The sequence below is a fragment of the Gouania willdenowi genome, chromosome 16 (assembly GCF_900634775.1).
Source record: "Gouania willdenowi chromosome 16, fGouWil2.1, whole genome shotgun sequence".
In the NCBI taxonomy this organism is placed as follows: domain Eukaryota; kingdom Metazoa; phylum Chordata; class Actinopteri; order Blenniiformes; family Gobiesocidae; genus Gouania; species Gouania willdenowi.
The window spans coordinates 38,175,449-38,287,571 of record NC_041059.1 but is presented as its reverse complement, the minus strand read 5'-3'; the positions used below and the strand labels follow the sequence as shown (position 1 = coordinate 38,287,571).

General features: G+C 40.7%; 1 protein-coding gene across 1 annotated transcript; it reads right to left on the bottom strand.

Annotated features, from left to right (window-relative positions):
* Window positions 1-26,516: 26,516 nt before the first annotated feature.
* On the bottom strand, window positions 26,517-87,045 carry LOC114477615 (beta-1,4-galactosyltransferase 3-like). Its single transcript, XM_028470039.1, has 7 exons — window positions 86,905-87,045; window positions 63,645-64,373; window positions 43,464-43,699; window positions 42,609-42,796; window positions 37,612-37,734; window positions 37,385-37,489; window positions 26,517-28,275 (listed from the first exon to the last, which is right to left on the bottom strand). The coding sequence occupies exons 2-7, from the start codon at window positions 63,922-63,924 to the stop codon at window positions 28,080-28,082; spliced, it is 1,128 nt and encodes a 375-aa protein (XP_028325840.1). The 5' UTR covers window positions 63,925-64,373; window positions 86,905-87,045; the 3' UTR covers window positions 26,517-28,079.
* Between the last annotated feature and the right edge of the window lie 25,078 nt (window positions 87,046-112,123).

Below are 112,123 nucleotides of genomic sequence, written 5' to 3'. Positions count from 1 at the left end.
CACCAGCCCCGCCCCGCCCAAGGCTGCGCAGCGCCGCCACGAGCCGCGGCCGGTCCCCGGGCAGATGGCCGGAGAGCACCTCCCCGGACACGTAGCCCAAGGATCCGCCCCCGGGGCACCCCCGCCCCGGAATCGCGCCCACGGCGCCCGGTGCACCCAGCCAGCAGACCAGCCAATCCCAACGCGGATCCACCGGGCCAGGAACCACGCGCCGCGCCCCCGCACACCCGCCCAATACGACCCCCGGGGAGGCCCCATAGCACCCCCCACCCCACCCCTCTAGCCATAACGTCCACACCCCGGCCATTGCGGTCGTACAAAAAGCCCCCGAGGGGGCCCCGCCTGGCTCGTCGCGCAAGCGACATCCCTGGCAAAGGTGCGCCCCAGGGAGCCAAGCCAAGGACCCGCAAGGGCCGACAGAGCAACCCACACCCACCCAGCAACCCAGGAGGCAATCGCCGACCCCGGGCAGCAGCCACCCCCAAAGCTACCCCCACCCCGGATCCCCCCGGACCGGAGCCAAGGACCCCACCACCCCAGGCCCCCCAACGAGACCACCCCCCAGCCAACCCACCCGGCACGGCACCGCCCGCCCCCCAGGCGGGAGCCACAGCCCCCCCACCAGTGCCCCAGGCCAACGGGAGCCCCCCAAACCCAACCCCACAGGATGGCAGGCACAAGAGCAAAGGAGGAGGAGGGGGGGAGGACGAGACAGGGGGACAGGGAGCAAGGGGAAGGAGCGGCAGGGGAGCACGCAGGGCCCCAGCCCCAGAGACCAACCAGATGCGCATGCAAGGGGCAACGGCGCCAAATCAAACAGCCCCGGGACCCCGTGAACACCCAGAAGGAATGCACACCCGTGCTGAGGCAACAAGGCACCCCGGCAACCCACCCCAGCCATCCTGACCAAGACCACCCCAGAGGCCCAAGGCGGCCCCGGCCTACAGTTGGGCTAGTGCGTTAGTAAAGAGTGGTGCTGGCAGTCGCTTGCAGGCTAGATCATCAGGCTTTTAAAAATTTAGATTTAATGCAATTAAAAAAGGAGTCCAACGCTCCTCAAAGCACGTTATTTTTTTTTGTTTTCTGAGAGCAGACATCTTTTCCATGGAAATAAATTCTGTGAGGAGATTTTGCCATTGGTTTATGTTTAAGGATTTTTTGTCTTTCCAATTTAGTAATATTGTTTTTTTTGCTATGGCTAGTGCCGCAAGGATTGATTGTGATTGGTTTGCTGGAGGTTGAAGCATTGTCAGGTCTCCTATCAGACAAAGATTTGGAGATAAAGGAATCCTGTAGTCCAAAATGGAGGACAGTTTTTCAGTGATTAGAATCCAAAAGTGTTGAACTGGGGAGCAAAGCCATAAGGCATGTAAATAGGAATCCGCTGTATTCTGGGTGCACTGAGAGCAGATGTCTGTTGCTGAGAAGCCCATTTTATGCATTTTCTGTTGGGTAATGTGGGATCTGTGGAGGACCTTGTATTGAATTAGCTGAAGGTTTGTGTTTTTTGTCATCTTAAAAGTATTACAACAAATTTCTGCCCAGAAATCAGTGCTCGGGGTGATTGAGAGTTCGGCCTCCCACTTCGCGATTGGTAAGTAATTACAGTTAGTGTTCGAAAGCGCTCTGTATATTTTTGAGAGTTTTTTTGATTTTGTTGAGATTTTTTTCATATATATAGCCAGTTCTGGAGGTTGTAACGTAGTTAAGTCTAGTGGAGTGGTTTTCTTTATTGTCTCTGTTACTTGTAAGTACTGTAGAAAGTTACTTTTATTTATATCGAATGCTTGGGTTAGATTGTTATATGACCTGATCTTGTCATTTTCAAAAAGGTCTTGGAGATGAGTGATTCCACTCTCTTCCCATGTCTTCAGATAGAGTGGTGTTTTTTTATTTTTAAAGTCGGGGTTGTGCCAGATTGGAGAGAGTATACTAGTTTTTAATTGGCCTTTTGTGATGTCCAGGGCTTTCCACCATGCAGTCAGTGTGGAGGCAATTAGTGGGTTTTTAAAGCAGTTGTGATGTTTGAGGGTCGCAGTGATAAAAGGGAGATCAGAGAGTTTAATGTGTTTGCAGTCTAGCTGTTCTATTTCTAGCCAGGTGTTGTAGTATTCTTTTGGATTTAGCCATTCTGTTAAATATAGTATTTGGTTTGCTAAGTAATAATGCATGAAATTAGGGGCTTCTAAACCACCCTCGTCTTTGTTTTTTTGAAGGGTAGAAAGGCTTATTTTAGGTTTTTTATTTCTAGTATAGAATTTTGTAGTTGTAGAATCTAATCTTTGAAACCATTGTTTTGGTGGTTTCAGTGGTATCATTGAGAACAAGTAGTTTATTTTTGGTAAGATTTTCATTTTAACTGAGGCTATCCTGCCAAGTAGTGAGATGGGGAGATTGTTCCATCTCCGCAGATCTTCTGTGACTTTGTCCAACATCGGATCATGATTTAGTTTAATTAATTCATTTAAGTTTGGTGATATATTTAAGCCTAGATATTTAATTGTATTTGTGGTGGAGGGGTGTTGTGGATTTTGGTGTGCAGGATTCCAAGAGTTTTTTGTCAAAGGGAGGATTGATGATTTTGTCCAGTTAATGGAATAGTCTGATAATTTAGAGAAGCTGTTTATTAGATTAAATACTTCCTCTAAAGAGGATTGCGGTTCTTCCAAATAGAGTAAAATGTCATCCGCGTAAAGATTAATTTTGTGTTCTGAGATGGATGAGTGGATTCCTTTAATAACAGAGTTCTGACGTACAGCTGCTGCGAGAGGTTCAACGAATATTGCAAAAAGCAAAGGTGAGAGTGGACAGCCTTGTCTGGTTCCCCTCTGCAGTGTGAAGCTTTGGGATGTTATTTTGTTTGTGGTTACTGAGGCCTTAGGTTTATTGTACAGGGTGGAGATCCATTGTATGAATGATTCTCCGAAGCCAAATTTGCCAAGGACAGTTAGGAGGAACGACCAGTTTACTCTATCAAATGCTTTTTCTGCATCGAGTGACAAGATTATTTTTTTCTTTTTAGAGTTCTGTGCCATGTTGATCACATTAAACAGTCTTCTCACATTGTCTGTGGAGTGTCTATTTTTAATAAAACCTGTCTGGTCTTGGTGTATAATTGACTGTACTACTTTCTCTAACCTAGATGTGAGTGCTTTGGAAATAATTTTTAAGTCTGTGTTAATAAGTGAGATGGGACGATAGCTTGAGGGTAATATGGGGTTTTTGTCTGGTTTAAGTAACAATTTAATGTTCGCTGTATTCATGTGACCTCCTACATGCCCTTTATTTTTGATCTCTGTTACTACTCTGAAAAATAGTGGAGCCAGCATTGACCAGAAATGTTTAAGGAATTCAGCAGGGAACCCATCTGGACCTGGTGCTTTGCCTGTTGACATGCTGTCTAAAGCATTTTGTAATTCTTGTAAGGTTAATGGTGAGTCTAAGGTGGTTTTCTGATCTATAGTGAGCTGTGGTAGGTTTAGTTTATTGAGAAAGGTTTTAATATCTTCAGGGTCAGGGTTTAAATTTGATGAGTATAAGTTTTGATAATAATCATGAAAGATGTTATTAATGTCCTGAGGTAAGTTTAAAGTTTGACCTGCGTTATCAGAAATTGCTGCTATAAAGGAATTTTCTTTATTATGTTTGAGCTGATTTGCTAAATATTTGCCTGATTTATTATTGTAGTCAAAGTTTTTGTATCGTAATTGTTGCAAAATGAAGTCGGTTTTTTTAGATAAGATGATATTCAGATTAAGTTTTGTACTTTGGAGTTTTTCCCATAAAAGTTCAGAAGGGTTAGCTGCGTATTCTTCCGTAAGTTTTTTGATCTTTTCTTCAAGTGTTTTTTCTGCCATCTGTTCCTGTTTTTTCTTAAAAGAAGAGTATGATATAATCTTCCCTCTAATGACAGCCTTGCCAGTTTCCCAGAGTAAGGACGGTGATATTTCCGGGGAGTCGTTTGTCAATAGAAAGTCCTCCCATTCTTTTCTTATAATTTTTTCAAATTTACTGTCATTAAGTAATGAAGTGTTAAAGCGCCATAGAGAGGATACTTTCTGATTAGAGTCACACTGCAGGGTGAGGGATATTGGGGCATGATCGCTAATAATTATAGGATGTATTTTAGAGGACATCTTATGTACGATGGAATTATTTGAAAGAAAAAAGTCAATTCGGGAGAAGGATTTATGCACGGGGGAGAAGAAGGTGTATTCTTTTTTAGTTGGGTTATTCAGTCTCCATACATCTCCTATTCCAAGATCTTCCATGTAATCCTTTAATACTTTAGCAGATCGAGATGGTTTTGTATTTGAGCACTTACTAGATCTGTCCAATGATGTGTTGAGCGCCAGATTGAAGTCACCTCCGATGATTAGAGACGAGTCTGCAGAAAGGTCTGAAAGCTCTGAGAAAATTCTATGGAAAAAATCAGGGTCATCATTATTGGGGGCATATAGATTAAGAATTGTGAAACATTTATTATAGATTACTACTTTGATAATAATATATCTACCCTCTGGGTCTATGACGGAGTTGATTATGTTAACGGGTAACCTATTGTTGAGAAGAACCGAGACTCCTCTTTGTCTGGAATTGAAACATGAATTATATATCTTGTTAAAATTTGAATCTGTCAGGGATTTTTCTTCTGATTTAAGTAAGTGAGTTTCTTGAAAGAAGACAATGTCTGCATTTAATCTTGATACATAGTCAAATATCTTAATCTTTTTAGCCTGTGAGCGAATGCCACGCACATTCCAAGAAGTTACTGTAAACTGGTACATAGAATGAGGTGAATGTTAGTCCATACAGGTGTGAGCATATCTGAGAATCTGTGGTCATTTGTGCACTGTGTTGTAAAAAGCTTGGATGCAAGGAAAGAAAGAAGAGGAGACATATTTATCATGCGATAGCACCACGGGGTAAAGGACTGGATTGAATAGGTTAGTGAAAAGCACAAACATACAATGACAACAACCAATATCAAAAGAGTAAAAGGAGCAAGGGGTAATTATAGGAGGTGTAGGAGGTGGGGGGTGTTGTGGGTGTTGAGTGAGTGTGAAAGAAAAAAAAGAGTGAGGGGTTCGAGACGAGTGAGTTGACATGAGGGTAGAGAGTGTCCTGTGAGAGAGTACGTGCCAAAAAGTGTTTACCAAAATCTAAGCCAATATGTAGCATACATACAAACATACATACATACACATACGTGTCTATATATACCTATCCATGTTTTTATTTTAGTGTTATTATCTTTATGTATTTATTTACTTTAATTATTATTATTATTATATATATATATATATATATATATATATATATATATATATATATATACACATATTTTTTGAATTTATTATTATTATTATTTTTTTTTTTGTTTTTTTTTTGGAGTTATCATTATTTTATATTTATTTTCTCTATTTATATATACATATACATATACACACATACATATACATATATACATACATATACACATACACATACATATACACACACATAGATATATATATACATATATATATATATACATACACACATACATACACATATACATACACATACATGCACATATATACACACATACACATACACACAAACATATACACATACATATATATATATATACACACATACATATACATACACACACATACATATACATACACACACATCTACATACACATACATATATAAGCATATACATATACACACACATACATACATACATATGTATACATATATACATACACATACACACACACATACATACACACTTTTTTTTTTTTTTAAATGTATTTATTGTTTTTATTTGCCTTTTTTTTTTTAATGTACAGATATATACATATACACACATACAACATATATATTTATTTTAATTTTTTTTAAAATAATGCTACCTTAGCTTCACCATAAGTGGAGAATCATCCTTTCAATGTTAACTCACATAACACCTGTGTTTTTTTTTTTTAACTTCATTATTATTATTATTTTTAGATTTGTCTTTCTCAGTAGAGCCAGGGGGTGATGTTTAAGTCCCTAAACAGTTGACCATCTATGTAAAGCTTGTCTACGACCAGTTTGGAATTTTTGCCTTTCTGTCGGTTTTCTTTAAAGATAGGATACAGGGTTTTTCGACGTTTGTTTATTTCCCGAGGGAATTGATCATTCATGCCGAATTGCGTACCTTTAAGTTCCCGACCTTTACTTTTAACCTGGATCTTCTGTTGAAAGTGCTCAAATTTGGCAATGATGTGACGTGGACGGTTTCCTCTCCGTGGTCCGAGGCGATGGACACGGTGAAATGTGATGTTTTTCACGGTTTCTGCCGGGATTTTAAGCGCCGACGACATGAAGTCTTTCAACAGAGCATGTGGGTCATCGTTGGGGGTTTCTGGAATACCTGAGAATATTACGTTGTCTCTCATACTGCGAGATTGGATATCCAGGACTGACTCTTTAAGAAACTTGTTTTCTTTTTTCAGCTCTTTTACCTCGGAGCTCACCGCAGATAAAGCCGAATGGATATCATGATTATCTTTTTGTAAGTCCTGGATTTGTTGATAGGCAAATTCCAGGCTGACTTTCATTTCCTGAACGTCTCGGTGCAGTAAGTCGAGCACATCCAGCCTCTTAATTATGGTCTGTAGGAGTTCCGTGTGGGATTCTACCTCGAGGTCTGATGTATCGGTGGCCGAATCGTTTTTCCGGCGCTTCGCCGACTTACCTGATGTACTGGCTTTTGGTCCGGACTCCATCACGTACTCAGCGTAATATCTGACTATGAAGTCCTCGAGGTCCTCCACTCTGGCTGGTGAGAGGGCGCGTGGTCGGCTCTCGTTGGTGGCGTTGATTTAACGGTAAAAATCGTTAGTATGTGCACGTAAACAGGATCGGTAAACTAGTCACGGCAGCGAGCCGCCATGTTGAATTTTCTCAGCTTGTCATGTGACTCTCAGAACATCTCGCGTGACTTACCTCTTACCTCCTTTTTTTTTTCTTTCTTATATTCAATGTTGCACACACCCAACACAGCATAACGTGGATGGCTGTTCATCATAGGAATGGGATCCACACAAGGTTCCTGCTGCTTAACAGAAGGTTTTCCTTGCCGCCATGATGAATTCATGTTGGGTGTGGGATACATATGTATGTGTATATACGTATATATGCATATGTGTGTATCCATAAAATGAACAGTCCGTCCTTAAGACTGCTCTACTGTAAAGTGTCTTGAGATACCATTGGTTATGATTTGGCGCTATACAAATAAATAAAGATTGATTGACATTGTCCTGTTAAAATTAAATAATTGAAATTGAAATCTCTTAATTGTGATAGCAAATGTTCTTTACAATAGTTACGTCAATATGTAATGCTACACAAAAAAATTAGGGCTTCAAATTGACGCTGTGATTGGTAAAGGTTATCGCGCCAAAAAATCCTAATAGTAGCACCTCTAACATCAACCACATTTTTATGGGTGAGTAAAGCTCCAACACCAACAACTGCTGAATTTGTACTCTATTTTATGTGCTGTCTTACAACAGTATGTTTGTCAAGTTTCGTACTCTTCCTCAACATGCCAAACTTGAAAGGCCCAGAAAACGCAGATAACTCAGTTCATTTTCCTTTTCTTTTTTGAATTAATTTTGTTAATTTAGATGGAGGTTCAGTTTCAGGTTCATAGCATTACCAAATTATAAAGGAAAAACACAATTACTGTATTATCAGCTTTCATTAAGGGTTCGAGACTGCGACCAAATTGGTCGCATATGCGAGTATATTTTCAATGTGTGCTAGTGAAAATTTTATCTGGTCGCATCTGTGCGAGTTTGTATAGGGTGACGTTATTTTATACGGAGCGGCTGAGCGCCTCATCACGTCCCACAGAGTGCACTTCTCTTTCTCTCTTTCTTCACGCTGCGGGATTACCGTAAAACCATCTATAAACAGGCACTGCAAATTGGCTGGCGGCCAGGTTGACCGAGGATTTTGAAGTGGAGGCTGGTTTGACCGCAGTGCTGCAGGTGAGGAGACCAACACCAATGTGCTCCTTTGGAGTGTGCGTTGTCCGTGAACGGAGCAAGGAATAACGAGTCCTACACTGAGTGCGCTCTCACATTGAGGGCAGCAGTAAAAAGGAAACATGGAAAAACTTCTGTATATAACATTGTGTTCATGTAAACTGAGATGTGCAAGAACTTGAAGATGCAAGATACAGTTGTAGTTCTTGATGTCAATTTATTTTATTTTAAAGTATTTTTAAGTTATTTTTAAGGTATTTTTTGGCTCCAGGAGGACTTTAATCCAGGTGAGATGAGGTTAAATGGTTCCTTGTAGAGTAAAGGTTGCAGACCCCTGACTAGGGGAAAAGGGTTAGGAGACCCCACTATCAGAGCTGGACCCTCTGAATTTAATTCATGGGGTGAAGCATTGCAGATGCTAAGTTAGTTATTTCAAGTACAGCATTTCTGCAAAATAAAAAAACAAAATACATGTAACCTGTTGTTATGCTTTGCTGTTATTTAAAAATGATATAGAATAAATGACCTGTTATTTCAGCCACTGCTTGTTGCAACTTAATATTGACACAAAAACATTAAAACTTTTAGCAAATATATCTCGAGTCATTGTCAATCTTTACATCAGACAAAACTACGGTACGCCAGTTAAAGGAGACATATCATGCTTTTAAATCTTTCCTTTTTACATATAAATCATACAGTTGTGGTCTATATAATGCGGAACTGCAATGCTTGGGTCTCAATTCCTCATTATTATAGCTCCACCCCTTTTCTACCCTTTTCTGATGTGCTTCTGAGAGAAACTCGTTTTGGTGCAAATGAGACACTTCATACCCCGCCCCCTCTCCAGGTTACAGAGGTGACACTCGGTTCAACTCCACCCTGTTCGGACATTTTTGTAGTTTGATAGAAGAGACACGATTATCTAGCGGCGCAGAAAATTATTATTCACACGTTATTTACAAAATTTCAACAACAGAAGACTTGTCTATCCAGCCTTAGATGTTTGAGCCAGAGTCGGACCCGGCGGAGCGAGATGAAAATGAAGATGATGAACCTGCAGAACCTCAACAAGTGTGCTAACACAAGCACCGAGCTAACGCTAGCACGAAGATAACGTCACGAAATGCATTTTAATACAGTCTTTTCAAAGACAAAAAACGTCAAAATGAAATGACTAACGAAAGCTTTAGACTTAAATTAAATCACGTAGGCCATATCATCAAGGATCTAAAACGAGCACACAGCGCTAACATATGAAGACGGTACAGCTGCTAATGCTAACAAAACAATGACAGGGACGTCTTATCATCACACTTTTTACAGCTTACCGAAGTGCTCTGTTCGTCGTCTCCAAAGATAGAAGGAAAGTCAGACAAAGTCTTTCGGCAAATCCTTCTTTATACTAGCGGAAGTTGATGAAGCAGTCATCATTGAAGTGCTTCGCGCACAAAAAAATGACCTTACCCACAGATGTGGGTACATTTCCGTGAAAAATAAAACTCAACCAGGCACTTTGAAAAGGTTCTGATGCTGGGAGACGTTGTAATGAAGCGTGTGAGTTACTACATCCAACAACCCAACATTTTGACTTATCCTCTCGTAACTTCAACATCCTTGAGCTTGGACTACAAAATAAAAGCGAGAAATAAAAATGGCGGATTGCTCGAAGTGTTGGACCTGGAGTTGATGTCCTAATTTGGCAGTTCCGCTGCAAATACTGTGACGTTATTGTTCAAAAAACGTAATAGAGAATAGCAAAATCGAAACGGATTGAAAAATATGACCAAAACAGATTATAAAGATATCAACGGAGCACCTGAAGAGACTAATATTAACTTTTCTGTGCTTCTAAACACTCTAAATATACAACAAAATGCATTTAAGGGCTAAAAAAGTGGATTTAGCATGATATGTCCCCTTTAAGTCAACTATTCATGAGCATGCATGGCTATGCTGTACCCCACCCCCGCTCAAAAAAAAGGAAAAAAAGATGCGACCAAATTCTGTGCTGGTGCAACCAACTGAGAAAGTTAGTCGCACTAGTGCCACCACTGAAAAAATTAGTGCAGAGCCCTGCCCACTGCATATTAACAATGAAAAAATCCCTAACACGTGCTGCTTAGAGTAAACAAAAGATCAAACAATAGCTTGGCGTCTAAAGCCACTAGTCTCTCTCATAATTTTGAAATTAATAAACAAATAATGCAAACAATCAGCGCTTGATGAGCTGCACACAAACCGACGCTGTCGGTTGCAGTTTTGATTTCTCGCTGCTCAGCAGCCAGAGCAGACTGGCAGTAGACCGGTAGAAGGATCTCCTGCTAGGGGGACAGCAGCAGAGAGCATCAGAGGCAGGGATCAGTTTGCTTTGACCCGTAACATATGCTAACCTTGCTATTAACTTTTTTATTTTTTATTTTCCTCATTTGAGATGTGGCTTGTGAGGGGGAGGGTGCATAGCAGCAGCACCGCCTCCACACGTGTGTTACATGTAAACAGGTCTTGTAATGTTTGTTAGTCACCAGAGGGGTATTCCATAAAGGCGGGTTAACAAACTCTGAGTCTATCCATAAACTCTGGGTCAACATACCCCGCGATGGGAAACTCAGGGTGTCGGATTCCATTACAGCTGGTATGAAGTGGGTCAATCAACCCTGAGTAGGTAAACCTTGGGTTACTGACGTGCACGTGCACGATAAAAAGCCATCATCAATGAATCAAAGAATACTCAAACTGCCATGACAACCAAACGGAAGATAGTGATTTATTCACCGTAATGGGTGAAATAAGCCATTGTTTGATGAATATGAGCCTGTTCTAAAGGTGCGTTCAGTCTTCAGTGACTATAGTGGCTGAAATCACCTGTAATTAGTCACACTTTTTGGTCACTTCATCACTTTATTGCTTCAGTGACGTGACGAGCGGTGAATAATATGAATAAAGTGTGTCTGAGGAGACGTGGCAGCAGCATAGGATGGCTACATAGAGAGCCCTCCTGTTACACTGGATATAAAGACAGTGGCTGTTGCTTCATATCACATCATTTATATTGATTTTTAATGTAATATTGTCGCCAGAGTCATCTCAACGTCCTAAAAAATGTCAAAAAAAAAACACTGAACCCACGACCCATCGGTTTCAAGAGCAGTGTCACAACTCACTGCGCCATCATACCTTCAAAGATGTATGATCTACAGATTTAACTGTATAACAATATAAAACAACAATCGAGCCTTAAAAGTGGATTTATTTAAATTATTATCTTTATCTTCACCTTTATATTATCTACAGGTTTTTATCCAGAGAACTTTACTATAGACGTCAGTAAATGTTTTAATGCAGATCAACCTCTCAGTGACTTTCACTTAATGATCTACATCTATAATGTTAGAAAGAAAATTACCGTTATCACAAAAAAAAAAAAAAAATTAAAAAAAAAAGACCTAAAGCAACACAACATTATTAATGATGTGAACACGTCTGTGGTGTGTGATGTTACTAATGTGTTTCAGAGAAAAGTGTTAACGTTCATTAAAGTGTTAAGAAATGGTGTTCAGGTGGGCGGAGCCAGGAAGAAACCCAGGGTTTCTTTGATAAAACCTGCCAGCGACCAGGTTTAGTTCATGGACAATGTTGCCATGGTAACATACTCAGAGAAGAACATACCTCGCTTTTTGGAATGAGATACTCAGAGTTTCCCTCATTTGAGCCTGAACATACTCAGAGTTTGAACCTAACCTGCTTTATGGAATACCCCTCTGGTTTGTGTATGTGTGTTACATGTAAACCGTCCTCATAAACACTGTTGGTCTCATAAACCATGTCCTCATAAGCCTGTGATATGTCACATATTTTTCTAAAAGAAAAATGATGATTTTGAAGTCAGATTTGTGTTCGGATAAAAAAAATTAATGATTTTGATTTGCCTTTAAAGTTCACCAGATGTTGCGTTAGGTGTGGTCTCATAAACCACCAAAACGCAAGACAATCCAAAATCGGTCTCTTAAACCAATGATTCTCAACTGGTGGGTCGCAGACCTATACTGGGTGGGTCATGGACAGCTGGTCAAAAATAAATTAATGCTTAATATTTCTCATGTTGGACTTGTCTTTTATTTTGAAATAAATTTTCTTTTGCATTTCATGCTGTGAAATGCATGTTACACAGGAAAATATAGAGAATTATGTTTAAAAAAAAATATTATATACGAATGTTTTCAAGAGCTAATTGAGAAAAAATTCATTTGTGGTTGAATTCTAAAAAAAAAATTGGGTCACAATTGAACAACCATGGTAAAATGTGGGTCCCAGGGTGAGACCAGTTGAGAACCCCTGTCTTAAACCACATATGCCTGTATGCGTGTGTGTGTTTCTGCCTTTATTAAACAATGACATAATGAAATTAAATCATATAGTCATCCAATGCGTACAAGTACACTTTGAGGGTGTTGATGCATACTCTTTTGTAGTATTGTGCAGCTCATGTCTTCAGTAGCTGGATTTAGCTCATTTGAACAAGCTGCTCTGAGACTTAAAGTCCTTAGGCCCTGTATTGTAAGAGATAATTTGTGATAAACATGAGTTTGGAGGACTTCTGACAAGACTTGTTGTGATAGCTCAGCTAACGTAGGAAGTAGGTTACAGTGATTTAATTATTTTTTACTCCATTTGCTGCTGTTCCCTGATGGCTGAGAGCCACAGTGTGTTCTGTGTTGATGACATTCCTGCTTGTTGCTTGCCCACCATCAAAAGTTGAGCAGCAGCACAAGAAAAGCTTCCAAGACCTCCTGAAAACACCGGCCGGCATTCTTCGTGTACTTGTCACATGGCTGTTACTGTACAACTTTACAGTGGAATTGAGGACGTATTCAAACTGATGTTTTGTACAAAGAGTTTATAGCTGTTGCTTTTTTCCAAATCTTGTCCCTAGTTCGGCTTTTACATAAAATGTAATCAATGCACTAAAATACAAATGTAAAGATGCTAAAACATCATCATACAACTCAACAATCATCACAACAGACCTATAAAAGACAAGCATACACCGTACACAAAACACATACTGCAGAGATACTATATTGAGATCTTTTGTAAAGCACTTTGGTCCCCTGTGGGCTGCTTCATAGATATAGAAATATAAAATAAAGTTAATAGGTATAGCTTTGTTTTTCTTTAAGCCGGGACCTAACATTTATTTCAAACAGTTTTAAATTCATAAAATGTTTAAAAATGTTATTTTCCCTCCTGCAGGCATTTAATAATACAATGAAAGTGGTTAAATCAAACCAGGTTGGGCAATGTCAGAATTGATTACTATAATTTATTTTTTCTAAACTAGTTTTTCTTAAAGACCTTCCTGGATCAGTAAAAACCTTCAGAGAGTTCTCACTGTGCATTTACACATTAATCATATTCTTGATGATTGGAGGTTCAGGGTGGAGGTTGTGTGGAAGTTGATGAGCAAAGACCATCTCCCAGGCATTCACCAGATGAACATTCATACCATTGAACAATGCTCTCAGAGCTTTTTCAAGCTGTAGAGACTTTACAATCACTCTTGGTTCGTGTTTCATATAATGACATCAAAGCTTTGGGGTTTCCAGTTTTTATCACCACTACAGAGTCAGGAGCTCTTGCTAACAATCTTCCTACTGCACTGCAGATGCTCATTAGCCGTCGGATGTAGACTTCTACAGGAAAAGTGCTTAAGTGCAACCAGACACTAATACCTAAAACAGTTGAAGCTCCTCCACTGACACCATCAAGTTTGTTGGCAATGTAACGCAAATGTTGGATTGGGACATTGGCATATCAGATAGGAGGACCGTGGCCCAGGTATGTCACCAGGATGTGGTTTTTTCTGTCTTCTGCCTTTAATTGACCACTTTGCTTTGAAGTGTGAAGGTTAATCATCTTGAGTCTAAAATAAATATATTATGTTTTTTAACCGAACAAGAGTTTGAGGAGGTGCACTTACCTGGTAGAGCTTTACTGAAGTATTCAACCCACTGTTTTGTGGATTTCCCTTGGTGATGTGAAGAGGTTGAAGAATTCTCTGCTGACATCTTCATGATATAAATACAACATTTATTATTACATGATGAAAAAGTCAGATACAGACACCATGGCTTGTCCGGAGAGTGCGAGGTCACAAGCAGCTCTGAAGCTTAGTGCTGTGGTAGTCGAGACCGGTCTTGGTCTCGAGACCAAATTTTCGAGGTCTCGTTCTCGTCTCGGACTCTGAAGCATTTTGACTCGGTCTTGTCTCGGACTCGGGCTGCCCGGACTCGGGATTTTCCGTCAAGACCGTTCGAGACCAGAATTAATTCCTGCTATTTTTAAACTTTTTTATAATGTGATAATAACACGGAGAAGAACGGGATAAATCAATCCTTCATTCATTATTTAATCCACCCCGTATAATGACCACAACCTTCCTTAATGTGACTGAGTGACGTGTATGTGTGTGTGTTTAAGTAAACGCGCGCAGGGATCAACACACGTCATGACCGAGACGCACACAATGAAAATAGGGCTCAAAGTGCTGCTAATATCTGTACATTCAGCTGAGAGAAAGCCGAAACGCACAGAAGACAGAGCAGCCAATACACGTCTAAAATGAAGGCATTAAAGCCAAACAAACAAACGGGGAAATCTGATAAAATTCACACGTTTAAACAAAAATAAAAAAAAAAGAATGAAAAAAAATAAAACTCACTGAAAGCTTGCCGGTTTCATGATCTGAGTTCACATCGTACCGAGATTTTATATGCGCATGCATATTTTATTTGTTTATTGGATTCTTTATCCTAACGAAATTATTTTCTATAAATTGTACTAAGTTATCCAAAGTAATATTCCACTACAGAGGTGAACTCAGTACATGGCACCGGGGTGTTTCGAAAACTTTGGTTGCCTGTCTATCCTATGGTCAGGACCTCACAGGCTGTCCGTGGAGGTGCCTGAGGGGTATTCCATAAAGGAGGGTTAACAAACTCTGAGTCTATCCATAAACTCTGGGTCAACATACCCCACGATGGGAAACTCTGGGTATCGGATTCCATTACAGCTGGTATGAAGTGGGTCAATCAACCCTGAGTATGTAAACCTTGGGTTACTTACGCGCGCGCGATAAAAAGCCATCATCAATGGATCAAAGAATACTCAAACTGCCATGACAACCAAACGGAAGATAGTGATTTATTCACCGTAATGGGTGAAATAAGCCATTGTTTGATGAATATGAGCCTGTTCTAAAGGTGTGTTCAGTCTTCAGTGACTATAGTGGCTGAAATCACCTGTAATTAGTCACACTTTTTGGTCACTTCATCACTTTATTGCTTTAGTGACGTGACGAGCGGTGAATAATATGAATAAAATGTGTCTGAGGAGACGTGTCAGCAGCATAGGATGGCTGCATAGAGAGCCCTCCTGTTACACTGGATATTAAAACAGTAAATGTCGCTTGATATCTAATCATTTATATTGATTTTTAATGTAATATTGTCACCAGTCATCTCAACGTCCTAAAAAATGACATAAAAAAACACTGAAGTGGGACACAAACCCACAACCCACCGCTTTCAAGAGCAACGTCACACTTCACTGCGCCATCTTATCATCAAAGATGCAAGATCTCAAACTTAACTGTATAACAATATAAAACAACAATCGAGCCTTAAAAGTTGATTTATTTAAATGATCATCTCCTCCTTTATATTATCTACAGGTTTTTATTCAGTGAACTTTACTACAGACGTCAGTTAATGTTTTAATGCAGATCAACCTCTCAGTGACTTTCACTTAATGATCTACATCTACAATGTTAGAAAGAAAATTACCGTTATCACAAAAAAAAAAAAAAAAACCTAAAGCAACACAACATTATTAATGATGTGAACACGTCTGTGGTGTGTGATGTTACTAATGTGTTTCAGAGAAAAGTGTTAAAGTTTATTAAAGTGTTAAACGGTGTTCAGGTGGGCGGAGCCAGGTAGAAACCCAGGGTTTCTTTGATAAAACCTGCCAGCGAACAGGTTTAGTTCATGGACAATGTTGCCATGGTAACATACTCAGAGAAGAACATACCTGACTTTTTGGAATGGGATACTCTGAGTTTCCCTCATTTGAGTTTGAACATAACCCGCTTTATGGAATATCCCTCTGAACAAAATCAAAGTAAATAATGTCCGGCCGTCCTAGATGCCTGAACAAAAAATATCTAGAGCCCGAAGGAAAATATAGGTAACTTATAATATTAAAAAGCAAAGAACTTCAAAAAGCAAAGAGCCTTTCCCATGGCAGCCTTTTCACTGCGTCAAAACACAGAACAGCTGAAGGAGAGAACCTCTATATGAAAATCAATACAGTACTATATATATATATATATATATATATAAAAGGCAGCTTTACCTTATTACACCACAATCCACAAAACATCCAAAGCCATCTAATTGGCTCCCGAAAACACGTCGACCAATAGAATCGCTTAGACCACAATAAAACCTTAGCGCAAAATTCAAATCATTGGATTTGGGTGATGTTGGACACGCCGTCCCCACTGCAGTGTTCGTTATTCTCGTTTGTCAACTTTTATTTTCTTTGTAACCTCAGTGTTTTCTATCATGAGACCTTTTAAACAAGCTTGCGTGTCCAGAGAAGAAAAACCTCCTGTTCCAATTGCAAGAGCTGAAACCTTGAACCAACACAAGAACAAAGGTCTGCATGATCTGAGCTGAGAGGGAAGGCCAATGGAGCAAAGCACACTGCGCTGAAGAAGTCCACGCAAGCAAAGTCAGTTCTCGACCCGTGGTTTAGAACACAAGTCAGAACCAGTAGAAACCTACTGAGTAACGCTCTGAACAAGGAACAGGGCCATCGGTCCTATCACAATCCACAATCAAGTTTTGCTCCGCAGACTTTTCTTCAACAACCCATCTGCTACAAGAGACGGACCACCAACCACGGACCCATCAAAACCGAGGTACTCTGGATCTCAAATTCTAATCGGGGCTAAAATAATTGCAGCCACATGGTTCCACACTGATCTTATCATAGCTCTCACACACACACTCACACAGAAATCATGCTACTTTTCTTTCCTTCTTTCTCTACTAAGCTTTTACCTTTAAAGTGTATATACATTTATCCTTAGTTTAGTGAGCGAAATGCTCTTTAAGCTTTATTGTGTTAGCAGGTTTTAACTTGTTTTGATTAATAAATGTTTATACTTTGAGAAGTTGTCTGTGGTTTAAGAAAATATTACAATCATAAGGTTTGTTATATGGAGAGTAGATAGTCTTGACAAGGATTTACAACCCTGGATGACAAGGTATTAATAACTAATTAAGTGATCTGAAACACTAACTCTATTTCAGATGGCACCTCTTGGCAAATTACTGTAATATTAATAATAATTAATATTATAATTCTTATCACTCCTTGTCCAAGCTCCTCCCCTACATATATATTATTGTTGGCACCCCAGATGGGACAAGCTTGAATCTCCATAATAATAGACTAATGGTAAAATAATCCAGACAAAACAAGGTAAACATGGCTGGTCATCAGAGTTAACTCTAACCTCTGCTCCTCTGTTCTCTGACCATGCAGCAGAAGCGCATGCACATTAACACGTGGCTGTGCGTGCACAAGCAAGCAACACACTAGTTCTCAACTTGACGGCCCAGTCCGTAGTTGTCTGTTCAAAAGTGCTCATTGTTTGACCTCCAGCCGCCGTGCTGCGAATGTGTTTATCTCCTGTGCCGTCAGGATTATGTTTTAAAGGCATTATTTCAGAGTTGTTACTCTTGTGACGTGACGGAATCAATCCGCCACCCATCCGTAGCTTACTGGAAACTAAAGTCTAGCTAACTTGTAGTTTGGAAGCCTATGTTGCGTAGCAACAGACATTTTTTTCACGACCCGACGTGAAAGCTCGTTATTTTGTGCCGTTTTAACGGTTATTTCAGCTAAATCTAGCCGAATTCCGGAAAACTGAAACCTAGGTTTGCGCACAGGCTGAAGCCACAGTTAGTTCCACCGCTGCTAAGCTAACCCTCGTCCACTGTTTTTAACACGCCTGGCTCTGACCAGATTACTTGGTGGTCTATTGGTACCTTTTACGTAACGGACACAGGCACCATCACTTGCGTTTGTTTGCTGTGTACATTTATCCGCTTTTTCTCATGTTTTGATGTTTTGATATCTTTCGCTTTTATTGTGAAAAGCTGCTTCTGGTACGCTTCTTCCCAATGCGTGTGGTTGACACTCCTGGTTGTCACTGTCATAAACACTGCTTCGTGTACACACAAGCACTCATTAAAACGGGTTTAAACAATAAAAACCTTAATTCAGAGTGAACAATCCACTCATTTATATCACGATTTCAACATCCTGAGTAAATGGAATTAAATGGGAACACCATTAAGTTACTTTCATCATAATTAAAACGTTTGATGATCACCTCACTGATACTTGATTAAAACAAATTTAATTCAGTTTAATAAAGAGTTAAACTAAAGTTTTCTGAAAATTTTATCACTAAACAGTAAAATTCTACAAGTTTTAATTTGATCTGATAATTTGGGTGAGTCAAGATTTGAACAAAAATAACCTGATTTCCATCCCCTGGGCTAAATAAAACCTGTTAAACAGTAATTGTTTCACTGATTCCATTGTGTTTTCCACGCATTTACCTGACAATAAAGCAGAATAAAAGCATTTTACTGCTATTTTTAAACCTGGTGATTTAATTTTGCTTAAGGTAAAGTTCAATCTTAAAAATCATTTTACAAAATTTACAATTTTTCACTCTTTGACACTCTTAATCCAGCTTCAAAGAGCTGTAACTAAAAAGCCTATTAAAAGTAAAACCTTTTTAATGCCTGTGATCCACGATCACAGGGATTATTCTTATTGCAAACATTTGTAAGCAAGATCAGAAAACAAATAAAAGCACAATCTCATCATGGCTCAATGGTCTGAAGAACAGTCTTTTGAGAACCTTGATTTGTTTTTAGGAGAAATGAAATCATTGGCTTTGGAAAAACTGCTTTCGACAAAAAGGTCCAAGACACTGATCCAGATGATTTACAATCGTTATGGTCTGATAGCGTTCAGAATGCCTTAACGAACAAATTAAAAGACAAAGAACTAGTGAAGCAACGAGGTTCTATGATGACTGCTTTATCGGCTCAGTTAAAGCATGAACAACACAAAAATAAAATCCTTGAAATGGAATGTGATTCCAAAAATTCAACGATCAAAGAATTCAATGAAAGCTGCAAAAGCAAAGATGAAAAATATGATGATTTGTACAATGAACACGACCAACTCAAAGTGCACGCACATGAGTTGGAAAACACTAAAGTTCACATTGATAAAATAACTGCAGAAAAGGCAGAACTGAAAAACAAAAATGCACATTTACTGAACAAAATCATTCAATTGGAACGAAAACATTGAAGCTTCCACCTTAAGAGGTGACGCCAGCCTTAATGAATTACACGAAAGTGAAAGACTACTCAAAAAAGCTGAGATAGAAATCAAAAGCACAAAAGCTAAATTAAAATTAGCAACTCAAAACTTAGACGTTGAAAAAGCGCATGTTCATGAGTTGCTGAAACAGGTGACCACCAGCAGAGCAGCAACCACACGCATCCAAAGCACATTGAACAGCACTGAGAGGAACAAAGCGCAAACTCCTTGATGCACTCTCAGACTACTCCCCAAAAAAAGACTGGGACCTACCTGACCCTGGTGGAGGAAATGCACCTCAGCCCGAGCCACATGTTCCTCCCTCACCAGCCTACCCTCATTACCCAGCACACCCTCAGCGACCCAGAGCTGTCAAACGCGACACCCCTGATCGCGCTGAATGAACGCCACCAGGTGATCCTAACTACGGTCGACCGTCAAATCGCGACCTGGATAAAATCGCCAAAAATATTCCAAGGTTCGAACCGACATTCAACCAACCGCGTGAATATTTAAAAGACATTGATTTGTACTTGAAATGTTACCCGATGGCTAATTTAGATGACAGAATCTACCTGCTCAAAGCAACCTCCAGCCAAATTGTAAACAATTTCACTGCTCGCCAAACTACACAAACCCAAAGCACCTACCCGATGCTATGCCGTCTCATAATCAAAGAGTTCTCTGACCAACTCAACCAAACAGGTTTGGAATTTGCCTACACAGGTGAGCAAAGAGAAAAACGAATCGCCTCAACAATATTACCAAAACCTGCTCCAACCATATTTTGGTGATAAAAATGAATCTGGTATGGAGGAAGAAATAGATTTTAAGAAACTCTTCATCCAAAATCTCCATCAGAGCACAAAGGTTCACCTAGGTGTCGCAGCAGACCCTCACAGCATGACAAGTAGGGAGCTACGTAACATCGCTGTGAGAGGCTTTTTGTTACACAAACAGTCAACCAACTCCGCACCACGCGAATTGTACACGGTGAACACCCGCTCACAGGCTCCACAGCTGGAGGATGCCCAGGATGCACAAAGATTCCTGAAACACACCTCACAGCCTTTTCAGTTTACTAGGCCAAAACACCAAAACAGTAAACTTGATTATCACCACCATGCTCGGCAAAAAAATAAAATTCGGAACTTACGCTCAAACCAACGTAAGAATGATTACCGACCACCCCCCTGGTGGTCAGATGATAATCACAACCGTAGGCTAAGAGACAATGGAAGGCATCGTCCCTTTAACTACCAAAGTAAACAAAACTTTCAGGGCATGCGACGTAACAACTCGGACCAGGACTCCGAAACACACAATCATAACCATTTCGAAGACGAGTTAATAAAAGAAACAAGCAATAAGGTGATTTCTTTAATAACACAAATGTTTAAACAGGCAAATGATGATAACAAAAACAGGTGTTACAAAAGGACAAAGGAGTCCAAGCGAAGGGATGACAACGATCCTTCCCACACAGTCTTACTGGTCCAAAAACAAGCACCAGCTCACCTTAACCCCACAGGGCCTGCCTCCAAAGAAGGTGACCCACAGGACTATCAACTTTTGTGTGACCTCTACGAAAGTGGGAACGTACACAAACTCTACATGCCTGTCACACTCGAAAATGTTTTTCCTCAACTCGCATTTCTACAGGCACAGACATTTACATCATGTCCGTCTCCACCTTTGCAGAATTTTGCAGCCATGCTAGAAACTCTAACATAAGGCTAGCAACTCAAAACTACTGCCTTAACATCCAATCATTTGGCGATAACATGACCACTATCACTGAAAAGGCTTTGATTCGGATTAACATAGGCAAGCTGTCTGTAGTACATCCAATCTACATCTCAAATCACAACAAGGTACCCCTGCTCCTGGGATGGACCTGCTCAGTCGATTTAAACCATTTATCAACCTGAAAAACTTGAAACTATGGGCACTAGTTTGACAACCACTGCCCTTAATAAATGACACCCCAAAATAGCCGCCTGCTACAGGCTTGAAAAGGTGACTTATACTCAAGACCAAAATGCAAGTCAAAAAGATGTCATTTCACAGTCTCAAAGCTGCATTCTCCCTTTCACCAAAATGGTAGATCGCGCTGTAACAACCAGAGACAACTTTTTATGTTCCTTTAGCACACCCCTAGGTGGTGCACCGCACTGCCCCCTAGCCACGGGTCGCCTTGAACTCGCTAACCATCACGTCACGGACGTGATTGTAACACTTTGGTCAGAAAAGTCAGCCATCAGCCAACATTTATTTGACCTCCTTTTGGGCCTCAACCCACAGCTTTCTTGGGAGAAACACAGATAATTTCCCTACTGCTCCCGCCTACCGAAATCCTCTCAAATCCATAGGCACCTGCACTCTTGTGATTCAGTGGAACAACAGAAAGTTAAAACATAACTTCCTGATCGTACCTAACCTACCTCATGCGACGTCCATAGGTAGCGACACGCTCAACCAGCTGAACATGCAGCTGGACCCAATAAATAACATTTTGCAATCACCAAAAGCCACGACTCCCCCGCGAGTCGACACCCCGCTACCCAAACTTGATTCTCGCTATTCCGCCCCTGAAATATGTGAAGTCTTGACTGAGTCCGACATCACATTTTCACCACAGGCCGCGGACGCACACGTCCCGCTAATCTCTCTGCATGAGCAAAAACTTAAGTGCACCTGGGCACTTTTCCAGCCTTCAGCCGCATGTTACAGACTAGGCTTAACTTTCAGTGCACCCCCAATGGTTGAAGTACGCGATAACACAATCAGCATACTCTGCCAAAATCCATCGAATAAAACGGATGCTATCCCCAAATCCTTTCCCTTAGGCTGGTTAATAAAAGCAAACTGCCATAATTCGGAACCGAACGCTCCCTCAAAAGTGGAAGTATTTTTCTCCGCTCATCGTGAATGATAACAGAGTTTATCAATCGAAATTACATGATGAGAACCAATAGGTTACGTGCTAAAATCCCTGACTGGCGACCCAGTCAGGACTTCTTCGCTCAAAACGACACAGGACCAACCCACTCAACCGAGTATCAAAGGTGCTGCCAGCACCACACCTGACCCAAAAATGAAGCACCTACTTTCCATCGCGTCCGATCATTTAGCTAGCGCCACCTTGAGCTTTGACCCACCCAGGTATCCCAAACCCGACATGATACCGGCTATCACTCGCTCTCGTGCAGCTAATATGTCTAATGGCCCTCCCACCTCGCTGCATCGGTTTTACCCAACCCGATTAACACCAACCTGAATTCGCCTCGTTCCGAAGACCTAACCATCTCATACATGGTTCGGCATTTTAAGGATCCTATGCCCAGCGATCCTGCTCCTCCTGATTCTAGTCTTCCCGATCCACTCAATATTTCAACTCGGCCATTTTTCTGCTGTCCGCCGCTTCTTGCACAGTCAGTCGCATGTAACTTTGTGCGTCTGCGGACTCCCAAACGCCTGCGTTTGTGTGTTCTCAGAACCAAAGGTGATACAAAGACACTCCAACGATGCGCGCTTCACCGGACACAGAAATGTCAAAGGCCACAAAAACATCATCACAATGGATCGCGGATGGGTTACACAGGAAAAACAACATTACAGACGACACAAGATTGTGTCCAATCTGAGGCCAAATTCACCAAAATCTATCACCAAGGCAATCAAATTTGGCCTCAACCTGAATAGATGACCCAACAGTGTATTCAGACTATATACATGGGTAAACTAGCTTACCTCAAAGGCAAAATCCCTCATTAACCACCTCAACTGGTTGATCTGTAACCATCCAACCAGAAAACATTACAGATCACATCTCAAAGTTAGCGTACCTACCGACGCACTACTTTCTATAGAGACTTCCGAATTTAAGCAGAGGCTGAGCTAAATTAGGACATGGGAAAAACTGCTCCTTTCCTTTCTTCTCCAGCTCTGTCTTTAAAACTTAAATTTTTGTTTATTTGAATGCACCACAAATTTCTGCAATATTAATAATAATTAACAGTATAATTCTCATCCCTCCTTGTCCAAGCTCCTCCCCTACAACCATTAAGTCTGCTATAATGCAGATACCTTTGTCTGACCAGAGAGAATGCAGAATCTAAAATGCCAGGAGGAAAGTCTGGATTTAGATAAATGTGGGGTAAGAGTAGAAAGACAGTCTTCCTGAGCTTCTATCTTCCTAATGGCTCTCCGTACCTTCAAAGTGTTCAGGAGGAGGGAATTGCCCTTCACTCTTTCTCACCCATTCCCAAAGATACTACAAGCCAGTTGGTAGTATTTAATATTGGGCAAAGCCAGACCACCATCTTCAACTCGGAGCTGTAGCTTCTGTAGTTTCAATCTAGCTTGTTTATTCTATCACAAAAAGGAAGTAAAAGAACTGTTTAGAATAGAAAACGATTTTCTAGTCAGAAGAACTGGGATCACTTGAAAAACATAAAGCAGCCGAGGGAGTATGTTCATTTTAAAATGAAAATCTGAAGGACAGGCTGGTGGGGCTTATACATTTAAGTAAGAGACGGTGTCTCCAAAAAGTTTCCCCATTATCATAACATAACGTTTTAAGTTGTCACTCTTGACCTCAACTTCAGTAAGTGGCAAGGCTTTATGAACAAGAATAGAAACACCTCTACTCCATGAAGTAAAGGACGTAAAAAAGATCTGGCCAACCCAATCTCCTTTTAACTTGAGGTGTTCCTCATCGCTTAAGTGAGACTCCTGAATAAAAGCTATATGAACTTTTTCCCTCTTCAAATAATTTAAGACTTTCTTTCGCTTTATAGGGCTCTGGAACCCGTGAACATTCCATGACCACAGTTTAATTGTTGCGTTATCAACCATTGTCAAGTGTTGCTGTATAGGACTGATGTATGCCTGAATTAGACACAGAGATGAAACATTTCAAATATAGAGTTATTGTAGGGAGAAAATAATGACAAAGATGAACATAGAACAAAAAAAAAACAAAAACATACATTAACAACAATAATAATAAAAAATAATAGAGATAAAAAAAAATTATTAATATTAATAAAATAGATAAATAAAAAAAATAAACAATTCATTAATTAATTAATTAAAAAAATAATAAAATAAAATTAAGTGTATGAAGTTTAGTCTATAAAAAAGCGGACCATATGGCGTTGGTTCAGAACAATGTTTTTAGAAGATAGTGGAATAGAAAAGTTAAGCAATCCAGCCATATTCAGAAGATAACTCACTGCAAAATATGAGGCAGCTGTAAACAGCAGCTTGTTTTCAAGCATGGAGACAGGAGGTAAACACCGCGCCAGCCCGGTTAGAAAAAAAAAAAAAAAAAAACATGCATGAACAAGGCTGTTTACAAAAATTAACTGTTAGAGGAGGATCCAGACCCCGATGGTTGTGCCGATGCAATCGTTTCCTTGTAGAACCTTTCTGCTCATTCCGGTGTGTTAAATATGTGCCTCTCGTTGTTCAACGTGAGACCATAGCGGATATCGGCGGCACAAAGCTTCTGTTTAACGGTAGCAAAGGCTGCTCTCTGCTTTGCGACGTCCACCGTAAAGTCCGGAAAGATGCGCACCTGGTCCCCGCGGAAGATCAGGGGAGCCTTCTCCCGTGCTAGATGGGGTAATTGTTGTTTGGCTTGGAAGTGGTGAACCTTGACCATCATTGGGCGCGGAGGAGATCCCGGTTTGGGCTTTGGAGCCAAGGATCGGTGGGCTATGTCCAGCAGTGGGGAATACTTGGAGCTTTCAACACCCAACAGTTCAGTAAAAAAGTCAGCCATGAATGAGGTTACCTGTGGTCCCTCCGCACCCTCCATAATCCCAAAGATTCTCAGGTTCTGACACCTATCGCTTGATTCTAAGTCCTCCGTTTTGGCCACCAGGGCCGTGTTGCTTTTTTTCAGTGCGTCACATTTAGCTTCGAGCTCGGTGACTCTGTTGTCCATATCTTGAAGTGACGTTTCCACATCGGTGAATCAACAGTGGATTGCAGAGTATACATGGAAGACCGGGTCTCATTCCTAAACGACTCTATAAGCTTAGCAACGGAGGAGAGAGAGGGTTCTTCAAGGCCTTCGTCATTGCCATTACCCTCATCGGTGGTCCGTGCTGGCCGGCTCTTCTCCGCTCGTTCATGCCGATAACTACCCTTTCCCGTCATCCCGCATACTTAAATCATAAAAACGCGGGCAGAATTGTATATATGCAGGATCTGGTCAGGACGCGTCTACTCCCTATCCATGGTCAACAGCGCCCCCGTACTTGGTGTCTTTAAACAGCTCTCTGGTCTTGGCTATGGTGGAGGTTGGAGTCTGACTGAAGGTGTAGACAGGTGTATTTTATACAGATAACCAGTTCAAACAGGTGCCATTAATACAGGTAACGAGTGGAGGATAGAAGAGCTTCTTAAAGAAGTAATAACAGGTCTGTGAGCCAGAATTCTTGCTTGTTTGTAGGTGCTAAATACTTATTTTACACAATAATTAACAAATAAATTCTTTTAAAACCATACAATGTGATTTCCTCATTTTTTCCCCACATTCTGTCTCTCACAGTAGAAGTCTACCTATGACGATTTTTAAGCGGGACCACTTGCACAATAGATAGCTGCCAAATACTTTTTTGCTTGATTGTATAATATACATTTTTAACAATACATACATGACATATACATGTACAATTGTCTTAAAATTATCGGAATAGGGAATCGTTAGGAATCACAATTGAAATGAGGAATCGGAATCGTTCAAATTCAAATGAGGCCCAACCCTAGTGGGGGGTGAAAGTAACTACTAACTTTTACTTTGAGTACTGTTTAATTGAGATACTTGAACTTGAGTATTTTATGTATGACTTACTTGGACTTGAGTAGGATAAATCAGTACTCTTTACACCTTTGCTGATGTGCTCACATCTTCCTCCCAGTGTTGATTTTAAGGCGCTTTTGTGGTGTGTCTAATAAAGTGGCTGTAAATAAAACACACAGAACAACAGCTGCAGAGTATTGACTTTATTATTGAGTTTAAGGCCACTGTGACTCAGAGCGATGAGCTGAGTCACTCAAACACTTACTAAGCACAAAAAGACACATCAGATGAATTGAAAGGACTTCAATTGTCAAATGATTCAGTTTGACTCCAATCCAGTGAATCAGCTCAACCTGAATCCACTCAACTCCAAACGACTCAAACCAAATGACCTCAATCCTCTCACTTTGACCTTAGTCAAAGTAAATCACATTCCTTGAACCGATTAACTCAATTCAACTCAAATGACTTGATTCGACTTGATTATTTTTTTTATTTACTTGATTCAAGTGTCTTTAATCAGATTACAATCAAACAACTCAATTGAAATGGACTTTTTGGATTTAAATCAACTTAACTGAGTTGAATTGACTAATGAAATGACTCAAATCAAATGATAGGCATCGACTCAAATTACTTTTAATTGACTTTGGTAGAATTGAATCAACTCTTTGGATTGACTCAACTCAAACTAGCTCAAAGGACTCGAATGACAATAAATCGCAATCAACTCAATCAGAGTCAAACTGATTTAAATCAAACAGTTCAAACTCCTCTAAATCGACTCACTGGAGTCGACTCCACTCCAGGAAGAATCACTGAGCTAATAATGAACTGCTCACAGATCGAATCCTGCGTTTGAGGCCAAACGTTTCTGTTAGAAAGATCAACCCAAGTCTTAGAAACTCTACAAAAACAGACATTTCAGTTTTATATGAGAACATAAAAAAAGAAAAAGGCAAATTTATCCTTAGATTTTGACTTATTTGCTCAGTTACAGCAAAGAAGGAAGATGATATTAAATAAGATTCTAAATGTAATCAAAGTGAACAAAAACTGTCCTTCATTTGTGTCCGTCAGCGCAGGATGAAAAACAAAACCAAATGAGGAAAACGCAGACGTGGAGCAAAGGATTTGAAGACTCGCTTCAAATGACTCAAATTCACTCAAAGCAAATGTGTTGAATTCCCTCAAACTGGCTTTGTTTAAATTGAGTCAAATCTTTTTTTTTCTTGACTGTTTATGGAGCTGCTAACAGAAAATATTAAAACGGTCATCTAAACTGATCCAAAGGTTGCTTTTCAAAATAAATGAAAAGAGAAGTTGATGTGGACTCAGCCCGTCCAAGGAACCGCAAACTGACGGGGGTCAAAGGTCGTGGATACGACTCAAGTAGAGATGAACCGAATAATAAACGGAGGTCTTCCCACACCGAGGAGAGTTTGTCACTAAGCCCCGCCCCTGCCCACAGAAGCCTCAGGAGCAGAGTCAGGATTTACACAAACTTTGATATATTTGATCCACTTTGTGTTGCTTTCATTTCTATCCATGATGTTGGATCCAGTCCCATGCTGTCAGTACGACTCCTCAGTGTGTGCACAGAGCACTCGGCTCAAAAACCTCCAGCACTTTAAGGCCTCGTGTGGTTTTAACCAGCAAAACAAACTCATAGAGTCCAACTTTACCCTCACCGGAAGAACAACATGAGCGTTCCTGCCTTTAAACTCCGCCCCCAAGGAGGAACTACACCTTTACACCTTCTGTGTGGCTGACATGGCGGCGGCTTTAGGCGGTGGTGGAGGAGGAGGGGGGAGTCCGGCCTCGGTGCCGATGTCCACGGTGATGTTTGTGTAGAGAGGATGATATTCCCGGGAGATGACTCGATATTCCACAGTGTTCATCCCGTCCTGTTTCCACGTCTGACGCGTCTTGGCCAACATATTGAACCTGGAACAGAGAAGTTTAATGTCTTTGTTGGAAATGTCATCCTAACGTACTACTCACACTACCGTACATAAATGTACTACTCACACTAACTTAGTACTCGCACTAACGTACTACTCATCCTAACTTAGTACTCATACTACCGTACTACTCAAACTAATGTACTACGCACGATTGTAGTACTCATGCTAACGTACTGCTCATACTAAAGCTGACGTCTAAATTAGTATGTAGTGCGTTCACATGAGATAGTATGAAAAGATTGAATAAGTGAGAAATACCCAGATGTATACTATATGGGGACATTTTTTTTTTTTTTTTTTTTTTTTCTTTCTTTTTTTTTTTCTTTTTTTACCTTGTCTGCACATGCTTTCGAAGGTTAACACTACAAGAAGTGCAATCTTTTGACAGCAATGCATATTTTATTATTGCAATTAAATAAATTTATTTATTTCATTGCATAATTGTGACCGTCACCAGCCCTCCCTAGGGAAGGGTAAGAAATACTTTATTAAAGGGAGGATGTAAAAAAGAGAGGGCAGTGTTACACCAAGGTGAGGGGTTGGAGGGGGGTGGGGAAGTTAACAGGGAAGAGGGATACAAGATAGGATATGGAATGGGTGAGGAATAGTTTTAAGTGATGCGATGTGAAATTGTGGTTGTGTATATTGTGTTTATTGTTGTGTTGTCAAGCCAGTTTGGTGACCAGTGTGTGGTTTAGGAATAATGGTGGTGGCTGTGAACAGAGGAAGAGGTGAGTGGAAATTCCATAAAACAGGTATTTGGGAACAACGTGTCTAAGGTTGAGCCCAGTATGAGTGTTATCCCACAGCCCAAGGCCAGTGCATCCATGACAAATGTATTTCCAAGTACCGCCACTGCAAAACCCAAGAGCCGCCCCCGGGCCCGAAGAAGCAGTCAGGCCAGCAGCAAGAGCAGGCAGCCTAAGGGCCCCCGGCGACCACCCCACGGCCAAGCAGTCCCCCGAACGCCCCCAAGATCCCAAGCCGAGAGGCAGCCATCGCCCCCCCATACACACCCGAGAAAGCCCCAAGGAGCCAAGGACCCAGCGCACCACGCCACCGATCCCACCCCCAACCCCCAGACCCCCCACCCCATCGACCACCCCACCCCCCCACCCCACCCCCGCGCCTAACCCCCCGAGGGGAGGGCCCAGAGAACTCCCTGCCCGAGGCCCCAGCGGAGGAGCCGAAGCCCACACCCAGCAGACGACCAGAACCGCGCCGAACAGGCAGCCAGTGGGCACCCGCCGGCGAGCCCAGAGCCAGCAGGGGCCCGACCCCAGGCCAGAAGGACCCGGAACGGATGCAGCACCAGGAGCAGCCCGCCCAGGGAGGACGACCACACCCCAAGCCGCATAAGGCACCAGGGGGCCGCTGGGAGTCTCCTCGCCGGCCCCCAGGCACCCCAACCTAGCCCCCCACGGCGCCCCAGATCACCCTTCACTGATGCCGCCCGCGCCACGAGCTTCAGTTCTTTTTTTTTTTTTTAAAGCCAGGGCCCCCTCCAAGGGCCAAGCCAGACCGCCCCGCCGGGATGTGGCCCCCTATTCCGGCCCCCGACACCCTACCTCACGGGGCACTGCCCAAGCAGGGGCCGTACCAGTAGGTACGCAAGGGCGCGGCACGCGCCACCCGCCCCGAAAGACCCCCGCCAGGACCGGCCCGGCTAGCAGGCCAAGCACCCCGGGCCCCAGGAGCACCCCCCGGGACCAGGACCCCCCAAGGGCAAGCCCCCGGGCCAAGCCCCCCGGGACGCATCCCCCACCCCCGCCCGGGACACGGCCCAGCAGGACCGCACAGCCCCGGACAGCCCACGGCCAGCAGCCCAGGGCCCGCCGCCCCCCGGACAGCGCCAGCCACGGAGCAGCGCCCCCCGCCGGCCCGCGAGCAACCGGCGATCCCCACCGCGGGGACGGAGGCACCCCAATGGCACATATCAAGTGCGGGACAGCAGCCCCCAGCCAAAGATGCCCCGGACCCACCCACCAGTCCGCAAACGGCAGGATAGACCCACCAGGCGGCCGACAGCAACCTCCACCACCGGAACAGCTAGCGCCGCCCCCCAGTAAACAGCATCACCCCGAGGCGCCAAGCAACCCCGCCCCAACCCCGGCGAGGACACCAGCACCCCCCCAGCACACCCATCCCCCAAACCGGCGAGGCAGGCCGCCCCGGGCCCGCACACCGCGGGGCCCGCCCCCAAGGCCACCAGGAGACAAAGCAAGCACCAAGCCACACCCAAGGGGGAGAGGCACCCCCGCGCCCCACCCGGCCGACACAGCCCGGAAAGACCCCGCAAGGAGAGACCCCGGCAAAGCCCCCCCGAGACCCACCGCCACGCCCGACCGCACCATCTTGATGTGCTTTTACTCTATGCAGTGGCCCAGCCATCAACAGAGGGGCCAGGCCCCCACCGGAGAGGCCCAAATATGTGTACCAACCCACCACCCTGTTATGGTGCCTCTCCATTCCCCAATGGAGAGGCACTTCCCGATCCCCTGTGTGAATGTGTGTGTTTGGTGAATGTATGGGGTGTAATTAAAAGAAGGGGGATGGAGGGGAGCGGTGCTCCCCCTCCAGCCTCTGTGGATTTATGTGTATGTGGTGTAATAGGCCGGAGGGTGTAAATGATGATACACCCTCCGGGGGGTGACATGTTGAGATGCGATTAAAATTGGAGGGATTAGTAGGGCAACTAGAGGTGGGAGGGCCGCCCCCACGCCACTACATAGTAACACAGGTGGTGGCCCCCTCCACCCCCAGCCCCACCATCCAGCCCCCCAAGGGTTGGGTATTGGTGTGTGGTGCATTTTGTGAGTGAGCCAGACCAGCTGGGAGTGGGGTGAAGTGAACATGTAGGAGGCCTGTCCAGTGTGAGCCGGCCACGCGAGAGGGTAGATGGCGCAGACGGGCAAGTGGCACTACGGGCCCCGGAACAGCACAGCCGGAGACCCCCCCCCACGGCACCCCCCCAGACCGCGCCGGCCCCGCGGAGCACGGCGACACCCCCCACCCCCGGGCACAGCCAGGCACCAACAACATCCCCCGGCGCCCCAGGGGGCGACCCCCGCCGCCCGCCGGCCCGGAGCAACGCCACCCCGCCACCAAGGGGAGCGGCCGAGCAGGGGGGAGGCCCATGCCCGCACCAGGGCCAGCACAGGCCCACCCGGCGCCACGATACAACACTCTCCACCGGGAGGCGGCCCCGGCCCCCCCGACGAGAGAGGACGCCATCCACCGCCAAGCAGGGCCATCCCGCCAGCCACGGACCGGCAAGCCAGAGTACCGAAGCACCCCCAGCCCGGAACCTGCCCCCCCACACCAACGGCGCCAATAGAGCCCCCCCCCCCCCACGGAGGCAATCCCCGACGACCCACGCACCGGCACGAGACACCCCCCCGACGCCAGCACACCCCAAACAACAGCGGGCCCAAGGCCACCAGCCCCGCCCCGCCCAAGGCTGCGCAGCGCCGCCACGAGCCGCGGCCGGTCCCCGGGCAGATGGCCGGAGAGCACCTCCCCGGACACGTAGCCCAAGGATCCGCCCCCGGGGCACCCCCGCCCCGGAATCGCGCCCACGGCGCCCGGTGCACCCAGCCAGCAGACCAGCCAATCCCAACGCGGATCCACCGGGCCAGGAACCACGCGCCGCGCCCCCGCACACCCGCCCAATACGACCCCCGGGGAGGCCCCATAGCACCCCTCACCCCACCCCCTAGCCATAACGTCCACACCCCGGCCATTGCGGTCGTACAAAAAGCCCCCGAGGGGGCCCCGCCTGGCTCGTCGCGCAAGCGACATCCCTAGCAAAGGTGCGCCCCAGGGAGCCAAGCCAAGGACCCGCAAGGGCCGACGGAGCAACCCACAGCCACACCCCGCCACCCAGCAACCCAGGAGGCAATCGCCGACCCCGGGCAGCAGCCACCCCCAAAGCTACCCCCACCCCGGATCCCCCCGGACCGGAGCCAAGGACCCCACCACCCCAGGCCCCCCAACGAGACCACCCCCCAGCCAACCCACCCGGCACGGCACCGCCCGTCCCCCAGGCGGGAGCCACAGCCCCCCCACCAGTGCCCCAGGCCAACGGGAGCCCCCCAAACCCAACCCCACAGGATGGCGGGCGCAAGAGCAAAGGAGGAGGAGGGGGGGAGGACGAGACAGGGGGACAGGGAGCAAGGGGAAGGAGCGGCAGGGGAGCACGCAGGGCCCCAGCCCCAGAGACCAACCAGATGCGCATGCAAGGGGCAACGGCGCCAAATCAAACAGCCCCGGGACCCCGTGAACACCCAGAAGGAATGCACACCCGTGCTGAGGCAACAAGGCACCCCGGCAACCCACCCCAGCCATCCTGACCAAGACCACCCCAGAGGCCCAAGGCGGCCCCGGCCTACAGTTGGGCTAGTGCGTTAGTAAAGAGTGGTGCTGGCAGTCGCTTGCAGGCTAGATCATCAGGCTTTTAAAAATTTAGATTTAATGCAATTAAAAAAGGAGTCCAACGCTCCTCAAAGCACGTTATTTTTTTTTGTTTTCTGAGAGCAGACATCTTTTCCATGGAAATAAATTCTGTGAGGAGATTTTGCCATTGGTTTATGTTTAAGGATTTTTTGTCTTTCCAATTTAGTAATATTGTTTTTTTTGCTATGGCTAGTGCCGCAAGGATTGATTGTGATTGGTTTGTTGGAGGTTGAAGCATTGTCAGGTCTCCAATCAAACAAAGATTTGGAGATAAAGGAATTCTGTAGTCCAAAATGGAGGACAGTTTTTCAGTGATTAGAATCCAAAAGTGTTGAACTGGGGAGCAAAGCCATAAGGCATGTAAATAGGAATCCGCTGTATTCTGGGTGCACTGAGAGCAGATGTCTGTTGCTGAGAAGCCCATTTTATGCATTTTCTGTTGGGTAATGTGGGATCTGTGGAGGACCTTGTATTGAATTAGCTGAAGGTTTGTGTTTTTTGTCATCTTAAAAGTATTACAACAAATTTCTGCCCAGAAATCAGTGCTCGGGGTGATTGAGAGTTCGGCCTCCCACTTCGCGATTGGTAAGTAATTACAGTTAGTGTTCGAAAGCGCTCTGTATATTTTTGAGAGTTTTTTTTGATTTTGTTGAGATTTTTTTCATATATATAGCCAGTTCTGGAGGTTGTAACGTAGTTAAGTCTAGTGGAGTGGTTTTCTTTATTGTCTCTGTTACTTGTAAGTACTGTAGAAAGTTACTTTTATTTATATCGAATGCTTGGGTTAGATTGTTATATGACCTGATCTTGTCATTTTCAAAAAGGTCTTGGAGATGAGTGATTCCACTCTCTTCCCATGTCTTCAGATAGAGTGGTGTTTTTTTATTTTTAAAGTCGGGGTTGTGCCAGATTGGAGAGAGTATACTAGTTTTTAATTGGCCATTTGTGATGTCCAGGGCTTTCCACCATGCAGTCAGTGTGGAGGCAATTAGTGGGTTTTTAAAGCAGTTGTGATGTTTGAGGGTCGCAGTGATAAAAGGGAGATCAGAGAGTTTAATGTGTTTGCAGTCTAACTGTTCTATTTCTAGCCAGGTGTTGTAGTATTCTTTTGGATTTAGCCATTCTGTTAAATATAGTATTTGGTTTGCTAAGTAATAATGCATGAAATTAGGGGCTTCTAAACCACCCTCGTCTTTGTTTTTTTGAAGGGTAGAAAGGCTTATTTTAGGTTTTTTATTTCTAGTATAGAATTTTGTAGTTGTAGAATCTAATCTTTGAAACCATTGTTTTGGTGGTTTTAGTGGTATCATTGAGAACAAGTAGTTTATTTTTGGTAAGATTTTCATTTTAACTGAGGCTATCCTGCCAAGTAGTGAGATGGGGAGATTGTTCCATCTCCGCAGATCTTCTGTGACTTTGTCCAACATCGGATCATGATTTAGTTTAATTAATTCATTTAAGTTTGGTGATATATTTAAGCCTAGATATTTAATTGTATTTGTGGTGGAGGGGTGTTGTGGATTTTGGTGTGCAGGATTCCAAGAGTTTTTTGTCAAAGGGAGGATTGATGATTTTGTCCAGTTAATGGAATAGTCTGATAATTTAGAGAAGCTGTTTATTAGATTAAATACTTCCTCTAAAGAGGATTGCGGTTCTTCCATATAGAGTAAAATGTCATCCGCGTAGAGATTAATTTTGTGTTCTGAGATGGATGAGTGGATTCCTTTAATAACAGAGTTCTGACGTACAGCTGCTGCGAGAGGTTCAACGAATATTGCAAAAAGCAAAGGTGAGAGTGGACAGCCTTGTCTGGTTCCCCTCTGCAGTGTGAAGCTTTGGGATGTTATTTTGTTTGTGGTTACTGAGGCCTTAGGTTTATTGTACAGGGTGGAGATCCATTGTATGAATGATTCTCCGAAGCCAAATTTGCCAAGGACAGTTAGGAGGAATGACCAGTTTACTCTATCAAATGCTTTTTCTGCATCGAGTGACAAGATTATTGTTTTCTTTTTAGAGTTCTGTGCCATGTTGATCACATTAAACAGTCTTCTCACATTGTCTGTGGAGTGTCTATTTTTAATAAAACCTGTCTGGTCTTGGTGTATAATTGACTGTACTACTTTCTCTAACCTGGATGTGAGTGCTTTGGAAATAATTTTTAAGTCTGTGTTAATAAGTGAGATGGGACGATAGCTTGAGGGTAATATGGGGTTTTTGTCTGGTTTAAGTAACAATTTAATGTTCGCTGTATTCATGTGACCTCCTACATGCCCTTTATTTTTGATCTCTGTTACTACTCTGAAAAATAGTGGAGCCAGCATTGACCAGAAATGTTTAAGGAATTCAGCAGGGAACCCATCTGGACCTGGTGCTTTGCCTGTTGACATGCTATCTAAAGCATTTTGTAATTCTTGTAAGGTTAATGGTGAGTCTAAGGTGGTTTTCTGATCTATAGTGAGCTGTGGTAGGTTTAGTTTATTAAGAAAGGTTTTAATATCTTCAGGGTCAGGGTTTAAATTTGATGAGTATAAGTTTTGATAATAATCATGAAAGATGTTATTAATGTCCTGAGGTAAGTTTAAAGTTTGACCTGCGTTATCAGAAATTGCTGCTATAAAGGAATTTTCTTTACTATGTTTGAGCTGATTTGCTAAATATTTGCCTGATTTATTATTGTAGTCAAAGTTTTTGTATCGTAATTGTTGCAAAATGAAGTCGGTTTTTTTAGATAAGATGATATTCAGATTAAGTTTTGTACTTTGGAGTTTTTCCCATAAAAGTTCAGAAGGGTTAGCTGCGTATTGGGGACATTTTTTAAGTGTGCACGATGGGTGTCCGGGGTAAGGGTGGCTCTGAGGCGGCGCTTGCATCCTGGGTCGCTGGGTGTTGCTGTGGGTTGCTGCGTCGGCCCGTCTGGGCGCTTTGACTTTGTTACCTGGGGCGCACCTTTGCAGGAGATGTCGCTAGCGCAATGGATCGGGTCGGGCCCCCTCCAGGGCTCACTTGGAGAACCATGTGCTATGGGGCTTTCTTCGCGGGGTCTCTCCGGGCGGTGTTGGCCTAGCGGGGCATGGGGGTGCTTCTTCCCCTCGGGTGTGGTTTGGTGCCCTCCTGCTATCTACGGACCTGTGGATGGGTCCGGGGTGCCCTTGGCAGGGGGCTGTTGTTCCACATCGAGTGTGTGCCATTGGAGTGCCTCCTTCCCACGGTGGCAGCTGCCGGTCGCTCGCGGGCAGGTGGGGAGAATTGCCCAGTGGCTTGCGCTGTCCCATGGGGCCTGGGGCTGCTGTCCTTGCGCAGTCTGGTGCTGTGCGGTCTTGCTGGACTGTGGGCGGTTCGAGGGCTGGGTTGAGGGGGGAGCCCCCCGGGGGGCCTTGGGGGTTCCCAATACTCTGGGGGTCCAGCCGAGGGTCTTCCAGGGTGGGTGGCGCGGGCCATGGTCTTGCATGACTGCAGGTGCAGCGTGGGGTGGCCCCTGCTTGGGCAGTGCCCTGTGGTGCTGCCCGCGGCGCAAAGCCGGCGTGTAACTTTAGCAACTAACTCAGGCTCATCTCGCGGCGACAACGATAAAAGGTGATCTGGAGTGCTCTGGGGGCTGGCGTGTGACATGCAGCATCCCCTTTTTCCCCTAGGTGTCTGGGGATGTGGTCGTCAACCTTGGGCGGGCTGCACCCGGTGCTGCTGCTATTCCTGGTACTGTTTAGCGCAGCTCTGGCCGTCTGCTGTGTGTGGGCATTGGCTCCTCTGCTGGGGGCTCCCCTCGGGAGGTTGGGTGTGGGGGTGGATATTGGCGGGGAGCCTTGGGGTTAGGGTTGATGGTGGGGTGCGCTGGGTCCTGGATGTGGGGGGTGGTGGCTGCCTCTCGGCTTCGGGTCTTAGGGGCCTCTGGGGGGTTGCTCGGCCGTGGGGGGTGGCCGGAGGCTCATTGGCCCACACTATTTTTGCTGGCCTGGCTGCGTCTTCGGGCCCGGGGCAGCACTTGGTTTTGCAACAGCGGTTCTTGCACATACATTGGTCTATGATGTACTGGCATGCCTTAGGCTGTGGGATAAAACTCGGACTGAGCTTAACCTTAGACACGTTGATCCCAAATACCTGTTTTAGGTATTAACACTCACTCCTTCCCTCTGTCAACAGCCACCACCATTATACCTAAGCTTCATACTTGTCACCAGATTGGCTTGATTACACAACACAAAAAGCACAATATGCAGAACTACAACTTCACATCTCACTTTAAAATAATCAACTCTTCCCCACCCTTTACAATTCTCAAATTCTCCCTGTTCCCTTCCCTCTCCCCCTAATCTCTGAAATGTCAGCATGAATGTGTTTACGTAAGTTTTTATGGATCAAATGGGTACATATTATTCTACTCCGTTACTTTCTTACTTAAAATGTTTTATGAACTATCAAAGGTGGAGAATCAACCAATCAATCAGATATTTAGCCTCAGTGTACTTTAGGTGTTTGTCATAGATTTGAAATGCATCCTGGGAAATTTGGATGCTTATTTTATCGGGAACGCTCATCATCCTAATAATATATAGTAAACAGTATATCATCGAGTGTGTAGTACGTTAGAATACGTTTGACACTAGCAGCGTTTTCTCATCGAACAGGAAGTGAGTCACCTCTTTGGGTTTACATCGTTTCCTTTGTCCAGCTTGTGTTTGATCATTTTGTAGCGTCCCACCTTCAGAGACGGACGACTGATGGACATCCCGGCCAGAGAGACTCTGTGGAGATACACACAGGACCATGCTTGTCATGTTGTTAAACGTCAGTTGTTTCCTTATTGTGTGACTGTAATTGAGCCATTGATGGCTAATCAATGTGTGTGTGTGTGTGTGTGTCTGACCTGACTCCGATGTCATCGTCCTCGCCCCCCCACCCCCAGTAGTTGTTGGGGAATCCGTTCATCTTCAGGTAATGCAGCGGACTCAGCGCAGACACACCTCCAAAGTACATCTTGTACGGAAGCCTGAGAAGGTCAAAAAGGTTCTTCAGCTGAAGGTTTGACCAGCTCTAACCACCAGGGGGCGCACAGCACCTGCTGTCGTGCTCCATATGATCCAGGTTACATGTTGGTGTATCATTTGAGATAGTGATCATTAAAACTGGTGACACATCACTGCACATTAATTAATACTCCTTGTTCGGTCACAATCCAATAAAACCAATAACTTTTGCAACATTACTAAAAAATGCAATAAAGAAAATATGTGCACCATTTTATTAAACAAAACACATTAAAAAGACTTTATAGAAGTTTTTTACACCTTGGAGAGGTAAACTATGGAGAGCTGCCATTTTAGACAGAATATGACGCAGGTTCGTTGCTTCCTGTTGGCTGTTGCTAGGCAACAGTGGCTCGTCAGTCACGTTTCTGAACAATGGTTGCTATAACAAGAAAAATCCTGCAGAAACATTTATTTTGTCTCTCTAAACCAAATAATGACACTATGTCAAAGGTATCCAGACGTTGGCTCCATAATATAAATACAGGATACACACTTAAAACGTTTATGTTCAGACCAAATCTGGTGATATGTGAGGACCACTTCAAGCCGATCTGCTATGAGAGGGACCTGTAGGCGAAGCTAAAAGGCTAAGCTAATGGGCACAAAGCCAAAGTTAAGTCTGAAATCAGACGCAGTGCGACAGAATTCCTTCACAGAAAGTCCTTCAATGCAGTTTGTAAATGTACTTATTCAGAGCACTACTACGTTTCTTCTTACAGGGGATACTACAGGGGGTAGGGATGTAACGATTAATCGTAAGGCAGTTAAAAATCGATTCATAGGTATCACGGTTGATATCGATTTTCTGAAAATTGAATCGCAGTACTTTTTTTAACCAGCTATCCACAAGTGTAGGCGGCGGGCGGAGTCTGCTAATACTTTCTTTCTGGCTGCCTTCTACTCTTAAATATGTTAATAAATGATTCATTACCCCTTTAGCACCGAAAGAATATCTGTAATATCACTTGAATATCTGTAAAAGTTACGTTTTTCTATTAGCTCTGTCTGCTAGCATAGCATCTCTTCTTCACTGCAAGATATCTGCATGCCAACCGACCACTGGGTTCCCAGCACCCTCTGCTGGTCCAAACAAATATCTGACGTAAATACAGTAAAATGACTGTTTTTTTTTTTTTTTTTTAAGTCCAATTGTTAAGGCACAAAATATATTTTCAGTTGCACTTTTAAAAAGAAAAAGAACTATTATGCAGTTCTGCATTGTTTATTATAGAACCAGAATTTAAATTAATAGGCTTCTTCATTTGTATTATTCCTTTATTTATTTCATTCAAGATTTATTTTTGGTGAAATTGCATTGTTTTGAATAGTTTATCAAGGAATTCTTTTGACAATGAAAAATAAAAGGAAAATAGTACCGTATTTTCTAGTTTTTTTCCCCAAAAAAAAAGGAATATTTTTCAGTCATCATTTGTCTACAGTCCCATTTTGTAAAATAAATCGTGAGAGAATCGTATCGTGAACCCAGTATCGTGAATCGAATCGTATCGGGAGTTGAGTGAATCGTTACATCCCTAACAGGGGGTGTCATGGCACTAACCACATTCCCACCAGATTGTTCCCTCTTATTTCCTTGTGGCTAAATGATGAATTGGAGAACGTACTGGTTTGTTAGGGCGCCATCAGATGTTGATCGTCAGAGGTAGTGGAGCATCATTCCGTCGTCATTCATTCATTACATCATTGAACAAATATCCTTTCACGCAGCTTTCATCGCAGTTGCTTGCCATATTTTTGCACTTCTAACACCTCAGTACTCAGCCATGGCTCGTTTCTGCTGGTAACAACATCTCTGTCTGTTAGGATAATTCTGATGCTGAGTGGGTGCAGGGAGGCCATCAAGAAGCCGTAAGTTGCTCAGAAAGTTGATATTTAATCCTCTCCTATCATACAATCTGGATGCTGCACTTTATCACTGAAATAGTGGTGACACACTGCTGCTTAGCTCCAAGAGCTAACAGAAAAACTACACTTTGCACAATGTAAACAGACCTGTTATGTCTCTACCTCCCACAACGCACCATTTCTTTAAAGCGACAGGCCATGCCCATCAAAGAAAGTGCATCACATCTTGTCCAAAATGGCGGCTCTCCATAGTTTATGCCCCAAGGTATAAAATCATTCTAAAGAACAAAGAAAACTTCTCCAACACCAACAATAATTAAGTTATTTATTTATAAAGCGCTTTTTGCAGATAAAATCACAAAGTGCTGTACAGAGTTGTGGTTAAAATACAAGTGCAACATCATAATAGAATAATAAAACATGGGTGCATAAACATCTTAAGAGCAGCAACATTAAAGGATAATAAAAATTTAAAATCCAGTAACTAAAAGCTTTTCTGAAAAGTGAAGTCTTTAGCAGTTTTTTAAAAGTGTCCACACAGTTGAGCTCCCTGAGAGACTGGTGCAGGTTATTCCAGAGTCTGGGAGCTACAGCCTGGAACGCCAGGTCTCCTCGGGTTCTAAATTTTGTTTATGGGATCTTTAGGACACCCTGACCTGAAAACTGAAGGCTTCGCTTTGAAGTGTAGGGGCACAACAAGTCCGAGATATATTTAGGGGCCTGACCATGTAACGCTCGGAAAGCAAAAACTAATATTTTGTACTCTTTTCGAAACATAACTGGAAGCCAGTGAAGAGTAGAAAGAATGGGGGTGATGTGGGATGTTCTGGGAGCACCAGTTAAAAGTCTGGCACGATCTGGAGTCTGTTTAGAGTCGACTTATTAAAACAAGTAAAAACAGAATTACAATAGTCAATACGTGATGATATAAATGTGTGTATGACCAGTTCCAGATCTGATTTTGATAATAGATGCCTCACTTTAGAGATATTTCTCAGGTGGTAAAAACAGTTTTTAGTCAATTGACGACAGTGACGCTCCAAAGACATTGACTGATCAAAAACAAACCCCAAGGTTTCTGAGGCTGGTTTTCACAGATGAGCTCTGATAACCAAGGGAGTTTTTAATCAAAGTAAGGGTGTGCAATCTGACGATATTAGATTGTTAAGGATTACAACATGACGACGTTCTCCCAAATCACAAAGATCGTAGAACCGTCTGTAATTCACATTTGAACCCTTGCGGTGCCGTCTCTGTGTCATATGTCTGTGGTCCATACACAGAACATTCATAGGTTTTTTTCTCTGGCAAATCACACCATTTGCTAGTCAGCATGTCAGCGTTACAGATATTACAGATTATTCAACGCTTAAACGGGGCAGAAGTACGCTCCACTCCCCTTTTATTAATATGAGTGTGTTACCTCAATAACAAATACAAATCACTAGACTGATGTGCTGCCTTGTTATGTAGCAAGTGTTGCTAATGCTAATGCTACACCACTTAAGTTAAACAAAATAAAAAGACTGTGTGTGACTAAAATAACTTGTCAGCCTTTTTGTTTGATATTAATTGTACTAGGAACCAGTTTGATGAATTGCTTACATACAATTTAAAAAAAATATTGATAATTTCCTTGTCCTAAATGATCTTTTATTCCTTTTTTCCATTTAGGGTGATGATTTTAAGTGGGTGATTTGGTTTGTTTTATTGGTAAATAACTTTAGAATAGTCTAAATGATTTCAAGGAAAAAAATTGTGATAAAATCGTGATCGTGATTTCACAAAGAAAAAATTGTGATATATTTTTCCCATATCGCCCACCCCGAAATCAGAGAGATCTTTTCATCAGGAGCAATGATCAGAGTTTCTGTTTTGTTTGAATTTATCTGGAGATAATATGATGACAATCAGTTTTTGATACAGGATATACAATCTAAGAACTCAGATAAAAAGTGAAACTCTGAGTCATTAAATAAGCAGTACAACTGGATATCATCAGCATAAAAATGATAAGACACATTTGTAAACCACGGATCAACCGAACAAGAGGCATCAGATACAATAAAAACAAAACAGGCCCCAGAACAGAGCCCTGGGCTACTCCACATGACAGGTTGGACATATTAGACATAACATCATTAATAGCAGCATTAAAAGTTCTTCCATTAAAATAAGAGGTAAACCACTGGAGAACAGTACCAGAAAACCCCATCTCAGATTTGAGTCGATCAACCAGTCTACTGTGATCTACAGTATTAAAGGCAGCCGTCAGATCAAGTAAAACTAAAACTGTGAAACAACCAGAGTCAGCGGCCATCATCACGTTACTAGAAACTTTCAGAAGAGCAGTTTCAGTGGAGTGGATTGATCTAAAACCAGATTCATATTTATCATATAAATCATGCCGTTCCATGTATGAGGTTAGCTGCTTAACAACCCCTTTCGCCATACTTTTAGACATGAAGGGAAGCTTAGATATGGGCCGGTAGTTTAGAGGCTCCCCCGGATCAAGATTGGGTTTTTTAAGAATGGGATTCACTATAGCCTGTTTAAAGAAGCTGCGGACAGAGCCAGATAAAAGTGAGAGGTTTATCAATTTTACCACCCAAGGACCGACAACATCAAAAACGTTTAAAAGCAATGAAGTCGGAACAATGTCTACAGTGCTCGATGAGGGTTTCATCTTTCCAACTAAAACTTGAACATCCTGCAGGCTGACAGGAGTGAATGAGGACCATGAGCTCACAGGGGCTGAGGCAGTGCACAAGCTAACCAAGGGAGGAGTGATGCTAGCCCTGATGTCTTGTACTTTGTTTACAAAAAAGTTTAAAACATTGTGTGTCTGAAAACAGTCATCAGATGACAAGGTCACAAGTCAAATCGTAACACCAACTGCTTGGAGCATTTGTTGTGATCATAGATCAGTTGTGGGTGTGTGCGCGCGTGCATGCGTGTGCATTAGACATACTTGTATCCAAACTTGTCCATGGCAATGGCGGCGTGCTTGGGGTTTGTGTCGCACATATACGTGTTTCTGTCGTCCTCAGGAATCAGATCCACGTCGTGGAAGAACAGACAGTCCCAGTCCTCCTCCTTCATCGCCTCTCGGAAACCCACGTTCATCAGCTTAGCTCGGTTAAAAGTGTAGTTCCCAGCCTAACGCACATGACACACACACACTTCTGTCTCTGCAATATTTCTCTACTCTGATCCTGAAGCTCTTTCAAAATATTTTAAATTAGGATCTTTCATTAAAAAAACAAAAAAACAAACAAAAAAAACATTATAATAACGAATCAATAATTACTAGAGTTAAATGACACAAATTTCATTATTGTGTGTGGTTCAGTTTAATTGAATTAATTAAATTCCCGAATAAACCATTAAACATTATTAAAAGCCTTTCACAGACCAACCACCAGGGGGAAATGTGCACAGACATATGAAGCAATTAAACATGAGACAAAAAGAATTGAAAAAGTAAACTTTAGAACTTATTCAGCGTTTGTAGCAGGTGGTGTTATGGTTCCAGTTGTGGTCATGTTATGTAGTGATTTCTCTCTGATGGAGAGAGTGAATCTATTAAAGTACTAAAAATGTAGTTGCAATGTAAATGTAGTTAAAAGGTATAAATTGGGTAATTTTTATTATTTAACTAATTAATTAATTTTGTACCTGGTGGATGATGTAGAAGCAGCCTAATTAATGTAATTTCTTATTAATAATAAATTGATTAATAAATATGTGACCTGGTGGATGACGTAGAAGCAGCCTAATTAATGTAATTTCTTATTAATAATAAATTGATTAATAAATATGTGACCTGGTGGATGACGTAGAAGCCGTAGTTCAGCTGCTGCCGCTGCAGGAACGGGTGGAGGAAGTAGAGCAGGAACTTGAGGTGGTGCTCGCGGTGGCGGTGAGGGATGATGATGGCCGTGCGGTGTCTGGCCTCGCAGTCCGGCGGCCTGTAGCGCCCCCCGCGGACCACCAGGGGATTCTTCCTCTGCACCTCCTGCATGGTGAGGCCCGAGCGGAAGCTGACGTGGATGGGACCGCCTGCAGAGGAACCACAGCCAGGAGATTTGAATCATTCAAATTAAGAGTTTGACACGAGGGCAGAACAAAGGGCTGAGTTTAACAGCTGTGAAAAACAAACCTTTAGGAAACAATTCATCACTATTTAGTTCATAAAATACACAGAATGAACCCTTTTTACCCTGAATACATGTTTTCAGTGAGACAATAGAAAAGATGGTTCTTTGACCTTCCATTTTAATCAATAACATTTTTTTATATACTAGGTGACACCAAGATGTTTAAGAACACACGTATTGACTACACAAAAAATAAGAGAAAAACATACTAAACGATGACGAAAACACAATATAAAAGAAAGAATGCAGAAAAACGTAGAAAATCAGAATCAGATTTCCTTTATTAATCCCAGGGGAAAATTGCTTATGTTACAACTACAGAAGAAAAAAAAAATACGTTAACAAAGACGAAAGAAAGAATAAACAATAAACAAGTGTATAATTAGGTAAAAGACTTAAACATAGGGATCAGATACACACACATTACAGTAGTAGAAAATAAAGTAGGATAGATAATAATAATAATAATAATAATAATAATAATAATAATAATAACAATAAACAAATGATATATTGTATACAAACATGATACAGATATTTACAACAATCTAGCTGAGGTTACAATGATGAGTTATACAGTTTGATTGCCACAGGCAGGAATGATTTTCTGTGGCGTTGTGTGGAGCCCGAATGTGCGCAGCTCATGATTCATGTTCTCACACTGTACGAACCGACACTCTGACTGCCCACACTGTACGTTCATACACAACACGTTGGGGTCTTGTTTCCGGAAATGCAACGTACAAATTAGAAGAAAAACTCATGCGTCACCATTAAAACAGACGAAGAAGAAGAACCCGGAAGATTTGCGAGCTGGTCGTGAGGTGTTCATTGCTTCCCGTGACCCCATGTATACTACACGATGCATGACACACAATTTAGCTGAGACTCGCACAATCCCACAAAATAGACGCACGAGTCAAAAGTCAGCTCAAAAAAGGCCAAAAATCGCACGGTGTATGCCTGCCTTTATGTCTTCCACTCTCTGGTCGGACAGCTCACATATTGAGTGAAACCAGGCAAAGTCTTATTGAGATTAACATGATTAAAGTCACCCGAGATAGCGATGAATGCACTCAGGTGCAGAGTCTGTAACCAGGCTATGGCTGAGTGATTGATTTCACAGGCTGATGTTGGGTTAGCAGCGGCAGGAATGTAAACAGTAGCCAACTAAAAAGGTGAAAACTCACGTGGCAGATAATATGGTCTGAGCCCAACAGCAAGCAATGTCCGGCCAACAGATGTGCTCTTTGATGGTAATGTGCGCTGGGTTACACCACCACTTGTTTACAAAAACAGCAACACCCCCGCCTTTCTTCTTGCCTCTCCCAGTGCACTCCCTGTCCGCCCGAACAGTCTGAAAGCCCTTGACAGAAACGTTGTCGTAAGGAATATCCTGGTGCAGCCATGACTCCATAAAGCACATGAAACCGCACTCCCGATACTCCATCTGACTCCGGACTAGGGCCGTCAGCTCCTCCATTTTGTTTGCCAGCGACCTCATGTTGCCCATGGTAACCGAGGGGATACTCAGTTTAAACCGTTTTTGTCCAAAAGCCTCCAATGTTTCAACCTGGTTTGTTAGTTAGCTTCTTTTACCTCCCCTGCAGCCTCTATAAGTCCTTCTCAAGAACACAAAAAACAACAAAATTACCAAGCATGACAACAAAAATACACAAAATCAAAGAAAAATGTTAAAAAATAACACTTTTGTGTCACCTAGTATATCTTTCTCTCATTTTTGTGTGTTTTGATCGTCGTGTGTATTCTTGCTCTTAGTGCTGTTTTTGATGACTTTTCTCACCTTTGTTTTTGTTGTCATTGCGTGTGAAGTTATTAAAGTATTTACCATTTGATATTAAAAGGTTTATACACCCTTTAATTAAAGAATTGACGTTAGCCAAATGCATGAGGGACCTTATGTGTATGAACAAAAGGCCTTGATTTCAAAGCAATAATAACATGAGGTTTCCACTAGAATTTGGAAGTGAAATGATAATGTTGGAACATTTATCTCCCATTTTGTGTCTTCATTTTTTTCCCACATTTTGTGAGTTTTCAGTGCGATCTTTTGTTTTTGTGTCATTTAGTAAATTTTTTCCTCATAAAAAAAAAAAAAAAAAATGTAAATAAAATCTTTTTTTTCCCTAATTTGCAGTAAGTCTTTTCAATTAGAAATGCACTTTTTTCATTCATCTAAAGTACATATTTGCAAAAAGAAATTTAAAAACATCTACATACACAGTGCTGGGCGATATGAGAAAATTATGTCATGATATGGGTAGATTTATATTATAATATATATCCCGATATTATTTGTTCCTTAAAATTGCATGAAATAATGGAAATATGCCATCCATTATACATTTTATTGTATATAAAAATAATCTTTAAAAAACAATCCCAAAATAAATGGTACTTCTCCTTTAAGAATCTCCTCAATGAAGGAATGTGTGTGAATATTTGTGACTTTAGCTTGAAGGTTGGATGTACAAAGAGCTGTGCATACTCTGAACTCTGTAGAGTCATAAAAAGGTATATTTACTGGTGCAAAGTAAAAATAGCGTGTGCGATTTCCCTGGTTTAATTCTATGGGACATGCGCATGATAAATTGATGACCTTCACACATTGGATGGGGAAGTGCCTCTACAATTGGGGAATGGAGAGACACCATAACAGAGTGGTGGGTAGTTTCACACATTTAGGCCTCTTGGGTGTTACTAGCTGGGCCACTGTGTAGAGTACAAATACATCAGGATGGTGCGCTCGGGCGTGGTGGGTCTCGGGGGTGTTGCTGGAGCTCTCTTTGCGGGATCTCTCCTTGCGGGATCTCTCCGGGCGGTGTCGATCTGGCGAGGCGGGGGGGTGCCTCTTCCCTTCTGGTGTTCCCCTTGGCGTTGGGATTTGGCAGGCTTGGCAGGCTGGCTGGGGTCTTCCGGGGTGGGTGGTGTGGGCCACGCCCTTGCATGCCAGGGTGGCCCCTGCTTGGGAGGTGCCCTGCGAGGTCGAGGTGGCCCCTGCTTGGGGGGTGCCCTGCGAGGCCGGGGTCTGCAGCTCGGCCGCCTCGGGGCTCCATACGCAATAACTGAGGCTCATCGCGCGAGCGGCATCAATAAAGGGTGATCTGGGAGGCTTGGTCGGTGGTCCTGGGGGCCGTCGGGGTGAGTCGTGGCGTCCCCTTGGTGCCCTAGGCGGCTGCGGATGTGGTCGTTGTCCCTGCGCGGGTTTGATCCCTGTGCTGTTTCTATTTCAGGTCCTTCTGGCCTGGGGTCCATTCCCTGCTGGCTCTGGGCCCGCCGGCTGCCCATTCGGCACGGCTTCGACCATCTGCTGGGCGTAAGCCTAGACTCCCCTGCTAGGGTCTCGGGCGGGGGTCGTTCTGGGCCCCAACCTCGAGGGGTTGAGTGCGGGGGTGGGGGTGTTGGCGGCAGGGTGCGCTGGGTCCTCGGCCCCTTAGAGCTTTCTTGGGGCGGTGGCTGCCTCTCGGCTTGGGATCTTGGGGGCGTCTGGGGGGTTGGCCTGGGACTAATTGGCCCCCGCTCTTTCTGTTGGCCTGGCTGCATCTTCGGTTCCGGTGCAGCGCTTGGGTTTGTAATAGCAGTTTTTGCACATACATTGGTCTACGATGCACTGGCATGCCTTGGGCTGTGGAATAAAACTCGTACTGTGCTTAACCTTATACACGTTGATCCCAAATACTTTTAGGTATTACCATTCACTCCTTCCCTCTGTCCACAGCCACCACCATTATACCTAAGCTTTACACTTGTCACCAGACTGGCTTGAGTACACAACACAATAAACACAATATACACAACTACAACTTCACATTTCACACTCACTTTAAAGTAATCAACTCTTCCCCAACCCTTTCCATTTTTCACCTTGAGTCTCTCCTCCCTGTCACCCCCCTCACCTAGGTGTTACACTGCTCCCTCTTTTTACATCCTCCCTTTAATAAAGCATTTCTTACCCCTCCTTAGGGAGGGCTAGTGATGGTCACAATTATGCAATAAAATAAATTCATCTATACTATAATTTCATGTCTGTGTGTGTGTGTGTGTGTGTGTGTGTGTGTGTGTGTGTGTGTGTGTGTGTGTGTGTGTGTGTGTGTGTGTGTGTGTAGCAAATATCTTCCCGATGCGGTGTGAGTTCAACCTGAAATATAGTCAACGGCTTCCAAATACCCCAAGTGTGTGTATCTGTTATTTTGGAGTAATTTGGTCATTTCCAAATGTTTATTTTAATTTCAATTCACTTCTGGACGGTGCGGCAATTGAAACCCATTCAGCTTTGGACATGAGTGTGTGACGGGGCGCAAGCGCACCATCTATGTCTATTTAACTGCACAGCTCCTCACTCGAGCAAGAGTCACATGTGCAGCCAGAGCCAATCGCTGCACACAGCAAAGCAGACACGGACTGTAAACACACGAGTGAGAGAGAGAAACATAGTTAAAACCGGAGAGGGGGGAGGGGCGTCTGAGCATCTGTGCTCGCACTGATAAACTAGCAAAGCTCTTAAGTCTCACTTATTGGGCCAGATGTTAGTCACTGATGTGCGTGTGTGTGAGCCATGACAGACTCCACTTCCTCCTGTTCCATGCTATCGTTAGCATCTCAAACACAGAGCTCTCTGAATAGATCATTAGAAACCGTCAGCCACTGGTGAGTCTTTTGCAGACAAGTTTCCCATTGTTTAAACCATATAACTGTCCGTGTAATTGCTCACGAATGCGCTGCTTCACTGTAGTCGGTATTGAACGCAACCTGTTCAATTCTCCATTTGGAAAACTGCAGATTCTCTGTGGTGCCGTGCATTGAAGCTAAGCTCTGACCACTCGGTTCAAAGGTAAAAAATTATTTTTCTTTTTAAAAAAAGACAGCCGAATTGTAGATAATACTCATATAGTTTGGAGCTTTACGTTTTGTTTTGCGCAGTTTTGTTGTTTTTCAGATTGGCGCTACAATGGCTATGGAGATTGGTTATCAGCGTCTCAAGTATTTCACGGAACACTCACACAAGGTATTTATGTATTTGTAATAAAAACATACTAAATGAGTAAAATAAAAAAAAATTAAACAATATTTATACAAAAAGTACACGAAATGACTCCAGAATCACACAATGGCAACCAAAAACAATTGTACAAAAAACATACATTATAGAAATATACAACAAAAATATGAAAATGACGTGAAATACACAAAATACACACAAATACACGAAATACACAAAACTAAATATTTATACAAAAATTACACAAAATGACAACATAAATGCACAAAAATATACAAAATGACTCCAGAATCACACTACAATGGCAACAAAAAACTATAATTATACAAAAAAAGCACAAAAACACAACAAAGATACACAAATACACATAATGACTCAAAAAAAAAAAAAAAAAAAATTACACAAAAATACACCAAACAAAAAAATATAAAAGTGTCATTTATTATGTTCATGTTCCATAGAATTAAACCAGGGAAATCACACACACTATTTTACTTTGGACCAGCAAAAAACCCCTTTATAACACTACAGAGTACAGAGTATGTACACCTCTTTGTACATCCAACCTTCAAACACACTCATTTGGCCATAATTAACTCTACTTAAGCTCCCATATGAATGCATACTTCCGACGGGCACTGTACTAGTCTATACTATAATTCAAGGATGGTCTGTGTGTGTGTTTGTGTGTGTGCAGTGCAAATATCTCCCTGACGTGGTGCCTGGTCGACCTGCAACTTTGTCAACGGCTTCCAAATACCATGAATGTGTGCATCTGTTATTTTGTAGTAAATTGGTCATTTCCAAATGTTTTTTTTTTTTTTTTTTATTTCACTTGTGGATGGCACAGAAGTGAAACCTATTCAGCTTTTGAACTCAGAGTGTGAATGGGCGTTAGCGCACCATCTATATCTATTTCACGACACAGCTCACTTCCGGTGTGTGCAAGAGCTCCTGTGGACTTCTCTTTTTGCTGTGTTGAGAGCTGTACATTTCTTCGCGGAGCGTGTGTGTGTGTGTGTGTGTGTGTGAGAGAGAGAACCAACAGAAGAGATTAGAGTCCCAGGTAGAGAGTCTCACACACACGTCGATCAGGTGCGCTTCACTATCGATCACCGTCTATGTGACATGCGTGCAGGTATGTGAGTGTTGAATGTATAACGAACCACCATTTAGTCCGGTTACAGTCTGTGTCACGACACCCGTTCATAGGGTGGTAGTGACTGTAGTGTTACGCTCTGAGTCAGATCTAAGTGTTTACATGTTACGTAGACAGTGTTACATAGTGAAGGTCACCTGATTACTGCAGCTTCACTCACAACACACCAACCACTATATCCAACTACTGAAAATAGATACGTTTAGTGAAAGTTAGGCAGGTACACGTGGATGGACTGGTGCGCATAAATTTAGAATGGACTCACCCCCCCAAACACACACACAACAAACAACAAAAATATGAAAATGACTCAAAATACACACTGTCCGTCACACCGGCAGCGCTGGGAGCGGGACTGACTTCGATTTGTCCGAGGAAGTCGACACTGGCTGCTGCTGTTGCTGACGTGCTTGGCTCAGGGTCACATAGGTTATCAAACACGGTGCACTGTTTGGCTTTTAAGTAAACTCCATGTGGTCTTTTATGCTCTCGCTCTCAGTCATTAGCAACGGGTGTGCTGAATCTGATGAGTAGCGGCACTGACGTCACGATCTACAACCAGGGGGCACCAAAATGTTCGTTCTTATTCAGTGTGGTTGCTACCATTAACGTCGGAACCGGTGCCATATTGGTACGGCTTTTCAATAACAATATGTCTGTTCGACCTGAAACATTGCCAACGGCTTCCACCGTACACTGTAACTGCCCGTGTAATTTCTCACTTACGTGCTGTTTCACTAGAGTCGGTAGCCATACACACAGCCAGCTATGATACCCCTCCCCCCTCTCATGTCCCATCCGTAAATCAATGCAGTTATTGACGACAAATTACCTGAAATCCCAGCTATGTCACTCGGAATCAATGGATTCAAATTGGCCGCCAATAACTTCTGGGAACTATAGCGCAGCAAAAAAGTATTTAGTCAGCCACCAATTCCAATTGTGCCAGTTCTTCCACTTAAAAAGATGAGAGGCCTGTAATTTTCATCATATGTATACCTCAACTATGCGAGACGAAAATGAGAGAAAAAAAATCCAGAAAATCACACAGTAGGTTTTAAATGAATTTATTTGCAAATTATGGTGGAAATTAAGTATTTGGTCAATAACAAAAGTTCATCACAATACTTTGTAATGTACCCTTGTTGGCAATGACAGAGGTCAAACGTTTTCTGTAAGTCTTCACAAGGTTTTCACACACTGTTGCTGGTATTTTGGGCCATTCCTCCATGCAGATCTCCTTTAGAGCAGTGACGTTTTGGGGCTGTCGCTGGGCAACACAAACTTTCAACTCCCTCCAAAGATTTTCTATGGGGTTGAGATCTGGAGACTGGCTAGGCCACTCCAGGACCTTGAAATGCTTCATACGAAGCCACTCCTTTGCTGCTCGGGCGGTGTGTTTGGGATCATTGTCGTGCTGAAAGACCCAGCCACGTTTCATCTTCAATGCCCCCTCACGATACATGGCTCCATTCATTCTTTCCTTTACGTCAATCGTCCTGGTCCCTTTGCAAAGAAACAGCCCCAAAGCATAATCTTACCACCCCCATGCTTTACAGTAGGTATGGTGTTCTTTCTCCTTCAAACACGACGAGTTGAGTTTTTACCAAAAAGTTCCATTTTGGTTTCATCTGACCATATGACATTCACCAAATTCTCTTCTGGATCATTCAAATGCTCTCTAACAAACTTCAGACAGGCCCGGACATGTACTGGCACTGCAGGATTTGAGTCCCTGGCGGCGTAGTGTTGCTGACAGTAGCCTTTGTTACTTTGGTCCCAGCTCTCTGCAGGTCATTCACTAGGTCCCCCCGTATGCTTCTGGGATTTTTGCTCACCGTTCTTGTGATCATTGACCCCACGGGGTGAGACCTTGTGTGGAGCCCCAGATCGAGGGAGATTATCAGTGGTAATTGCCCCCACAGTTTGAAATCTTCACACAAGCTGATTACCTATTGCAGATTCAGTCTTCCCAGCCTGGTGCAGGTCTACAATTTTGTTTCTGTGTCCTTTGACAGCTCTTTGGTCTTGGCCATAGTGGAGTTTGGAGTGTGACTGTTTGAGGTTGTGGACAGGTGTATTTTATACTGATAACGAGTTCAAACAGGTGCCATTAATACAGGTAACGAGTGGAGGACAGACTAGCCTCTTAAAGAAGAAGTTACAGGTCTGTGAGAGCCAGAAATCTTGCTTGTTTGTTTGACCAAATACTTATTTTACCAAGGGATTTACCAATTAATTCATTAAAAATCCTACAATGTGATTTTCTGGATTTTTTTTCTCATTTTGTCTCTCATCGTTGAGGTTTTACCTATGATAGAAATTACAGGCCTCTCTCGTATTTTTAAGTGGGAGTACTTGCACAATTGGTGGCTGACTAAATACTTTTTTGTCCCACTGTACTTGAGTCTCTCTAAAAGGCTTGGTGTGCGTGCGGTCGTGTTGATTTCAAACAAAATGTGTTTTGAAACGTAATCACCAAACACTCAGCATGTGTGCAAGCTTTAAAAAAGTTTTAGGTTGAACAGGGGAGATACACACAGACAAACGAACATTCCTTGCTTTTATAGAGATATAAAAATGATGGCTTAGATTTAAATGCCGCTTTTTTTAAGGAAACTCAAAGCGCATACAGAAACCATTATAAATTCACAACAGTCACATCAGTCATACTGGTGGTAGTAAGCTACATTGAAGCCGCACCTACGGCCCCTCTGACCACGGTGTTAAATGATGTCGAATTAGGCTGGATCTGACCAGCCCATCAAAGTGGTTGACAATGGGCGTGGCTTCAGGCGCTGATGGTAACTACAGAAGGAGGAGCTACTTCAATCACGTGGATGGGGACCAGTTGCTCCTCTAGCGATCCTGTAAACTAGTATCTAGTAGATACTGCAGATTAGCCTGCTAGCTTTGTCATATTTTAGCTACAGAGTGGGACCAAGACCACACACATTAAATTATCCATATCAACAATAAAGGGTTATATCATTTAGTATTAAACATGCATAAACAAATCTCTCTTTCTTAAAGCTAAAGGCAACGCTATGGAGTCTTTTCACGCCTGCTGTGAGACATTTGAGTTTGTTTGTAATGAATGAGGAGATTCTTCAGGTGAACCTCATCTTAACCTTCTTAATATGTGATGCTCGGTTCCTCTGACACATGTTATTACCATCTCCAAACCACAGGGAGGATCAGGGTTTCCAGTGTCCCCCATTTGTTTCTAAAGGTCAAAAACGCTAAAAGCGCCTGCAGTGATATTAAAACCAGTCGGACAAAGGCAGGATGACACGTGTGTTCACACAGATCACCAGTGGACCAACACGGCTCAGGGAAACAAACACTGAACACTTGGCTCCAGCCAAATAATAGGAGCAAATAGACACAAAGTGTCAGGGTGGGACAAGTTGACATTTATATAATGAAATATTCTTATTTTAAAGCTACTGGTTGGAAAAGGTGATAATGAATGTTGTTATTGACGAATAAAAGCGAGAAAGTTCTGCGTGCGTGCCTACTTTAACCGGTACTTTAAAAAAAAAAAAAAATGAAACCGCATACAGGGCCAAATTGAAAACAATATTACCTTAAATAATGTGTGTGAGAACCCACAGAGGAGATGGAGTCCGAGTCACACGCCCACGCGCACACACAATTTATACAAAAAATGCACAAAACAACAACAGAAATGCACAAAAATATACAAAAAGGCTCCAGAATCACTGCAATGGCAACAAAAAACAATTATGCAAAAAATGCACAAAAAGACAACAGAAAAAAAACAAAAATACACATGACCCTGAAAAACATACATTACAGAAAAATACACCAAACAAAAAAAAAAAACAGAAACACATTTATCATGCACGTCTCATAGAATTAAACCAGGGAAATCACACACACTATTTCACTTTGCACCCGCAAATAAACCCCTTTATAACACTACAGAGTATGTACACCTCTTTGTACATCCAACCTTCAATGACATACTCATTTGGCCATAATTGACAACTCTACTTAAGTTCCCACTATATGAATACATACTTTTGACGGGCACTGTACTAGTTTTACATGAAATGGCAAAGATTATTTGTAGAAATGTTATATAATGGTCATATTTTGTCAAATAATCAAAACTGGACACTAATGATAGCTCCCTAATGTTGATCTGATGGTGTGTTCTGTGTTAGGCAAGTTATAAACACATGAGAAACAGAGTCGGCTCAGGTTAAAGTAAAGGTGTCACTTCTTTGTATCTGTGGTTTACATACAGTAGGTTAAAGAGATGTGACAGGAATTACACCAGGTCTGAAACTCACTCTCTGCTTGTGATCAGCGACACTTTGTAAATACGTGGCAATAAAATAATCACTCACAGGAAATCAAGTTAGAATTACGTTGACGTGGCCATATTGTTTTGAAATAATCAACTTTGTATACATACTCATTTGGCCATAATTGAGAACTCTACTGAAGCTACCACTATATGAATACATACTGTACTTCCGATGGGCACTGTACTAGTTAGTTACTCATGCTGATATAGGTCCCAGTGTATAGATAGGAAATTACTAGGGTGTAGTATTGGCAAGAATGTTGCAATACGATACTTATCACGATACTTGCGTCACAATACAATATTATCGAGTTTAATGAAACACCTCACAACGACACAAAAAATCTGAATTCTTTTACATGGAACAACTTTTTTTTTTTTTTTTTAAACAGTAACGCAAATAGTTACTTTCCTTGGTAATGAGCAGTGTTTGGAATAATGGCGTTTAAAATAACGGCGTTATGTAACAGCGTTTTTTTTTCAGTAACAGGGTAATCTAACTAATTACTTTTTACGCTGTTACAATGCTGTTATCGTTACTGAACATTAAATGCAGTGCGATACATGTATTGATTGAATAAACTGTAAGCATCCCTGGCTTGCGCACACGCGCGATGAAGGCGAGCATGGAGCAGTCCGATGAAAAGTTGGCATTTTTAAGGTGGCGATACAAACACTACTTAAAATTAATTGTGGTCAAAGGCAAGAACGTGCATGTGAAGTGTACATTATATACAGGTGAGAAGACTTTGTTGACATCCATTGTAAGCAACTCAAATTTAATGAAGCACCTCACGACACACGCATCTAAAACATCTGAATTATTTGACAGAGAGCAACTTTTTTTTGTTAACAGTAACGCAAATAGTTACTTTGCTTGGTAATGAGTTACTTTAATTATAGAGTAATTCAGTAATTTATTTGTATAGCGCATTTCCTACACAAGGCAACTCAATATGCTTTATATGATAAAATATTCCAACAGCTTAAAATCAATAAGAACATTAAAAATCATCAGTAAAATCAATTCAAATCATCAACAAACACATTATATCAACAACATGACCAAATATCTCCCAATCATCAGTAGAAAAAAAAGAGTAACTTTGATTTAAAAATGTTTACATGTGATGCTGACTTCAGCGCCGCTGCAGTTTGTTCCACTTCTTTGCAGCATAACAACTAAACGCAGCATCACCATGTTTACTGTGAGCTCTGGGCTCCACTATCTGACCTGTGTCCATAGATCTGAGAGACCTGCTGGGTTCATACCTGACTAACATGTCACTGATGTATTCTGGACCAAACCCATTCACAGATTTATAACCAGCAGCAGAACTTTAAAGTCTATTCTGAGGCTGACTGGGAGCCAGTGTAAAGATTTTAAAACTGGACTAATGTGTTCTGATCTCTTTGTTCTGGTTCAGACCTGAGCTGCAGCGTTCTGAACCAGCTGTAGATGTTTGATGATCTTTTGGGGGATTCCTGTCAGAAGACCATTACAACAGGCCAGTCTGCTGGATATAAAAGCATGGACCAGTTTCTCCTGATCTTTCTGAGTTATTAAACCTTTCACTCTGGAGATGTTCTTTAGGTGGTAGAAGATGTTTTAGTGATAGATTTGATCTGACTGCTAAACGTCAGATCTGAGTCAATCAGAACACCAAAGTTTTTGACTTGGTCTTTAGCTTTTTAAGTTCGAGACTCAAGATAATTGCTGACAGCAGTCCTCTTTTCCTTGTTACCAAAGACAATCACCTCTATTTTGTCATTGTTTAGTTGAAGGAAGTTTTCACTCATAGAGCAGTTTACTTTTTCTAAGCAGTCACACAACACCTCAATAGGACCATAGCCATCTGGGTTCAGTGATAGATATAGTTGTGTATCATCTGCATAGCTCTGATAATCAACCATACAGTTCTGTAAAACGTGTCCTAAAGGAAGCAAATAAATGTTAAACAAAAGGAGTCTATAACTAATTACGTTTTTAAAGTAACGTTCCCAACACTAGTTAAAAGTGACCAAAGAAGGTGGAAAATGTGGTGAAATGGGATTTTACAAACCACAGACATAGTTTAAAAGTTCAAAATTAGAGTGGGCGAAAATATACAGAAAGAGGCAAAAAGGGTTCAAAGTGACAATATTGGCTTTAAAGTGGCAGAAACGGGAGGAGGCGGTTAGTTTAAACTGGCAAATAATGGGCATGACAAATTGAGAATGTGGTTAAATTGGCATAAAAATAAGCATGTAATATCATTAAAAGAGGTTAAAAATGACAATAATGGGTCAATTTATGTGACATTAGGTTGAAAAATGGTATAAAGGGTTTAAAAGTGTATAAAATGTCTTTAAAGTAAAAAAATGTACAGAAAAGGGTTTGAAATTTTAAGGAGAAGCGACAGACATGGGAGAAATGTAGCAAAAATGCATTAAAAGGAGCCAAAATATGGTAAGAAAAAGTGATGAAAATAGGTTAAAATATGGCAAGTTTGGTGTAGTTGCAGAGAAAAAGTAAAAATAAGCAAAAAAATATCCTTCATTTTTTAAAAGCATCTGGGGACCAACTTCCAGTGTCTTGCGACCCAAAATGGGGTCCTGACCCCAAGGTTGAGAACCATGTCTTAGAAGACATGACAATCTGAAGTTTGTCGTCTTTAGTTGGGAAGTGGGAAAACAACAGAAAAACAACCAGATTATGTACACTGTTTATTTTAACTAATGATTGACTTCTAAGTCAAACATCAGATGAACACACTGATAATGGTCAGAGAAACATTCCTTTTGTGTGTTTCCTAAGTTTACATGTTTGTGATTGAGTTTCAGGAGGAGAAAACAAAGCTTTGTAAGAACCATCAACAGGCTGTGTTAATGATGATCTCTTGTGTAACCAACAGATATAAAGCAGGTGTGCCTTTTACCCTCTGGGACATAAACAAACAAACACAGTGGGAAACAATCCAGCTGTGGAAAAACACGGATGTGCGTCGTCACACAATGATCTACACCTTTCACAAACCCACATCCAGAGCAGCAACAACAGCTGAGAAGAAACAGTGAGTCTCTGTTTAGTGTAATCACAGCAGGAGCTAATAGAAAACACTTCATTTACAATAAGGGCTTTTATTTTGAAATTATTAATGTAGCATTGTAGCCAAACGAACATCGAGCGTCAGGTAAAAATTATTAGATTTGAATGTTTTAACTTTTATCTTTATGCATTTATTGATATAATTCATTCCCGGGTTAGGGTCAATTAAATTTACAATTGTGTAATTGGTAATTAATTACAATTATGGCATAATTATAAATGTAATTGTAAATTTGAAAATGTGTTGCTGTCGTAATGGTAATGTAATTGTAATTGAGTTTAGACAATTGACCTTGACGCAAAACCCCGCCCACAAATAGTCATTGTCCAATCATACTTCCAAGCAACCGTTACTATGTAAACAGGGTTCGACATGCTTAGAACAGGCACAATGGTGAAGCAGTGTGCTCATGACTTGTCCAAGTCAGGATCATCGGCATCAACAATGGACTATAAAATTATAAAATCATCTCAGGGATGTGTGTGTCAGTATGCGTGTATGTGTAGCATGGGAGATGTCTATGTTTTTAACAATAGCTCATCTTGTCTGCACTAATGTGTGTTCAACAATGAAGCTTGATTTTATTTTATTTTGATTAAATAAGGTGAAATAACTATACATTTACATACAGTACCTCTTATGAAAAAGGGTGGCGCGACGACGAGTATGACTTGAGTATAGTTATTAGCAACTACCATTTTACTATCTTACTATCAATTAGGGGCGTGACGACACACTCAGCTCATGAGACGAGACAATGTTGGGTTCATGAAAACGAAGATTTTAAGAAAACTACAATGACAAAATATGACTCGATCAGACTGATATCTAACCAAGTAGCACATACATTTTGGAATGTTTTATTACCACATTTTACATGCATGATGTAAGCATGAGCTTTTAATAAACTTCTTCCTCCACAAATTGAAACTAAACATATCAAAGTTAAAATGAAATAAATAAAAATATTTCTTTTTTTTTTCAATTGCAAACAATATCATGTGCAAAACCAAATCAAAGTTCTGCTCTGTCAATACAGAGTGCATATAGTGCAAACAGAGCCTGACCAAGTACGTCATTAACAACATACTGCAACTACACGTTTTTTTTTTTGTTTTTTTTTAACTGTTAAACTTCTTCTTCCACAAATTGAAACAAGAAGGAAAATGTACTCCTCCTCCTCTTCTTCTTTTCCTTCTCCTGCTTTAGATTCTGGCAGGCTAGATGTAGCAAAGGCGCATTACTGCCCCCACAGGTCACAAATACAATTTTGAATAGCTCACACAAAAAAAAAAGAGACGAGATAAGGCTGGGTTTAAAAAAATAAATAAAAAAATCGATAAATCGATTTGAATCGATTCTCCATTGTATAGCCTAATATTGATTCATAAAACCCTTGATTCAAACCTTTTAATACGCCATGCTGCCTGTAGATTAGTAACGCGGTGCCTCGGGCTGCTAGGGGGAGGGGGTGAGGAGGGCACCCACCGCAGCTTGGCAGAGAAAGCTGCACATAAACATGTTGCCTTCATGGCCAATTGAAATCGTAGTCGTTTCCTGCGTTCTAGCAGCAAATGATGACCACGTTTTTGTACTGCTAAAAGTTATTTAAGTTAATGTTTCATGGTTATTTAAAATTATGGCAACAAAAAACAATAATTATACAAAAACGCACAAAAATACATCAGAAAGATACAAAAATACACAATGACTCCAAAAAACAAACATTACAGAAAAATACACAAACACAAAAAAAATATTAAAAATAGTAAAACAAACAAACACATTAATCATGTGCATGTCCCATAGAATTAAACTAGGGAAATCGCACACACTATTTTACTTTGCACCCACAAATATGCACCTTTATAACACAGAGTACAGAGTATGTACACCTCTTTGTACATCCAACCTTCAAACACATACTCATTTGGCCATAATTGACAACTGTACTTAAGCTCCTCCCACTATATGAATACATACTTCCGACAGGCACTGTACTAGTGGTGAGAATGAGCCAAAAAAAAAAGTGAAAAATGAAGTTTTCTTGAAGTTTACTGTTCACAGGAATTTAAAAGTAGTTTTAAGTAAAGTAATTTCTGGATGTTTGCTTTTGTTTACAATTATTTATTTATTTTTATGGTTGTCTCTTTTCATACAGTTAGATTTGTTGTGCAGCCACTAGAACATTAGCACAAAACCTTTGTGAGACTCAAAGGAATGACAAAGTCTTGAGTTTACAATGTGTCTGTTGCCACTTTATTTACACAGCCAGCCCTGTGCTTTGAATTGACTAAAGTCATTGCAATTTTGTTCTGCTCAGGTCACGTTAAATAAAATGTATATGATTAATGTAGCGTTAATGAGGTTTAATAATTAATGTAAATATTCATATTTTTACTAATGCACCAAGATAAAGTTGGAGGAAGACGGGTGAGGAACAGAATAGAACATTGCAGCCTAAATCATGACTGACTGGATATTTCACACTGGACCTCAAGGAGCTTGGGTTCTGTTCCTCACCCGTCTTCCTCCAAACCCTTGGACCTTGATTCCCAAATGAAAGACACACTTTACTTTCTTCGGAAAGAACAGTCCAGACCTTCTTCTCCTCTTTTTTCTGCAAAAACTGAAAGATAAATGGTTTCCTGGTTTTGTGGGTTTAATGAGCTGGAAGTCCAAATTATGTAAAAACAAACAAATACTTGAAATCGTTTCAATTGTGGGCCCTGAATCTATAATCTATGACAGTTTAATTCTTTGAATGGAATTATGAAAATTAACCCACTTGTCCATGATATTCTAATTTTTTGGAATGGGTCTGTATGTAACCAATTGGTTAATAATAAATGGATCAGTTTTTCTCACACCTACTGTTGCTGACTATTGCTGACTATAACATCACTTGAGCAAGCATTTTCTAACATTCCACACTACAAAATAAGCAATAAAAGTATGTATGGTTCCTACTGATATCGTATAGGACCAATATCGGTATCGGCCGATACGCAAGGCTGCGATATCGGTATCATATCGGAAGTGAAAAAATTGTATCGGGGTAACCCTAAAAAGAGTCACTAACATGCACCAGTAGACTTCTCCCAGCCATTACAGACGAGACCAACTCAGGAACCTGACAGACATCCAAAAAGTAACTAAGGAAGGGGGGTGGGTCTTTGCGAAAGGTCAATTGACTTTGTAATTGTAATTGCCAAAAAATTACAGTTCAACAAAACTCAGATTTCCATGCCAAAAATATTAAAACCTATATTTTCATTGATTAGGAAGCCTAACAAGGTCATCAATAGACATATATAGATATTTGTTTTAAGTCTATTTTACAGCTGATTTAAGACCCGCTATCATAATAGATGCTTACAGACACCTAACACAAGAGGAAGGTTAACTTTTATTAGGTTATTTATTTCAGGCTCAGTAATTGTAATTATTTGTAATTGAAATGGAGTAATTGAGAATGTAATTGTAATTTAATTTCTGAGAGTGAAAAATAATTGTAATTTAATTGTAATTGGAAAAAATGCTGGTCACTAAAATCATAATTGAATTGTAATTGAACATGGGTAATTGAAAACTTAATTACAACTGAAATATGTAATTGACCCCAACCCTGCTTCATTTAGCTATAAAAGCAAGGAACGTCTGTGTGCATGTGTGCATGTGTGTGTGGAGCAAATATCTCCCAGACGCGGTGTGAGTTCGACCTGAAACTTAGTCAACAGGTTCCAAATACCCCAAGTGTAAGTATCTGTTATTTTGGAGTAATTTGGTCATTTCAAAAAGTTTATTTTAATTTTATTTCACTTCTGGACGGCCCCGAAATGAAACCAATTCAGCTTTTGACCTCAGGGTGTGAGGGGGCGCTAGCGCACCATTTATATCTATTTCACTACACAGCACCTCACCCGAGCAAGAGTCACGTGTGCGGCCAGAGCCAATCGCTGCGCACACAGCCAAGCAGACACGGACTGCAAACACACGAGTGATAGAAAAGAAGATAGTTTAGACCGAGACACGGGAGCTCTCTGAATAGATCATTTGAAACCATCAGCCATTAGTGAGTCTCTCTAATCGTACCACTACCGTATTATTGTTATTGCTATTCTTATATTATTCTTTCTTTTGTATTATTCTTTTATCTTATAGTTACTGGTATTCTCATTGTATTATTATTATTGCTATTACCTTATTATTTGATGCATAGACATACATGCTGATGAATAGTTGACTTAACTGGCGTACTGTAGTTACCTTGTCTCTCTTAACAACCTGCGACGGATTATGTGCAAGACGTGCATGCGCGTGTGTGATAGATAACGCACGCACGCACACGCACACACATACATACACACATAAAAAATATACTAAATTAGTAAAATAAAACTGAAAACTAAACATTTACACAAATAGTACACAAAATGACAACAGAAATGCATAAAAATATACAAAAAGGCTCCAAAAACACAAAATTACAGATAATTAAATTTTTAGTCCCATTGCATTTATGGCTCTGAATGTGTACTATTAACTTGGGCTGCACGATTTTAACAACCTAATAGCAATATTTCTGACAGACATTGTGATTGTGATTAGATTTATTTTATTTTTAAAAATAGTTTATACATTTAAATGCATGTGTTTTATTTATTTCCAAGTTCCGTCTTTCCATTATTAATTTTTTAAAATTCAGTTTTTTTTAGAAATATGAATCAACTTTTTCAGAAAATATTAGTTTTTAACTCATGTCAGAACAAAATAAATAGTAATATAAAAAAAACCCACAATTAAACAAAAATAAAGTAAGATACAATTACAAGGTAGATATAAGTTATACTGACATTAATTTTTCTACTTTTTTTTAATTATTCATGTCATAAAGATGTATGAGAACAGCATTAATGTCACCATATTCCCCTCAGGGATCAATTAAAATTTAATTGGGCTTTAAGCCTTTATTGGTCATGTATATGTTGTTACACATATATTGAAATTTGTCCTTTTAACCCATCTCTGAGGAGCAGTCGGCAGCCATTTTGCGGCGCCTGGGGAGCAGTTCGGGGTTAAGGGACATGCTCAACATCTCACAGTGATGGCCCAGGTGAGGATTGAACCAGGAACCCTCTGATTACAAGGCCAGCGTGTCCTGAGGACCTGTGCATGCACATGTCCTGTGTGTGTTCCAATATTACTGCAGGTTCCTCATTTAAATCTGAAAAGTGCGTATTGGAATCAGTCTTTTGTATAAAATGTCTTTTCAGTGTGTGTGAGTATTTATTAGTGGAGGACCTATATCAAACATGAGTAACTTTGAGCTTTTAAGCAAGGCTGGAACAAAGATTGAAAAAAGACCTTTAGCTTTACTTCACTAAATTTGGCCCTCAGAGAATTTTTAAAAATATCCGTGCCAGAGGCGCTCGTTTGCGTGGCACACGATCCCCTATGCTGTGAAAAATTCCTGGTGGGAACCGTGTATTTTATCATCAGTTTTTTTTCCTTCATGAGAGGTAATGTTCAGCCTCTCCTGACCAAACAACCCCTACCCTTTATATACAAACATTGTTTAAATAAATATTGTTCATATGGTTCATATATGGTACCTGTGTTATTTGATTGATACCTAAAATATTGATACATTAATTTATTATTATATACACTAAGTTTATATTATATACATATGTTGGTTGCATGTTATACATCAGAAATATAAACACGTGATTGTCTAATCTGAGGGTCACATGTTCAACATTTAATATTTTGTCACCATCGTTTTGTATATTTTTTAGTGATTTTTGTAGATGTGTTGTTTTTTTATATATAATTTTTTGATGTTTTGTGTTTTTCTGTCATTTTGTGCATTTACAATATTAGACAGCGTGGTGCCCAATCAGAGCATTAACAGTAAAAAAAGAAAGGGATTGTGTTGACGTTTGGTGTGTTTTTCAAGTGTTTATGTGTACTTTTGGTCTTGTGTTGTATGTTTTTCAATTATTTTTGTAGATTTGTTGTCGTGTTATTTTTTTTAAGAAATTTGTGTATATTTACTAATGTTTTTTGCAGTGGCAGTTGCCCATGTCTGCTATACATAATTACATACACAACATTATCTGGAACTCAAAAGTGATGCGTTTAAATCATCTTAAAGAAATTAGCCATCAATCATCATCTGATAATTCTGGTTCTTTTCTGGTCACTTGAACACAAACATGAATAAAGCTCACTGACCAATGAGAGGCGAGGTCTTTGGACAGTAAGGCAGGATCTCCCCTTGGCTGTGAGCTTTGGACAGACGGGAAAGGTTGGCGTAAACGTCTCCTTCATTTGCCGCCACTGCCGTAGACGTCTGGTTACGTCCTGCTGGGACAACGGCATCGCCTTTCCGGAAGATGCGGATGAAGTACGTGACCCTCTTCTGGTATCCTTCCCTGGAGAGCAGGGCCATGACCACCAGCTGGATGCCCAGGAACATGAATAGGTAGCGCCATTTGGACTGGAAGCTGAACATGACGGCAGTAAAAAGTTCAAACCTGTTCCTGGGAAAATCCAATTCACGGCTGGCGACAGAAAAAAAAGGCACTTTTGGTGGGCGGGAACCAAAAAAGACCACCAGGAAATAATGGTAAAATTTTTCCAAATAAGAGGAAAATTCAGTCTTTAGTACTTTGCTGCAGTTCAAAGCATCTTCAGGCGTCTCCACAGGTAGCTGTAGCTCCACCCCATCAGATTATGTGGCTCCTCCCCCTCACATAATGAGGCTCTGCCCACTCCGGCTTCCTCCTGCGTGAGACCACAACAGCCATCACAGAGGAAACATTGCAGCGCTGCTGTGCGCAGGCCTCGCTCTATGTGTGTGTGTGTGTTTATTCAGGGAGGAGGGCTCAGTGGAGGTGGGGCTTAGACTTCCACCATCCCATAATGATGCAATTGTCCGTCAGGAGTCACTTTAGATCAGCCCTGAAAGACAAATCACAGCAGAGAGGGCGAGGAGGTTACTTACCCCATCTGACACACACAAAAGTACATGCACACACACGGGGGGCTCGGGTGCAGTGATTGGTTAGTTACAACATCTGACTCACACTGATGAAATCAGCAGTTTTTCAACTTTGTTTGTGCAGCAACACTCAAACAAATGGACCGTTTGTTTACTCAAAGACCAACCAGGCGCGAGCGCGCACAGAATCACAGACACACACTGCTGCATGTTTTTCAGTTTCAGAAACGTTGTTCATGTCAGCTTTTATCTTTTAAGTTCAACAGCTGCATTTAAATAAACCTTGTTAGAGCCTGAAAAGTAACAAGACCCGAATTGTTATTAAAAAGAAAATGTAATAAAAACCCGAAATGTAATAACTGGTCAATGTAAGAAGATTATCAGCCCAAATCTTTATTTATATACAGGATGTGTATATATCTATCTATCTATCTATTGGGCTTGGGCGGAATCCAAATTTTGATAGTTATACCGCCGCCCTATTTTACCGCGGTATACAGTATTACCGTGACTAAAGAACATGACGTGTGTCGCAGACCCTGCGCAGTCATGGGGAAGTGCATTGTAGAGATGTAACGATTAATCGTAAGGCAGTTAAAAATCGATTCATAGGTATCACGATTGACATCGATACTTTGAAAATTGAATCGCAGTACTTTTTTTAAACAGCAGAGGGCTGATTGCACTGATTTACGTCATATTTGTTTGGACCAGCAGAGGGCACTGGTAACACAGTGGTCGGTTGGCATGCAGATATCTTGCAGTGAAGAAGAGATGCTATGATAGCAGACAGGGCGACCGTGGCTCAGGTGGTAGAGGGTCGTCTTCTGATCGAGAGGTTGGGGGTTCGATCCCAGTACCTGATTATGTGTCGAAGTGTCCTTGGGCAAGACACTGAACGCTAAGTTGCTCCCAGTGGTCGACTAGCGCCTTGCATGGCAGTCCTGTCCCACTGGTGTGTGAATGTGAGAGTGATTGGGTGAATGAGCTGATATGTAAAGCGCTTTGAGACTGCTTCAGTGTGGTGATAACGCGCTATATAAATCAAGTCCATTTTACCATTTACAGAGCTAATAGAAAAATGTGACTTTTACAGATATTCAAGTAATATTACAGATATTCTTTCGGCGCTAAAGGGGTAAGGAATCATTTCTTAACATATTTAAGAGTAGAAGGCGGCCAGAAAGAAAGTATTAGCAGACTCCGCCCGCCGCCTACACTTGTGGATAGCGAAAGTACTGCGATTCAATTTTCAGAAAATCGATATCAACCGCGATACCTATTAATCGATTTTTAACTGCCTTGCGATTAATCGTTACATCCCTAATTGTTATTTATAGGATTCAGTTTAATATCGGCAAATCACACACGCACACACATTCCTGTAATGTTCTGTGCAAATATAATGCCTGATTTCCTTTTACCAATAGGTGGCGCTATGTCTATCAATGACAGGGGGATTAAACCATAACTTATTTTTTGGCATACAAATGAAAGCTGCTATAATTAATTAGCATAGACTTAACTCTACAAACTCTTTAACGCCAGCAAAGGCTCATCAGTCCTACCTCCACAGTCACAGCTCAGAAGGGTTTGGTGAATTCGAAATGAGAAGGCAACAGAAGGCCTTACAGTTTTGATTATGTCTATTATTCATGTCATCATCATTATCAGTGCATAAAAATTTGCAACGAACAAAACTATCATCTGAAATTGCAGCAAGTCGACTAAATAAACTGCGCAGAGCATAATATTTAGCACTGTAATATAGGCTACATATATACAGGTACATCTAAAAAAATTGAATATCATGAAAATGTTCAACATTTTTAGTCACTTATTTCAGAAAGTCAAACCCATATATGATATACGCTCATGACACAGAGTTTAAGTTTCAAGCCTTCATTTCTTGAAATTTTGATGATTATGGCTTACAGATAATGAAACCCCAAAATTCAGTGTTTTGGGAAATTAGAATATTACATAAGATCAATAAAAAAAAGGATATTTTAAACAAAAACGTAAGGCTTCTGAAAATTATGTGCATTTCTATGCACTCAATACTTGGTTGGGACTCCTTTTTCATGAATTACTGCATCAATGCAGTGTGGCATGCTCAGGTGTAATGGAAGCCCAGGTTGCTTTGATAGCAGCCTTCAGATCATCTGCATTGTTGGGTCTGGTGTCTCAGCTTCCTCTTGACAGTACCTCAGATTCTCTATGAGGTTCAGTACAGGCCAGTTTGCTGGCCCATCAAGCACAGTAACAACCATGGTTATTGAACCAGCTTTTGGTACCTTTGGCAGTGTGGGCAGGTGCCAAGTCCTGCTGGAAAATGAAATCAGCCTCTCCATAAAGCTTGTCAGCAGAAGGAAGCATGAAGTGCTCTAAAATGTCCTGGTAGATGCTGCATTGACTGTGGACTTCAGAAAACCAAGTGGACCGACACCAGCAGATGACATGGCACCCCAAATCACCACAGATTGCAGAAACTTCACACTGGACTTCAAGCAATGTGGATTCTGAGCCTCTCCACTCTTGCTCGAGACTCTGGGACCTTGATTTCCAAATGATGTGCAAAATGTACTTTCATCTGAAAAAAGGACTTTGGACCACTGAACAACAGTCGGTAAATAATGTAATAAACAAAGTTTTAGCATTTTGGGCTCAGCATGTTACATTATTGACCAGTTATTACATTTCAAGTTTTGTTACATTTGTTTTTATAACATATGGGGTTGTTGTTACTTATCGAGTCATTGCTACTAGGGGTGCACCGACTGCAATTTTTCCGGCCGACCATCAATCACTTACAGGCCTGACCTGCAGATACCGATTTTGGCCGATCCCAATTTTTTTCTTTTTTTTATATATAACTGACAACATACACCTTGAATGTTCCAATCTTATCTTGTTGTAAAACATTGAACAATACCTGTGAAACAATACAAACGTGTTGTTTTAACTGTACATGAGGTACAGTAGCTGTCACAAATATAAATTCAAAATTTAGAACATTGGTGTTCAAAATAATAAATTATATCACTTCCTTCAGCATGTGTAACATTTTCACAAGTCAACGTGTAATGACAGAATGAACATGACAGTTGTTTTCTTATTTAAGTCACTTGTTCATTAGTGGAAGGTTTTTATTCAAATCCAAAGCCATGAACTCCATCATTTTACTCTTAGCTATGCTAGCCTTAGCTTTAGCATTAACATGATTGTTAGCTTCAAATGCTGCATACTCATTGGTGTGGTGGCTTCTTAAATGGTGAATGAGGTAGCGTTTTGTTTGCAGCTCCACCAGGACTTATTTCCGCATTAAAGGAATTACAAACTGTGATAATTTGTTCTCTTTTTTGTTTAAAACTGCGGACATGCTAAGCTAACCATGCTGCAGGTGACGATTGTTGTTATCCTGTGTAGCAAAGGCATGCGCGCACACTCACGCACATGCACACATGATCTGGTGGGCAGGGGCCTGTCAGTTATCTCAGAGCAGAAGAGGACAGTGGCTGACTTTAAGACCTTTGCGGAGGTAGAAAACATTGGTTACATATGCAAGGATCGGCTCATCACCGATCCCCCAAAATTAGGAAAATCGGCACCGTTCTGCATCCTTAATTCTTACATACCGGGCTCTAACAAGCCATCATGGAGGGTTTGGTTTATGTTTGTACATTTAATAATGTCACTTTGACAGGAACAGATCTAGTCTGTTACAAAGGACAGGAACACAACTATTTGATACAGTTTAAAATCCCCATTGGTTCATATGTTCCAACCGTGGCTTGAGCCATTAATTTTCTTTTCACGTTTGTGTTCTAGTTTCACTACGGTGGAAAAGTAAAATTGAGGTGAAGTGCGTTTAAGATCATTAGTCGTCTAAATTAACGCTGTGCTGTTGGCCGTCTCTGCTCCAGCTGGACGGCGTTGAGTGGGATTAGGATTAACAGATTTAAAGAGACCGCTTTAACCAACAACAATTAGTCAGAGGCTGGAAGTGTGTAAGAACTGCAGCGAGTCAAAGACACGCACGCACGGGTACACACATTTATACACTCAATTATTCAAGTACTTAATAATTAGTGTAAGGCTAAATAATAAATGATGTACTGTCTACGTAACAACTTAACTGCTGATCATTTCTATTAAAATTAGGAGAAAAAAGAAGGAAAACACAGAAGAAACAATGCACACGTCATTAATAACAAAAGCTAGCTTCTTTATTGTTGAAAATTTTAGTAAAGTTTATACTGCAGCTTTGCATTGTGGGAAACAATTTATTTATTTATTTTTTTTAAAGTCGCCACCCACTGCCTCAACACGTTGGCACTCCTGGTGTTCTTTGCTATCATCTAAATTCAAAAAACCTCAGATTTCATTAGCTATATATATATATTTTTAACTCTAAGACTACATGCATAGTGCGTACCAAGTCAAGACAAGTTAATTATTTTGTATTAAGTTGAGTTAAGCTGGACCAACACGAAAAATAGAATCTAATTCTATACAATTTAAAATTACATTTTCATCAGAATACAATAAATCTTAGTTTTCTGTCAATATTCAAACTGCCAACAAAACCAGTGAGCATCAATAATAGATTCATAGATCAAGTAACATTAAATATTTTACTTAAGTCGACATAAAATAGACAAACTAAAAAAAAGCTCTAATGAAAAAAAAAAAACAAACTTAATTCTTAATCAGAACTAAATTGTAATTTAGAGTCAAAATTAACAGTGTGATGAAAATATAAGTTATGTATATATATATATATATATATATATATATATATACACACAAATACATACATACATACATACAGTATATATATATTATATAACTTAAAAAAATACAAAAACTATTAAATTATGTGAAGTATTTCACAGATTTAAGCAGATGACTATTGTATTTTGTAGTTTCTTATTTACTAAATGGTCTTTTTAAATACAGATTGAAAAGAAAGCTGTAAAGGTTTGTGAACAGCAGCAATTAATCAGTTCATCTGGTGTTTAGCATTGATAGCGTAGCACAGCTGATTTTCATCCGCGTTGTACAAGAGAAAGCGCAGAGAAAAATAAAAAAGAGTGGCAAACAAAGAGCGAGCGATCGCTGAGAGGGGAAAACATCTGCTGTGTTTTACAGTGATTGATTACAGCCGCACAGAGAGAACGATTCACAAACAAAAAGATGTGCCCAGTGCTTCACAGCAACCGCTTCACAATGAAAGCAAGAAACAAAGATGCAAATAAATAAAAAATAAAAGAGCTGGAGACACAAAAAGAAAGACTCGAACAAGGCCGAGTCACAAAATTCAGGTTTAAGTGAGTTTTGTTTGGACTAAAGAAATCTCACGCATTGCAAATAGACTAATCAATAACAAACTAAAGTCAAAGTGATCCGCACACACACAAAGTTACAAAGTTCATTTTTTTAATTGTTCAATTCATTGAATATAATCCTAGGCCTTCATTTGACATTAAACGATAAATTATCTACAAAAAAAGGTTATAACTTCTTTGTTACCTTCAAAGTGATCCTACTCTGTTTTTACAACTTAGATCTATGTTTAACAAAACACATTGTTATGCTCCATATTCGTTTAATTGCCTTTTAGTAATGGGACTACTTTACATTTTTAGAGCCTATGTTCCTCCATCTTGAAATCAGGTGATTGATGTCAAACGGCCCCACTGCCTGTAAACATCCCATTGTTTTATATTGGAGTGAAGCATTCAGCATTAAATCATTTAGCAGCTTTTTCAATTAAAATGACAACTTTTGCTGCTTTAGGTTGCTCTAAAAAAAAAAAAAACAGTAAAAGTTAAAGATGTTGATGTAAACCTCTTGTTTACAGACAGAGGATAAAACAAACATGAAAAAAAATCTGACTGCGGGGGAGGTGACAGTTCCAACTTCGTGGTTTGGTAGTAGACAATGGAGCAGAGAAGAAGAGCTCTCCAAAGGGACCTTTAATCTCCCTTAAACAGTGAGCGGCTGACACTCAGGTGACTACGGTTAGTGAGTAAATCAAAACAAAAACAATGCTTCACCAAAATATTGTTAATGATGTTTGTGCAAATGAACTTTAAATAAATAAAAACAAAATGAATGTAGAAAAGAGTCATTTCAGTGCTTGTATAAACAACTTCTTGCTTAACAAGCAAAATGAACTTTTATGAAAACTGAAATGTTTATTTTTCATATGCAGTGAAATTTTCCAGTGAGTGCATTACCCTGGCATCGATGGTCTCATTCACAACAACATACAACTTTTCCCATGGATCTTCTGTAGCTCTGATGAGATGTTAACACACACTGAGCAGGTGAAGCTGCACAGAGTGCTGCTGCTCTACACAAGAAACGAACGGAGATTTACAGGCACATTAAAGTTAAGCAGGCACTAGTGGGCTCTGTATTTAGGAGTCAGTGATGATTTGCGTAGTTTTTTTGGCAGTTTAAATGGGGTTTCAGGTGGATTAGGCGCTGTTTAATGCAGCCAAGATGGGAGGGGGAGGGTGGTGCGCCAAATAAGCTCTCCCCAGAAACATGTATTCCTCATAAAAAAAAGTTCCTTCCTTCTCACAGAGACACATTTCATGCCGATTCTGTCCATTTGATTTTGTCTGTGATTCCGTTAATGTGGATTTTATAGGGTTTATATTTAATTTGTGTAATGGGGGGGCTTATCTTATTTTCTGTTTTTTAAATAAATAAATATCAATTTTTGCCGCCAGTGAATTGATAACGTATCGCTCGATGAAACGAAAAATTGCGATATATCGTCGTATCGAGATGTCACACTCCTAGTCCGTCATCTTGACTGAAAAAGCTCAATCACTTGATTTCAAGATGGTGGAACTGTAAATTAGTCCCATTTTTAAAAGGCAATAAAATGAAAAAAGTGCATAGTAAATCTTCTAATAAGTACATTTCAAAGATTTTAAGCTAAACTTGTAAAAACAGTGGAGGATCCCTTTGATGTTGACAAATATTCACACATTTTCAACAAAGTGACCATAAAAAGCATCATCCCGTCCTTTCTTACAGATATACCTTATAAGGAATAGATCTGTTCCTAAATGATGTTTCTTTCATTATCCTTCGAAACTATAATGTTCAGGACGTCTTTCAGGTAAAGGGATAAGGAAACCTGAAGATGTTTAACTAATGTTCTCCCTCTACATCATGTGATTCATGTGAATTTCTCTTCCATCAATCTACTTCCTGAGCATTATTATGTTGTGACCATCTTTAGTGATGATGACTTTTGATGGATTTCCAGTCAGAGAAAAAAAAAAAGATTTTCTGAGGATCAGCAGACGACGCAGATGAATACTGAGCGTCCTGTTGTGCGGCTCCATAGATTATTACAGATATGGTTCATCAAAGATCAAGAGATGAGCACTAATCACTGAGGCTTACAAACCAAAGGCCTGTGATCTTCCAAACTTCAGGGATTAATAGGAGAGATTTAAACGTCTCAGGTTAACCTGAACAAAGCACGGGCCACAATCCTGATCTATTTCAACCCATCAGTATGCAGAGGCTGTGTTGTAAATATACTAATGTACTACTCATACTAAGTCTGACGTCAAAATGACCAAGTAGTGCATTCACATTAAACAGTATGGAAATATTGAGTATGTGAGAAATAAGGGTGCAACAATTAGTCAACATTATCGACAAAAATCGATAACAGAATTAGTGACTAAAATGTATTTGTCCACAATTGTCGGTTACGTCATCACCGTCTTTTTCAAGCTGTGGACGGAGCTGGACATTGGTTTTCATGAGGAGTGGCTCATCCCACCTCCTATATATCTTTCCTCAGAGCTGTATGCATATAGAGATGTATTGTCAAAAACATTCCCACTGGTAAGAATATGTCGCTCTTACCGGAAGCTCAGCACTGATACCAGGATCTCAGTGCTGTCAATGCCATTAGTCACAGTCTACCTGAAGCTGTGACAAGCAGTGACATATCATGCACCACTACTTGGTTAAGACCAGACAACCAGCCAACAAAGTGAACCAGTCTAAGTTCCTCCATCAGATCCACCCAAAGTTCCCACAAAAATGGTAACCGTGCACTACTAAAACATGCTAAGCGAACCAACCGGCACATAAGACTGGGCTAAGAGCTAACACTAACCACTTCATGAAAGGAAGAGATTAGTAAAAAGTACACAGCTTACCGTCATTAAACCAAAAGGGCCACAGATGATAAAAATAATAATAATAATAATACATTTTATTTTAACATCAGCACCTTTCAGGTCACTTAACAGTCCATAATAAAACCACAACGGCATAGTATAAAACCACAATAATATTTAAGCTAAAACAGTATAAAAACAACAGTAAAAGTGAAGCTAAAACACAGAGGCAGAGCAGGTGTACTTATGGTCATGTTTAACACTTTTATGAAAGGATAATAGCTAACATGTCACACTTCGTATGAAATAAATTTTGGCATAAAACTATCGCGTCACTATTCATCTGTCCCAACTTGTAAATGCAATATTTTTTTTTATCATATTTCACGTGTTCACAGACAAAGCTGGCCCCATTAGACAGTAATATAAATATTGTGATTATTACACCAGAATATCCCATTAGTATGGAAGAGTATTAGGTACACAGAAGACAAAAAAAAATTGGAGGCAAAAAAACACAAAAAACTTCATACGCTTCAGATAAATATGGAAGCCCGTTTCCGCCACTAAAAAAAAAAAAATCACAGAGGAAAGTCATAATTATGGGAAACAAAGTCAAAATTATGAGAAAGAAAGTCACAATTATGAGTTAGTAGAGTCATAATTATGAGATAGAAAGTCATAATTATGAGGAAAAAAGTCATAATTATGAGATAGAAAGTCATAATTATGAGATACTTAAACACATTTACAGCAGCTTGTTCATGTGGTGAGCTGACACTGAGAGATGGCTGATAGACTATCGAAGACTATGTTAGACGGAGCTTTACAAATGATGAAATACTTTGTTTGCTTGCAAATTCACATAGAAATATGCCGAGTAAATGCACCCTTGAAAAGATACTAAGCAAAAAAAAGGCTCTGGCGTCGAAAAGATAAAACTGATGTGGCTGAAGTAGCACGGTTTATTGAACAACAAATAGAGATTTCTGGTCAGTGCCATGGGTACAGATGGATGTACCAAAAATGTTTCTATCTCATAATTATGACTTTACTAACTTATAATTATGACTTCCTATCTCATAATTATGACTTTCAAACTGATAATTATGACTTTCTAACTCATTATGACTTTCCTTGGGTACTTTATTATTTTTTTTAGTGGCAGAAACAGGCTTCCATAGATAAAAAAGTCAAAAATCAAAGTCGAGATTTTTTTTTGGGATGTAATAATATTAAAAAAAGAAAAAGTCGAAAATCAATGTCGAGATTTTTTAGGGCCACTGAAGAAAAAAATTTTGGAGGTAAAAAAAAAAAAAAATCATGCACTTCAAGGAAAAAGTCGAAAATCGATGTCAACTTTTTTTTTTCATTATGCTGACTGCTTTTACAAAATGCCTGGCAGGTGGTTTGAAGAACTGGTTAAACTATACTTTAGAATTGGCTTCTGTAAATAACACAACTGGAAACATCATGCATTTGCATAACTTCATAAACTTAATTACATTAGTGTGCAGCTCCCCGTTTCTCTGCTTTCTCCGTGGAAAAAAAAGTCAACATGAGTTATTATGAATATTTTTTTTCTTCTGTGACCCTAAAAAAATCTCAACTTTTGATTTTCGACTTTTTTTCTGAAGCGCATAAGGTTTTTTTTTTCAGCCTCCAAATTTTTTTTCTTCTGTGGCCCTAATACTCTTCCGTACATTAGTACTAGGGATGTAATGATTAATAGTAAGGCAGTTAAAAATCAATTCATAGGTATCACGGTTCACATTGATATTCTGAAAATTGTATCGCAGCACTTTTTTTAAACAGCAGAGGGCGCTATATATATGAACGCATGCATCCCCACCTACACATAATAGATGGATTCAGGAAATTTTGCGATGTGTGGGACTTGAGAAAATCAGATTCTCCCTGAACGGTTCCTTACAGGTCTTTTATAAAATCTGGCGACCTGTTTTACTGCATATAGATACCTTGCACATTGAAGCTGAAACACAATGAACTGAGTTGTTGATTGTCTTATTTATTTATTTAATTTTCTTTTAATTTCCTTGTTTTATTTTTTGTTGTTGTTAAATCCCCCCACTTTTCTGTTTTTTTTTTTTTTTTTTAACTAATTATTTAACCCTTGACTCTTGATTGGCTTGTCCACCTTGTTGTTTGTGCTGTGAATGGCTGTGAGTGAATGATTTGCCTCGTTAGGGAAGGGTGACTTACCCTCTAATGCTCCTTGGATTTATGTTGTGTTCTACTGTAACAAGTTTGAGCCAATTGAGGGGTTACCACTGATGCACATCTGGTATGTTTTTGCCTTGTACCTTCCCAATGTAAAAGCCAATAAAAATATTTAATAAAAAAAAAAAGTGGGAGAACTTGCACAATTGGTGACTGACTAAATACTTTTTCGCCTCACTGTATGTAAATACAAACTGCACTACTTTCTCTGCTGCCGATCGTGTTGGCAGCAGAAAAGCCTGCTAGCCTATGCAGCAAGACCCGGTGTAGTGTAAGGTGGAAAAGATGGGGATGTTTACGGATTCGTGGCTCACAGCACTAACAACAAACTCGGTTGTGGAATTGGACGGCTTCCAACTTTTACGCAGTGACGCAGAGCGGTAAGCGGAAAGGATAGTCTGGTTATGTTTGTGTGCGGAAAGGAGGAGCTGCTGCTGCTGGTTCTGTAGCAATGCGCGCACACTTTTCCAACTCAAAATCACTGCACGTTGTTTGATTGCATCATTGCGTCATACGCTACTATTCGGCCTTGCTTTTAACTCATTCCACTGAAGGCCGAATGTTACTTTTTTTGCACTATTTGGCCGAAATATTCGGTGCATCCCTAGTTGATTTACTTCACCATCACTTGGATCAGTGGAGACATATTTAATGCCTGTACCAGATTCTGACCAATCACAGTGCTGTACTCTTACTGAGAGCTATTTGACCAAACCCAGGGTTGGGCTTAATTTCCATCTTTTTAATTCAAGTTACTTTTTTCAAGTTACTGTCTGGGCTGAAGACTGTCTGCAGGGGGGAGAGGGTGAGACAGGGAGGGAGCGGGGCGGCCCTTGACCCCTCTGTGAAAAATCTGGTACCACCGAGTTACGCGGTAACGCAAACACTTTCGGTGGGTTCTTCTTTTGTTCAGTGGACTGGGTATCAAAGTGGGAATCAAAATTTGAACAATTCTGGGAAAACAGGAAAGTTTGTCCTGGGACCAATCGATACTCAATGCCCAACCATATCTAGCATGAAGTTATACTGAATAGATAGACCCCTATGGATCAGGCTAATTGTAAGGACAGACTATTTCAAATTTTTTTTCAATATCGGGACTGATGCCGATTTTAAATATCAAATTACAACCTGCACCCAGACCAGAGTCTGACACTTTTGGAGCCGGAGCACGGTTGATGATGGCTGGCTAAGAAGAAATGCTACATGAACGCAGCCGTTGATGGTAATATTAGCACAAATGTAACCAAACCAAACACAGTGACCTCCAGTCACTTTTTTGGTCTGCTCCACAGTGCAAGGGTGTTCAGACCTGAGTAAACGATCAAAGAACAAACCCAACGATGTGTTCTGTTGAAAAAAACAGCGCATTTTAGTCCCTGTCCCTTTATATCCGTCCTCTTATCTTCATGTGCAAACATGTTCACTACATTGATAGAAAAAAATAATTCCTGCTGGATTAAAAGCAGGAGTTGGAGCACACCCACGTTATTGTCTCCTGACTTCACAAAAAACACAATCCACTTTTCCACAGAGATGGACGAGAGCTGAAGCCAGCGTGTGATGTAACAGCATTAATATTACATATATAGGGTTCTCGTGCTTGGCTGCTCACAGATGAATGAGTACAGAGTGAAGAACATATGAGTGCAGTTATATATAGATCGCGGCCCACAGGGAAGGAGTTCAGTCAGCAGCAAGGCTCACGTCCTCGGGGACTCAATCAGTTAGTCAACGCAATTATACAAGAAAGAGAAATGAGCTGCGTTGTTGTGCAAGCATGTAAATCTCATATAATAGGGAACGTGAGCTGAGTTTAGACCGTCATGAGACAGGTTCATTTTACCCTACTGATGATGTGTTGTTGCAATAGTAAGCAGGGGTGTCGAACTCATTTTGGTTCAGGGGCCAAATAAGAAGCAGTTTGATCTGTAGTGCGCCACAAAATTTTAAGCTGGAAAACGAGACATTTCAAGATTATTATTCAACATAATGCACGTAAAAAAAAAAAATACATATATATGTTACTAAATATGTAAAAAACTCTTCCGAACGGGACATCACATTAAATTTCTTAGATTTTGTGACCAATTTCTATTTAATAAAGGGAAATATGTAATGATTTGTGGAAAATTTAAAGTTTTGTAGGAACTTTTGAGTTTAACATTAAAAATGATTGCAATCATGTGATATAAGAACCTGGAAAACGGTGAGCCTTTACAAATATTGTTGAGTTTTATTTACACAATGATTCATATTTTCTCTGTCATTTTTCAGGTTTCCTACAGCTTCAGTCAAATTAAATTCAAGACTTTTTAATGTCATTTGAAATTAAATTTAAAACCAACCTCACAGTAAACAAAATTGAGGGGAAAAAAATGCCACATCAATTACATAGGGTTAGGGTATTTTTTTCCAGTGTCTAGTGCACACTGGTAAACACACAAAAAATACACAAAATGACAATAAAATACAAAAAACTGACTAAACACACAAGATGAGTACAAAAATAGCCAGAAATCTATGAAACAAATCCATTAAGAAAAAACTTTGTTGGACAAGCAATTTTCGGTAAATTTACATTTCCCCATGTTGTTGAAAGTTGCCACAACCATGACGCACATCTGCAGAGTCACACTGCAACCACGTCACCGTTTTGTGGTTGGTTCCGCTGTCGTGAAAGCACAATGTTACAGTAAATTATATATTTAAAAAAATGAATGTTCCCATTTATTTTGAAATGTGAGACTAATTACAATCATAAAAACATACTATGTGTTAACATGGAAGACTTTTGAAACATTGTTTTAAGACATTTTAATGACAATTAAGGCCTTATTTTTAGATTAATTAATTAAATGCCTTTAAAGACTTTTTAAGGATCTGAGGGAACCATGTTTTTAATTTCTTCTGCGGGCCAAATTGGATGCTCCAAAGGGCCAGATTTGACCCCCTGAGCCTTAAGTTCTACACATATGTTCTGCAGTGTGTGACTGTACTGTATCCGTTGTGGGTTTTTGTGCTACAGAAAAGCTTTAGAATGTCAACGAGTTTTTTTCCCAGGTGAAATAAAGGATATCGATTGATTGTTACAGCAACAACGTTTAAAAGTAACATTCATAATCAACATGTTTTTATATTCCACAATTCAAAAACTGTTATTGTCTTTCAGCCACTGATGCACAAGATACCCATTAGGACAGTTTGAACCAATGATGTAGCCACGCCCCTTTACCCTATTCAGACAGCACTGCTACATGCTAAGCTAACAAAGCCATGTGGTACTGGTTGCTGGTATAGAGTTTAACAGTCTGTAACAAAGGACAGGAACAGATCTATTCTTTATACATCTATAACAAAGATCTATTCTATATACGTCTGTAGAAAAGGACAGGAACAGATCTATTCTTTATACATCTGTAACAAAGATCTATTCCATATAAGTCTGTAGCAAAGGACAGGAACGGATCTATTCTTTATACGTCTGTAAAAAGGACATGAACAGATCTACATGATCAAACTAATCCCTTGTGTTTGTTCAGCTTTTCTTGCAGACTTTGTCATTAATAAAGTTTGAGATCAGAGTTTACTGTTGATTCTGATCCAGTAGATCAGATCAAACAAATACTGATCAGATCTAAACTCGACAGTGGTGTGGATTCAGCGTCTCAGATGGTTTTCATGGTTCTCTGAGCTGCTCACTGGGAGTTTGTGCTCAGTGTAACCTGAGACACACATTCCAGGCACAGCTGGTTCCCATCATAACCAGAGCCGAGCACCAGCACATCCTGAACCCATCCACAGCTACAATCAGCCAATCAGGACCAAGGAGAGGCTGAAGGGTTAACCTGTTAACCAAGTAACCAGGTTAAGATGATCAGCACTGATACACCAAGAGAACCAACATCCTCCAAGTCCATCTGTTCTACATCACCACAATCCTCCATAGGACATGTTGACCTGATAACTTAGCCTCGCCCCTTTACCCTATTTTTTCTTCCCTCTGCTGATACTAGTGTTTATTCTGAACAGTATACCTCCCTAATTTATTATCAACTATGTGATTCTGAAAACATTAACACATTTCTTAATTTGTCAGGATTGTTTCAAACAAGATATTATTTATTCTCAGAGGTGCCAAGTAATGAAGTACAAATATTTTGTTACTGTACTTAAGTAGTTTTTTCTGGTATCTGTATTTTACTTGAGTTTTTATTTTTTGGTGACATTTTACTTCTTTTAAAACAAATATCTGTACTTTCTACTAGGTTTTTGACCAATCTGATCGGTCCATATTTTGCATTTTATGCAATTAATGTGATCGGCTATAATGTCTTAATTCGTCGATCCGATCAATGACGTCACTGTCGTGATGAAATTTTCTGTAGATGCTCCCATTGCATTGCTTAATCCATCTCATTTACACCGAACAGTTGTTTGCTTTCCGTGACACGGCTTCATTTCACTCACATTTGTGCACAAAGGTGAAAACCTAAACGCAAACGGCAAAATGTCTCAGTTGGAGCGAAACGGCTGAATGCTGGACTTCTACCCCAGTCTACTGGCTCTGAAAGCGCGTGTGTTTTTATGTGTGGGCGTGCATGTTTTGTTTATTCAGCTTTAGCATGTTAAAAGAGCGGAGCAATGCATTCCCATTTACTTTCACTGTCATACTTCCGCTGTGCACACTGTGAATGTGAATATGGAGAAGTAACATTTTTAAGTATCTGTACTTTACTTGAGTGATATTTGAGGGACGCTTTTTACTGTCACTCCACTATTAAATAAATAATAGTAGGTAAGACTAGAAAAGTTTTACACTTCTTACCGCTTTTGAACATGAGTATCTTTAATGAGATTATTAAATATGCTTTTATTTATTTATTATTATTTGTATTATTATCCTGCTATATCACAACCATTCTGTGAAAATTGAAGTCAAATACCCTTATTTTATGTATTATATGTACACACAACTTAGGCTCTGAAAGACAAACTGTTCAAAACAGTATCATCTCCATAAATAATTGAACTGTTCTTTTCAAGGAATAAAATGTTCAATATATTAAAATCAGATTAAAAATAAGTTTCAAAAGATCATTTCTAACATCGGTAAAGTTGCTACAATCTTTAAAATTTGGCTTGGGGCAAATTACGACAAATAAAAACAAAAAATAAATTAAACAATTCCCAACTTAGTGTAAACAGGTTCCTTACAAACAAAAAAAAATTGAATATATCAACACCAGAATCAGCTTCAGTAATAGCATTTACTAAGGGTGTAACAATACATGTATTTGTATTGAAACGTTTTGGTACAAGACGTTCGGTTTGGGTACAGGGTTGTGCACAGGTGAGTTCTCGGAGCGGAAGTTGTGTGTGTTTACTTCCGCCTACAGCTACATGTGCCAAGTAGTAACGGCTGCAGCTCGTGTACTTCATGGCTAATGCTGGTGGGAAACCAGAGCTGGAGGACCCTCCCCTGTCGCTAAAGTCTACTGCTTGGGAACACTTTGGCGTCCGGGTGAAATACTGCAACGGAGAATAACAAGTGGATAAAACAAGGGCAGTGTGTCGACATTGTTCAGCTGAGATTGGATATGTTTCTGGGAACAGCACCAGAAACAGCACCACCCGAGTGCGAATATTACTGCGACAAGAAAGAAAACGTCCTTAGTGCCACCGGAGTCTTTATAGCAAAAGCTGTTAACAAGCTGTGAGGAGCTAGTTTTGATAATATTTTATGTATTTTTTGTTTGAGAATATTATTACCAGGCAGCACTTCACAAAAGTAGAGTTTTTTGTTTTTGTTTTTTACTTTATTGTCATTCTGTATAATGGTAACTACATTGTTGGTTTACTAAAGTTTTGAATGGACAAGCAAATTTATGTTTTGAATTTGTAACTACCAGCAGATCTGCATTTACTGTAGACAATGTGGACAAGTACATTTTTCTGGCCAAAAATATGAAGGTCTAAACCAAGGGCTACATGCTGAAACTGTGCTGTACAATTTTTGTTTGTTAAAAGCTGTTAACAAGCTGTTATTACTATAATATTTAATGTATTTTTTGTTTGAGAATATTATTACCAGGCAACACTTTACAAGTTATGTATTTTTTAACTTTAATTTCATATTCTGTATATTGTTAAATGCATTGTTGTTTACTAAAGTTTCGAATAAACAAGCAAATTTATGTTTTGCATTTTGTTCCATACTGTACCGAAAATGAACCGAACCGTCACCTCAAAACCGAAGTACGTATCGAACCGTGATATTTGTGTATCGTTACACCCCTAGCATTTACACAATAAAAAAGGTTTGTGCATATTGGTCATTCCATTAGTGTTATTGTATAATTAATTTCCTCATTAATAATGAAATTATTTTCTAAAAAAAATTAAAAGCACATGAAAAGCAAAAATAACTACATTAGTGTTTTTACTGCTAATATAAACCATTGCTGCTGAATCTAGTTTAGTTTATATCAAATGAATTACATTAAGTTATGGTTGATAAATATATCTCTGATTAGTACAATTAAACCACATCAAGCTTGATTTATTCATTCAGGATATTTAGCTATAATAATCACAATAGTTAGATTACTCAGTCCCTCCAGGATTTCGCAATGTTGCGATCGCAACTATAAACGCAAATCCAAGCAAACTCCGCAAAATCAGTGCGGCATTGCAATTTTTCTAAAAGCTGCAACTTTCCTGCAACTTCCCTAAAAAAAAACATAAATATGCGGCCGCTTATCGTTATTTTTGGCATTTTAGCACTTGTAGTTGCTACGGAAGTAGCGGAGGATGTACTATGGGCTTTGTGCCATAGACAAATGTACATAGATGCCGCATCGACTGCTGCCGTCCACTAGAGCGGTATTCTACGTAAATTACGTCTATGCTTTGCACTGCTTACAAGGAACCTACGAAGAAGAAAATGCCTATGTCACATCCTTTTTGCTACCAGTGCCGGGATAAAGCATTCAACGCTAGTCTTTTAGTATCACAACCAAAGACTCACGAGTGGGGCCTATGAACAGCATGAAGTTGCTGATTCTGAGGAGGATATGGAGGAGTAAATATATTAAGCATAGATTGTTTATGACACTCACACAAGTTCTGTAGTTGTTTACAGTGTTAATTTCATTGACTTAAATATTTATATATAGACAAAACTAAATTAAGTTAATGAGGATAAAACTGTTTAAAATCTTCAGATAGTTGGGTCGACTCCTAAAAAATTAAATCAACAGTAAAACAAATAAAACTTCAGTACAGTTACTTAGTTATTTAAATTCAGTGCCAAAGGAATGGCTCTGTGTGTTGTCTATGTGGGAGAACAAACAGGAAGCACACTATGATTACATACAGTATGTTCGTTAATGCTTTGTATTTTTAAATTTTTTGTTATGCCTAAAAACATATGTCTTCATGACAGGTTCATGTTATGCACTTTAAGGTTCTTTAGTCAATAACCGATACGGACTGCCGATTTTCTTGAGCCGATGCTACTTTTGCTCCCTCAATTTACATCATAAACATTACACAATGACAACAAATGGTACAAGTCTCAATTTTTTTAAAAAGGAACATTTATTGAAATTAACAAAGGTGAGGTAGAACAAATCCAAGTAAAAAATATTTAACAAATAATAAAAACAGGTGATGTAGAACAAGAACAAGTAAAAAATAGAGAGACATCTCATGAAATATTATGAAAGAAAATTGTTCGTCCTTGTCCTGAAAACAGCTTCAGGTAGACTGAGACGAGCAGAGCTACGTGTGTGAGCGGCGTCGACAGCGCTGAGGTCCCAGTAACAGCGACATATTGTGACAAGTGGGAATGTTTTGGACGATATATCTCCCACTAATCACGTCCATAATGTGCATACAGCCCTAAGCACAGATATATAGAAGGTGAGATGAGCCACTCCTTATGAAAAAACAATGTTCTGCTCTGTCCACAGCTTGAAAAAGACGGTGATGACGTAACCGACAATTACAATTGTCGACAAATACATTTGTCAGTGACTAATTCTGTTATCGATTTTTGTCGACAATGTCAACTAATTGTTGCACCCTTAGTCACAGACATGTCAGATCAGTGATACGAAGCGATAGAACAGGTACTAAAAATGTGTTTGCTCCCTGGTGCTACACCAAACCACAAGATGCGCTGGAAACCACAAGAGCGGAGTACACCTCTGCATGAACAAATAGTGCTTATACTACAGTGTATATTGACTGTGGTGGCGTGGCACCAGCAGCAAGCAAGTTCTGTATTTAGTTTTACCTGTAGCCATCACTCTGCCAGCGAGACAAATAATGGCAGACTTTGGAAAAAGTTTTCATCAGGAGGAGAGGGTATTTTCTTTCCCGATTTCACTTGTGACGTCACAAATGTAGAAAAATTGAAACGGAGCAATTTTCTCTGTGTTGTAAGACTTACAAAGACCACAAAAAACAACTGGATGGTTTTATTTCACATTTTGTGCGCCAGTGGACAGTCAAGTTGCCTCATATGTGATCAAAAAGACTGCAAAAGTGGATTTTTCATAATATGTCCTAGGGATTGCCCTGTGATGGACTGGCGCCCTGTCCAGGGTGTACCCCCACCAAGCGCCCTATGAGAGCTGGAAATTGGCACCGGCAGACCCCCGCGACCCTGTTAAACGGGAATAAGCGGGTATGAAAATGAATGGATGGATGGATGTCCTAGGGATGTAAAGATTAATGGTATGGCAGTTAAAAATCGATTCATAGGTATCACAGTTCATATCGATACTCTGAAAATGGTAGTACTTTTTTTAAATAGCAGAGGGCACCATCTATTAATCCTTGTCTTGTTTTGAACTACGTCACTCACGTGACGAGAGGGTCGGCACCAGGCATACGCAGACTAAGCGGCTGCTTTAGGGCCCCCAACCTGGCAACCCCACTTACATGTTACTGGTACTGCTGTGCAAAACTGCAGGGCAAATTTCCAGTAATCTATCCAGCCATGCATTTGTTTGTAATTACAAACTGGCAACCTACAGCTCATTGCAAGAAAGTAGCGTGGAAGAAAATGCCTGATACAAACAGCAGCACTCGTCATGTCAAAAATAGTTTATCCGTGCAAAAGCGTAAAAAATAAAGGAACATTTTTCAGTCATCATTTGTCTACAGTCTCATTTTGTAAAATAAACTGGGAGAGAATCATATCGTGAACCCAGTACCTTGAATTGAATCGTATCAGGAGTTGAATGAATCGTTACATCCATAACATGTCCCCTTTAACACATTTCACTGGTTTTCATGTACAATCGTAGAGAGTCATAATTGATTATATTCCACTGGACTATTTAATAAGTAAACTGCACTCCAAAGATGGTGTCTTCTGCAGAACATGGGAACCCTTTCTGGCATATGATGGACTAAATGTTTCCACTATTCTTATAAGAGGCTTTGTGCCATTGACACAATTGCTTTGCTGATTTTTTCCTCTGTTACTATTTTTAACTCTTTCTTTACTGATGTACATGAAATCTATCTGTTTACAGCTGTTTGACTTTGAATGTCTATCATAATGTATATATGAGCCATGTGTGTGTTTTGTTAAGCTGTTAATAACCCAATTGACAACAACAACAACTTGTTTCCATCTACCAATTTTCTACAAGTTCTTAAAAAAATAAAATGGAATTTTCTGGTTTAAAATCCTGTCTTATTAATAAAGGGACATTCGTTTTACTTTTTATTTAAGTATATTTAGCAGCATGTACTTTTACTTAAGTACAGGAACAACTACACTTTTACTTTTAACAGAGTCATTTTTCATTCAAGTATCTATACTTTAACTTGAACACTGAAGTCTAGTAGTTTTGCCACCTCTGTTTTTCTTTTATTTTATGGACTTGATTTAAGTAAAAGGCTCTCTGATTGGTTTAAATTTCATTACCTCCACAACCTACAGGCAGGTTAGCGCCAACTTTTTAAAGTTACTTATTTACTCTCTTTGTTTACTACTACTACTACTACTTTGTTCAATACAATTAACACTTTAAGTTTGTAATATTTAATTAACTAAGTATGAATACATGTTTTGTCATTGTTTTAATTCCTCTGTGTAAATCATGCTGTCACAGTACAACAGGGACACGTTCACAGGTGGAAGAATTTAAGCAGGTGGGTTAAAAAAGCAGTACAAGATATGTGCTTCAAAACAGAAAAATAATCGTAGTCGACTAATCGAAAACATAAAAGATAGATTAGTCAACGAGAAAAATAATCCTTAGTTGCAACTCTACACCCTCTTTGTACTCATTTATTGAATTGTTTGTTGGAATATTTTACACAACGTTTGAATGACTAATTTATATCTTTGTTTAGGAGTTTGTTGTTTAAACTGCATTTGTTTTATTGTTTTTGTAAACTTCTTTTCCTTTTGTTGTTGTTCAGTCTAGTCTCAGTGCGTCATGTCGTCGTCATGGTAACTTTCCCTCGGCAGACTCAGCTCGCATACGTCGGATCCTCCCGAGTCCGTCCCCGTGAGGACAAAAACTCTACCTCCTCCAGAGTCTCCACGGCGCCTCCAATCAGGGGACGCTGGTTGCCGTGGAGATAAAGACACCTCTGCCAAGGCCACGCAAACAAGAAGAAACATCGAGAAACATCCGACTGTCACCTGATCTCACATCAACTTTAAGATCATTATTCAAACTTTTTTAAGAAACAATAATCCAACGATCAAAACATTTCTAATGTAATCCAAACAGAAGTTAGAGTTAGGGGCAGCGCATGACGTAAAATGAGCCAATCAGAAGTAATCTGTGTGTGGGAGGTCAAGATGTATGAATACTATTTAAATAATATAATAAAATAATTTCAGTCGACTAAATCCTCTGACAGATAGGGTCTAAACAACCAAAGTAAACAAACAAAATGACTCCGAAAAGACACAGAAATGCAAATGGAAAACAAAAATACACAAAGCCACAGCAAACACATGCAAAATTACTGCAAAAAAACATACAATAGTTGCACAAAAGGACAATAAAAATACACAAATTTTCTCTAAAAACACAAGACAACTACAAATATACACAAAAATAACAGCAAGATACGAAACAACAAAAATACACAAAAAACGGCTCTAAAAACACAAAACGACAACAGACCTACACAAAACGATTAAAAAAAAAAATACACACAAAACAGCAACAAAAACACACAAAGTGACAACAAATATTGACTAAACAACTAAAAAAAAAGTTCTATTTTATTTCTTAAAAAAAAAAAAAAAAAAAGATCTTCTTGGAGCAGATACCACAGCACACCTCAACAGGTTCAGTAGTTCCATATACACAGAGTCATAAAGTAATGACTGACGTGGACCATCATTGTTTTCATATTAAATAATACAAATAATAGATGAGTTAAATTAATATAAACTGTTCGTAACTAGTTAGGAGTGTGTCCGTAGACTGTCAGTAGTTATTTAAGACCAAGACCAGCAGTGACTAAACCCAGAACCTGAACCAAAACCGGGTCCGTGCGGCTCCGGTGCTTTGTCCGGTCTACAAAGACAGTGTCTTTGTTTTAAGCACCTCTGTTGTCCCGGTGAGCGGGGACGTCCTGTTTATTAGCTTAAAGTGGTTTAAAAGTTCACTTTGTGAGTCTTATGTGCTGTAGGTGATGTTTCACTATCACAGTAGAGTGAATTAAAGTTATTATCTCTGAATAAACATTCAGGATTAGCTCCGGCTCCGTGTTTTAACACACGGTTAGCCTCATTAGCTCGTTAACGTCTCACTTTAAACGCCTTTATTTCCTAGTTAATCTCTCCGTTACACTCGAGGCTGCCGTTATTCGGTACGCGTCAATGTTTGTAAACGGTTCGTGGACTAACCCGGGACCTGGAGCGGGTTTAAACGCGAGGAAACGGTCAAAACGTGTGTCCCGAGCAGGCGAGGGTGAGCCGAGCCGAGTTTAGCCGAGTCAACCCGAGTCATTGGACCCTCGTGAGCTCCCCTAACGGAGCAGTGACCGTCCCGGTGAGCGAGAGGGATTCCTCCCAGTATTCGGTTCTTACCTGGCGGCCTGTCCGTCAGAGTCTGAGGCCGGGGAGAGGAGAGAGGCTGCGGGGTGACGGTAGTCCTAGTCCGGTAATTACGGTCCGTCCGGTGTGCGTGTGTCCCCTCCCCTTCTGTTAGCACGCGCTTACAGTATGTGCACGTGCACGCGACGACCAAAAAAGACGGGAAAAAGTGTATAATAAAAGTCACAATTAAATACAAAAACAAAAGAAATTTAAGAACATGTCAATAGTTGTATTTAGTTTTTACAGAAATTCACAAAGTCACTGAAAATATTAAATTTAATTATTTATGCTGCCCAATATTTTTGACATTTGTTTCATTTATACCATGTCTGAGTCTGAAACAGAAGGGAATGTTTAAGCCAAGGGCGTAACGTTTGTATGAATATTAGGGGTGTCGAGAATTAATTCCCTGAGGAGGGTGTGGGGGTCCTCCCCCAGAAAAATGTGAACAAAATGCCTGCAATTTCCTGCATTCTGGTGCATTTTAGCCTCATGTAAAAATAAAAAATCTTAATAAAAATGTTGGTACAGTAATCTTGCTGAACTCAGTCCCACTTCTGTCACAACAGTGCATAATACATAAACAAACTGTATTTCATTACTTTTTATTTCATGTCGCAACAAATAGATCACAGAATTAACTGGTGTGTTAAGGAAGCACTGGTCAACCTGGTGTGGCCGAGAGCAAAAGAGTATCGACCAGCAGCGTCTGTCAACAGAATCCAAAAAAGGGTCTGAGGACAGTTAAGCAACTAGTAGAAGTGAGATGGTTCTTATGGAGAAGAGGTGTTTGAATGGCGTAGTATCCTCCGCCCACGGTACTTATATGTGAGTGCTGTGAGTAAGGGTGAGAACATTGCCCTTTATAGGACAGGGGATCATGGGAGAAAGCACAGAGGGGAAGCAGAGCGGAAAACTTAAAGTAATTGAACTTTGAAGTTTAAATCAGAGATGTGGACGCGTTTTGGTTTTGCGGTAACAAGAATAATCGAAGAGAAAGCAGGAAATGTTAAACCTGCCCGTGCACAAACTGATAATGCGGACATTGTTACACGTTGGAATAGTTTGCTCAATATGCTCGAGCGCTACCTGGAGCAACAACAGGAAGTCGCTGCAGCCCTGTTAAGTGATGAAGTGAGATGCAGTGCATGCTGGTTTTTCTGAAAAAGAACTTGTCTCATGTGACTGAGTGATATATTGTGTGAGTGAATCAGGGAGTTGACAAACAATGTTAGGATGTTGTATTATTTATTTTTGTTTGTTTTCAAGATTTTTAATTGCAGAAGCAAAGAAAGTGGGCCTTAAAATTTGACCCATAACCTGATTGCACAAGTTCAATTTTTGTTGTTTCATTTTGAAAGACACAAAACTGAAAATGATTGTCTTTAATTTGGTTGAAACACATTGTCAGAAGTTGATAGACACTAAACTAAACATTATTGTTTTCCAGTTGTTACAGTGGATGTTTACATTTAAAGACACTCAACTGAAAGTTTTTTTTTATTTTTGCTTGAAACACTGGATGTACCTGCACCATTCTTTGAAAATACCTGTTGGTTGGTAGTAATAAATGTCATTGGAACATTGTAGCATAATATTTGTGTTAAATTACAGTAAGTGTGTTTATCCTTAACATTCCTGGCACTTAATCTTCCACACTATGGCATTTTTCCAAGTCATCTTTTTTTTTTGACAATACCGCAGTAATACCGTACTGTGGCCTTAATACCATGATGATATCGTACTGTGAGTTTTTGATATCGTTGCATCCCTACTTCCTGCCTATAAAAAGAACAGGTGTGGACAATTAGTGCCTCTTGATTGCAGACGACAGCACTTTCCACTGGAGAGTGAGTCTGGGAAGTCGCGGATGAGCTGAGTCAGGATGAATTCGGGTTGGTTGGCTGAGTGGAGCGTGTTAGCGGCAAACATGGCGGCGCGTGGGATGTCTATGTCCGAGATTGATTCACAGGCGGAAGATGAAGCAATAACTGACTCAGACTGGAGGAAAAAATGAGGGCACAGCAGGGATAAAGAATAAACGGTACTTAGAGGAGAGCAGTGGTGATGATATAGAGAGGGTAGTAAGGAGGAAAACTGAGCAAGCTCGATTTAAAGCAATATTGAAGTTAGAATCGAAGGGTCCGCAGAATTTTGGACCAAATCCGTTTGTGTTAACTAAAGAGTAAAGTAGGAGAGATTGAGATGGCGAGGTTTGTGAGGGATGGTAATTTGCTAGTTATTTGTAAAACGAAGAAACAAAAAGATAAGGCAATGAAAATGAAGAGTGCGTATGGAAGGAAGGTTTGTGATTGGAGGAAATAAAGTAACATGCGGACTAATAACTGGGATTGCAATTTAAGAGAATTTGGAGAAGCTGAAAAAAGAGATTAAAGGAGTGAAAAGATTATACAGAACTGAAGAAGGAAGGAGGGTAGAAAGTTTTTCTACAATGATTGAGTTTGAAGGAGTAGTTCTCCCTCCGAGAGTAATGATTGGGTACATGAGTTACCCAGTGAGGGCTTATGTACCCCCTCCACCAGTGACGTGCCGTCAAGGTAGGCAGTGCCTACCTAAGGGTGAATTGATATTTTTTATAATTTGTTTTAATTATAAAATAATTATAAATTATTTATTTTTCCATTTCCAATAGCCTACAGTACCTATAAGTTTGAAAGCCTCTGCATTTTGTGCATTTCATATCCCAAACTACTAAACAGCGCTATTTCCTGGAATAGCTGCACAGTCTCACTCTGCTGTAAGGCAAAGGGAGGCCACGCCCCCTCCCAAAGGCACATTGCTCCTCTGATAGAGAGCTGCCTTTGGACGTAACCGTGCTATGCAAAATGCTATTGGTAAGTTCACAGTACATTAGTGAATTGATATCACGTGGCCGCTGCTGCTACGTTCTCTAGCTAGTGGGTGGGATAACACTACAGGCAGGATGACAGGAATGAGGAAAAACAACAGCTTTTAAAAGATGGGAGACCAACACCTGAGTTACCAGATCTTCAGCAAAGGTAAAGTCAGAACATTGTTTCATACTTTCTACAGTGAATGGAACAAAAGGAAGGATTGACTTTGTGGATGCGCCTCACTGAGGCTGTTCTGAGTTGTTGTCTTTTTCTCCATGTTTCTGTGTTTCCAACACAAACAACAGATGTGCTGCCGTGTCATGAGTTGTTGGGAGAGTATGGAGGCTATATTAAATAATTGTTTATGTTTCTTATTTGGGGTTTTACGATGTTGATTTTGTTAGATGGCTAAATGCTTGCTCATATGGATCTTGTTGGGTTTTTTCTTTCTTATTATGAATTTTATATTTTGATTAGTGCATTGAGACTTTGTTGAAAATTGCTTTATACAAATAAAGTTGATTTGAATCGAATTAATACTTGGCAGCAAAAACATATGAAATTGTCATTGGTGGTTTCGATTTGCAACGTGCCTACCCAACCCTTGTGGTCACGGCACATCACTGCCCTCCACTCAGGTGCTACAGGTGCCAGAGGTTTGGACACGTGGCAGCAATATGCAGAGGCAAACAGAGATGTCCTTTTATCAGTGAAGAACACAAGTTAGAGGAATGCAGTGCAGCTAAAATGCAGAAACTGTGGAGGAGAGCACAGAGTAATGGACAGAACGTGAGATAAGAAAGAAAGCAGAGGAAATGGAGAAAGTAAAAAGGTTTAATGACATCAGCTATGCTGAAGCAGTGAAAAGAGTACAGAAAGGAAAAAGAAGAGAGAGAGAAAATGGGAAAGATCGTGTAGCTACTCCTGGTCAGCTCAAAAAAGTACTTCACGCCTCGTACTGATATACACAAGCATTTATTTCTTCACAGCAGTAGAAAATAGTTGTGGAACACTGTGAAAACTATAAATGGGACAACACAAAGGATATGTTGTCAACTCTTCCATTAACATATAGTAATTTGGTCATAAATTACATACTTCAAACGTACAAGACATAAACAAAGTGAAAATCATATTACTGTGTGTGCCTAGTTGACCAGTTGGAGAATAGTCACTTTAAGGCAGAAAAATATAATTTTCATCACCATACTTTCCGTCTTGACTCTCTCCTCTACAGGTATTTTCACACTCTTACATCTAGTTCCCTTTCGCGGGTATTTGCACACTTTCACATCCGGTTCAAATGTCGTCATGTGACTATCAACTGGTAAATTACTCCTTTTACATGTTAAATAAAATATTAAATAAACTTTTACAACATAAAGGCTGTGTTATTTAATGCTGTGAACATTATTTTATTATTTTAATACTTAACCAATTTAACTAAAAGTAGCGTCGTCTGAGCTCTTATGGGAACTTATAAAACAGCGCCAGCTACACCCCCACCAAATCACCTTTGACAACAATGAAGAAGTTACATTTCACACATTCAACACATCAATGGTGATTTCCAAACAAACCTTTCTCAATCACTGCAATAAGTGCAGGTTTTAGCCTTTAGCTACTTTCAAAGAGAACAATCTGCTTTTGAACAGGTAACAATACACAAAAATCATGGTTCGATATGTACCTCGGTAATGAGGTCACGGTTTGATTCATTTTCAGTACAGTATAGAACAAAATGCAAAACATGAATTTGCTTGTTGTTTATTCGAAAACTTTATTAAACCAACAATGTAGTTAACATTAAACAGTATATGAAAATTAAGTTAAAAAAAAATACAATACTTGTAAAGTGCTGCCTGGTAATAATATTCTCAAACAAAAAATAAATTAAATATTACAGAAATAAGCTCACAGCTTGTTAACAGCTTTTAACAAACAAAAAGTACAGCACAGTTCCAGCATATAGCCCTTGGTTTAGACCTTCATATTTTTGGCCAGAAAAATTTATTTGACCACATTGTCTACAGTAAATGCAAATTTTAAGAAGTACTCTTTTGTGAAATTTGTTTTTAAATGTGTCAACAACCTCGCTCCCGATATCGATGCAGGGATGATTGAAAAATGTGCAGCTCACGGGATCGTCACTAGGGGCGCTGTCAGTGGAGACTGCAGACCAGCCAGATGCAAAAGAGCTTTTGGACAGACAGTGTTCGCAGTACAAGGGCCACAGATCTGGAACACTTTACCTGCTGATCTGAAAACTTTAACAGACCTGCACGAGTTTAAAAGTAAAGTTAAACAATGGCTCAAACTGAATCAAACTTGTGGACACAACATAAGTGTGTAATATTTTATTGCCTTTTGTAAATTGTATTATTTGTAATGATTTATGTAAATGTGTTATGTATTTTTATGTCGTAGGGACCAGGTCTGCGAATTAGCTGTTAGCTATATGGCCTATGAATATGGCATCGGTTACTTGTATGGCTGCATAGAGTCCTCCCGTTCCTCTGGCAAACCCGCGACCCATCGTTTCCAAGAGCAGTGTCATAATTCGCTGCACCATGATAACTATGAAAGTTATGTGATCTATAGATCAAACTGTATTAAAATATAAAACAACAATTGAGCCTCAAAAGTGGATTCATTTCAATTGTCATCTTTTCCTTTACATTCTCCACAGGTTTGTATTCAGGCAACTTTACTACAGATGTCAGTAGGCGTTTTGATGCAGTGTCCTTCACTTAATGCTCTGTATCCACAATGGTATCAATAAAACTACCGTTTGCATCCCCCCCCCCAAAAAAAAAAAAAACGTAAAGCAACACAACATTAGTAACGATGTGAGCACGTCTGTTGTGGCACAAATTCTTCTGCACCATACACACTGAATTATGTACTGAGCTACTGCTTTGCTTCCTCCAACAATCCAGAAGCTGTGTGATTTGATCTCATTTAAAGTTTTGCCTCTGCGTTGATGTTGGGTCTTTTCATGGTAATGTGCAATAATGAGATTGGTTATAGCACAGTTTTTAAGTAGTATTACTGGATGTTTTATTTCAAAGTGAGATTATGCCTTTGTCAGTCTTCCTTCTTCTCTCATTACACCGTTCTGAAGGAATGGGTCAAGTTTATAGAGTCTGTGGTTGCGGGACAACTTTTGTGATTGAATAAGTTTGTTAAAATCTTTCTGAAAAACGTCTTGTTGTGCAAGCTTCACAAGAGTTAGCATTGCTTGTCATCTTTCCTCTGCATTTGGAGGGTCTGCTGTTTTTATCTTTGTAGCCATTCGTTGGATGCGAGCGATGACATTTATTGCAGTAGTCCATTTTGAGAATCTTGACAAGAACTCTTTATTATCTAATTGTTGCATAGCAGTGGTTTGCCACACTTGTATCGTTTTGATTTCTGGATCTCCCACCATAAGCTCAGGTGTGCTTTGCTCTGTGACTATCTCCTTGTTCCATAAGAACTTGGGACCCGTGAACCAAATTGAGGTGATAAGGTCTTTGACTTTCAGGCCTCTTGAGGCGTGGTCGGCTGGGTTTTTGTTTGTGTTTTTGTAGTACTATTGCCCTGAGTAACTGGTTTCACGAATGATTTAGACGCAATTAGCCACAAAAACATGAAATCTTTTTGCATCATTATTATTATAATTCAGCACTACTTTTGAATCTGCCCAAAAGTACTGCAGCAGCCAGCTCTAGTTTTGGGATGGTGACTATTTTCATAGATGACACTCGCTTTACTCATGACTAGTGTGTAGTGTACTTTGTGATCACTCACTAATCTGATGTAAGAGCACTGACCGTATCCTTGACTACTCACGTCAGAAAAGTGATGAAGCTCAACACTCTGCACTTCACCAAAGTTAGCAAACTTAAAACATCAGGGAAACTGAATCAATTTAAGATTTTCCAAATCATTCATCCAGCCCTCTCACCTTAATGTTAGCTCAACAGGAAGAGGATCATCCAAACCAACACCCTTTTGACACATTTCTTGTAACACTTTCTTTCCTTCAAGAATAAATGGGGCTAGGAACCCGAATGGGTTGTACAGGGATGCTACTACTGAAAGAATACCCCGACTAATCATTAGTTTCTCATCAAGTGTCACTTGGAAGAACAGGTTGTGTCTTTTAATGTCCCATTTTATGCCAAGAACTCTTTGTACTGGGAGGTCATTGCAGTCTACACTTGTGAGGTCGTGGTCTACTTAGAAATGCTTTTTGACAAAGTTTGCAGCTGATTTTAATTCTATGAGACATGCGCATGATAAATGTGTTGTTTTTTTTTTTTAACTCATTTTTACATTTTTTTCGTTTGGTGTTTTTTTCTGTAATGTACAGTGCCCGTCGGAAATATGCATTCATGTGGGATTATAAGTATTTAGTTTAGTGTATTTTGAGTCATTTTCATGTTTTTGTTGTCGTTTGGTGTATTTTTCTGTGTTGTCTTTTGTGCAGTTTTTGTATAAATATTTAGTTTTGTGTATTTTGAGTCATTTTCATATTTTTTGTTGTTTAGTGTGTGTGTGCCTGCCTAACTTTCACTAAACTTATCTATTTTCAGTAGTTAGGTGTAGTGGCAGGTGTGTCGTGAGTGAAGCTGCAGTAATCATCAGGTGACCTTCACTATGTAACACCGTTTACTGATCTGACTCAACACTAGTCACTACCACCCAATGGACGGGTGTCGTGACACAGACTGTAACCAGACTAAATGGTGGTCCGTTACACACACACGTAGACAGTGATTGATAGTGAAGCGCACCTGATCGGTGTGTGTGTGTGTGACTCTCTACCTTGGACTCTTATCTCCTCCGTTGGTTCTCTCTCACACACGCGCGCTGCTGATAAATGTGCAGCTTTCAACACAGCAGCCATTGCCGTCAATAACTTCTGTCCGGTCTAAATAGCGAACGGTCAAACTAACATGAAAATAAACATTTCGAAATGTCATCACCAAATAAAGAATTTTTTCCTCAAAAGAGAAAAGAGAAGTCCACGGGAGCTCATGCACGCACCAGAAGTGAGTTGTGCTGTGAAATAGATATAGATGGTGCGCTAGCGCCCCCTCAGACCCTGAGGTCCAAAGTTGAATAGGTTTCATTTCTGGGCCGTCCAGAAGTGAAATAAAATTAAAATAAACATTTTGAAATGACCAAATTACTCCAAAATAACAGATACACACACTCAGAGTATTTGGAACCCATTGACTAAGTTTCAGGTCAAACTCGCGTGGCATCTGGGAGATATTTGCTCCACACACACGCACGCACACACACACACACACAGACCATCCTTGCTTTTATAGGTAGATAACGCTGTTGATGAGAGGATTTTCTTGTTTGTTTTTCAGTCAAATTGGGTTTCCACTTCCTGAACATTTGTTTTATTTTGCTTTTGAGACTCTAGGTCAATTTGAATATCATTCAGAAATATTTGTTCATTTTGGAAAGACATTTTGGATATTTTTCAATTCATTATTTGTAGTTGTGCAGTGCTTAATCTTTTAAAATTATTTCTCTTTCTTTGTTCATCATTAGGTGAGGTTTATTTCCATACTTGCATCAAACCTTGGATATGATTTGAACCTGCTCCTGCAGATTGTAGGTACGGTGGCTGGGAAGTGTCAGGTGAATGCATTTACAGAAACGAACACGAATGCAAACAGGTCACAACACGAATGCAAACCGGTCACAACACGAATGCAAACCGGCCACAGCGGAAGTGTTTCCAACGGACCGGTATTACAGTCGGACAGTCGGACAGTCGGACGGGTATTATGATATGATAGCCTGATATGAAAAATATAAGAGTATCCTAATCCCAACTTTCACTTACTTTCATACGCGTTTCGATGTCTTCTTCTTGTTCTTCTCTGTTCTTGTGGGTTAAAAACATCCGCCAGAAACGTGTCCGTCTGTAATACCGGTCCGTCGGAAACACTTCATGGTTGCTCTTGCGATAGCCAAGCGTCTCTAGGATCACTGCTGCTGTGGAGTATATCAGCTCGTTGGTTTCAATGATGGTTGATGTAGGAATTGCTCTCAGAGCTGCATTCACATCTTCTAGGAGACTTGTTCAGCGTGATTGCACTTATTGGGGTTTCGTATCCAATCTCCATTGGGGGTGCTGGTGTTAACTCCCCTCTGACTTGGTGTCCTGGCTCCCCGTTGCCGGAGCTTTGGTGTTGTACCTCGTCAATCTCAAGTTGTGATAGCAGTTGCCGTTTGTGGATGTTGAAACACTGAGCTACTAGTTGTTTCGCCGTGAGTTTGGACTGTGGGTTTCGAAGTAACCATTTCTCCCACATCCTCTGCATGTAGCCCCTCTGACTAGGGTTACTGGAGTAGTAGCATTCCATCAGAGCCCTGTTCTCGCATCTCGCCCATTTCCTCCTTGTTCCAGTAGCCCATTTTACATCAAGGTGCTCTGATTCCCTAGCACCTGACGCAGACCTTGTTTGGCCGGGCGACGTCTGAGCCAGCATGTCATTCATTTCATTGCCTCTCATCATTGTATGAGGTAGGCAGTAGCGTGAAGGGTCTTGCCTAAGGACCCACACTGGCAGCCCATTTTTCCAACGGGGATATATATATATATATATATATATATATATAGTGTATAAAAGTAGCTCAGTTAAATAATAAGTATTTGCATGAAAAAACCCTCCAACATAATTTGTTAATAATGGTTATTAGCATAATTAGCAGCACGTTTGGAGGAAAAGTGACGGTGGATGTTTTATTCCTTTAAAACCGCAACAGTTTCTTTGAAAATAATTAGACATACAGCCTTTGACTGGACTTCAGTGAAAAGTATTTACTTGTCCATTCATTATTAAACACTCAGCTCTCACTGTCGACTCTTCTTTTCTTTGGGCCACTCATTGTTGTAGATGTGTATCGCTGTGTTTTGCTCCGTCAATCTCCACCTGGCTCACAAGGTGCGCTACGCTGCCTGGACACCACGTGATCCCACAATAAAACATCAACAAACAGCTTACTTTGATTATCCGACGTGGAAGAACTGTTTATCTGGCCAGATATCCAAGATTCTGCTTCTACCATGAGTAAGTTCCTCTGTCGCTTCTTTTTCTTCTTCTTCTTCTTCTTTTTCTTTGTGGGTGTGTTACTCTGCTTTCTTCCTCATCTTACATTTTCTGTCCATACCGAGTAGGATGTCAGGCATCACAGGACTAAGTCAAAGGAATGCAGTCATAATTATGATATTGTAACGGACTGAGACCCAATGTAGTTTATTCAACGAGTGTTGTGGTTTCCCATGGCCGTGAAGGCATCATTGTTACGTGCAGCTTTCTCTGCCAATGTTCATCTTTGTTTACATGTGTTCTGCGTATTGATTGGCTGGGAGGCTGGAAAAGGGCGGGCGTAAGCGGAGAACGGGAGAACATTTGGTTCTCACGGGTGTTGACATGAATGACAGAGCAAGACGGTTCATTTTGTGTTTTAATTGTTTATTTTGGCTTCGGCGGGCCGGATTAAAAAGACCAACGGGCCGGATGTGGCCCGCGGGCCGTAGTTTGCCCACCATGTTCTAGATGATGCACCGGCGTACAGACGCATTCCCCCTTCGGATTATGAGGCTGTCAGGGCACATATTCAACAACTCCTAGAAAACAATATTATTTAGGAGAGTTGTAGCCCATTCACTTCCCCAATCGTGATAGTGACGAAAAAGGAAGCCACCATTAGGGTCTTTGTTGATTATTGACTCCTCAATGCTAAAATAAGGAAAGATGCCTTCCCCTTTCCTCGTATTGAAGAGTCCCTTGAGTTCCTATTGCAGAGTCAGATAAAATGAAGACTGCCTTCTGTACCTCTTTTGGATTGTTTGAATTTAACAGGATGCCCTTTGGTTTATGCAATGCCCCCAGCACATTTCAAAGATTGATGGAGAGGATCTTTGGGTGTCAAAATCATCTGTCATTGTTTTTTCTACTTCAGTAGATGAGCACCTTCAGCGCCAAAGAACTGTGTTGGAAACCCTGAAAGCGCAGGAGCTAAAGGCCAAGTTGGAAAAATGTTGCTTCTTGAAGACTGAAGTAAGGTACCTTGGCCATATAATTTCTAACCATAGTGTAGCAACAGACTCTGAAAAGATTAACACAGTGGCAAATTGGCAAACTCCAAAGACTGTTAACGAGTTAAGATCATTCCTTGGTTTGGCCAGCTACTACTGCCATTTTGTTAAAGGCTTTGCAACATTGGCCGCACCACTCCATCGATGGGCTAGGGGTTGGACTAGTTTGAAATGCTTCAAAATGTGTTTTTAATCAACAATTCTGAAAGAACACCATTTACATTAACATTATAATACCTCAATTTTAAACAAACTATTTACTTCAATATTATAATACTTACATAATAAACAAACTAGTATAAACAACTATTCACAATGTGGTTCCTGCCATGCAAAGAGTGCCGCCCATTCCAGCCCATCCAGCCCAATCCAAAACCTAATTAAAATATTCCAAATTTAGTGTTACCGGATGATAATCAAGAAGTTTATAACTTTGAAATTTAACGTTCCCTAAATTTTGGTGGCACTTTTTGCAGGGTAGGAAGCAGGTCTCTGAAAAACATCTCATCCTTAGTCAGAGCTGGTGGTGAGGAGGTGGTCTCCTGAAGGTCTGTAGGATAAGCTGCTCCACCTCTCTTGGAGAGCCTTGGCTGGGCCTCTTCTTTGCTCTTTTTCCTTAAAAATAAACAAACACATTATATATATATATATATATATTAATAGCTTATCAAGTCACTGTTACTTTAATAAGATCATAGATATATTTTAATTAAACATTAAATTAGGTAATGATCAACATTGTCATCACTGATTTACCAAGCATTTATAGATACATTTTATTTATAACAGAATGCAAAACAACTTCTGTCATGTTCATATCAAATCGCTGCACTTGTTTCTGCAGGAGATGCTGCAGCACCATCATCATCATCATCACCACCAGCATCTTCTCCTGCTCCCTGAGCACTATCTGTTGCCCCTCCCTCTCCTTTTCCATCACTCATTTGATTGTTTACCTCTGAGTGACAGCAAACAATGTATGAAAAACATTACTATACATTTTAAATCATTTTACTAGATTTAGATCCCCCACTAGAAGAAGCCCTGTGATGCATAAAGTCCTGAATATTAACCTGGTATATATTTCTACATGTCTGCACTGATAAACAAACCTCCAGTCTCTGATGGTTGACCATACTCTGTGGTCCTGTCTTCCTCAACCCTCTGCCCCATGTTGCTGCTTGTCTCTCACGGTGAAACAAAGGGGTCTATGAAGGACATGACCACAGGGTATTTACACCGTTTGGATGTTCCTGCAGCTGACCCACTACGGTTATCCTGACTTTTTATCCACTCATAAACCATCAGTGCAAAAAGCTGGTGTTAGCGGCTAATGCTATCATTAGCTAATGCTATCCTCGCTCACTGACGACTTTCAAAGATGAAAACTAGAGAGAGAACATTTACCTGCTGCTCCCACCTCCTCGCTGATTCTCCTCCACACCAAATCCTTCCTTGTCCTGGTCCCGGTTAAAATAACAGGCCGTGTCATACAGCTCCCGGTGGTCACACACCGCTACGATTAGCTTCTCCTCAATGGTTGAACGGGTGAAAATACTGGTTTCCGTGTTGCCTGCCTGACGTCATTGCCAACAAGGACTCTGATTGGCTTTCGCGCCTGCGCGTCACGCAAAACAGCCGCTGGAGTTCAATATTTTCAACTCAAGCGAACGGCGAATATCACTAAAATCGGGAGCGCGCTTGCAGCAACCATCGCTTTCCACGCGCAAAACAGTCTGTGCCGGCGAATAATTCGCCTCTCACCGCGTCTAAACCATTGACTTTGCATGTAATCTGTTCGCGTGTGCCGCAAAAACGCGTTTGGTGTAAATGCAGCAAAGGTTCCTGATGGTGCCAATACGAGGTACACTGTGGCACCCCTAGATCACCCTGAAAAAGTAAAACATGTTAACAGACAATTTATCAAGCCTGTTCCTACTAATGTTTGTGTAGGGGGTGTAAAAATGAAAAAAAAAAAAAAAAGATTTAAAAAAAAAATAAAATTATTAAACAATCAAAGCGCTGATATTATTCGCATACTAATGCTGCGTTTACACCAAACGCGTTTTTTGCGGGACCGTTCGGGTCTATCGCGCGAAACCTTTTGCAGGATTCGCAGGATCAAATATGTTTCCCTATTTGCTTCATATTCGCGTCTGAAGCGAACCTCCGCCCACCAGACTCCCAAAAAGGCGGCAACCAGGCTCTGTTTCTTTTCACACCCAACTATGGAGGACCCCAGGAAAATCGCTGCACTTTACCTCTTTTTGAAGAGGAACAGCTGTCAAAACGCACGACGCCGGCGTTCCTGGATTCACCAGGTGAACCAGCAACGTAACCAACTTGGTGAGTTTCACTGCCTGCTCCAGGAGCTTCGCCTGGATGATGACAGCTTCCAGCGGTACCTGCGACTGACCGTTGCCCAATTCGACGACCTGCTGGGTCGGATTGGCCCACGGATCTCCCGGCAGGACACCAACTACCGGCGTTCCATCTCTGCATCTGAACGGCTGTCCATCTGTCTCCGGTAAGTTTCATTAACCGAAGATGCCATTGCCATGATTCATCAGACATATCGCTCAAATACACAATAAAGATAGATACTTCATTAAAATGTTTTTCCTCTTTAGTGTAAGGCAGGCCTTATTTCTGGGAAATAAGGCCTTCCTCATTAATATTATTTATTGTTGATAATTAATATATTATTTAAGTAATAATTCACAAATAATTTATTTACTATTGGTAATTATTTTCCTCTGAAGAAACCTATTCTGGGAGATTAGGCCTGCTTCATTAATATTATTTATTGTTTATAATTCATGTAATATTTAAGTAATAATTCATAAATCATTATTTATTTACTATTGTTAATTATTGTCCTCTGGAGAAACCTATTCTGGTGAGATTAGGCCTGCTTCATTAAAATTATTTATTGTTGATAATTAGTATATTATTTAAGTAATAATTCACAAATCATTATTTATTTACTATTGGTAATTATTTTCTCTCATTAATAATATTATGTATTGTTTAGGGCGCACGGTGGCTTAGTGGTTAGCACGTCCGCCTCACAGCAAGAAGGTCCTGGGTTCAAGCCCTGGGGTGGACTTGGGTCCTTTCTGTGTGGAGTTTGCATGTTCTCCCCGTGCTGCGTGGGTTTTCTCCGGGTACTCCGGCTTCCTCCCACAATCCAAAAACATGACCGTAAGGTTGATTGGAGTCTCTAAATTGCCCATAGGTTGTCTGTGTCTGTGTTGCCCTGTGATGGACTGGCGCCCTGTCCAGGGTGTACCCCTGCCCAGCGTCCTATGAGAGCCCTGCGACCCTGTTAAACGGGAATAAGCGGGTATGAAAATGGATGGATGTATTGTTTATAATTTATTTAATATGAAGTAATCATAAATCATTATGTACTAATAATTATTGTCCTCTGGAGACACATTGTGGGAGATAAGGCGTGTTCTCTCTCTCTCATTTCTCCCTCTTTTATGCACACACCCACATTATGTATATTTGATCATCAATCGATCTAATCTTTTCTGTGTCGTTCACCGTGCAGGTACCTGGCCACAGGTGACTCCTTCAGGACCATAGCAAACAGCTTCCGCGTTGGGGTCTCCACCGTCTCCATCATTGTGCCTGAGGTTGCAGCTGCTATCTGGGACTGCCTAGTGGAGGAGTTCATGGCTGTTCCCACCACAGAGGAGTGGAAGTCCATTGCTGAGACCTTTGAGGCAAAGTGGAATTTCCCTCTCTGCTGTGGAGCACTTGATGGCAAACATGTTGTCCTTAAAGCCCCCCCCAAGTCAGGATCAATGCTCTACAACTACAAGGGAACATATTCTTTAGTTCTCCTTACAGTTGTAGACGCAAATTATTGTTTCCGGGTGATTGATGTCGGGGGCTATGGGAGAACAAGTGATGGAGGGATCCTCGCCAACTCCACGTTTGGTCAGGCTCTCCGGGCCGGCACCCTCCCCTTGCCTGCAGACCAGACACTGCCAGGAGCAGACCACCGTGGGCCACAGCCACACGCGTTTGTTGCCGATGAGGCTTTTCCACTCAGGAAAAACCTCATGAGGCCATTTCCTGGGCGCAACATCCCAAGAGAGCAGAACATTTTCAATTACCGTCTGTCCCGGGCTCGTACGGTGGTGGAAGACGTCTTTGGCATCCTCTCCTCTCAGTGGAGAATGTACAGGCGTGCCATGGAGGTCAGGGTAGATGTTGCAGAGAAATGTGTAAAGGCAACCTGTGTTCTGCACAACTTCCTGCGACACACATCTACCACAGCCAGGGCGAACAATCCGACTGCTGAGGTGGAGCCACTGCCAGGACTGGGAATAGTTGCCGCCAACTACTCTGGACGGGAGGCCATCAGGGTGCGAGAGGTCTTCACTTCATACTTCTCTGCAGAGGGAGCTGTTCCGTGGCAAGACAGCAGGCTGTCATAGTGCACCAACGCACACAAAACGGCTCTTTTAAGAGCCAACCACATACGTCTATAGAGCATACTTCCTACTGCATTAACATGTGTATAATAAATATGGATAATTGGGGAGAGACATTTGCCATCTTCATTTTTAACCAGACATAAACAATCCATAAACAATCCACCTCAGAAATTCAGTTAAGGCATTAAAGGTCTCACAGAGACATAAGGAAACTCTAAATTCTTATATGAACATTATATATAACCTTGATGTGGAGTACACATATAGATGTTTAGATGCATTGGTAAAAAATACAAAGAAAGCGAATGTAAACTTGAAAATGTGTTTTTACTCAACAATCCTTAAAGAACACTATTTACATGAGCTTTATAATACCTCAATTTTAAACAAACTATTCACATGAACTTTATAATACCTCAATTTTAAACAAACTATTCACATGAACTTTATAATACCTCAATTTTAAACAAACTATTCACATGAACTTTATAATACCTCAATTTTAAACGAACTATTTACATTAACTTTATAAAACTTCAAACTAAACTATTTACAATGTGATTCCTACCATGCAAAGAGTGCCTCCATGTTTGAATAGGTGAGTGGACTGGTTTCCGCGTTGACGGCATGATGTGATTGCCAACAAGGACTCTGATTGGCTTTCGCGCCTGCGCGTCACGCGAAACAGCCGCTGGAGTTCAATATTTTCAACTCAAGCGAACGGCGAATATCGCGAAAATCGGGAGCGCGCTTGCAGCAGCCTTCGCTTTCCACGCGCGAAACAGTCCGCGCTGCCCCACCGGCGAATAATTCGCCTCCCAGGGCGTCTAAACCATTGACTTTGCATGTAATCTGTTCGCGTGTGCCACAAAAACCGCGTTTGTTGTAAACGCAGCATAAAATTGGTCGTATTATTAATAACTAGTAGGTCTAGTTTTAATGAAAATTTAAAAAAAAAAAGTTTTATTAAGGCCCCCAAATCGATTGACAGTTCAGTTCTGAAGTGTGACCCAGGGCAGGCAGCTCCGACCTGTTTACCTTTTTACTTTAAATAAAACTGTATTCTTTATGTAAACTTGTGTTTTATTAGTATTCTGTGTCAATCTACTTCATAAATAATAAATAACTTTCATCTACATTTATCTGCTTTGTGCTACATCTTAAATTTAGACAGCTTTTATTCTATTTCTAAATATCTAAATATTTATCAATTTCTAATCACATCATTCATATCCTATGACTTGGTTTGCTTGATAGACGAGCTACTGGGCTCACATTCTTTTTTTTCCCCTTCAGATTCACTGAGGAAATTTGACGATGTCATCGATAACTTCGCTGGCAGGAAAACAAAGGGGAATAAACTTGTAAGGCTGGACTGGCTTACAAGTGGCTTCAGGATGAACATGCTGCTCTCCCTCTTTTTCTCTTTCTCCTGATCGCCCTCATCGTGTCCTGCTGTGGTGAGTGACCTCTGACCTCTGAACGTTTCGTGTGTGTTTGGATTTAAGAATAAGAGATAAAATAAAGCAAATAAATGAGCTTTCCAGGACAAATAAACAAACCTCTTGTACAGATATTAAAGGAACTGTAATTTATTAAATAAAAAGATCTCTATGTTGGTTTTTCTCCATTATAACAATGTTTCAAAACTATTTCAGATGATTAAAAAAAACAAAAAACAAAAAAACATATCTATTAAGGCTGCACGATTAATCAATATTAAATAAAAATTTGATTATTTATTCAAGGCGTTTTTAAAAAAGTCAAAATCCCTCTCCCCGGGCCATGTTTGGACCCTCTATAAACTGTTGAAAAAACACGTTTTAAACACATGTTTAATGTAATAGACCCCTGCTACAACATCTTCCCAAGAGATTCATTTTCAGTTGGGAAGGTTGTTATTTTATCATTAACACAGGGGGTTTAACATTATTTGTTAAAGCTTTGCAGTTGCACTTTATTCCACTTGAAATACTTAAATGGAAATTAATTAAATGGGGAAAGAAACTAAATTGAAATAGAAAATCTAATTTTCAAAGTAAAAAATCTGGAATTTTGTTTTGAGCTAAAGTCGTGCAGCTCTTTGTATCTGGTTGTTTCCAATAGTATTGATTTCATCTACTGTAAATTACAAATGGCCAATTTTTTTTTTTTTTTGAAAAGCAGGTGTAAAATAATAGTTTTTGGTCGAGATTAAACCATTGAGAATGTTTTAAAAACTTTGAGCTTTAACTAAAGCCACTCATTTGGTGAATTAAATTAGAAACATGCTTTTATTTTTTAAACCATTGTTTTTTAAATTGTTTTGAATAAAAATTAAAAAAAATTTTAATCTTCAAAGATCTTTTAACACTGAAAAAAGACACAAAACAAGTGACGGAGGTTAGATTTATGCTTTTATTTTGAAAAGCAGTGTTCAACTCATAATTTTTAAAAAAGATTAAAGATGATGGAGGCTTTTATTGCAATAAGCTTTAACAGAGGCCACAGGGGGAACCTGATGCTTGGATTGAAGGAAAGTAAGTGAAGCTGCAACATTTCGTTTGGGTGAAAGTGAACTTGACCTGAACGTTGTTGTGCAACCGACATACGTTCACTGAGGACTGACGTAAAGTTCACGCTGCAGACGGACTGACTCCTTCTTCTGCAGATCTTTAAGTTTATCAAATGCTTTTATTCATGAGGCAGATATGAAAGTAGAAGTATTGGTGTGAGACCTATGAGGAACATTTAGGTTTCACTTCACCTGGTGATGAACCGAGGTGGTCATAATGTTATGGCTGATCAGTGTTAGCCACATTTTGACTAAATAAAAGATTACTTTATGCAGCGTTTCCCTTCTTTGCAATTCAGCAGAGTGTATAATATGCAGACATTTCAGGGTTGTTCTCAATGAAACACTCTCACATCGTCTACATATTGAGACATTTGGTTTAGAGCCTTGTGCTTTTTGGCTTTCCATTAACCTTATATTTAACCACAAATGTATGAATGTGAACAACACAAACAACTGAAACAACACTAAATTTATCAGCTTTGTTCGATGAAAATATTGGCAAGGACACAATACAAAATAAACAAATGAAGTACATTTTTTTTGTCGCTAGCGCTGTCATCCTGCCTGAAGTGTTGTCCCGCCCACTCGCTAGAGAACGTAACAGCAGGCACGCTTTATCAATTCACTAATGCACTCTGAACATACGTATAGCATTTAGCATAGCACGGTTACGTCCAAAGGCAGGGTAGAGAGCTGCCTTTTTACATAAATGGTTTTCATCTTGGGGACCTGACTGCGCATGCACAAACACATAAAAACACGCTATGGGGCCAGAGGCAGAGCGGCAATGTGCTTTTGGGAGGGGGTGTGGCCTCCTCCTGGCTTACAGCGGATTGAGACTGTGCAGCGTCTCTGCCATACCAGGAAATAGCGATGTTTAGTTATTTGGGCAATGAAAAGCACAAAATGCTGACACTTTCAAACTTTTGGTACTGAAGGCTATCGGAAATGGAAAAATAAATAATTTATAATTACATTATAATTAAAACAAATAATCAAAATATCAATTCACCCTTGGCTAGGCACTGCCTACCTTGCCTACCCTGACTGCACGTCACTGCCTCGTACTGAGATCAATTATGAGCATGCACACTTCCGGAAAATTAATTTGTGCTCGTTCCGCTCTGAGTTTTGCTACTTCCACCGTACTGAGACTGAACATTCAATTTCAAATCTTATGTTCAAAGCTAATGTTGAATGGCTCCATATCATGACCTTCATAACCCCCGGCTTGGACCCATACCAGTTTGTCTAAAAGGTAAACAGATCAACAGGGGATGCCATGAACGCAGCACTACACACAGCGATGTCCCACCTGGAGAAACAAGGTAACTGCGCCCGCCTTCTCTTTGTGGATTATAGTTTGCCGTTTAACACAATCCTCCCACATGGTTTAGTGAGGAAACTGCTGAACCTCGGTCTACTTCATTCCACATGCCTCTGGATTGAGGACTTTTTAACAAAGCGCCCACAAAGGGTCAGGATTGGCTCCCACACCTCTGCACCCTTCACACTCAGAACCGGTTCCCCTCAAGGCTGCGTGCTGAGCTCCCTGCTTTTCACCCTCTACACTACACCCCTATCAACACCAGCAACACCTTCATTAAGTATGCGGACGACACCACAGTGGTAGGCTGCATCACAGGAGGTGATGAGTTCGCTTACTGGGACGAGGTGCAACAGCTGACTGTGTGGTGTAGGGACAATAACCTGCTCCTGAACACATCCAAAACAAAGGAGCTCATCATAGTGTTATGGTCAATTATTATATTCATCATCATATCGTCAAATGTATGTTCATGTGTACAATTTGTCATGTTTTAATACATGAAGACTCCATTACTCTTTACACTTTCGAACAGTGCAGCACAGTCTCTGCCAAGGCCAGAATCTCTGCTCGCATGCAGCACACACTATCATGGAGATAAGGGTGGCGCCACATCTTCCTCATAACATACACATCTTCATCATCCTCAAATCTTTCCACTATTGGGCATCTGACTCCCTCCCTTTTGTCTCTCACTGTTGGGACCTTTTCTTATCTGTATAAAACCTTAAGCTGAAACTGTTGGAGGGGCGCGGCACTTCCTTCGGACGTCCGCCTGGACGGACGCTAATTTTGTTTCACTTTGTTCCATCTTGTACCTTTTTTACTTAGCAATAGAATAAACTTTTTTATATAAAATCATCAATGCTTCTCCTGGACTCCATCATTCAACCAGAGCAATGAATCATGTCTCTAAATGAGGTCAACCGTAAATTCAGCCGTAACAATTGGCGTCACGAACAGGATCCATCTTCTGCTCTGTGGGGCATCGACCGTGGACCAGCACTGGGACACACTTGAAGCCCCGGGGCTGGCCCGCGGTGGTCCGCCCTCGGACAGAGACTGGAGCACGAACCATCGGTTGAACCTCAAACACCAATTCGGACTAAGGTAAAGCTGCCTTTATAAACATATATATATATAAATTTTCATTTACATATATATTTGCTCTGTGCTGATTTTTTTTGGAACCAGTCAAGCATTGTATTGATTTTCAGCTTTGAGCTTTGATTTTGATCCTCAGCTGTTCTGTGTTTTGACGCAGTGAATAGCTCATGAGCAAATGAGAAGGGCTCAAATGGTTGAGGTTCTATGCTTTTTAATGCTGTAGGTTCTCTTTGGTTTTCTTCGGGCTCGGATATTTTGTTTAGGCATAAAATACGGCTGGTCATTATTTACTTTGGTTTTGTTCGGACACCCACAGCCTGTGAGGTCCTGACCATAGATAGACGGGCAACAAGGTTTCCAAAACATCCCAGCGGTGCCATGATCTGAGTTCACCTCTGTACCGAAAGATTAAAACCCCGAACCTAACCTAAATTGTGTTTCTGTGAATCAAACAGATGAAGAATCCAATAAACAAATAATATAGGCATACGCATATACAATCTTGGTATGATGTGAACTCAGATCATGCTTCAGTGAGTTTTACTTCTTTTTTTTTGTAGTTGTTTGGCTTTAAGGCTCTCATTTTGGAGAGAGCCGGCTTTGGGTTTTTTTGTTTTGTTGTTCTCTCGCAGGGAGCTGCTGTGTTTCTGGGTTTTTTTTTTTTTTTTTTTTTTTTTTCTCTCAGAACAGACGTGTGAACACACACACACACACACACACACACACACACACACACACACACACACACACACACACACACACACACCCACACACCCACACACACACACACACACCCACACACACACACACACACACACACACGTACAGAGAGAGAGAGCACACACACAGGCACGCGCACGGGCGCACGCACACGCACAGCCACACCCATCCCAAGAGAGAGAGGTGGCGCCCCTCACTGGCCAGTTTAGTGCACTACACACTTGTGACACAACATTGTGATTTCTCACCTCTCCTGTGCCTACAGAATAGTGCCATTACACACAGACACTATTTTTATTTTATTTTGATTTCATGTTTGATGGGTTCACTCTAAAATGAATATGAGCAACACACACAGATGAATACAGTATTTCATTTTATTTTATTTTAATATTACTGTTACCATCATTATCATTTTTTTTTTATTATTTAATTGTCAGTTTCTGTTGGCTTTGTGGTTGCCCCCTGAAGAAACGACATCTTCAATGAAAGAATGAAATCACCTTCAACTCTTACGCTAATGAAATGTCAACATCATTCAAAGGACCAAGCATCAGAAGGAAATGGACAATCAAAGGTGTGTGACCTTTCAGGACTCAAGGACTCAACTCCCATTCAGCAAAGCAATGCTGAAATAACTCGCTCAGTCCCAAGTCAACTCTTCATCGTCTATGAATGGGCCGCATGCCAATGCCCCATCATCAAAGACTGAGAACCTGTGGGCGTCGGAGTGGACACTCCCCCCACCAATGAGTTGCGAGTTAAACGCCACGACTACTGCCTGAATGATGGGCAGCAACTGCAGACTGGTCACACGTCTGCGGGAAATCTTCACCAAAAAGACACTGTTTCAAAAGCCACAAGGATACCAAGCCACAAGAAGTCCACCACAGCCTTTGGTGGTAGTGCTAAATCACTTTAGCCTTGAACTTTGGCATGGAGGGGGACAACTAGCAAATAGCCAACAAGCTTCTCCTTCGCACAATACTAACCCCTCTATCTTCTGACTGTGCACTAGATTATTTTGTTTTCATTTATTCTCTCACACTCAGACAGACCAGACATACAGTCACACACCCACATTCATAACTATGAGAAACACAGGACCACCAGAACTTCACACAGAACCCTTCTGTTTGCCACATGAGATCAAGTGTGCCCATCATTTATCTTTGCTTTTATTCATTATGTTGCTCATTTATTTACACTGCTTTTGCCTTTATGAGAAAAGAACAAACAAAAGGGGAAGAAAATAGTGTTACTGATAAGGTTGTTTTTGTTTGCTTTTCTTTCATTTTATACTCTTGCTGAGGGAGGCCCCCACAATGCAAGATATGGTTACATCCGCTGAAGACAGAGCCCTCTGTTGCCTCAGCTTTTGGAGCTGAAGTTTTAATTTTTATTGGCCATGATTTTTTTTGAGCTCACACGTTTTTCTCCTTTGTTATTTCTGAACGATTCTTCTTTTTCTCTTTTGTTTTTACTCAATTTCAGGAAAATTGAGACAGAGATTGAGGACTGCAGCCTCAACCAAGTTTAAATTTTGACATTTTTTGACCGATACCCTCGTAAACAATCTGTACCTTACCCTTTTTGAAGCTGCTTGCGACAGACAGCCTAGTTCAACATTCATTGTTTTCATTTTGCGCGCCTCCCCCTTACCGCGTCGGACTGTCTGGCCGGCCCAAAGCCACTCGACAGCATGGGGGGGTACCAAATTTTTCCTGAAAAAAAAAAAAAAAAATGTCCCATTAGTTGCTATGAGTACATAGGCAATTACTTTTCAAACAAGAAGTCCTGGTTTAATGTGCAGAAAAAGGATACACCTTGCTAGGGAAAGCACTCTTCGGGGGATAGTGGTCCACCTGATTTGATACATGCTTGGTAACCGAATACCGTTTTGAACAAATTTCTACGTTCCCTTAGAGTGAGGGTTATTAGAGGTTGCGTGCTCCGTTCAATCTTAGAGGTGCCCAATAAAGTCCTGACAGTTGAGTTTCCCCCAGGTTTGGTACCGGGGTTGAGTTTGTTTCCCTCAGGTTGCAGACCGAGGTTGAGTTATTCCCAAGCTCTTATTTTTCAAGAGTGTAGGTTGAGTTTCCTGCCAATTCAGAGGTTTTTTCTTAGACTTCTGGAGTTTATGGTGGTTGAGTTATTCCCAAGCTCTTATTTTTCAAGAGTGTAGGTTGAGTTTCCTGCCGATTCAGAGGTTTTTCTTAGACTTCTGGAGTTTATGGTGGTTGAGTTATTCCCAAACTCTTATTCTTCAAGAGCGGTGGTTGAGTTTCCTGCTGATTCAGAGATTCTTTTTTACATTTCTGGAGATGGACAGCGGTTGAGTTTCCCCCAGGTTGGGTACCGGGGTTGAGTTTGGTTATTGTGCACGGCTGTGCGATTGCTGCCTGATCAGCAGCTAGTAGACTGTCAGTACTGCAAGGGACAATACTCTAAGTTTAGATTCCACCAAGGCGGAAGTAAAAAGGAGCGTACCTCTTAGTAATCAGACGATACCAGTAAAAAGCAATTAATTAACACTAAAAGGTTGCCAAGCATGAGGGGGCAATAAGAGCTCATTGACCCCGAGAGACGAGGTGGACTGGCTATCGCCATTGGTGGGTTAGATGAGACCTATATTCTACTTAGACACTATGCAGCGAAACCTTGTGAATGTATGGACGTGAAAATTGAGGCATGAACGTGTGCGGTGCATGAGTGACTGAATGATGACACGTTACGTATGCCTGAGAGAACCGCGTTGTGAGTGCGAATGTGCCGTGGACGTGTCATTGAGTGATTGACCGATGAATGGCTGTTTGACTACACATGTTCCTCTGTTTCACCTTCTTTTCCTCCTGGGTTTTGATGCACTTGATCTTCTCCCTGTTTTTGCCAATTATGTAGTGGGGTGTTCAGAAAACACTGCTGCTTGTTAAAAGAACTATGGTTTTAGGCCTTGGGCCTTCTAAAAAGTTTACCAGGTTTTAAAGGTTTTTTTCTGGGTGTTTAAAAACACCAAACGACGTTTTTTATATATGATACCACTTTCAGTGGAATGACTGGCTTTGACCTTGACTGACCTTACTGTTCATGTTCAGTGTCCATGTTTTTTTGTTGTTATATGTGTATACTCGTTGTGGTGTGCACTTGTCTACGTCTTTGTCTTAGTTGTTGTTATTATGTAGCTTTTTCCAAAATACAGGTCGCTGTAAGGAGACGAATCAGATCCAACTAAAGAAAAGAGATATTTTAAATTATTCATTTAAGTCTTAATGGTTTCCTCTCTTTCTGTTTCTGAGTGTTTCCTAACAGAATGCCACCGCCTTCTCGACTCCGATCCTACCTCTTCGCCGCCATGCCTGGTCACTGCTCTTATGATGAAGGATGAGAATTAAAGGGAAGTATTGTCCATAACTGTAACTGGGAAGCAAAGGGGAAATAGATTGAAATAGACACGTGACAATATGACATATTGTGGATGTTCTAACATAATATCTATTCCAGAGACTACAGAGACTTCCAATCCAACTGCGAAAGTGGGGACAGATCTTCCAATTTCCAAAAGGAGCGTACAGTTGACCCTGGCTTTGACCTTTATGGCTGAGGAGGAGGAGGTCGAGGAGGTTGGAGGGCACAAAGGCAGGCGGACACAAGAGAGAGGAAAACGGAGACACATCCAAAATGATCAGATAAGTGATTTTCCAATGATATTTATCATATGGTTTTAAGAATCCAAATGTATTCTTATGTAAAAAAAGGGAAGGGAGGGACCAACGTCCCTCTGATTTTTGATTTATATTTTATCATAGGAAAATATACCTCAAACCCTCCAACCATTTTCTTCTTGTTCCAACAGCACTTAGTGTGCAAGACCATAAAACACCTTCAGTGGGTTTAGACACGTTTAAGGGAAAAATTAAGTGTTCTCAACATTGGGTTGGTGGCCCAATCTGGGTCGCCTGAGATTTAAAAAGGGTCCTCCTGAAACTCTTGATAATTGATTGAAATAAGAGATAGTTTAAAGTTAAGTAACTTCCAAGTATTTAAGGAAGCTCTCCAAACCGTGCTGGGGCTCGT

Excerpts from the sequence above, each read along its gene's own strand:
- LOC114477615 (XM_028470039.1), bottom strand. The coding sequence starts at position 63,924 with ATGTTCAGCTTCCAGTCCAAATGGCGCTACCTATTCATGTTCCTGGGC. Across the intron at positions 43,700-63,644 it reads AAAGACCTCGCCTCTCATTG|GCGGTCCCATCCACGTCAGC; the intron begins GTCAGTGAGCTT and ends GTTCCTCTGCAG. Across the intron at positions 42,797-43,463 it reads GCTTCTACGTCATCCACCAG|GCTGGGAACTACACTTTTAA; the intron begins GTCACATATTTA and ends CATGTGCGTTAG.